The sequence below is a fragment of the Schistocerca serialis genome, unplaced genomic scaffold, assembly GCF_023864345.2.
Source record: "Schistocerca serialis cubense isolate TAMUIC-IGC-003099 unplaced genomic scaffold, iqSchSeri2.2 HiC_scaffold_849, whole genome shotgun sequence".
Lineage (NCBI taxonomy): Eukaryota > Metazoa > Arthropoda > Insecta > Orthoptera > Acrididae > Schistocerca > Schistocerca serialis.
Genome location: NW_026048462.1, coordinates 5,645,233 through 5,789,411, shown reverse-complemented (window position 1 = coordinate 5,789,411; position 144,179 = coordinate 5,645,233).

Below are 144,179 nucleotides of genomic sequence, written 5' to 3'. Positions count from 1 at the left end.
AAGTACAAGAGGACTGACACTCTAACTCTCTATGATTTCAACCTCTCCTGTGAGTCCAGTTTTAGATTCCGATGCTTCACTTCAGGTTACTGTATCCCTTGGACTTTCTTACTGACGATGAAACATAGAAATTGCATCCGAATTTAATACAAAAGGCACATAGCCGACTTAAGTACAAGAGGACTGATACTCTAACTTTCTATGATTTGAACCTCTCCTGTGAGTCCAGTTTTAGCTTCCAATGCTTCACTTCAGGTTTACTGTAACCCTTGGACATTCTTATTAACGTTGAAACACAGAAATTGCATCCGAATTCAATACAAAAGGCACAATGCCGACTTAAGTACAAGAGTACTGTCACTCTAATTTTCTATGAATTGAACCACTCCTGTGAGTCCAGCTTTAGATTCCGATGCTTCATTTAAGGTTTACTGTATCCCTTGGACCTTCATATTGACGATGAAACAAAAAAATTGCATCCGAAATTAATACAAAAGGCACAATGCCCACTTAAGTACAAGAGGACTGACACTCTAACTCTCTATGATTTGAACGTCTCCTGTGAGTCTAGATTTAGATTCCAATGCTTCACTTCACGTTTACTGTATCCCTTGGACCTTCTTATTGATTATGAAACACAGAAATTGCATCCGAACTTAATACAAAAGGCTCAATGCCGACTTAAGTACAAGAGGACAGACACTCTAACTCTCTATGAATTGAACCTCTCCTGTGAGTCCAGTTTTAGATTCCGATGCTTCACTTCAGGTTTACTGAATCCCTTGGACCTTCTAATTGACGATGAAACACAAAAATTGCATCCGAATTTAATACAAAAGGCACAATGCCCACTTAAGTACAAGAGGAAAGACACTCTAACTGTCTATGATTTAAACGTCTCATGTGAGTCTAGTTTTAGATTCCTATGCTTTACTTCAGCTTTACCGTATCACTTGGACCTTCTTATTGACGATGAAACACAGCAATTGCATCCGAATTTAATACAAAAGGCACAATGCTGACGCAAGTAGAAGAGGACTGACACTCTAACTCTCTATGATTTGAACCTCTCCTGCGAGTCCAGTTTTAGATTCCGATGCTTTACTTCAGGTTTACTGTATCCCTTGGACCTTCTTAGTGACGATGAAAGACAGAAATTGCATCCGAATTTAATACAAAAGGCACAATGCCGACTTAAGTACAAGAGGACTGACACTCTAACTCTCTATGATTTGAACCTCTCCTGTGCGTCCAGTTTTGGATTCCGATGTCTCTCTTCAGGTTTACTGTATCCCTTGGACCATCTTATTGACGAAGAAACACATAAATTGCATCCGAATTTAATACAAAAGGCACAATGCTGACTTAAGTGCAAGAGGACTGACACACTAACTTTCTGTGATTTGACCTCTCCTGTGAGTCCAGTTTTAGATTCCGATGCTTCACCTCAGGTTTACTGCATCCCTTGGACCTTCTTATTGCAATGAAACACAGAAATTGCATCAGAATTTAATACAAAAGGCACATAGCCGACTTAAGTAAAGAGGACTGACACTTTAATTTTCTACGATTTGAACCTCTCCTGTGAGTCCGGTTTTAGATTCCGATGCATCACTTAAGGTTTACTGTATCCCTTGGACCTTCTAATTGACGATGAAACACAGAAATTGCATCCGAATTAATACAAAAGGCACAATGCCCACTTAAGTACAAGAGGACTGACACTCTAACTCTCTTTGATTTAAACGTCTCGTGTGAGTCTAGTTTTAGATTCCTATGCTTTACTTCAGGTTTACTGTATCACTTGGACCTTCTAATTGACGATGAAACACAGAAATTGCATCCGAATTTAATACAAAAGGCACAATGCTGACTTAAGTAGAAGAGGACTGACACTCTAACTCTCTATGATTTGAACCTCTCCTGTGAGTCCAGTTTTAGATTCCGATGCTTCACTTTAGGTTTACTGTATCCCTTGGGCTTCTTATTGACGATGAAACACAGAAATTACATCCGAATTTAATACAAAAGGCACAATGCCGACTCAAGTACAAGACGACTGCCACTCTAACTCCCTATGACTTCAACCTCTCCTGTGAGTCCAGTTTTAGATTCCGATGCTTCACTTCAGGTTACTGTATTCCTTGGACTTTCTTACTGACGATGAAACACAGAAATTGCATCCAAATTTAATACAAAAGGCACATAGCCGACTTAAGTACAAGAGGACTGACACTCTAACTTGCTACGATTTGAACCTCTCCTGTGAGTCCTGTTTTAGATTCCCATGCTTCACTTCAGGTTTACTGTATCCCTTGGACCTTCTTATTCACGAAGAAACACAGAAATTGCATCCGAATTTAATGCAAAAGGCACAATGCAGACTTAAGTGCAAGTGGACTGACACTCTAACTTTCTATGATTTGAACCTCTCCTGTGAGTCCAGTTTTAGATTCCGATGCTTCACTTTAGGTTTACTGTATCCCTTGGGCTTCTTATTGACGATGAAACACAGAAATTACATCCGAATTAAATACAAAAGGCACAATGCCGACTCAAGTACAAGACGACTGCCACTCTAACTCCCTATGATTTCAACCTCTCCTGTGAGTCCAGTTTTAGATTCCGATGCTTCACTTCAGGTTACTGTATCCCTTGGACTTTCTTACTGACGATGAAACATAGAAATTGCATCCGAATTTAATACAAAAGGCACATAGCCGACTTAAGTACAAGAGGACTGATACTCTAACTTTCTATGATTTGAACCTCTCCTGTGAGTCCAGTTTTAGCTTCCAATGCTTCACTTCAGGTTTACTGTAACCCTTGGACATTCTTATTAACGTTGAAACACAGAAATTGCATCCGAATTCAATACAAAAGGCACAATGCCGACTTAAGTACTAGAGTACTGTCACTTTAATTTTCTATGAATTGAACCACTCCTGTGAGTCCAGCTTTAGATTCCGATGCTTCATTTAAGGTTTACTGTATCCCTTGGACCTTCATATTGACGATGAAACAAAAAAATTGCATCCGAAATTAATACAAAAGGCACAATGCCCACTTAAGTACAAGAGGACTGACACTCTAACTCTCTATGATTTGAACGTCTCCTGTGAGTCTAGATTTAGATTCCAATGCTTCACTTCACGTTTACTGTATCCCTTGGACCTTCTTATTGATTATGAAACACAGAAATTGCATCCGAACTTAATACAAAAGGCTCAATGCCGACTTAAGTACAAGAGGACAGACACTCTAACTCTCTATGAATTGAACCTCTCCTGTGAGTCCAGTTTTAGATTCCGATGCTTCACTTCAGGTTTACTGAATCCCTTGGACCTTCTAATTGACGATGAAACACAAAAATTGCATCCGAATTTAATACAAAAGGCACAATGCCCACTTAAGTACAAGAGGAAAGACACTCTAACTGTCTATGATTTAAACGTCTCGTGTGAGTCTAGTTTTAGATTCCTATGCTTTACTTCAGCTTTACCGTATCACTTGGACCTTCTTATTGACGATGAAACACAGCAATTGCATCCGAATTTAATACAAAAGGCACAATGCTGACGCAAGTAGAAGAGGACTGACACTCTAACTCTCTATGATTTGAACCTCTCCTGCGAGTCCAGTTTTAGATTCCGATGCTTTACTTCAGGTTTACTGTATCCCTTGGACCTTCTTAGTGACGATGAAAGACAGAAATTGCATCCGAATTTAATACAAAAGGCACAATGCCGACTTAAGTACAAGAGGACTGACACTCTAACTCTCTATGATTTGAACCTCTCCTGTGCGTCCAGTTTTGGATTCCGATGTCTCTCTTCAGGTTTACTGTATCCCTTGGACCATCTTATTGACGAAGAAACACATAAATTGCATCCGAATTTAATACAAAAGGCACAATGATGACTTAAGTACAAGAGGATTGACACACTAACTTTCTGTGATTTGACCTCTCCTGTGAGTCCAGTTTTAGATTCCGATGCTTCACCTCAGGTTTACTGCATCCCTTGGACCTTCTTATTGCAATGAAACACAGAAATTGCATCAGAATTTAATACAAAAGGCACATAGCCGACTTAAGTACAAGAGGACTGACACTCTAATTTTCTACGATTTGAACCTCTCCTGTGAGTCCGGTTTTAGATTCCGATGCATCACTTAAGGTTTACTGTATCCCTTGGACCTTCTAATTGACGATGAAACACAGAAATTGCATCCAAATTAATACAAAAGGCACAATGCCCACTTAAGTACAAGAGGACTGACACTCTAACTCTCTATGATTTCAACCTCTCCTGTGAGTCCAGTTTTAGATTCCGATGCTTCACTTCAGGTTACTGTATCCCTTGGACTTTCTTACTGACGATGAAACATAGAAATTGCATCCGAATTTAATACAAAAGGCACATAGCCGACTTAAGTACAAGAGGACTGATACTCTAACTTTCTATGATTTGAACCTCTCCTGTGAGTCCAGTTTTAGCTTCCAATGCTTCACTTCAGGTTTACTGTAACCCTTGGACATTCTTATTAACGTTGAAACACAGAAATTGCATCCGAATTCAATACAAAAGGCACAATGCCGACTTAAGTACAAGAGTACTGTCACTCTAATTTTCTATGAATTGAACCACTCCTGTGAGTCCAGCTTTAGATTCCGATGCTTCATTTAAGGTTTACTGTATCCCTTGGACCTTCATATTGACGATGAAACAAAAAAATTGCATCCGAAATTAATACAAAAGGCACAATGCCCACTTAAGTACAAGAGGACTGACACTCTAACTCTCTATGATTTGAACGTCTCCTGTGAGTCTAGATTTAGATTCCAATGCTTCACTTCACGTTTACTGTATCCCTTGGACCTTCTTATTGATTATGAAACACAGAAATTGCATCCGAACTTACTACAAAAGGCTCAATGCCGACTTAAGTACAAGAGGACAGACACTCTAACTCTCTATGAATTGAACCTCTCCTGTGAGTCCAGTTTTAGATTCCGATGCTTCACTTCAGGTTTACTGAATCCCTTGGACCTTCTAATTGACGATGAAACACAAAAATTGCATCCGAATTTAATACAAAAGGCACAATGCCCACTTAAGTACAAGAGGAAAGACACTCTAACTGTCTATGATTTAAACGTCTCATGTGAGTCTAGTTTTAGATTCCTATGCTTTACGTCAGCTTTACCGTATCACTTGGACCTTCTTATTGACGATGAAACACAGCAATTGCATCCGAATTTAATACAAAAGGCACAATGCTGACGCAAGTAGAAGAGGACTGACACTCTAACTCTCTATGATTTGAACCTCTCCTGCGAGTCCAGTTTTAGATTCCGATGCTTCACTTCAGGTTTACTGTATCCCTTGGACCTTCTTAGTGACGATGAAAGACAGAAATTGCATCCGAATTTAATACAAAAGGCACAATGCCGACTTAAGTACAAGAGGACTGACACTCTAACTCTCTATGATTTGAACCTCTCCTGTGCGTCCAGTTTTGGATTCCGATGTCTCTCTTCAGGTTTACTGTATCCCTTGGACCATCTTATTGACGAAGAAACACATAAATTGCATCCGAATTTAATACAAAAGGCACAATGATGACTTAAGTACAAGAGGATTGACACACTAACTTTCTGTGATTTGACCTCTCCTGTGAGTCCAGTTTTAGATTCCGATGCTTCACCTCAGGTTTACTGCATCCCTTGGACCTTCTTACTGCAATGAAACACAGAAATTGAATCAGAATTTAATACAAAAGGCACATAGCCGACATAAGTACAAGAGGACTGACACTCTAATTTTCTACGATTTGAACCTCTCCTGTGAGTCCGGTTTTAGATTCCGATGCATCACTTAAGGTTTACTGTATCCCTTGGACCTTCTAATTGACGATGAAACACAGAAATTGCATCCAAATTAATACAAAAGGCACAATGCCCACTTAAGTACAAGAGGACTGACACTCTAACTCTCTATGATTTAAACGTCTCGTGTGAGTCTAGTTTTAGATTCCTATGCTTTACTTCAGGTTTACTGTATCACTTGGACCTTCTAATTGACGATGAAACACAGAAATTGCATCCGAATTTAATACAAAAGGCACAATGCTGACTTAAGTAGAAGAGGACTGACACTCTAACTCTCTATGATTTGAACCTCTCCTGTGAGTCCAGTTTTAGATTCCGATGCTTCACTTTAGGTTTACTGTATCCCTTGGGCTTCTTATTGACGATGAAACACAGATATTACATCCGAATTTAATACAAAAGGCACAATGCCGACTCAAGTACAAGACGAATGCCACTCTAACTCCCTATGATTTCAACCTCTCCTGTGAGTCCAGTTTTAGATTCCGATGCTTCACTTCAGGTTACTGTATCCCTTGGACTTTCTTACTGACGAAGAAACACAGAAATTGCATCCGAATTTAATACAAAAGGCACATAGCCGACTTAAGTAGAAGAGGACTGAAACTCTAACTCTCTATGATTTGAACCTCTCCTTTGAGTCCAGTTTTAGATTCCGATGCAGCACTTCAGGTTTACTGTATCCCTTAGACCTTCTTATTGACGATGAATCACAAAAATTGCATCCGAATTTAATACAAAAGGCACAATGCCCACTTAAGTACAAGAGAACTGACACTCTAACTCTCTATGATTTAAACGTCTCGTGTGAGTCTAGTTTCAGATTCCTATGCTTTACTTCAGGTTTACTGTATCACTTGGAAATTCTTATTGACGATGAAACACAGAAATTGCATCCGAATTTAACACAAAAGGCACAATGCTGACTTAAGTAGAAGAGGACTGACACTCTACCTTTCTACGATTTGAACCACTCCTGTGAGTCCAGTTTTAGATTCCGATGCATCACTTCAGGTTTACTGTATCCCTTAGACCTTCTTATTGACGATGAAACACAAAAAAAATACATCCGAATTTAATACAAATGGCACAATGCCCACTTAAGTACAAGAGGACTGACACTCTAACTCTCTATGATTTAAACGCCTCGTGTGAGTCTAGTTTCAGATTCCGATGCTTTACTTCATGTATACTGTATCACTTGGACCTGCTTATTGACGATGAAACACAAAAATTGCATCCGAATTTAATACAAAATGAACAATGCCCGCTTAAGTACAAGAGGACTGACACTCTAACTCTCTATGATTTAAACGTCTTGTGTGAGTCTAGTTTTAGATTCCGATGCTTTACTTCACGTTTACTGTATCACTTGGACCTTCTTATTGACGATGAAACATAGAAATTGCATCCGAATATAATAAATAAGGCACAATGCTGACTTAAGTACAAGAGGACTGACACTCTAACTTTCTATGATTTGAACCTCTCCTGTGAGTCCAGTTTTAGATTCCGATGCTTCACTTTAGGTTTACTGTATCCCTTGGGCTTCTTATTGACGATGAAACACAGAAATTACATCCGAATTTAATACAAAAGGCACAATGCCGACTCAAGTACAAGACGACTGCCACTCTAACTCCCTATGATTTCAACCTCTCCTGTGAGTCCAGTTTTAGATTCCGATGCTTCACTTCAGGTTTACTGTAACCCTTGGACCTTCTTATCGACGATGAAACACAAATATTGCATCCGACTTTAATACAAAAGGCGCAATGCAGACTTAAGTACAAGAGGACTGACACTCTAATTTTCTGTGATTTGAACCTCTCCTGTGAGTCCAGTTTTAGATTCCGATGCTTCACTTCAGGTTAACTGTATCCCTTGGACCTTCTTATTGTCGATGAAACACAAAATTTGCATCCGAATTTAATACAAAAGGCACAATGCCCACTTAACTACAAGAGGACTGACACTCTAACTCTCTAAGATTTAAACGTCTCGTGTGAGTCTAGTTTTAGATTAAGATGCTTTACTTCAGGTTTACTGTATCACTTGGACCTTCTTATTGACGATGAAGCACAGAAATTGCATCCGAATTTATTACAAAAGGCACAATGCTGACATAACTAGAAGACGACTGACACTCTAACTCTCTATGATTTGAACCTCTCCTGTGAGTCCAGTTTTTGATTCCGATGCTTCACTTCAGGTTAACTGTAACCCTTGGAACTTCTTATCGACGATGGAACACAAATATTGCATCCGACATTAATACAAAAGGCGCAATGCAGACTTAAGTACAAGAGGACTGACACTCTAATTTTCTATGATTTGAACCTCTCCTGTGAGTCCAGTTTTAGATTCCGATGCTTCACTTCAGGTTTACTGTATCCCTTGGACCTTCTTATTGACGATGAAACACAGAAATTGCATCCAAATTTATTACAAAATGCACAATGCCGACTTAAGTACAAGAGGACAGACACTCTAACTCTCTATGATTTAAACGTCTCGTGTGAGTCTAGTTTTAGATTCCTATGCTTTACTTCAGGTTTACTGTATCACTTGGACCTTCTAATTGACGATGAAACACTGAAATTGCATCCGAATTTAATACAAAAGGCACAATGCTGACTTAAGTAGAAGAGGACTGACACTCTAACTCTCTATGATTTGAACCTCTCCTGTGAGTCCAGTTTTAGATTAAGATGCTTCACTTTAGGTTTACTGTATCCCTTGGGCTTCTTATTGACGATGAAACACAGAAATTACATCCGAATTTAATACAAAAGGCACAATACCGACTCAAGTACAAGACGACTGCCACTCTAACTCCCTATGATTTCAACCTCTCCTGTGAGTTCAGTTTTAGATTCCGATGCTTCACTTCAGGTTACTGTATCCCTTGGACTTTCTTACTGACGATGAAACACAGAAATTGCATCCGAATTTAATACAAAAGGCACATAGCCGACTTAAGTACAAGAGGACTGATACTCTAACTTTCTATGATTTGAACCTCTCCTGTGAGTCCAGTTTTAGCTTCCGATGCTTCACTTCAGGTTTACTGTAACCCTTGGACCTTCTTATCGACGGTGAAACACATAAATTGCATCCGAATTTAATACAAAAGGCTCAATGCCGACTTAAGTACAAGAGGACTGACACTCTAACCTTCTACGATTTGAACCTCTCCTGTGAGTCCAGTTTTAGATTCCGATGCAGCACTTCAGGTTTACTGTATCCCTTGGACCTTCTTATTGACGATGAATCACAAAAATTGCATCCGAATTTAATACAAAATGCACAATGCCCACTTAAGTACAAGAGGACTGACACTCTAACTCTCTATGATTTAAACGTCTCGTGTGAGTTTAGTTTTAGATTCCTATGCTTTACTTCAGGTTTACTGTATCACTTGGAAATTCTTATTGACGATGAAACACAGAAATTGCATCCGAATTTAACACAAAAGGCACAATGCTGACTTAAGAAGAAGAGGACTGACACTCTACCTCTCTACGATTTGAACCACTCCTGTGAGTCCAGTTTTAGATTCCGATGCATCACTTCAGGTTTACTGTATCCCTTGGACCTTCTTATTGACGATGAAACACAAAAATTGCATCCGAATTTAATACAAAAGGCACAATGACCACTTAAGTACAAGAGGACTGACACTCTAACTCTCTATGATTTAAACGCCTCGTGTGAGTCTAGTTTCAGATTCCGATGCTTTACTTCAGGTATACTGTATCACTTGGACCTGCTTATTGACGATGAAACACAAAAATTGCATCCGAATTTAATACAAAAGGCACAATGCCCGCTTAAGTACAAGAGGACTGACACTCTAACTCTCTATGATTTAAACGTCTTGTGTGATTCTAGTTTTCGATTCCGATGCTTTACTTCACGTTTACTGTACCACATGGACCTTCTTATTGACGATGAAACATAGAAATTGCATCCGAATATAATACATAAGGCACAATGCTGACTTAAGTACTAGAGGACTGACACACTAACTTTCTATGATTTGAACCTTTGCTGTGAGTCCAGTTTTAGATTCCGATGCTTCACTTCAGGTTTACTGTATCCCTTGGACCTTCTAATAGCGATGAAACACAGAAATTGCATCCGAATTTAATACAAAAGGCACAATGCCGACTTAAGTATAAGAGGACTGACACTCTAACTTGCTACAATTTGAACCTCTCCTGTGAGTCCTGTTTTAGATTCCCATGCTTCACTTCAGGTTTGCTGTATCCCTTGGACCTTCTTATTCACGAAGAAACACAGAAATTGCATCTGAATTTAATGCAAAAGGCACAATGCAGACTTAAGTACAAGAGGACTGACACTCTAACTTTCTATGATTTGAACCTCTCCTGTGAGTCCAGTTTTAGATTCCGATGCTTCACTTTAGGTTTACTGTATCCCTTGGGCTTCTTATTGACGATGAAACACAGAAATTACATCCGAATTTAATACAAAAGGCACAATGCCGACTCAAGTACAAGACGACTGCCACTCTAACTCCCTATGATTTCAACCTCTCCTGTGAGTCCAGTTTTAGATTCCGATGCTTCACTTCAGGTTACTGTATCCCTTGGACTTTCTTACTGACGATGAAACACAGAAATTGCATCCGAATTTAATACAAAAGGCACATAGCCGACTTAAGTACAAGAGGACTGATACTCTAACTTTCTATGATTTGAACCTCTCCTGTGAGTCCAGTTTTAGCTTCCAATGCTTCACTTCAGGTTTACTGTAACCCTTGGACATTCTTATTAACGTTGAAACACAGAAATTGCATCCGAATTCAATACAAAAGGCACAATGCCGACTTAAGTACAAGAGGACTGTCACTCTAATTTTCTATGAACTGAACCACTCCTGTGAGTCCAGTTTTAGATTCCGATGCTTCATTTAAGGTTTACTGTATCCCTAGGACCTTCATATTGACGATGAAACAAAAAAATTGCATCCGAAATAAATACAAAAGGCACAATGCCCACTTAAGTACAAGAGGACTGACACTCTAACTCTCTATGATTTGAACGTCTCCTGTGAGTCTAGATTTAGATTCCAATGCTTCACTTCACGTTTACTGTATCCCTTGGACCTTCTTATTGACTATGAAACACAGAAATTGCATCCGAACTTAATACAAAAGGCTCAATGCCGACTAAAGTACAAGAGGACAGACACTCTAACTCTCTATGAATTGAACCTCTCCTGTGAGTCCAGTTTTAGATTCCGATGCTTCACTTCAGGTTTACTGAATCCCTTGGACCTTCTAATTGACGATGAAACACAAAAATTGCATCCGAATTTAATACAAAAGGCACAATGCCGACTTAAGTATAAGAGGACTGACACTCTAACTTCCTACGATTTGAACCTCTCCTGTGAGTCCTGTTTTAGATTCCGATGCTTCACTTCAGGTTTACTGTATCCCTTGGACCTTCTTATTCACGAAGAAACACAGAAATTGCATCCAAATTTAAAACAAAAGGCACAATGCTGACATAAGTAGAAGACGACTGACACTCTAACTCTCTATGATTTGAACCTCTCCTGTGAGTCCAGTTTTTGATTCAGATGCTTCACTTCAGGTTTACTGTAACCCTTGGACCTTCTTATCGACGATGAAACACAAATATTGCATCCGAATTTAATACAAAAGGCACAATGCGGACTTAAGTACAAGAGGACTGACACTCTAATTTTCTATGATTTGAACCTCTCCTGTGAGTCCAGTTTTAGATTCCGATGCTTCACTTCAGGTTTACTGTATCCCTTGGACCTTCTTAGTGACGATGAAACACAGAAATTGCATCCAAATTTAATACAAAAGGCACAAGGCCGACTTAAGTACAAGAGGACTGATACTCTAACTCTCTATGATTTGAACCTCTCCTGTGCGTTCAGTTATGGATTCCGATGCTCTCTTCAGGTTTACTGTACCCCTTGGACCTTCTTATTGACGAAGAAACACAGAAATTGCATCCAAATTTAATACAAAAGGCTCAATGCCGACTTAAGTACAAGAGGACAGACTCTCTAACTTTCTACGATTTGAACCTCTCCTGTGAGTCCAGTTTTAGATTCCGATGCATCACTTCAGGTTTACTGTATCCCTTGGACCTTCTTATTGACGATGAAACACAAAAATTGCATCCGAATTTAATACAAAAGGCACAATGCCCACTTAACTACAAGAGGACTGACACTCTAACTCTCTAAGATTTAAACGTCTCGTGTGAGTCTAGTTTTAGATTAAGATGCTTTACTTCAGGTTTACTGTATCACTTGGACCTTCTTATTGACGATGAAGCACAGAAATTGCATCCGAATTTAAAACAAAAGGCACAATGCTGACATAAGTAGAAGACGACTGACACTCTAACTCTCTATGATTTGAACCTCTCCTGTGAGTCCAGTTTTTGATTCCGATGCTTCACTTCAGGTTTACTGTAACCCTTGGACCTTCTTATCGACGATGAAACACAAATATTGCATCCGACTTTAATACAAAAGGCGCAATGCAGACTTAAGTACAAGAGGACTGACACTCTAATTTTCTATGATTTGAACCTCTCCTGTGAGTCCAGTTTTAGCTTCCGATGCTTCACTTCAGGTTTACTGTAACCCTTGGACCTTCTTATCGACGGTGAAACACATAAATTGCATCCGAATTTAATACAAAAGGCTCAATGCCGACTTAAGTACAAGAGGACTGACACTCTAACCTTCTACGATTTGAACCTCTCCTGTGAGTCCAGTTTTAGATTCCGATGCAGCACTTCAGGTTTACTGTATCCCTTGGACCTTCTTATTGACGATGAATCACAAAAATTGCATCCGAATTTAATACAAAATGCACAATGCCCACTTAAGTACAAGAGGACTGACACTCTAACTCTCTATGATTTAAACGTCTCGTGTGAGTCTAGTTTTAGATTCCTATGCTTTACTTCAGGTTTACTGTATCACTTGGAAATTCTTATTGACGATGAAACACAGAAATTGCATCCGAATTTAACACAAAAGGCACAATGCTGACTTAAGTAGAAGAGGACTGACACTCTACCTTTCTACGATTTGAACCACTCCTGTGAGTCCAGTTTTAGATTCCGATGCATCACTTCAGGTTTACTGTATCCCTTGGACCATCTTATTGACGATGAAACACAAAAATTGCATCCGAATTTAATACAAAAGGCACAATGACCACTTAAGTACAAGAGGACTGACATTCTAACTCTCTATGATTTAAACGCCTCGTGTGAGTCTAGTTTCAGATTCCGATGCTTTACTTCAGGTATACTGTATCACTTGGACCTGCTTATTGACGATGAAACACAAAAATTGCATCCGAATTTAATACAAAAGGCACAATGCCCGCTTAAGTACAAGAGGACTGACACTCTAACTCTCTATGATTTAAACGTCTTGTGTGAGTCTAGTTTTAGATTCCGATGCTTTACTTCACGTTCACTGTATCACATGGACCTTCTTATTGACGATGAAATATAGAAATTGCATCCGAATATAATACATAAGGCACAATGCTGACTTAAGTACTAGAGGACTGACACACTAACTTTCTATGATTTGAACCTTTGCTGTGAGTCCAGTTTTAGATTCCGATGCTTCACTTCAGGTTTACTGTATCCCTTGGACCTTCTAATTGCGATGAAACACAGAAACTGCATCCGAATTTAATACAAAAGGCACAATGCCGACTTAAGTATAAGAGGACTGACACTCTAACTTGCTACGATTTGAACCTCTCCTGTGAGTCCTGTTTTAGATTCCCATGCTTCACTTCAGGTTTACTGTATCCCTTGGACCTTCTTATTCACGAAGAAACACAGAAATTGCATCCGAATTTAATGCAAAAGGCACAATGCAGACTTAAGTACAAGAGGACTGACACTCTAACTTTCTATGATTTGAACCTCTCCTGTGAGTCCAGTTTTAGATTCCGATGCTTCACTTTAGGTTTACTGTACCCCTTGGGCTTCTTATTGACGATGAAACACAGAAATTACATCCGAATTTAATACAAAAGGCACAATGCCGACTCAAGTACAAGACGACTGCCACTCTAACTCCCTATGATTTCAACCTCTCCTGTGAGTCCAGTTTTAGATTCCGATGCTTCACTTCAGGTTACTGTATCCCTTGGACTTTCTTACTGACGATGAAACACAGAAATTGCATCCGAATTTAATACAAAAGGCACATAGCCGACTTAAGTACAAGAGGACTGATACTCTAACTTTCTATGATTTGAACCTCTCCTGTGAGTCCAGTTTTAGCTTCCGATGCTTCACTTCAGGTTTACTGTAACCCTTGGACCTTCTTATCGACGGTGAAACACATAAATTGCATCCGAATTTAATACAAAAGGCTCAATGCCGACTTAAGTACAAGAGGACTGACACTCTAACTTTCTACGATTTGAACCTCTCCTGTGAGTCCAGTTTTAGATTCCGATGCAGCACTTCAGGTTTACTGTATCCCTTGGACCTTCTTATTGACGATGAATCACAAAAATTGCATCCGAATTTAATACAAAAGGTACAATGCCCACTTAAGTACAAGAGGACTGACACTCTAACTCTCTATGATTTAAACGTCTCGTGTGAGTCTAGTTTTAGGTTCCTATGCTTTACTTCAGGTTTACTGTATCACTTGGAAATTCTTATTGACGATGAAACACAGAAATTGCATCCGAATTTAACACAAAAGGCACAATGCTGACTTAAGTAGAAGAGGACTAACACTCTACCTTTCTACGATTTGAACAACTCCTGTGAGTCCAGTTTTAGATTCCGATGCATCACTTCAGGTTTACTGTATCTCTTGGACCTTCTTATTGACGATGAAACACAAAAATTGCATCCGAATTTAATACAAAAGGCACAATGCCCGCTTAAGTACAAGAGGACTGACATTCGAACTCTCTATGATTTAAACGTCTTGTGTGAGTCTAGTTTTAGATTCCGATGCTTTACTTCACGTTTATTGTATCACTTGGACCTTCTTATTGACGATGAAACATAGAAATTGCATCCTAATATAATACATAAAGCACAATGCTGACTTAAGTACTAGAGGACTGACACACTAACTTTCTATGATTTGAACCTTTGCTGTGAGTCCAGTTTTAGATTCCGATGCTTCAATTCAGGTTTACTGTATCCCTTGGACCTTCTAATTGCGATGAAACACAGAAATTGCATCCGAATTTAATACAAAAGGCACAATGCCGACTTAAGTATAAGAGGACTGACACTCTAACTTGCTACGATTTGAACCTCTCCTGTGAGTCCTGTTTTAGATTCCCATGTTTCACTTCAGGTTTACTGTATCCCATGGACCTTCTTATTCACGAAGAAACACAGAAATTGCATCCGAATTTAAAACAAAAGGCACAATGCCGACTTAAGTACAAGAGGACTGACACTCTAACTTTCTATGATTTGAACCTCTCCTGTGAGTCCAGTTTTAGATCCGATGCTACCCTTCAGGTTTACTGTATCCCTTGGACATTCTTATTGACGATGAAACACAAAATTGCATCCGAATGTAATACAAAAGGCACAATGCCCACTTAAGTACAAGAGGACTGACACTCTAACTCTCTATGATTTGAACGTCTCCTGTGAGTCTAGTTTCAGATTCCGATGCTTCTCTTCAGGTTTCCTGTATCCCTTGGACCTTCTTAGTGACGATGAAACACAGAAATTGCATCCAAATTTAATACAAAAGGCACAAGGCCGACTTAAGTACAAGAGGACTGACACTCTAACTCTCTATGATTTGAACCTCTCCTGTGCGTTCAGTTATGGATTCCGATGCTCTCTTCAGGTTTACTGTACCCCTTGGACCTTCTTATTGACGAAGAAACACAGAAATTGCATCCAAATTTAATACAAAAGGCTCAATGCCGACTTAAGTACAAGAGGACAGACTCTCTAACTTTCTACGATTTGAACCTCTCCTGTGAGTCCAGTTTTAGATTCCGATGCATCACGTCAGGTTTACTGTATCCCTTGGACCTTCTTATTGACGATGAAACACAAAAATTGCATCCGAATTTAATACAAAAGGCACAATGCCCACTTAACTACAAGAGGACTGACACTCTAACTCTCTAAGATTTAAACGTCTCGTGTGAGTCTAGTTTTAGATTAAGATGCTTTACTTCAGGTTTACTGTATCACTTGGACCTTCTTATTGAAGATGAAGCACAGAAATTGCATCCGAATTTAATACAAAAGGCACAATGCTGACATAAGTAGAAGAGGACTGACACTCTAACTCTCTATGATTTGAACCTCTCCTGTGAGTCCAGCTTTTGATTCCGATGCTTCACTTCAGGTTTACTGTAACCCTTGGACCTTCTTATCGACGATGAAACACAAATATAGCATCCGACTTTAATACAAAAGGCGCAATGCAGACTTAAGTACAAGAGGACTGACACTCTAATTTTCTATGAATTGAACCTCTCCTGTGAGTCCAGTTTTAGATTCCGATGCTTCACTTCAGGTTTACTGTATCCGTTGGACCTTCTTATTGACGATGAAACACAGAAATTGCATACAAATTTAATACAAAATGCACAATGCCGACTTAAGTACAAGAGGACTGACACTCTAACTTTCTATGATTTGAACCTCTTCTGTGAGTCCAGTTTTAGATTCCGATGCATCTCTTCAGGTTTACTATATCCCATGTACCTTCTTATTGATGATGAAACACAGAAATTGCATCCGAATTTAAAACAAAAGGCACAATGCCGACTTAAGTACAAGAAGACTGACACTCTAACTTTCTATGATTTGAAACTCTCCTGTGAGTCCAGTTTTAGATCCGATGCTTCACTTCAGGTTTACTGTATCCCTTGGACCTTCTTATTGACGATGAAACACAAAAATTGCATCCGAATGTGATACAAAAGGCACAATGCCCACTTAAGTACAAGAGGACTGACACTCTAACTCTCTATGATTTGAACGTCTGTTGTGAGCCTAGTTTTAGATTCCGATGCTTCACTTCAGGTTTACTGTAGCCCCTGGACCTTCTTATTGACGATGAAACACAGAAATTGATCCGAATTTAATACAAAATGCACAATGCTGACTCAAGTAGAATAGGACTGACACTCTAACTCTCTATGATTTGAACCTCTCCTGCGAGTCCAGTTTTAGATTCGGATGCTTCACTTCAGATTTACTGTATCCCTTGGGATTCTTGTTAACGATGAAACACAGAAATTGCATCCGAATTTAATACAAAAGGCACAATGCCGACTCAAGTACAAGAGGACTGACACTCTAACTCTCTATGATTTCAACCCCTCCTGTGAGTCCAGTTTTAGATTCCGATGCTTCACTTCAGGTTTACTGTATCCCTTGGGATTCTTATTGACGATGAAACACAGAAATTGCATCCGAATTTAAAACAAAAGGCACAATGCCGACTTAAGTACAAGAAGACTGACACTCTAACTTTCTATGATTTGAACCTCTCCTGTGCGTCCAGTTTTGGATTCCGATGTCTCTCTTCAGGTTTACTATATCCCTTGGACCATCTTATTGACGAAGAAACACAGAAATTGCATCCGAATTTAATACAAAAGGCACAATGCTGACTTAAGTACAAGAGGACTGACACACTACCTTTCTGTGATTTGACCTCTCCTGTGAGTCCAGTTTTAGATTCCGATGCTTCACTTCAGATTACTGTATCCCTTGGACCTTCTTACTGACGATGAAACACAGAAATTGCATCCGAAAATAATACAAAAGGCACATAGCCGACTTAAGTACAAGAGGACTGACTCTCTAACTTTCTATGATTTGAACCTCTCCCGTGAGTCCAGTTTTAGATTCCGATGCTTCACTTCAGGTTTACTGTAACCCTTGGACCATCTTATCGAGGATGAAACACATAAATTGCATCCGAATTTAATACAAAAGGCTCAATGCCGACTTAAGTACAAGAGGACACACACTCTAACTTTCTATGATTTGAACCTCTCCTGTGAGTCCAGTTTTAGATTCCGATGCTTCACTTCAGGTTTACTGTAACCCTTGGACCTTCTTATTTACGATGAAACACAGATATTGCATCCGAATTTAATACAAAAGTCACAATGCCGACTTAAGTACAAGAGGACTGACACTCTAACTTTCTATGATTTGAACCTCTCCTGTGAGTCCAGTTTTAGATTCCGATGCTTCACTTCAGGTTTACTGTATCCCTTGGACCATCTTATTGACGATGAAACACAAAAATTGCATCCGAATTTAATACAAAAGGCACAATGACCACTTAAGTACAAGAGGACTGACATTCTAACTCTCTATGATTTAAACGCCTCGTGTGAGTCTAGTTTCAGATTCCGATGCTTTACTTCAGGTATACTGTATCACTTGGACCTGCTTATTGACGATGAAACACAAAAATTGCATCCGAATTTAATACAAAAGGCACAATGCCCGCTTAAGTACAAGAGGACTGACACTCTAACTCTCTATGATTTAAACGTCTTGTGTGAGTCTAGTTTTAGATTCCGATGCTTTACTTCACGTTCACTGTATCACATGGACCTTCTTATTGACGATGAAATATAGAAATTGCATCCGAATATAATACATAAGGCACAATGCTGACTTAAGTACAAGAGGACTGACACACTAACTTTCTGTGATTTGACCTCTCCTGTGAGTCCAGTTTAAAATTCCGATGCTTCACCTCAGGTTTACTGCATCCCTTTGACCTTCTTATTGCGATGAAAGACAGAAATTGCATCCGAATTTAATACAAAAGGCACATAGCCTACTTAAGTACAAGAGGACTGACACTCTAACTTTCAATGATTTGAACCTCTCCTGTGAGTCCAGTTTTAGATTCCGATGCTTCACTTCAGGTTTACTGTAACCCTTGGACTTTCTTATCGACGATGAAGCACAGAAATTGCATCCGAATTTAATACAATAGGCTCAATGCCGACTTAAGTACAAGAGGATGGACACTCTAATTTTCTACGATTTGAACCTCTCCTGTGAGTCCGGTTTTAGATTCCGATGCATCACTTCAGGTTTACTGTATCCCTTGGGCTTCATATTGACGATGAAACACAGAAATTGCATCCTAATATAATACAAAAGGCACAATGCCGACTCAAGTACAAGAGGACTGACACTCTAACTCTCTATGATTTAAACGTCTCGTGTGAGTCTAGTTTTAGATTCCTATGATTTACTTCAGGTTTACTGTATCACTTGGACCTTCTAATTGACGATGAAACACAGAAATTGCATACGAATTTAATGCAAAAGGCACATTGCTGACTTAAGTAGAAGAGGACTGACACTCTAACTCTCTGTGATTTGAACCTATCCTGTGAGTCCAGTTTTAGATTCCGATGTTTCACTTCAGGTTTACTGTATCCCTTGGGCTTCTTGTTGACGATGAAACACAGAAATTGCATCCGAATTTAACACAAAAGGCACATTGCCGACTCAAGTACAAGACGACTGACACTCTAACTCCCTATGATTTCAACATCTCCTGTGAGTCCAGTTTTAGATTCCGATGCTTCACTTCAGGTTTACTGTAATCCTTGGACCTTCTTACCGACGATGAAACACATAAATTGCATCCGAATTTAATACAAAAGGCTCAATGCCGACTAAAGTACAAGACGACTGACACTCTAAATTTCTACGATTTGAACCTCTCCTGTGAGTCCAGTTTTAGATTCCGATGCCTCACTTCAGGTTTACTGTATCCCTTGGACCTTCTTATTGACGATGAAACACAAAAATTGCATCCGATTTTAATACAAAAGGCACAATGCCCACTTAAGTACAAGAGGACTGACACTCTAACTCTCTATGATTTAAACGTCTCGTGTGAGTCTAGTTTTAGATTCCTATGCTTTACTTCAGGTTTACTGTATCACTTGGAAATTCTTATTGACGATGAAACACAGAAATTGCATCCGAATTTAATACAAAAGGCACAATGCAGACTTAAGTAGAAGAGGACTGACACTCTAACTTTCTATGATTTGAACCTCTCCTGTGAGTCCAGTTTTAGATTCCGATGCTTTACTTCAGGTTTACTGTAACCCTTGGACCTTCTTATCGACGATGAAACACAGAAATTGCATCCGAATTTAATACAAAAGGCTCAATGCCGACTTAAATACAAGAGGACTGACACTCTAACTTTCTACGATTTGAACCTCTCCTGTGAGGCCAGTTTTAGATTCCGATGCATCACATCAGGTTTACTGTATCCCTTGGACCTTCTTATTGACGATGAAACACAAAAATTGCATCCGAAATTAATACAAAAGGAACAATGCCCACTTAAGTACAATAGGACTGACACTCTAACTCTCTATGATTTAAACGCCTCGTGTGAGTCTAGTTTAAGATTCCGATGCTTTACTTCAGGTATACTGTATGACTTGGACCTGCTTATTGACGATGAAACACAAAAATTGCATCCGAATTTAATACAAAAGGCACAATGCCCACTTAAGTACAAGAGGACTGACACTCTAACTCTATATGATTTGAACGTCTCCTGTGAGCCTAGTTTTAGATTCCGATGCTTCACTTCAGGTTTACTGTATCCCTTGGACCTTCTTGTTGACGATGAAACACAGAAATTGCATCCGAATTTAATACAAAAGGCACAATGCTGACTCAAGTAGAAGAGGACTGACACTCTAATTCTCTATGATTTGAACCTCTCCTGCGAGTCCAGTTTTAGATTCCGGTGCTTCACTTCAGGTTTACTGTATCCCTTGGGCTTCTTATTGACGATGAAACACAGAAATTGCATCCGAATATAATACAAAAGGCACAATGCCGACTCAAGTACAAGAGGACTGACACTCTAACTCTCTATGATTTCAACCTCTCCTGTGAGTCCAGTTTTAGATTCCGATGCTTCACTTCAGGTTTACTGTATCCCTTGGACCTTCTTACTGACGATGAAACACAGAAATTGCATCCGAATTTAATACAAAAGGCACATAGCCGACTTAAGTACAAGAGGACTCACACTCTAACTTTCTATGATTTGAACCTCTCCTGTGAGTCCAGTTTTAGATTCCAATGCTTCACTTCAGGTTTACTGTAACCCTTGGACCTTCTTATTGACGATGAAACACAGATATTGCATCCGAATTTAATACAAAAGGCACAATGCCGACTTAAGTCCAAGAGGACTGACACTCTAATTTTCTATGATTTGAACCTCTCCTGTGAGTCCAGTTTTAGATTCCGATGCTTCACTTCAGGTTTACTGTATCGCATGGAAATTCATATTGACGATGAAACACAAAAATTGCATCCGAATTTAATACAAAAGGCACAATGCCCACTTAAGTACAAGAGGACTGACACTCTAACTCTCTATGATTTAAACGCCTCGTGTGAGTCTAGTTTTAGATTCCGATGCTTTACTTCAGGTATACTGTATGACTTGGACCTGCTTATTGACGATGAAACACAAAAACTGCATCCGAATTTAATACAAAAGGCACAATGGCCACTTAAGTACAAGAGGACTGACACTCTAACTCTCTATGATTTAAACGTATCGTGTGAGTCTAACTTTACATTCCGATGCTTTACTTCACGTTTACTGTATCACTTGGACCTTCTTATTGACGATAAAACATAGAAATTGCATCCGAATATAATACAAAAGGCACAATGCTGACTTAAGTACTAGAGGACTGACACACTAACTTTCTATGATTTGAACCTCTGCTGTGAGTCCAGTTTTAGATTCCGATGCTTCACTTCAGGTTTACTGTATCCCTTGGACCTTCTTATTGCGATGAAACACAGAAATTGCATCCGAATTTAATACAAAAGGCACAATGCCGACTTAAGTACAAGAGGACTGACACTCTAACTTGCTATGATTTGAACCTCTCCTGTGAGTCCTGTTTTAGATTCCGATTCTTCACTTCAGGTTTACTGTATCCCTTGGACCTTCTTATTGACGATGAAACACAGAAATTGCATCCGAATTTAATACAAAAGGCACAATGCAGACTTAAGTACAAGAGGACTGACACTCTAACTTTCTATGATTTGAATCTGTCCTGTGAGTCCAGTTTTAGATTTCGATGCTTCACTTCAGGTTTACTGTATCCCTTGGACCTTCCTATTGTCGATGAAACACAGAAATTGCATCCGAATTTAAAACAATAGTCACAATGCCGACTTAAGTACAAGAGGACTGACACTCTAACTCTCTATGATTTGAACCTCTCCTGTGCGTTCAGTTTTGGATTCCGATGCTTCTCTTCAGGTTTGCTGTATCCCTTGGACCTTCTTATTGACGAAGAAACACAGAAATTGCATCCGAATTTAATACAAAAGGCTCAATGCCGACTTAAGTACAAGAGGACTGACTCTCTAACATTCTACGATTTTAACCTCTCCTGTGAGTCCAGTTTTAGATTCCGATGCATCACTTCAGGTTTACTGTATCCCTTGGACCTTCTTATTGACGATGAAACACAAAAATTGCATCCGAATTTAATACAAAAGGCACAATGCCCACTTAACTACAAGAGGACTGACACTCTAACTCTCCAAGATTTAAACGTCTCGAGTGAGTCTAATTTTAGATTCAGATGCTTTACTTCAGGTTTACTGTATCCCTTGGTCCTTCTTATTGACGATGAAGCACAGAAATTGCATCCGAATTTAATACAAAAGGCACAATGCTGACTCAAGTAGAAGAGGACTGACACTCTAACTCTCTATGATTTGAACCTCTCCTGTGAGTACAGTTTTTGATTCCGATGCCTCACTTCAGGTTTACTGTGACCCTTGGACCTTCTTATCAACGATGAAACACAAATATTGCATCCGACTTTAATACAATAGGCACAATGCAGACTTAAGTACAAGAGGACTGACACTCTAATTTTCTATGATTTGAACCTCTCCTGTGAGTCCAGTTTTAGATTCCAATGCTTCACTTCAGGTTTACTGTATCCCTTGGACCTTCTTATTGACGATGAAACACAGAAATTGCATCCAAATTTATACAAAAGGCACAATGCCGACTTAAGTACAAGAGGACTGACACTCTAACTTTCTATGATTTGAACCTCTTCTGTGAGTCCAGTTTTAGAGTCCGATGCTTCTCTTCAGGTTTACTATATCCCATGTACCTTCTTATCGACGATGAAACACAGAAATTGCATCCGAATTTAAAACAAAAGGCACAATGCCGACTCAAGTACAAGAGGACTGACACTCAAACTTTCTATGATTGGAAACTCTCCTGTGAGTCCAGTTTTAGATCCGATGCTTCACTTCAGGTTTACTGTATCCCTTGGACCTTTTTATTGACGATGAAACTTAAAAATTGCATCCGAATGTGATACAAAAGGCACAATGCCCACTTAAGTACAAGAGGACTGACACTCTAACTCTCTATGATTTGAACGTCTCCTGTGATCCTAGATTTAGATTCCGATGCTTCACTTCAGGTTTACTGTATCCCTTGGACCTTCTTAGTGACGATGAAACACAGAAATTGCATCCGAATGTAATCCAAAAGCACAATGCCCACTTAAGTACAAGAGGACTGACACTCTAACTCTCTATGATTTGAACGTCTCCTGTGAGTCCAGCTTTAGATTCCGATGCTTCACTTCAGGTTTACTGTAACCCTTGGACCTTCTTATCGACGAAGAAACACAGAAATTGCATCCGAATTTAATACAAATGGCTCAATGCCGACTTAAGTACAAGAGGACTGACACTATAATTTTCTACGATTTGAACCTCTCCTTTGAGTCCAGTTTTTGATTCCGATGCATCACTTCAGGTTTACTGTCTCCGTTGGACCTTCTAATTGACGATGAAACACAAAAATTGCATCCGAATTTAATACAAAAGGCACAATCTCCACTTAAGTACAAGAGGACTGACATTCTAACTCTCTATGATTTAAACGACTCGTGTGAGTCTAGTTTTAGATTCCTATGCTTTACTTCAGATTTACTGTATCACTTGGACCTTCTTATTGACGATGAAACACAGAAATTGCATCCGAATTTAAAAGAAAAGGCACAATGCTGACTTAAGTAGAAGAGGACTGACACTCTAACTCTCTATGATTTGAACCTCCCCTGTGAGTCCAGTTTTAGATTCCGATGCTTCACTTCAGGTTTACTGTATCCCTTGGGCTTCTTATTGACGATGAAACACAGAAATTGCATCCGAATTTAATACAAAAGGCACAATGCCGACTCAAGTACAAGAGGACTGACACTCTAACTCTCTATGATTTCAACCTCTCCTGTGAGTCCAGATTTAGATTCCGATGCTTCACTACAGGTTTACTGTATCCCTTGGACCTTCTTACTGACGATGAAACACAGAAATTGCATCCGAATTTAATACGAAAGGCACATAGCCGACTTAAGTTCAAGAGGACTGACACTCTAACTTTCTATGATTTGAACCTCTCCTGTGAGTCCAGTTTTAGATTCCGATGCTTCACTTCAGGTTTACTGTAACCCTTGGACCTTCTTATCGACGATGAAACACAGATATTACATCCGAATTTAATACAAAAGGCTCAATGCCGACTTAAGTACAAGAGGACTGACACTCTAACTTTCTACGATTTGAACCTCTCCTGTGAGTCCAGTTTAAGATTCCGATGCATCACTTCAGGTTTACTGTATCCCTTGGACCTTCTTATTCACGATGAAACACAAAAATTGCATCCGAATTTAATACAAAAGGCACAATGCCCACTTAAGTACAAGAGGACTGACACTCTAACTCTCTATGATTTAAACGTCTCGTGTGGGTCTAGTTTTAGATTCCGATGCTTTACTTCAGGTTTACTGTATCACTTGGACCTTCTTATTGACGATGAAACACAGAAAATGCATCCGAATTCAATACAAAAGGCACAATGCTGACTTAAGTACTAGAGGACTGACACACTAACTTTCTATGATTTGAACCTCTGCTGTGAGTCCATATTTTGATTCCGATGCTTCACTTCAGGTTTACTATATCCCTTGGACCTTCTTATTGCGATGAAACACAGAAATTGCATCCGAATTTAATACAAAAGGCACAATGCCGACTTAAGTACAAGAGGACTGACATTTTACTCTCTATGATTTAAACGCCTCGTGTGAGTCTAGTTTTAGATTCCGATGCTTTACTTCACGTTTACTGTATCACTTGGACTTTGTTATTGACGATGAAACATAGAAATTGCATCCGAATATAATACAAAAGGCACAATGCTGACTTAAGTACTAGAGGACTGACACACTAACTTTCTATGATTTGAACCTCTGCTGTGAGTCCAGTTTTAGATTCCGATGCTTCACTTCAGGTTTACTGTATCACTTGGACCTTCTATTTGACAATGAAACACAGAAATTGCATCCGAATTTAATACAAAAGGCACAATGCTGACTTAAGTAGAAGAGGACTGACACTCTAACTCTCTATGATTTGAACCTCTCCTGTGAGTCCAGTTTTAGATTCCGATGCTGCACGTCAGGTTTACTGTATCCCTTGGGCTTCTTATTGACGATGAAACACAGAAATTGCTTCCGAATTTAATACAAAAGGCGCAATGCCGACTCAAGTACAAGAGGACTGACACTCTAACTCTCTATGATTTCAACCTCTCCTGTGAGTCCAGTTTTAGATTCCGATGCTTCACTTCAGGTTTGCTGTATCCCTTGGACCTTCTTACTGACGATGAAACACAGAAATTGCATCCGAATGTAATACAAAAGACACATAGCCGACTTAAGTACAAGAGGACTGACACTCTAAGTTTCTATGATTTGAACCTCTCCTGTGAGTCCAGTTTTAGATTCCGATGCTTCACTTCAAGTTTACTGTAACACTTGGACCTTCTTATCGACGATGAAACACAGAAATTGCATCCGAATTTAATACAAAATGCTCAATGCCGACTTAAATACAAGAGGACTGACACTCTAACTTTCTACGATTTGAACCTCTCCTGTGAGTCCAGTTTTAGATTCCGATGCATCACTTCAGGTTTACTGTATCCCTTGTACCTTCTTATTGACAATGAAACACAAGAATTGCATCCGACTTTAATACAAAAGGCACAATGCCCACTTAAGTACAAGAGGACTGACACTCTAACTCTCTATGATTTAAACGTCTCGTGTGAGTCTAGTTTTAGATTCCGATGCTTTACTTCAGGTATTCTGTATGACTTGGACCTGCTTATTGACGATGAAACACAAAAACTGCATCCGAATTTAATACAAAAGGCACAATGGCCACTTAAGTACAAGAGGACTGACACTCTAACTCTCTATGATTTAAACGTATCGTGTGAGTCCAACTTTAGATTCCGATGCTTTACTTCAGGTATACTGTATGACTTGGACCTGCTTATTGACGATGAAACACAAAAACTGCATCCGAATTTAATACAAAAGGCACAATGGCCACTTAAGTACAAGAGGACTGACACTCTAACTCTCTATGATTTAAACGTATCGTGTGAGTCTAACTTTAGATTCCGATGCTTTACTTCACGTTTACTGTATCACTTGGACCTTCTTATTGACGATGAAACACAGAAATTGCATCCGAATTTAATACAAAAGGCACAATGCAGACTTAAGTACAAGAGGACTGACACTCTAACTTTCTATGATTTGAACCTCTTCTGTGAGTCCAGTTTTAGATTCCGATGCTTCTCTTCAGGTTTACTATATCCCATGTACCTTCTTATCGACGATGAAACACAGAAATTGCATCCAAATTTAAAACAAAAGGCACAATGCCGACTTAAGTACAAGAGGACTGACACGCTAACTTTCTATGATTTGAAACTCTCCTGTGAGTCCAGTTTTAGATTCGATGCTTCACTTCAGGTTAACTGTATCCCTTGGACTTTCTTGTTGACGATGAAACTTAAAAATTGCATCCGAATGTGATACAAAAGGCACAATGCCCACTTAAGTACAAGAGGACTGACACACTAACTCTCTATGATCTGAACGTCTCCTGTGATCCTAGTTTTAGATTCCGATGCTTCACTTCAGGTTTACTGTATCCCTTGGACCTTCTTAGTGACGATGAAACACAGAAATTGCATCCGAATGTAATACAAAAGGCACAATGCCCACTTAAGTACAAGAGGACTGAAACTTTAACTCTCTATGATTTGAACGTCTCCTGTGAGCCTAGTTTTAGATTCCTATGCTTTACTTCAGGTTTCCTGTATCCCTTGGACCTTCTTATTGACGAAGAAACACAGAAATTGCATCCGAATTTAATACAAAAGGCTCAATGCCGACTTAAGTACAAGAGGACTGACTCTCTAACTTTCTACGATTTTAACCTCTCCTGTGAGTCCAGTTTTAGATTCCGATTCATCACTTCAGGTTTACTGTATCCCTTGGACCTTCTTATTGACGATGATACACAAAAATTGCATCCGAATTTAATACAAAAGGCACAATGCCCACTTAACTACAAGAGGACTGACACTCTAACTCTCCAAGATTTAAACGTCTCGTGTGAGTCTAATTTTAGATTCAGATGCTTTACTTCGGGTCTACTGTATCCCTTGTACCTTCTTATTGACGATGAAGCACAGAAATTGCATCCGAATTTAATACAAATGGCACAATGCTGACTCAAGTAGAAGAGGACTGACACTCTAACTCTCTATGATTTGAACCTCTCCTGTGAGTACAGTTTTTGATTCCGATGCCTCTTTTCAGGTTTACTATAACCCTTGGACCTTCTTATCGACGATGAAACACAAATATTGCATCCGACTTTAATACAAAAGGCGCAATGCAAACTTAAGTACAAGAGGACTGACACTCTAATTTTCTATGATTTGAACCTCTCCTGTGAGTCCAGTTTTAGATTCCAATGCTTCACTTCAGGTTTACTGTATCCCTTGGACCTTCTTATTGACGATGAAACACAGAAATTGCATCCAAATTTAATACAAAAGGCACAATGCCGACTTAAGTACCAGAGGACTGACACTCTAACTTTCTATGATTTGAACCTCTTCTGTGAGTCCAGTATTTGATTCCGATGCTTCTCTTCAGGTTTACTATGTCCCATGTACCTTCTTATCGACGATGAAACACAGAAATTGCATCCGAATTTAAAACAAAAGGCACAATGCCGACTTAAGTAAAAGAGGACTGACACTCTAATTTTCTATGATTTGAAACTCTCCTGTGAGTCCAGTTTTAGATCCGATGCTTCACTTCAGGTTAACTGTATCCCTTGGACCTACTTATTGACGATGAAATTTAAAAATTGCATCCGAATGTGATACAAAAGGCACAATGCCCACTTAAGTACAAGAGGACTGACACTCTAACTCTCTATGATTTGAACGTCTCCTGTGAAGCTAGTTTTAGATTCCGATGCTTCACTTCAGGTTTACTGTATCCCTTGGACCTTCTTAGTGACGATGAAACACAGAAATTGCATCCGAATGTAATACAAAAGGCACAATGCCCACATAAGTACAAGAGGACTGACACTTTAACTTTCTATGATTTGAACGACTCCTGTGAGCCTAGTTTTAGATTCCGATGCTTCACTTCAGGTTTACTGTATCCCTTGGACCTTCTTAGTGACGATGAAACACAGAAATTGCATCCGAATGTAATACAAAAGGCACAATGCCCACTTAAGTACAAGAGGACTGACACTCTAACTCCCTATGATTTGAACGTCTCCTGTGAGTCCAGTTTTAGATTCCGATGCTTCACTTCAGGTTTACTGTAACCCTTGGACCTTCTTATCGACGATGAAACACAGAAATTGCATCCGAATTTAATACAATAGGCTCAATGCCGACTTAAGTACAAGAGGACTGACACTCTAACTTTCTACGATTTGAACCTCTCCTGTGAGTCCACTTTAAGATTCCGATGCATCACTTCAGGTTTACTGTATCCCTTGGACCTTCTTATTGCGATGAAACGCAGAAATTGCATCCGAATTTAATACAAAAGGCACAATGCCGACTTAAGTACAAGAGGACTGACACTTTACTCTCTATGATTTAAACGCCTCGTGTGAGTCTAGTTTTAGATTCCGATGCTTTACTTCACGTTTACTGTATCACTTGGACTTTGTTATTGACGATGAAACATAGAAATTGCATCCGAATATAATACAAAAGGCACAATGCTGACTTAAGTACTAGAGGACTGACACACTAACTTTCTATTATTTGAACCTCTGCTGTGAGTCCAGTTTTAGATTCCGATGCTTCACTTCAGGTTTACTGTATCACTTGGACCTTCTAATTGACGATGAAACACAGAAATTGCATCCGAATTTAATACAAAAGGCACAATGCTGACTTCAGTAGAAGAGGACTGACACTCTAACTCTCTATGATTTGAACCTCTCCTGTGAGTCCAGTTTTAGATTCCGATGCTTCACTTCAGGTTTACTATATCCCTTGGGCTTCTTATTGACGATGAAACACAGAAATTGCATCCGAATTTAATACAAAAGGCACAATGCCGACTCAAGTACAAGACGACTGACACTCTAACTCTCTATGATTTTAACCTCTCCTGTGAGTCCAGTTTTAGATTCCGATGCTTCACTTCAGGTTTACTGTATCCCTTGGACCTTCTTACTGACGATGAAACACAGAAATTGCATCCGAATGTAATACAAAAGGCACATAGCCGACTTAAGTACAAGAGGACTGACACTCTAACTTTCTATGATTTGAACCTCTCCTGTGAGTCCAGTTTTAGATTCCGATGCTTCACTTCAGGTTTACTGTAACACTTGGACCTTCTTATTGACGATGAAACACAGAAATTGCATCCGAATTTAATACAAAATGCTCAATGCCGACTTAAATACAAGAGGACTGACACTCTAACTTTCTACGATTTGAACCTCTCCTGTGAGTCCAGTTTTAGATTCCGATGCATCACTTCAGGTTTACTGTATCCCTTGTACCTTCTTATTGACAATGAAACATAAAAATTGCATCCGAAATTAATACAAAAGGCACAATCCCCACTTAAGTACAAGAGGACTGACACTCTAACTCTGTCTGATTTAAACGCATCGTGTGAGTCTAGTTTTAGATTCCGATGCTTTACTTCAGGTATACTGTATGACGTGGACCTGCTTATTGACGATGAAACACAAAAACTGCATCCGAATTTAATACAAAAGGCACAATGGCCACTTAAGTACAAGAGGACTGACACTCTAACTCTCTATGATTTAAACGTATCATGTGAGTCTAACTTTAGATTCCGATGCTTTACTTCACGTTTACTGTATCACTTGGACCTTCTTATTGACGATGAAACATAGAAATTGCATCCGAATTTAATACAAAAGGACAATGCAAGGACTGACACTCTAACTTTCTATGATTTGAACCTCTCCTGTGAGTCCAGTTTTAGATTCCGATGCTTCACTTCAGGTTTACTGTATCCCTTGGACCTTCCTATTGAGGATGAAACACAGAAATTGCATCCGAATTTAAAACAAAAGGCACAATGCCGACTTAAGTACAAGAGGACTGACACTCTAACTCTCTATGATTTGAACCTCTCCTGTGCGTTCAGTTTTGGATTCCGATGCTTCTCTTCAGGTTTCCTGTATCCCTTGGACCTTCTTATTGACGAAGAAACACAGAAATTGCATCCGAATTTAATACAAAAGGCAAAATGCCCAATTAACTACAAGAGGACTGACACTCTAACTCTCTATGATTTAAACGCCTCGAGTGAGTCTAGTTTTAGATTCCGATGCTTTACTTCAGGTATACTGCATGACTTGGACCTGCTTATAGACGATGAAACACAAAAACTGCATCCGAATTTAATACAAAAGGCACAATGGCCACTTAAGTACAAGAGGACTGACACTCTAACTCTCTATGATTTAAACGTATCGTGTGAGTCTAACTTTAGATTCCGATGCTTTACTTCACGTTTACTGTATCACTTGGACCTTCTTATTGACGATGAAACACAGAAATTGCATCCGAATTTAATACAAAAGGCACAATGCAGACTTAAGTACAAGAGGACTGACACTCTAACTTTCTATGATTTGAACCTCTTCTGTGAGTCCAGTTTTAGATTCCGATGCTTCTCTTCAGGTTTACTATATCCCATGTACCTTCTTATCGACGATGAAACACAGAAATTGCATCCAAATTTAAAACAAAAGGCACAATGCCGACTTAAGTACAAGAGGACTGACACGCTAACTTTCTATGATTTGAAACTCTCCTGTGAGTCCAGTTTTAGATTCGATGCTTCACTTCAGGTTAACTGTATCCCTTGGACTTTCTTGATGACGATGAAACTTAAAAATTGCATCCGAATGTGATACAAAAGGCACAATGCCCACTTAAGTACAAGAGGACTGACACACTAACTCTCTATGATCTGAACGTCTCCTGTGATCCTAGTTTTAGATTCCGATGCTTCACTTCAGGTTTACTGTATCCCTTGGACCTTCTTAGTGACGATGAAACACAGAAATTGCATCCGAATGTAATACAAAATGCACAATGCCCACTTAAGTACAAGAGGACTGAAACTTTAACTCTCTATGATTTGAACGTCTCCTGTGAGCCTAGTTTTAGATTCCTATGCTTTACTTCAGATTTACTGTATCACTTGGACCTTCTTATTGACGATGAAACACAGAAATTGCATCCGAATTTAATACAAAAGACACAATGCTGACTTAAGTAGAAGAGGACTGACACTCTAACTCTCTATGATTTGAACCTCTCCTGTGCGTTCAGTTTTGGATTCCGATGCTTCACTTCAGGTTTCCTGTATCCCTTGGACCTTCTTATTGACGAAGAAACACAGAAATTGCATCCGAATTTAATACAAAAGCCTCAATGCCGACTTAAGTACAAGAGGACTGACTCTCTAACTTTCTACGATTTTAACCTCTCCTGTGAGTCCAGTTTTAGATTCCGATTCATCACTTCAGGTTTACTGTATCCCTTGGACCTTCTTATTGACGATGATACACAAAAATTGCATCCGAATTTAATACAAAAGGCACAATGCCCACTTAACTACAAGAGGACTGACACTCTAACTCTCCAAGATTTAAACGTCTCGTGTGAGTCTAATTTTAGATTCAGATGCTTTACTTCGGGTTTACTGTATCCCTTGTACCTTCTTATTGACGATGAAGCACAGATATTGCATCCGAATTTAATACAAAAGGCACAATGCTGACTCAAGTAGAAGAGGACTGACACTCTAACTCTCTATGATTTGAACCTCTCCTGTGAGTACAGTTTTTGATTCCGATGCCTCTTTTCAGGTTTACTGTAACCCTTGGACCTTCTTATCGACGATGAAACACAAATATTGCATCCGACTTTAATACAAAAGGCACAATGCATACTTAAGTACAAGAGGACTGACACTCTAATTTTCTATGATTTGAACCTCTCCTGTGAGTCCAGTTTTAGATTCCAATGCTTCACTTCAGGTTTACTGTATCCCTTGGACCTTCTTATTGACGATGAAACACAGAAATTGCATCCAAATTTAATACAAAAGGCACAATGCCGACTTAAGTACCAGAGGACTGACACTCTAACTTTCTATGATTTGAACCTCTTCTGTGAGTCCAGTATTTGATTCCGATGCTTCTCTTCAGGTTTACTATGTCCCATGTACCTTCTTATCGACGATGAAACACAGAAATTGCATCCGAATTTAAAACAAAAGGCACAATGCCGACTTAAGTAAAAGAGGACTGACACTCTAATTTTCTATGATTTGAAACTCTCCTGTGAGTCCAGTTTTAGATCCGATGCTTCACTTCAGGTTAACTGTATCCCTTGGACCTACTTATTGACGATGAAATTTAAAAATTGCATCCGAATGTGATACAAAAGGCACAATGCCCACTTAAGTACAAGAGGACTGACACTCTAACTCTCTATGATTTGAACGTCTCCTGTGAAGCTAGTTTTAGATTCCGATGCTTCACTTCAGGTTTACTGTATCCCTTGGACCTTCTTAGTGACGATGAAACACAGAAATTGCATCCGAATGTAATACAAAAGGCACAATGCCCACTTAAGTACAAGAGGACTGACACTTTAACTTTCTATGATTTGAACGACTCCTGTGAGCCTAGTTTTAGATTCCGATGCTTCACTTCAGGTTTACTGTATCCCTTGGACCTTCTTAGTGACGATGAAACACAGAAATTGCATCCGAATGGAATACAAAAGGCACAATGCCCACTTAAGTACAAGAGGACTGACACTCTAACTCCCTATGATTTGAACGTCTCCTGTGAGTCCAGTTTTAGATTCCGATGCTTCACTTCAGGTTTACTGTAACCCTTGGACCTTCTTATCGACGATGAAACACAGAAATTGCATCCGAATTTAATACAATAGGCTCAATGCCGACTTAAGTACAAGAGGACTGACACTCTAACTTTCTACGATTTGAACCTCTCCTGTGAGTCCACTTTAAGATTCCGATGCATCACTTCAGGTTTACTGTATCCCTTGGACCTTCTTATTGCGATGAAACGCAGAAATTGCATCCGAATTTAATACAAAAGGCACAATGCCGACTTAAGTACAAGAGGACTGACACTTTACTCTCTATGATTTAAACGCCTCGTGTGAGTCTAGTTTTAGATTCCGATGCTTTACTTCACGTTTACTGTATCACTTGGACTTTGTTATTGACGATGAAACATAGAAATTGCATCCGAATATAATACAAAAGGCACAATGCCCACTTAAGTACAAGAGGACTGACACTCTAACTCCCTATGATTTGAACGTCTCCTGTGAGTCCAGTTTTAGATTCCGATGCTTCACTTCAGGTTTACTGTAACCCTTGGACCTTCTTATCGACGATGAAACACAGAAATTGCATCCGAATTTAATACAATAGGCTCAATGCCGACTTAAGTACAAGAGGACTGACACTCTAACTCTCTATGATTTGAACCTCTCCTGTGCGTTCAGTTTTGGATTCCGATGCTTCTCTTCAGGTTTCCTGTATCCCTTGGACCTTCTTATTGACGAAGAAACACAGAAATTGCATCCGAATTTAATACAAAAGGCAAAATGCCCAATTAACTACAAGAGGACTGACACTCTAACTCTCTATGATTTAAACGCCTCGAGTGAGTCTAGTTTTAGATTCCGATGCTTTACTTCAGGTATACTGCATGACTTGGACCTGCTTATTGACGATGAAACACAAAAACTGCATCCGAATTTAATACAAAAGGCACAATGGCCACTTAAGTACAAGAGGACTGACACTCTAACTCTCTATGATTTAAACGTATCGTGTGAGTCTAACTTTAGATTCCGATGCTTTACTTCACGTTTACTGTATCACTTGGACCTTCTTATTGACGATGAAACACAGAAATTGCATCCGAATTTAATACAAAAGGCACAATGCAGACTTAAGTACAAGAGGACTGACACTCTAACTTTCTATGATTTGAACCTCTTCTGTGAGTCCAGTTTTAGATTCCGATGCTTCTCTTCAGGTTTACTATATCCCATGTATCTTTTTATCGACGATGAAACACAGAAATTGCATCCAAATTTAAAACAAAAGGCACAATGCCGACTTAAGTACAAGAGGACTGACACGCTAACTTTCTATGATTTGAAACTCTCCTGTGAGTCCAGTTTTAGATTCGATGCTTCACTTCAGGTTAACTGTATCCCTTGGACTTTCTTGATGACGATGAAACTTAAAAATTGCATCCGAATGTGATACAAAAGGCACAATGCCCACTTAAGTACAAGAGGACTCACACACTAACTCTCTATGATCTGAACGTCTCCTGTGATCCTAGTTTTAGATTCCGATGCTTCACTTCAGGTTTACTGTATCCCTTGGACCTTCTTAGTGACGATGAAACACAGAAATTGCATCCGAATGTAATACAAAAGGCACAATGCCCACTTAAGTACAAGAGGACTGAAACTTTAACTCTCTATGATTTGAACGTCTCCTGTGAGCCTAGTTTTAGATTCCTATGCTTTACTTCAGATTTACTGTATCACTTGGACCTTCTTATTGACGACGAAACACAGAAATTGCATCCGAATTTAATACAAAAGACACAATGCTGACTTAAGTAGAAGAGGACTGACACTCTAACTCTCTATGATTTGAACCTCTCCTGTGCGTTCAGTTTTGGATTCCGATGCTTCACTTCAGGTTTCCTGTATCCCTTGGACCTTCTTATTGACGAAGAAACACAGAAATTGCATCCGAATTTAATACAAAAGGCTCAATGCCGACTTAAGTACAAGAGGACTGACTCTCTAACTTTCTACGATTTTAACCTCTCCTGTGAGTCCAGTTTTAGATCCCGATTCATCACTTCAGGTTTACTGTATCCCTTGGACCTTCTTATTGACGATGATACACAAAAATTGCATCCGAATTTAATACAAAAAGCACAATGCCCACTTAACTACAAGAGGACTGACACTCTAACTCTCCAAGATTTAAACGTCTCGTGTGAGTCTAATTTTAGATTCAGATGCTTTACTTCGGGTTTACTGTATCCCTTGTACCTTCTTATTGACGATGAAGCACAGATATTACATCCGAATTTAATACAAAAGGCACAATGCTGACTCAAGTAGAAGAGGACTGACACTCTAACTCTCTATGATTTGAACCTCTCCTGTGAGTACAGTTTTTGATTCCGATGCCTCTTTTCAGGTTTACTGTAACCCTTGGACCTTCTTATCGACGATGAAACACAAATATTGCATCCGACTTTAATACAAAAGGCACAATGCATACTTAAGTACAAGAGGACTGACACTCTAATTTTCTATGATTTGAACCTCTCCTGTGAGTCCAGTTTTAGATTCCAATGCTTCACTTCAGGTTTACTGTATCCCTTGGACCTTCTTATTGACGATGAAACACAGAAATTGCATCCAAATTTAATACAAAAGGCACAATGCCGACTTAAGTACCAGAGGACTGACACTCTAACTTTCTATGATTTGAACCTCTTCTGTGAGTCCAGTATTTGATTCCGATGCTTCTCTTCAGGTTTACTATGTCCCATGTACCTTCTTATCGACGATGAAACACAGAAATTGCATACGAATTTAAAACAAAAGGCACAATGCCGACTTAAGTAAAAGAGGACTGACACTCTAATTTTCTATGATTTGAAACTCTCCTGTGAGTCCAGTTTTAGATCCGATGCTTCACTTCAGGTTAACTGTATCCCTTGGACCTACTTATTGACGATGAAATTTAAAAATTGCATCCGAATGTGATACAAAAGGCACAATGCCCACTTAAGTACAAGAGGACTGACACTCTAACTCTCTATGATTTGAACGTCTCCTGTGAAGCTAGTTTTAGATTCCGATGCTTCACTTCAGGTTTACTGTATCCCTTGGACCTTCTTAGTGACGATGAAACACAGAAATTGCATCCGAATGTAATACAAAAGGCACAATGCCCACTTAAGTACAAGAGGACTGACACTTTAACTTTCTATGATTTGAACGACTCCTGTGAGCCTAGTTTTAGATTCCGATGCTTCACTTCAGGTTTACTGTATCCCTTGGACCTTCTTAGTGACGATGAAACACAGAAATTGCATCCGAATGGAATACAAAAGGCACAATGCCCACTTAAGTACAAGAGGACTGACACTCTAACTCCCTATGATTTGAACGTCTCCTGTGAGTCCAGTTTTAGATTCCGATGCTTCACTTCAGGTTTACTGTAACCCTTGGACCTTCTTATCGACGATGAAACACAGAAATTGCATCCGAATTTAATACAATAGGCTCAATGCCGACTTAAGTACAAGAGGACTGACACTCTAACTTTCTACGATTTGAACCTCTCCTGTGAGTCCACTTTAAGATTCCGATGCATCACTTCAGGTTTACTGTATCCCTTGGACCTTCTTATTGCGATGAAACGCAGAAATTGCATCCGAATTTAATACAAAAGGCACAATGCCGACTTAAGTACAAGAGGACTGACACTTTACTCTCTATGATTTAAACGCCTCGTGTGAGTCTAGTTTTAGATTCCGATGCTTTACTTCACGTTTACTGTATCACTTGGACTTTGTTATTGACGATGAAACATAGAAATTGCATCCGAATATAATACAAAAGGCACAATGCTGACTTAAGTACTAGAGGACTGACACACTAACTTTCTATGATTTGAACCTCTGCTGTGAGTCCAGTTTTAGATTCCGATGCTTCACTTCAGGTTTACTGTATCACTTGGACCTTCTAATTGACGATGAAACACAGAAATTGCATCCGAATTTAATACAAAAGGCACAATGCTGACTTCAGTAGAAGAGGACTGACACTCTAACTCTCTATGATTTGAACCTCTCCTGTGAGTCCAGTTTTAGATTCCGATGCTTCACTTCAGGTTTACTATATCCCTTGGGCTTCTTATTGACGATGAAACACAGAAATAGCATCCGAATTTAATACAAAAGGCACAATGCCGACTCAAGTACAAGACGACTGACACTCTAACTCTCTATGATTTTAACCTCTCCTGTGAGTCCAGTTTTAGATTCCGATGCTTCACTTCAGGTTTACTGTATCCCTTGGACCTTCTTACTGACGATGAAACACAGAAATTGCATCCGAATGTAATACAAAAGGCACATAGCCGACTTAAGTACAAGAGGACTGACACTCTAACTTTCTATGATTTGAACCTCTCCTGTGAGTCCAGTTTTAGATTCCGATGCTTCACTTCAGGTTTACTGTAACACTTGGACCTTCTTATTGACGATGAAACACAGAAATTGCATCCGAATTTAATACAAAATGCTCAATGCCGACTTAAATACAAGAGGACTGACACTCTAACTTTCTACGATTTGAACCTCTCCTGTGAGTCCAGTTTTAGATTCCGATGCATCACTTCAGGTTTACTGTATCCCTTGTACCTTCTTATTGACAATGAAACACAAAAATTGCATCCGAATTTAATACAAAAGGCACAATGCCCACTTAAGTACAAGAGGACTGACACTCTAACTCTGTATGATTTAAACGCCTCGTGTGAGTCTAGTTTTAGATTCCGATGCTTTACTTCAGGTATACTGTATGACTTGGACCTGCTTATTGACGATGAAACACAAAAACTGCATCCGAATTTAATACAAAAGGCACAATGGCCACTTAAGTACAAGAGGACTGACACTCTAACTCTCTATGATTTAAACGTATCATGTGAGTCTAACTTTAGATTCCGATGCTTTACTTCACGTTTACTGTATCACTTGGACCTTCTTATTGACGATGAAACATAGAAATTGCATCCGAATTTAATACAAAAGGACAATGCAGACTTAAGTACAAGAGGACTGACACTCTAACTTTCTATGATTTGAACCTCTCCTGTGAGTCCAGTTTTAGATTCCGATGCTTCACTTCAGGTTTACTGTATCCCTTGGACCTTCCTATTGAGGATGAAACACAGAAATTGCATCCTAATTTAAAACAAAAGGCACAATGCCGACTTAAGTACAAGAGGACTGACACTCTAACTCTTTATGATTTGAACCTCTCCTGTGCGTTCAGTTTTGGATTCCGATGCTTCTCTTCAGGTTTCCTGTATCCATTGGACCTTCTTATTGACGAAGAAACACAGAAATTGCATCCGAATTTAATACAAAAGGCAAAATGCCCAATTAACTACAAGAGGACTGACACTCTAACTCTCTATGATTTAAACGCCTCGAGTGAGTCTAGTTTTAGATTCCGATGCTTTACTTCAGGTATACTGCATGACTTGGACCTGCTTATTGACGATGAAACACAAAAACTGCATCCGAATTTAATACAAAAGGCACAATGGCCACTTAAGTACAAGAGGACTGACACTCTAACTCTCTATGATTTAAACGTATCGTGTGAGTCTAACTTTAGATTCCGATGCTTTACTTCACGTTTACTGTATCACTTGGACCTTCTTATTGACGATGAAACATAGAAATTGCATCCGAATTTAATACAAAAGGCACAATGCAGACTTAAGTACAAGAGGACTGACACTCTAACTTTCTATGATTTGAACCTCTCCTGTGAGTCCAGTTTTAGATTCCGATGCTTCACTTCAGGTTTACTGTATCCCTTGGACCTTCTTATTGACGATGAAACACAGAAATTGCATCCGAATTTAATACAAAAGGCACAATGCAGACTTAAGTACAAGAGGACTGACACTCTAACTTTCTATGATTTGAACCTCTCCTGTGAGTCCAGTTTTAGATTCCGATGCTTCACTTCAGGTTTACTGTATCCCTTGGACCTTCCTATTGACGATGAAACACAGAAATTGCATCAGAATTTAAAACAAAAGGCACAATGCCGATTTAAGTACAAGAGGACTGACACTCTAACTCTCTATGATTTGAACCTCTCCTGTGCGTTCAGTTTTGGATTCCGATGCTTCTCTTCAGGTTTCCTGTATCCCTTGGACCTTCTTATTGACGAAGAAACACAGAAATTGCATCCGAATATAATACAAAAGGCTCAATGCCGACTTAAGTACAAAAGGACTGACTCTCTAACTTTCTACGATTTTAACCTCTCCTGTGAGTTCATTTTTAGATTCCGATGCATCACTTCAGGTTTACTGTAACCCTTGGACCTTCTTATCGACGATGAAACACAAATATTGCATCCGACTTTAATACAAAAGGCACAATGCATACTTAAGTACAAGAGGACTGACACTCTAATTTTCTATGATTTGAACCTCTCCTGTGAGTCCAGTTTTAGATTCCAATGCTTCACTTCAGGTTTACTGTATCCCTTGGACCTTCTTATTGACGATGAAACACAGAAATTGCATCCAAATTTAATACAAAAGGCACAATGCCGACTTAAGTACCAGAGGACTGACACTCTAACTTTCTATGATTTGAACCTCTTCTGTGAGTCCAGTATTTGATTCCGATGCTTCTCTTCAGCTTTACTATGTCCCATGTACCTTCTTATCGACGATGAAACACAGAAATTGCATCCGAATTTAAAACAAAAGGCACAATGCCGACTTAAGTAAAAGAGGACTGACACTCTAATTTTCTATGATTTGAAACTCTCCTGTGAGTCCAGTTTTAGATCCGATGCTTCACTTCAGGTTAACTGTATCCCTTGGACCTACTTATTGACGATGAAATTTAAAAATTGCAATCGAATGTGATACAAAAGGCACAATGCCCACTTAAGTACAAGAGGACTGACACTCTAACTCTCTATGATTTGAACGTCTCCTGTGAAGCTAGTTTTAGATTCCGATGCTTCACTTCAGGTTTACTGTATCCCTTGGACCTTCTTAGTGACGATGAAACACAGAAATTGCATCCGAATGTAATACAAAAGGCACAATGCCCACTTAAGTACAAGAGGACTGACACTTTAACTTTCTATGATTTGAACGACTCCTGTGAGCCTAGTTTTAGATTCCGATGCTTCACTTCAGGTTTACTGAACCCCTTGGACCTTCTTAGTGACGATGAAACACAGAAATTGCATCCGAATGTAATACAAAAGGCACAATGCCCACTTAAGTACAAGAGGACTGACACTCTAACTCCCTATGATTTGAACGTCTCCTGTGAGTCCAGTTTTAGATTCCGATGCTTCACTTCAGGTTTACTGTAACCCTTGGACCTTCTTATCGACGATGAAACACAGAAATTGCATCCGAATTTAATACAATAGGCTCAATGCCGACTTAAGTACAAGAGGACTGACACTCTAACTTTCTACGATTTGAACCTCTCCTGTGAGTCCTCTTTAAGATTCCGATGCATCACTTCAGGTTTACTGTATCCCTTGGACCTTCTTATTGCGATGAAACGCAGAAATTGCATCCGAATTTAATACAAAAGGCACAATGCCGACTTAAGTACAAGAGGACTGACACTTTACTCTCTATGATTTAAACGCCTCGTGTGAGTCTAGTTTTAGATTCCGATGCTTTACTTCACGTTTACTGTATCACTTGGACTTTGTTATTGACGATGAAACATAGAAATTGCATCCGAATATAATACAAAAGGCACAATGCTGACTTAAGTACTAGAGGACTGACACACTAACTTTCTATGATTTGAACCTCTGCTGTGAGTCCAGTTTTAGATTCCGATGCTTCACTTCAGGTTTACTGTATCACTTGGACCTTCTAATTGACGATGAAACACAGAAATTGCATCCGAATTTAATACAAAAGGCACAATGCTGACTTCAGTAGAAGAGGACTGACACTCTAACTCTCTATGATTTGAACCTCTCCTGTGAGTCCAGTTTTAGATTCCGATGCTTCACTTCAGGTTTACTATATCCCTTGGGCTTCTTATTGACGATGAAACACAGAAATTGCATTCGAATTTAATACAAAAGGCACAATGCCGACGCAAGTACAAGACGACTGACACTCTAACTCTCTATGATTTTAACCTCTCCTGTGAGTCCAGTTTTAGATTCCGATGCTTCACTTCAGGTTTACTGTATCCCTTGGACCTTCTTACTGACGATGAAACACAGAAATTGCATCCGAATGTAATACAAAAGGCACATAGCCGACTTAAGTACAAGAGGACTGACACTCTAACTTTCTATGATTTGAACCTCTCCTGTGAGTCCAATTTTAGATTCCGATGCTTCACTTCAGGTTTACTGTAACACTTGGACCTTCTTATTGACGATGAAACACAGAAATTGCATCCGAATTTAATACAAAATGCTCAATGCCGACTTAAATACAAGAGGACTGACACTCTAACTTTCTACGATTTGAACCTCTCCTGTGAGTCCAGTTTTAGATTCCGATGCATCACTTCAGGTTTACTGTATCCCTTGTACCTTCTTATTGACAATGAAACACAAAAATTGCATCCGAATTTAATACAAAAGGCACAATGCCCACTTAAGTACAAGAGGACTGACACTCTAACTCTGTATGATTTAAACGCCTCGTGTGAGTCTAGTTTTAGATTCCGATGCTTTACTTCAGGTATACTGTATGACTTGGACCTGCTTATTGACGATGAAACACAAAAACTGCATCCGAATTTAATACAAAAGGCACAATGGCCACTTAAGTACAAGAGGACTGACACTCTAACTCTCTATGATTTAAACGTATCATGTGAGTCTAACTTTAGATTCCGATGCTTTACTTCACGTTTACTGTATCACTTGGACCTTCTTATTGACGATGAAACATAGAAATTGCATTAGAATGTAATACAAAAGGACAATGCAGACTTAAGTACAAGAGGACTGACACTCTAACTTTTTATGATTTGAACCTCTCCTGTGAGTCCAGTTTTAGATTCCGGTGCTTCACTTCAGGTTTACTGTATCCCTTGGACCTTCCTATTGAGGATGAAACACAGAAATTGCATCCGAATTTAAAACAAAAGGCACAATGCCGACTTAAGTACAAGAGGACTGACACTCTAACTCTCTATGATTTGAACCTCTCCTGTGCGTTCAGTTTTGGATTCCGATGCTTCTCTTCAGGTTTCCTGTATCCCTTGGACCTTCTTATTGACGAAGAAACACAGAAATTGCATCCGAATTTAATACAAAAGGCAAAATGCCCAATTAACTACAAGAGGACTGACACTCTAACTCTCTATGATTTAAACGCCTCGAGTGAGTCTAGTTTTAGATTCCGATGCTTTACTTCAGGTATACTGCATGACTTGGACCTGCTTATTGACGATGAAACACAGAAATTGCATCCGAATTTAATACAAAAGGCACAATGCAGACTTAAGTACAAGAGGACTGACACTCTAACTTTCTATGATTTGAACCTCTGCTGTGAGTCCAGTTTTAGATTCCGATTCTTCACTTCAGGTTTACTGTATCCCTTGGACCTTCTTATTGACGATGAAACACAGAAATTGCATCCGAATTTAATACAAAAGGCACAATGCAGACTTAAGTACAAGGGGACTGACACTCTAACTTTCTATGATTTGAACCTCTCCTGTGAGTCCAGTTTTAGATTCCGATGCTTCACTTCAGGTTTACTGTATCCCTTGGACCTTCCTATTGACGATGAAACACAGAAATTGCATCAGAATTTAAAACAAAAGGCACAATGCCGATTAAAGTACAAGAGGACTGACACTCTAACTCTCTATGATTTGAACCTCTCCTGTGCGTTCAGTTTTGGATTCCGATGCTTCTCTTCAGGTTTCCTGTATCCCTTGGACCTTCTTATTGACGAAGAAACACAGAAATTGCATCCGAATATAATACAAAAGGCCCAATGCCGACTTAAGTACAAAAGGACTGACTCTCTAACTTTCTACGATTTTAACCTCTCCTGTGAGTCCATTTTTAGATTCCGATGCATCACTTCAGGTTTACTGTATCCCTTGTACCATCTTATTGACAATGAAACACAAAAATTGCATCCGAATTTAATACAAAAGGCACAATGCTCACTTAAGTACAAGAGGACTGACACTCTAACTCTCTATGATTTAAACGCCTCGTGTGAGTCTAGTTTTAGATTCCGATGCTTTACTTCAGGTATACTGTATGACTTGGACCTGCTTATTGACGATGAAACACAAAAACTGCATCCGAATTTAATACAAAAGGCACAATGGCCACTTAAGTACAAGAGGACTGACACTCTAACTCTCTATGATTTAAACGTATCGTGTGAGTCTAACTTTAGATTCCGATGCTTTACTTCACGTTTACTGTATCACTTGGACCTTCTTTTTGACGATGAAACATAGAAATTGCATCCGAATTTAATACAAAAGGCACAATGCAGACTTAAGTACAAGAGGACTGACACTCTAACTTTCTATGATTTGAACCTCTCCTGTGAGTCCAGTTTTAGATTCCGATGCTTCACTTCAGGTTTACTGTATCCCTTGGACCTTCTTATTGACGATGAAACACAGAAATTGCATCCGAATTTAATACAAAAGGCACAATGCCGACTTAAGTACAAGAGGACTGACACTCTAACTCTCTATGATTTGAACCTCTCCTGTGCGTTCAGTTTTGGATTCCGATGCTTCCCTTCAGGTTTCCTGTATCCCTTGGACCTTCTTATTGACGAAGAAACACAGAAATTGCATCCGAATTTAATACAAAAGGCAAAATGCCCAATTAACTACAAGAGGACTGACACTCTAACTCTCTATGATTTAAACGCCTCGAGTGAGTCTATTTTTAGATTCCGATGCTTTACTTCAGGTATACTGCATGACTTGGACCTGCTTATTGACGATGAAACACAAAAACTGCATCCGAATTTAATACAAAAGGCACAATGGCCACTTAAGTACAAGAGGACTGACACTCTAACTCTCTATGATTTAAACGTATCGTGTGAGTCTAACTTTAGATTCCGATGCTTTACTTCACGTTTACTGTATCACTTGGACCTTCTTATTGACGATGAAACATAGAAATTGCATCCGAATTTAATACAAAAGGCACAATGCAGACTTAAGTACAAGAGGACTGACACTCTAACTTTCTATGATTTGAACCTCTCCTGTGAGTCCAGTTTTAGATTCCGATGCTTCACTTCAGGTTTACTGTATCCCTTGGACCTTCATATTGACGATGAAACACAGAAATTGCATCCGAATTTAATACAAAAGGCACAATGCAGACTTAAGTACAAGAGGACTGACACTCTAACTTTCTATGATTTGAACCTCTCCTGTGAGTCCAGTTTTAGATTCCGATGCTTCACTTCAGGTTTACTGTATCCCTTGGACCTTCCTATTGACGATGAAACACAGAAATTGCATCAGAATTTAAAACAAAAGGCACAATGCCGATTTAAGTACAAGAGGACTGACACTCTAACTCTCTATGATTTGAACCTCTCCTGTGCGTTCAGTTTTGGATTCCGATGCTTCTCTTCAGGTTTCCTGTATCCCTTGGACCTTCTTATTGACGAAGAAACACAGAAATTGCATCCGAATTTAATACAAAAGGCTCAATGCCGACTTAAGTACAAAAGGACTGACTCTCTAACTTTCTACGATTTTAACCTCTCCTGTGAGTCCATTTTTAGATTCCGATGCATCACGTCAGGTTTACTGTATCCCTTGTACCTTCTTATTGACAATGAAACACAAAAATTGCATCCGAATTTAATACAAAAGGCACAATGCTCACTTAAGTACAAGAGGACTGACACTCTAACTCTCTATGATTTAAACGCCTCGTGTGAGTCTAGTTTTAGATTCCGATGCTTTACTTCAGGTATACTGTATGACTTGGACCTGCTTATTGACGATGAAACACAAAAACTGCATCCGAATTTAATACAAAAGGCACAATGGCCACTTAAGTACAAGAGGACTGACACTCTAACTCTCTATGATTTAAACGTATCGTGTGAGTCTAACTTTAGATTCCGATGCTTTACTTCACGTTTACTGTATCACTTGGACCTTCTTATTGACGATGAAACACAGAAATTGCATCCGAATTTAATACAAAAGGCACAATGCAGACTTAAGTACAAGAGGACTGACACTCTAACTTTCTATGATTTGAACCTCTCCTGTGAGTCCAGTTTTAGATTCCGATGCTTCACTTCAGGTTTACTGTATCCCTTGGACCTTCCTATTGACGATGAAACACAGAAATTGCATCCGAATTTAAAACAAAAGGCACAATGCCGACTTAAGTACAAGAGGACTGACACTCTAACTCTCTATGATTTGAACCTCTCCTGTGAGTCCAGTTTTAGATTCCGATGCTTCACTTCAGGTTTACTGTATCCCTTGGACCTTCTTATTGACGATGAAACACAGAAATTGCATCCGAATTTAATACAAAAGGCACAATGCAGACTTAAGTACAAGAGGACTGACACTCTAACTTTCTATGATTTGAACCTCTCCTGTGAGTCCAGTTTTAGATTCCGATGCTTCACTTCAGGTTTACTGTATCCCTTGGACCTTCCTATTGACGATGAAACACAGAAATTGCATCCGAATTTAAAACAAAAGGCACAATGCCGACTTAAGTACAAGAGGACTGACACTCTAACTCTCTATGATTTGAACCTCTCCTGTGCGTTCAGTTTTGGATTCCGATGCTTCTCTTCAGGTTTCCTGTATCCCTTGGACCTTCTTATTGACGAAGAAACACAGAAATTGCATCCGAATTTAATACAAAAGGCTCAATGCCGACTTAAGTACAAGAGGACTGACACTCTAACTTTCTATGATTTGAACCTCTCCTGTGAGTCCAGTTTTAGATTCCGATGCTTCACTTCAGGTTTACTGTATCCCTTGGACCTTCTTATTGACGATGAAACACAGAAATTGCATCCGAATTTAATACAAAAGGCACAATGCCGACTTAAGTACAAGAGGACTGACACTCTAACTCTCTATGATTTGAACCTCTCCTGTGCGTTCAGTTTTGGATTCCGATGCTTCTCTTCAGGTTTCCTGTATCCCTTGGACCTTCTTATTGACGAAGAAACACAGAAATTGCATCCGAATTTAATACAAAAGGCAAAATGCCCAATTAACTACAAGAGGACTGACACTCTAACTCTCTATGATTTAAACGCCTCGAGTGAGTCTAGTTTTAGATTCCGATGCTTTACTTCAGGTATACTGCATGACTTGGACCTGCTTATTGACGATGAAACACAAAAACTGCATCCGAATTTAATACAAAAGGCACAATGGCCACTTAAGTACAAGAGGACTGACACTCTAACTCTCTATGATTTAAACGTATCGTGTGAGTCTAACTTTAGATTCCGATGCTTTACTTCACGTTTACTGTATCACTTGGACCTTCTTATTGACGATGAAACATAGAAATTGCATCCGAATTTAATACAAAAGGCACAATGCAGACTTAAGTACAAGAGGACTGACACTCTAACTTTCTATGATTTGAACCTCTCCTGTGAGTCCAGTTTTAGATTCCGATGCTTCACTTCAGGTTTACTGTATCCCTTGGACCTTCATATTGACGATGAAACACAGAAATTGCATCCGAATTTAATACAAAAGGCACAATGCAGACTTAAGTACAAGAGGACTGACACTCTAACTTTCTATGATTTGAACCTCTCCTGTGAGTCCAGTTTTAGATTCCGATGCTTCACTTCAGGTTTACTGTATCCCTTGGACCTTCCTATTGACGATGAAACACAGAAATTGCATCAGAATTTAAAACAAAAGGCACAATGCCGATTTAAGTACAAGAGGACTGACACTCTAACTCTCTATGATTTGAACCTCTCCTGTGCGTTCAGTTTTGGATTCCGATGCTTCTCTTCAGGTTTCCTGTATCCCTTGGACCTTCTTATTGACGAAGAAACACAGAAATTGCATCCGAATTTAATACAAAAGGCTCAATGCCGACTTAAGTACAAAAGGACTGACTCTCTAACTTTCTACGATTTTAACCTCTCCTGTGAGTCCATTTTTAGATTCCGATGCATCACTTCAGGTTTACTGTATCCCTTGTACCTTCTTATTGACAATGAAACACAAAAATTGCATCCGAATTTAATACAAAAGGCACAATGCTCACTTAAGTACAAGAGGACTGACACTCTAACTCTCTATGATTTAAACGCCTCGTGTGAGTCTAGTTTTAGATTCCGATGCTTTACTTCAGGTATACTGTATGACTTGGACCTGCTTATTGACGATGAAACACAAAAACTGCATCCGAATTTAATACAAAAGGCACAATGGCCACTTAAGTACAAGAGGACTGACACTCTAACTCTCTATGATTTAAACGTATCGTGTGAGTCTAACTTTAGATTCCGATGCTTTACTTCACGTTTACTGTATCACTTGGACCTTCTTATTGACGATGAAACACAGAAATTGCATCCGAATTTAATACAAAAGGCACAATGCAGACTTAAGTACAAGAGGACTGACACTCTAACTTTCTATGATTTGAACCTCTCCTGTGAGTCCAGTTTTAGATTCCGATGCTTCACTTCAGGTTTACTGTATCCCTTGGACCTTCTTATTGACGATGAAACACAGAAATTGCATCCGAATTTAATACAAAAGGCACAATGCAGACTTAAGTACAAGAGGACTGACACTCTAACTTTCTATGATTTGAACCTCTCCTGTGAGTCCAGTTTTAGATTCCGATGCTTCACTTCAGGTTTACTGTATCCCTTGGACCTTCCTATTGACGATGAAACACAGAAATTGCATCCGAATTTAAAACAAAAGGCACAATGCCGACTTAAGTACAAGAGGACTGACACTCTAACTCTCTATGATTTGAACCTCTCCTGTGCGTTCAGTTTTGGATTCCGATGCTTCTCTTCAGGTTTCCTGTATCCCTTGGACCTTCTTATTGACGAAGAAACACAGAAATTGCATCCGAATTTAATACAAAAGGCTCAATGCCGACTTAAGTACAAAAGGACTGACTCTGTAACTTTCTACAATTTTAACCTCTCCTGTGAGTGCAGTTTTAGATTCCGATGCATCACTTCAGGTTTACTGTATCCCTTGGACCTTCTTATTGACGATGAAACACAAAAATTGCATCCGAATTTAATACAAAAGGCAAAATGCCCAATTAACTACAAGAGGACTGACACTCTAACTCTCCAAGATTTAAACGTCTCGTGTGAGTCTAATTTTAGATTCAGATGCTTTACTTCAGGTTTACTGTATCCCTTGGACCTTCTTATTGACGATGAAGCACAGAAATTGCATCCGAATTTAATACAAAAGGCACAATGCTGACTCAAGTAGAAGAGGACTGACACTCTAACTCTCTATGATTTGAACCTCTCCTGTGAGTACAGTTTTTGATTCCGATGCCTCACTTCAGGTTAACTGTAACCCTTGGACCTTCTTATCGACGATGAAACACAAATATTGCATCCGAATTTAATACAAAAGGCACAATGCAGACTTAAGTACAAGAGGACTGACACTCTAATTTTCTATGATTTGAACCTCTCCTGTGAGTCCAGTTTTAGATTCCAATGCTTCACTTCAGGTTTACTGTATCCCTTGGACCATCTTATTGACGATGAAACACAGAAATTGCATCCAAATTTAATACAAAAGGCACAATGCCGACTTAAGTACCAGAGGACTGACACTCTAACTTTATATGATTTGAACCTCATCTGTGAGTCCAGTTTTAGATTCCGATGCTTGTCTTCAGGTTTACTATATCCCATGTACCTTCTTATCGACGATGAAACACAGAAATTGCATCCGAATTTAAAAGAAAAGGCACAATGCCGACTTAAGTACAAGAGGACTGACACTCTAACTTTCTATGATTTGAAACTCTCCTGTGAGTCCAGTTTTAGATCCGATGCTTCACTTCAGGTTTACTGTATCACTTGGACCTTCTTATTGACGATGAAACTTAAAAATTGCATCCGAATGAGATACAAAAGGCACAATGCCCACTTAAGTACAAGAGGACTGACACTCTAACTCTCTATGATTTGAACGTCTCCTGTGATCCTAGTTTTAGATTCCGATGCTTCACTTCAGGTTTACTGTATCCCTTGTACCTTCTTAGTGACGATGAAACACAGAAATTGCATCCGAATGTAATACAAAAGGCACAATGCCCACTTAAGTACAAGAGGACTGACACTTTAACTCTCTATGATTTGAACGTCTCCTGTGAGCCTAGTTTTAGATTCCGATGCTTCACTTCAGGTTTACTGTATCCCTTGGACCTTCTTAGTGAAGATGAAACACAGAAATTGCATCCGAATGTAATACAAAAGGCACAATGCCCACTTAAGTACAAGAGGACTGACACTCTAAATCCCTATGATTTGAACGTCTCCTGTGAGTCCAGTTTTAGATTCCGATGCTTCACTTCAGGTTTACTGTAACCCTTGGACCTTCTTATCGACGATGAAACACAGAAATTGCATCCGAATTTAATACAATAGGCTCAATGCCGACTTAAGGACAAGAGGACTGACACTATAATTTTCTACGATTTGAACCTCTCCTTTGAGTCCAGTTTTAGATTCCGATGCATCACTTCAGGTTTACTGTCTCCGTTGGACCTTCTAATTGACGATGAAACACAAAAATTGCATCCGAATTTAATACAAAAGGCACAATCTCCACTTAAGTACAAGAGGACTGACATTCTAACTCTCTATGATTTAAACGTCTCGTGTGAGTCTAGTTTTAGATTCCTAAGCTTTACTTCAGATTTACTGTATCACTTGGACCTTCTTATTGACGATGAAACACAGAAATTGCATCCGAATTTAATACAAAAGGCACAATGCTGACTTAAGTAGAAGAGGACTGACACTCTAAGTCTCTATGATTTGAACCTCCCCTGTGCGTCCAGTTTTAGATTCCGATGCTTCACTTCAGGTTTACTGTATCCCTTGGGCTTCTTATTGACGATGAAACACAGGAATTGCATCCGAATTTAATACAAAAGGCACAATGCCGACTCAAGTACAAGAGGACTGACACTCTAACTCTCTATGATTTCAACCTCTCCTTTGAGTCCAGATTTAGATTCCGATGCTTCACTACAGATTTACTGTATCCCTTGGACCTTCTTACTGACGATGAATCACAGAAATTTCATCCGAATTTAATACAAAAGGCACATAGCCGACTTAAGTTCAAGAGGACTGACACTCTAACTTTCTATGATTTGAACCTCTCCTGTGAGTCCAGTTTTAGATTCCGATGCATCACTTCAGGTTTACTGTATCCCTTGGACCTTCTTATTGACGATGAAACACAAAAATTGCATCCGAAATTAATACAAAAGGCACAATGCCGACTTAAGTACAAGAGGACTGACACTCTAAATCTCTATGATTTGAACCTCTCCTGTGCGTTCAGTTTTGGATTCCGATGCTTCTCTTCAGGTTTCCTGCATCCCTTGGACCTTCTTATTGACGAAGAAACACAGAAATTGCATCCGAAATTAATACAAAAGGCTCAATGCCGACTTAAGTACAAAAGGACTGACTCTCTAACTTTCTACGATTTTAACCTCTCCTGTGAGTCCAGTTTTAGATTCCGATGCATCACTTCAGGTTTACTGTATCCCTTGGACCTTCTTATTGACGATGAAACACAAAAATTGCATCCGAATTTAATACAAAAGGCAAAATGCCCAATTAACTACAAGAGGACTGACACTCTAACTCTCCAAGATTTAAACGTCTCGTGTGAGTCTAATTTTAGATTCAGATGCTTTACTTCAGGTTTACTGTATCCCTTGCACCTTCTTATTGACGATGAAGCACAGAAATTGCATCCGAATTTAATACAAAAGGCACAATGCTGACTCAAGTAGAAGAGGACTGACACTCAAACTCTCTATGATTTGAACCTCTCCTGTGAGTACAGTTTTTGATTCCGATGCCTCACTTCAGGTTTACTGTAACCCTTGGACCTTCTTATCGACGATGAAACACAAATATTGCATCCGAACTTAATACAAAAGGCACTTTGCAGACTTAAGTACAAGAGGACTGACACTCTAATTTTCTATGATTTGAACCTCTCCTGTGAGTCCAGTTTTAGATTGCAATGCTTCACTTCAGGTTTACTCTATCCCTTGGACCTTCTTATTGACGATGAAACACAGAAATTGCATCCAAATTTAATACAAAAGGCACAATGCCGACTTAAGTACCAGAGGGCTGACACTCTAACTTTATATGATTTGAACCTCTTCTGTGAGTCCAGTTTTAGATTCCGATGCTTCTCTTCAGGTTTACTATATCCCATGTACCTTCTTATCGACGATGAAACACAGAAATTGCATCCGAATTTAAAAGAAAAGGCACAATGCCGACTTAAGTACTAGAGGACTGACACTCTAACTTTCTATGATTTGAAACTCTCCTGTGAGTCCAGTTTTAGATCCGATGCTTCACTTCAGGGTTACTGTATCCCTTGGACCTTCTTATTGACGATGAAACTTAAAAATTGCATCCGAATAAGATACAAAAGGCACAATGCCCACTTAAGTACAAGAGGACTGACACTCTAACTCTCTATGATTTGAACGTCTCCTGTGATCCTAGTTTTAGATTCCGATGCTTCACTTCAGGTTTACTGTATCCCTTGTACCTTCTTAGTGACGATGAAACACAGAAATTGCATCCGAATGTAATACAAAAGGCACAATGGCCACTTAAGTACAAGAGGACTGACACTTTAACTCTCTATGATTTGAACGTCTCCTGTGAGCCTAGTTTTAGATTCCGATGCTACACTTCAGGTTTACTGTATCCCTTGGACCTTCTTAGTGACGATGAAACACAGAAATTGCATCCGAATGTAATACAAAAGGCACAATGCCCACTTAAGTACAAGAGGACTGACACTCTAACTCCCTATGATTTGAACGTCTCCGGTGAGTCCAGTTTTAGATTCCGATGCTTGACTTCAGGTTTACTGTAACCCTTGGACCTTCTTATCGACGATGAAACACAGAAATTGCATCCGAATTTAATACAATAGGCTCAATGCCGACTTAAGTACAAGAGGACTGACACTATAATTTTCTACGATTTCAACCTCTCCTTTGAGTCCAGTTTTAGATTCCGATGCATCACTTCAGGTTTACTGTCTCCGTTGGACCTTCTAATTGACGATGAAACACAAAAATTGCATCCGAATTTAATACAAAAGGCACAATCTCCACTTAAGTACAAGAGGACTGACATTCTAACTCTCTATGATTTAAACGTCTCGTGTGAGTCTAGTTTTAGATTCCTATGCTTTACTTCAGATTTACTGTATCACTTGGACCTTCTTATTGACGATGAAACACAGAAATTGCATCCGAATTTAATACAAAAGGCACAATGCTGACTTAAGTAGAAGAGGACTGACACTCTAAGTCTCTATGATTTGAACCTCCCCTGTGCGTCCAGTTTTAGATTCCGATGCTTCACTTCAGGTTTACTGTATCCCTTGGGCTTCTTATTGACGATGAAACACAGAAATTGCATCCGAATTGAATACAAAAGGCACAATGCCGACTCAAGTACAAGAGGACTGACACTCTAACTATCTAGGATTTGAACCTCTCCTGTGAGTCCAGATTTGGATTCCGATGCTTCACTACAGGTTTACTGTATCCCTTGGACCTTCTTACTGACGATGAATCACAGAAATGTCATCCGAATTTAATACAAAAGGCACATAGCCGACTTAAGTTCAAGAGGACTGACACTCTAACTTTCTATGATTTGAACCTCTCCTGTGAGTCCAGTTTTAGATTCCGATGCATCACTTCAGGTTTACTGTATCCCTTGGACCTTCTTATTGACGATGAAACACAAAAATTGCATCCGAATTTAATACAAAAGGCAAAATGCCCAATTAACTACAAGAAGACTGACACTCTAACTCTCCAAGATTTAAACGTCTCGTGTGAGTCTAATTTTAGATTCAGATGCTTTACTTCAGGTTTACTGTATCCCTTGGACCTTCTTATTGACGATGAAGCACAGAAATTGATTCCGAATTTAATACAAAAGGCACAATGCTGACTCAAGTAGAAGAGGACTGACACTCTAACTCTCTATGATTTGAACCTCTCCTGTGAGTACAGTTTTTGATTCCGATGCCTCACTTCAGGTTTACTGTAACCCTTGGACCTTCTTATCGACGATGAAACACAAATATTGCATCCGAATGTAATACAAAAGGCACAATGCAGACTTAAGTACAAGAGGACTGACACTCTAATTTTCTATGATTTGAACCTCTCCTGTGAGTCCAGTTTTAGATTCCAATGCTTCACTTCAGGTTTACTGTATCCCTTGGACCATCTTATTGACGATGAAACACAGAAATTGCATCCAAATTTAATACAAAAGGCACAATGCCGACTTAAGTACCAGAGGACTGACACTCTAACTTTATATGATTTGAACCTCTTCTGTGAGTCCAGTTTTAGATTCCGATGCTTCTCTTCAGGTTTACTATATCCCATGTACCTTCTTATCGACGATGAAACACAGAAATTGCATCCGAATTTAAAAGAAAAGGCACAATGCCGACTTAAGTACAAGAGTCCTGACACTCTAACTTTCTATGATTTGAAACTCTCCTGTGAGTCCAGTTTTAGATCCGATGCATCACTTCAGGTTTACTGTATCCCTTGGACCTTCTTATTGACGATGAAACTTAAAAATTGCATCCGAATAAGATACAAAAGGCACAATGCCCACTTAAGTACAAGAGGACTGACACTCTAACTCTCTATGATTTGAACGTCTCCTGTGATCCTAGTTTTAGATTCCGATGCTTCACTTCAGGTTTACTGTATCCCTTGGACCTTCTTAGTGACGATGAAACACAGAAATTGCATCCGAATGTAATACAAAAGGCACAATGCCCACTTAAGTACAAGAGGACTGACACTTTAACTCTCTATGATTTGAACGTCTCCTGTGAGCCTAGTTTTAGATTCCGATGCTTCACTTCAGGTTTACTGTATCCCTTGGACCTTCTTAGTGACGATGAAACACAGAAATTGCATCCGAATGTAATACAAAAGGCACAATGCCCACATAAGTACAAGAGGACTGACACTCTAACTCCCTATGATTTGAACGTCTCCTGTGAGTCCAGTTTTAGATTCCGATGCTTCACTTCAGGTTTACTGTAACCCTTGGACTTTCTTATCGACGATGAAACACAGAAATTGCATCCGAATTTAATACAATATGCTCAATGCCGACTTAAGTACAAGAGGACTGACACTATAATTTTCTACGATTAGAACCTCTCCTTTGAGTCCAGTTTTAGATTCAAATGCATCACTTTAGGTTTACTGTCTCCGTTGGACCTTCTAATTGACGATGAAACACAAAAATTGCATCCGAATTTAATACAAAAGGCACAATCTCCACTTAAGTACAAGAGGACTGACATTCTAACTCTCTATGATTTAAACGTCTCGTGTGAGTCTAGTTTTAGATTCCTATGCTTTACTTCAGATTTACTGTATCACTTGGACCTTCTTATTGACGATGAAACACAGAAATTGCATCCGAATTTAATACAAAAGGCACAATGCTGACTTAAGTAGAAGAGGACTGACACTCTAAGTCTCTATGATTTGAACCTCCCCTGTGCGTCCAGTTTTAGATTCCGATGCTTCACTTCAGGTTTACTGTATCCCTTGGGCTTCTTATTGACGATGAAACACAGAAATTGCATCCGAATTTAATACAAAAGGCACAATGCCGACTCAAGTACAAGAGGACTGACGCTCCAACTCTCTATGATTTCAACCTCTCCTGTGAGTCCAGATTTAGATTCCGATGCTTCACTACAGGTTTACTGTATCCCTTGGACCTTCTTACTGACGATGAATCACAGAAATTTCATCCGAATTTAATACAAAAGGCACATGGCCGACTTAAGTTCAAGAGGTCTGACACTCTAACTTTCTATGATTTGAACCTCTCCTGTGAGTCCAGTTTTAGATTCCGATGCTTCACTTCAGGTTTACTGTATCCCTTGGACCTTTTTATTGACGATGAAACACAAAAATTGCATCCGAATTTAATACAAAAGGCACAATGCCCACTTAAGTACAAGAGGACTGACACTCTAACTCTCTATGATTTAAACGTCTCGTGTGAGTCTAGTTTTAGATTCCGATGCTTTACTTCAGGTTTACTGTATCACTTGGACCTTCTTATTGACGATGAAACACAGAAAATGCATCCGAATTCAATACAAAAGGCACAATGCTGACTTAAGTACTAGAGGACTGACACACTAACTTTCGATGATTTGAACCTCTGCTGTGAGTCCATATTTAGATTCCGATGCTTCACTTCAGGTTTACTATATCCCTTGGACCTTCTTATTGCGATGAAACACAGAAATTGCATCCGAATTTAATACAAAAGGCACAATGCCGACTTCAGTACAAGAGGACTGACACTTTACTCTCTATGATTTAAACGCCTCGTGTGAGTCTAGTTTTAGATTCCGATGCTTTACTTCACGTTTACTGTATCACTTGGACTTTGTTATTGACGATGAAACATAGAAATTGCATCCGAATATAATACAAAAGGCACAATGCTGACTTAAGTACTAGAGGACTGACACACTAACTTTCTATGATTTGAACCTCTTCTGTGAGTCCAGTTTTAGATTCCGATGCTTCACTTCAGGTTTACTGTATCACTTGGACCTTCTAATTGACGATGAAACACAGAAATTGCATCCCAATTTAATACAAAAGGCACAATGCTGACTTAAGTAGAAGAGGACTGACACTCTAACTCTCTATGATTTGAACCTCTCCTGTGAGTCCAGTTTTAGATTCCGATGCTTCACTTCAGGTTTACTGTATCCCTTGGGCTTCTTATTGACGATGAAACACAGAAATTGCATCCGAATTTAATACAAAAGGCACAATGCCGATTCAAGTACAAGACGACTGACACTCTAACTCCCTATGATTTCAACCTCTCCTGTGAGTCCAGTTTTAGATTCCGATGCTTCACTTCAGGTTACTGTATCCCTTGGACCTTCGTACTGACAATGAAACACAGAAATTGCATCCGAAAATAATACAAAAGGCACATAGCCGACTTAAGTACAAGAGAACTGACACTCTAACTTTCTATGATTTGAACCTCTCCTGTTAGTCCAGTTTTAAATTCCGATGCTTCACTTCAGGTTTACTGAAACCCTTGGACCTTCTTATCGACTATGAAACACATAAATTGCATCCGAATTTAATACAAAAGGCTCAATGCCGACTTAAGTACAAGAGGACTGACACTCTAACTTTCTACGATATGAACCTCTCCTGTGAGTCCAGTTTTAGATTCCGATGCATCACTTCAGGTTTACTGTATCCCTTGGACCTTCTTATTGACGATGAAACACAGAAATTGCATCCGAATTTAATACAAAAGGCACAATGCCGACTCAAGTACAAGAGGACTGACACTATAACTCTCTATGATTTCAACCTCTCCTGTGAGTCCAGTTTTAGATTCCGATGCTTCACTTCAGGTTTTCTGTATCCCTTGGACCTTCTTACTGACGATGACACACAGAAATTAAATCCGAATTTAATACAAAAGGCACATAGCCGACTAAAGTACAAGAGGACTGACACTCTAACTCTCTATGATTTAAACGTCTCATGTGAGTCTAGTTTTAGATTCCTATGCTTTACTTCAGGTTTACTGTAACACTTGGAAATTCTTATTGACGATGAAACACAGAAATTGCATCCGAATTTAATACAAAAGGCACAATGCTGACTTAAGTAGAAGAGGACTGACACTCTAACGCTCTATGATTTGAACCTCTCCTGTGAGTCCAGTTGTAGATTCCGATGCTTCACTTCAGGTTTACTGTATCCCTTGGGCTTCTTATTGACGATGATACACAGAAATTGCATCCGAATTAAATACAAAAGGCACAATGACGACTCAAGTACAAGAGGACTGACACTCTAACGCTCTGTGACTTCAACCTCTCCTGTGAGTCCAGTTTTAGATTCCGATCCTTCACTTCAGGTTTACTGTATCCCTTGGACCTTCTTACTGACGATGAAACACAGAAATTGCATCCGAATTTAATACAAAAGGCACAATGCCCACTTAAGTACAAGAGGACTAACACTCTAACTCTCTATGATTTATACGTCTCGTGTGAGTCTAGTTTTGGATTCCTATGCTTTACTTCAGGTTTACTGTATCACTTGGAAATTCTTATTGACGATGAAACACAGAAATTGCATCCGAATTTAATACAAAAGGCACAATGCTGACTTATGTAGAAGAGGACTGACACTCTAACTCTCTATGATTTGAACCTCTCCTGTGAGTCCAGTTTTAGATCCGATGCATCACTTCAGGTTACTGTATCCCTTGGACCTTCTTATTGACGATGATACACAAAAATTGCATCCGAATTTAATACAAAAGGCACAATGCCCACTTAAGTACAAGAGGACTGACAGTCTAACTCTCCATGATTTAAACGTCTCGTGTGAGTCTAGTTTTAGATTCCTATGCTTTACTCCAGGTTTACTGTATCACTTGGAAATTCTTATTGACGATGAAACACAAAAATTGGATCCGAATTTAATACAAAAGGCACAATGCCCACTTAAGTACAAGAGGACTGACACTCTAACTCTCTATGATTTATACGTCTCGTGTGAGTCTAGTTTTGGATTCCTATGCTTTACTTCAGGTTTACTGTATCACTTGGAAATTCTTATTGACGATGAAACACAGAAATTGCATCCGAATTTAATACAAAAGGCACAATGCTGACTTATGTAGAAGAGGACTGACACTCTAACTCTCTATGATTTGAACCTCTCCTGTGAGTCCAGTTTTAGATTCCGATGCTTCACTTCAGGTTTACTGTATCCCTTCGGCTTCTGATTGACGATGAAACACAGAAACTGCATCCGAATTTAATACAAAAGGCACAATGCCGACTCAAGTACAAGAGGACTGACACTCTAACTCTCAATTATTTCAACCTCTCCTGTGAGTCCAGTTTTACACTCCGATGCTTCACTTCAGGTTTACTGTGTCCCTTGGACCTTCTTACTCACGATGAAACACAGAAATTGCATCCGAATTTAATACAAAAGGCACATAGCCGACTTAAGTACAAGAGGACTGACACTCTAACTTTCTATGATTTGAGCCTCTCCTGTGAGTCCAGTTTTAGATTCCGATGCTTCACTTCAGGTTTACTGTAACCCTTGGACCTTCTTATCGACGATGAAACACAGAAATTGCATCCGAATTTAATACAAAAGGCTCAATGCCGACTTAAATACAAGAGGACTGACACTCTAACTTTCTACGATTTGAACCTCTCCTGTGAGTCCAGTTTTAGATTCCGATGCATCACTTCAGGTTTACTGTATCCCTTGGACCTTCTTATTGACGATGAAACACAAAAATTGCTTCCGAATTTAATACAAAAGGCACAATGCCCACTTAAGTACAAGAGGACTGACACTCCAACTCTCTATGATTTAAACGCCTCGTGTGAGTCTAGTTTTAGATTCCGATGCTTTGCTTCAGGTAAATTGTATCACTTGGACCTGCTTATTGACGATGAAACACAAAAATTGCATCCGAATTTAATACAAAAGGCACAATGCCCACTTAAGTACAAGATGACTGACACTCTAACTCTCTATGATTTAAACGTCTCGTGTGAGTCTAGTTTTAGATTCCTATGCTTTACTTCAGGTTTACTGTATCACTTGGAAATTCTTATTGACGATGAAACACAGAAATTGCATCCAAATTTAATAAAAACGCACAATGCTGACTTAAGTAGAAGAGGACTGACACTCTAACTCTCTATGATTTTAACCTCTCCTGTGAGTCCAGTTTTAGATTCCGATGCTTCACTTCAGGTTTACTGTATCCCTTGGGCTTCTTATTGATGATGAAACACAGATATTGCATCCGAATTTAATACAAAAGGCACAATGCCGACTCAAGCACAAGAGGAATGACACTCTAACACTCTATTATTTCAACCTCTCCTGTGAGTCCAGTTTTAGATTCCGATGCTTCACTTCAGGTTTACTGTATCCCTTGGACCTTCTTACTGACGATGAAACACAGAAATTGCATCCGAATTTAATACAAAAGGCACATAGCCGACGTAAGTACAAGCGGACTGACACTCTAACTTTCTATGATTTGAACCTCTCCTGTGAGTCCAGTTTTAGATTCCGATGCTTCACTTCAGGTTTACTGTAACCCTTGGACCTTCTTATCGACGATGAAACACAGAAATTGCATCCGAATTTAATACAATAGGCAAAATGTCGACTTAAATACAAGATGACTGACACTCTAAATTTCTACGATTTGAACTTCTCCTGTGAGTCCAGTTTTAGATTCCGATGCATCACTTCAGGTTTACTGTATCCCTTGGACCTTCTTATTGACGATGAAACACAAAAATTGCATCCGAATTTAATACAAAGGGCACAATGCTGACTTAAGTAGAAGAGGACTGACACTCTAACTCTCTATGATTTGAACCTCTCCTGTGGGTCTAGTTTTAGATTCCTATGCTTTACCTCAGGTTTACTCTATCACTTGGAAATTCTTATAGACGATGAAACACAGAAATTGCATCCGAATTTAATACAAATGGCACAATGCTGACTTAAGTAGAAGAGGACTGACACTCTAACTCTCTATGATTTGAACCTCTCCTGTGAGTCCAGTTTTAGTTTCCGATGCTTCACTTCAGGTTTACTGTATCCCTTGGGCTTCTTATTGACGATGAAACACATATATTGCATCCGAATTAAATACAAAAGGCACAATGGCGACTCAAGTACAAGAGGACTGACACTCTAACTCTCTATGATTTCAACCTCTCCTGTGAGTCCAGTTTTAGATTCCGATCCTTCACTTCAGGTTTACTGTATCCGTTGGACCTTCTTAGTGACGATGAAACACAGAAATTGCATCCGAATTTAATACAAAAGGCACATAGGCGACTTAAGTACAGGAGGACTGACACTCTAACTTTCTATTATTTCAACCTCTCCTGTGAGTCCAATTTTAGATTCCGATGCTTCACTTCAGGTTTACAGTAACCCTTGGACCTTCTTATCGACGATGAAACACAGAAATTGCATCCGAATTTAATACAAAAGGCTCAATGTCGACTTAAATACAAGATGACTGACACTCTAAATTTCTACGATTTGAACTTCTTCTGTGAGTCCAGTTTTAGATTCCGATGCATCACTTCAGGTTTACTGTATCCCTTGGACCTTCTTATTGACGATGAAACACAAAAGTTGCATCCGAATTTAATACAAACGGCACAATGCCCACTTAAGTACATGAGGACTGTCACTCTAACTTTCTATGATTTGAACCTCTCCTGTGAGTCCAGTTTTAGATTCCGATGCTTCAATTCAGGTTTACTGTAACACTTGGACCTTCTTATCGACGATGAAACACAGAAATTGCATCCGAATTTAATACAAAAGACTCAATGCCGACTTAAATACAAGAAGACTGACACTCTAACTCTCTACGATTTGAACCTCTCCTGTGAGTCCAGTTTTAGATTCCGATGAATCACTTCATGTTTACTGTATCCCTTGGACCTTCTTATTGACGATGAAACACAAAAATTGCATTCGAATTTAATACAAAAGGCACAATGCCCACTTAAGTACAAGAGGACTGACACTCTAACTCTCTATGATTTAAACGTCTCTTGTGAGTCTAGTTTTAGATACCTATGCTTTACTTCAGGTTTACTGTATCACTTGGAAATTCTTATTGACGATGAAACACAGAAATTGCATCCGAATTTAATACAAAAGGCACAATGCAGACTTAAGTACAAGAGGACTGACACTCTAACTCTTTATGATTTGAACCCCTCCTGTGAGTCCAGTTTTAGATTCCGATGCTTCACTTCGGGTTTACTGTATCCCTTGGGCTTCTTATTGACGATGAAACACAGAAATTGCATCCGAATTTAATACAAAAGGCAAAATGCCGACTCAAGTACAAGAGGACTGACACTCTAACTCTCTATGATTTCAACCTGTCCTGTGAGTCCAGTTTTAGATTCCGATGCTTCACTTCAGGTTTACTGTATCCCTTGGACCTTCTTATCGACGATGAAACACAGAAATTGCATCCGAATTTAATACAAAAGGCTCAATGTCGACTTAAATACAAGATGACTGACACTCTAAATTTCTACGATTTGAACTTCTCCTGTGAGTCCAGTTTTAGATTCCGAAGCATCACTTCAGGTTTACTATATCCCTTGGACCTTCTTATTGACGATGAAACACAAAAATTGCATCCGAATTTAATACAAAAGGCACAATGCCCACTTAAGTACAAGAGGACTGACACTCTAACTTTCTATGATTTGAACCTCTCCTGTGAGTCCAGTTTTAGATTCCGATGCATCACTTCAGGTTTACTGTAACCCTTGGACCTTCTTATCGACGATGAAACACAGAAATTGCATCCGAATTTAATACAAAAGGCTCAATGCCGACTTAAATACAATAGGACTGACACTCTAACTTTCTACGATTTGAACCTCTCCTGTGAGTCCAGTTTTAGATTCCGATGCATCACTTCAGGTTTACTGTATCCCTTGGACCTTCTTATTGACGATGAAACACAAAAATTTCATCCGAATTTAATACAAAAGGCACAATGCCCACTTAAGTACAACAGGACTGACACTCTAACTTTCTATGATTTGAACCTCTCCTGTGAGTCCAGTTTTAGATTCCGATGCTTCAATTCAGGTTTACTGTAACACTTGGACCTTCTTATCGACGATGAAACACAGATATTGCATCCGAATTTAATACAAAAGACTCAATGCCGACTTAAATACAAGAAGACTGACACTCTAACTCTCTACGATTTGAATCTCTCCTGTGAGTCCAGTTTTAGATTCCGATGAATCACTTCATGTTTACTGTATCCCTTGGACCTTCTTATTGACGATGAAACACAAAAATTGCATCCGAATTTAATACAAAAGGCACAATGCTGACTTAAGTACTAGAGGACTGACACTCTAACTCTCTATGATTTAAACGTCTCTTGTGAGTCTAGTTTTAGATACCTATGCTTTACTTCAGGTTTACTGTATCACTTGGAAATTCTTATTGACGATGAAACACAGAAATTGCATCCGAATTTAATACAAAAGGCACAATGCTGACTTAAGTAGAAGAGGACTGACACTCTAACTCTTTATGATTTGAACCCCTCCTGTGAGTCCAGTTTTAGATTCCGATGCTTCACTTCGGGTTTACTGTATCCCTTGGGCTTCTTATTGACGATGAAACACAGAAATTGCATCCGAATTTAATACAAATGGCAAAGGCCGACTCAAGTACAAGAGGACTGACACTCTAACTCTCTATGATTTCAACCTGTCCTGTGAGTCCAGTTTTAGATTCCGATGCTTCACTTCAGGTTTACTGTATCCCTTGGACCTTCTTACTGACGATGAAACACAGAAATTGCACCCGAATTTAATACAAAAGGCACATAGCCGACATAAGTACAAGAGGACTGACACTCTAACTTTCTATGATTTGAACCTCTCCTGTGAGTCCAGTTTTTGATTCCGATGCTTCACTTCAGGTTTACTGTAACCCTTGGACCTTTTTATCGATGATGAAACACAGAAATTGCATCCGCATTTAATACAAAAGGCTCAATGCCGACTTAAATACAAGAGGACTGACACTCTAACTATCTAGGATTTGAACCTCTCCTGTGAGTCCAGTTTTAGATTCCGATGCATCACTTCAGGTTTACTGTATCCCTTGGACCTTCTTATTGACGATGAAACACAAAAATTGCATCCGAATTTAATACAAAAGGCACAATGCCCACTTAAGTACAAGAGGACTGACACTCTAACTCTCTATGATTTAAACGCCTCGTGTGAGTCTAGTTTTAGATTCCGATGCTTTACTTCGGGTATACTGTATCACTTGGACCTGCTTATTGACGATGAAACACAAAAATTGCATCTGAATTTAATACAAAAGGCACAATGCCGACTTAAATACAAGAGGACTGACTCTCTAACTCTCTATGATTTAAACGTCTCGTGTGAGTCTAGTTTTAGATTTCGATGCTTTACTTCACGTTTACTGTATCACTTGGACCTTCTTATTGACTATGAAACATCGAAATTGCATCCGAATATAATACAAAAGGCACAATGCTGACTTAAGTACTAGAGGACTGACACACTAACTTTCTATGATTTGAACCTCTGCTGTGAGTCCAGTTTTAGATTCCGATGCTTCACTTCAGGTTTACTGTATCCCTTGGACCTTCTTATTGCGATGAAACACAGAAATTGCATCCGAATTTAATACAAAAGACTCAATGCCGACTTAAATACAAGAGGACTGACATTCTAACTTGCTATGATTTGAACCTCTCCTGTGAGTCCTGTTTTAGATTCCGATGCTTCACTTCAGGTTTACTGTATCCCTTGGACCCTCATATTGACGATGAAACACAGAAATTGCATCCGAATTTAATACAATAGGCACAATGCAGACTTAAGTACAAGAGGACTGACACTCTAACTTTCTATGATTTGAACCTCTCCTGTGAGTCTCGTTTTAGTTTCCGATGCTTAACTTCAGGTTTACTGTATCCCTTGGACCTTCTTATTGACGATGAAACACAAAAATTGCATCCGAATTTAATACGAAAGGCACAATGCCCACTTAAGTACAAGAGCACTGACACTCTAACTCTCGATGATTTAAACGCCTCGTGTGACTCTAGTTTTAGATACCGATGCTTTACTTCAGGTATACTGTATCACTTGGATCTGCTTATTGACGATGAAACACAAAAATTGCATCCGAATTTAATACAAAAGGCACAATGCCCACTTAAGTACAAGAGGTCTGACACTCTAACTCTCTATGATTTAAAAGTCCCGTGTGAGTCTAGTTTTAGATTCCTATGCTTCACTTCAGGTTTACTGTAACCTTTGGACCTTTTTATCGACGATGAAACACAGAAATTGCATCCGAATTTAATACAAAAGGCACAATGCCGACATAAGTACAAGAGGACTGACACTCTAACTTTCAATGATTTGAACCTCTCCTGTGAGTCCAGTTTTAGATCCGATGCTTCACTTCAGGTTTACTGTATCCCTTGGATCTTCTTATTGACGATGAAACACAAAAATTGCATCCGAATGTAATACAAAAGGCACAATGCCCACTTAAGTACAAGAGGACTGGCACTCTAACTCTCTATGATTTGAACGTCTCCTGTGAGTCTAGGTTTAGATTCCGATCCTTCACTTCAGGTTTACTGTATCCTTTGGACTTTCTTAGTGACGATGAAACACAGAAATTGCATCCAAATTTAATACAAAAGGCACAATGCCGACTTAAGTACAAGAGGACTGACACTCTAACTCTCTATGATTTCAACCTCTCCTGTGAGTCCAGTTTTAGATTCCGATCCTTCACTTCAGGTTTACTGTATCCCTTGGACCTTCTTACTGACTATGAAACACCGAAATTGCATCCGAATTTAATACAAAAGGCACATAGCCGACTCAAGTACAGGAGGCCTGCACTCTAACTTTCTATGATTTGATCCTCTCCTGTGAGTCCAATTTTAGATTCCGATGCTTCACTTCAGGTTTACTGTAACCCTTGGACCTTCTTATCGACGATGAAACACAGAAATTGCATCCGAATTTAATACAAAAGGCTCAATGTCGACTTAAATACAAGATGACTGACACTCTAAATTTCTACGATTTGAACTTCTCCTGTGAGTCCAGTTTTAGATTGCGATGCATCACTTCAGGTTTACTGTATCCCTTGGACCTTCTTATTGACGATGAAACACATAAATTGCATCCGAATTTAATACATAAAGCACAATGCCCACTTAAGTACAAGAGGCCTGACACTCTAACTTTCTATGATTTGAACCTCTCCTGTGAGTCCAGTTTTAGATTCCGATGCTTCAATTCAGGTTTACTGTAACACTTGGACCTTCTTATCGACGATGAAACACAGAAATTGCATCCGAATTTAATACAAAAGACTCAATGCCGACTTAATTACAAGAGGACTGACACTCTAACTCTCTACGATTTGAACCTCTCCTGTGAGTCCAGTATTAGATTCCGATGCATCACTTCATGTTTACTGTATCCCTTGGACCTTCTTATTGACGATGAAACACAAAAAATGCATCCGAATTTAATACAAATAGCACAATGCCCACTTAAGTACAAGAGGACTGACACTCTAACTCTCTATGATTTAAACGTCTCTTGTGAGTCTAGTTTTGGATACCTATGCTTTACTTCAGGTTTACTGTATCACTTGGAAATTCTTATTGACTATGAAACACAGAAATTGCATCCGAATTTAATACAAAAGGCACAATGCTGACTTAAGTAGAAGAGGACTGACACTCTAACTCTCTGTGATTTGAACCCCTCCTGTGAGTCCAGTTTTAGATTCCGATGCTTCACTTCGGGTTTACTGTATCCCTTGGGCTTCTTATTGACGATGAAACACAGAAATTGCATCCGAATTTAATACAAAAGGCAAAATGCCGACTCAAGTACAAGAGGACTGACACTCTAACTCTCTATGATTTCAACCTCTCCTGTGAGTCCAGTTTTAGATTCCGATGCTTCACTTCAGGTTTACTGTATCCCTTGGACCTTCTTACTGACGATGACACACAGAAATTGCACCCGAATTTAATACAAAAGGCACATAGCCGACATAAGTACAAGAGGACTGACACTCTAACTTTCTATGATTTGAACCTCTCCTGTGAGTCCAGTTTTTGATTCCGATGCTTCACTTCAGGTTTACTGTAACCCTTGGACCTTTTTATCGACGATGAAACACAGAAATTGCATCCGAATTTAATACAAAAGGCTCAATGCCGACTTAAATACAAGAGGACTGACACTCTAACTATCTAGGATTTGAACCTCTCCTGTGAGTCCAGTTTTAGATTCCGATGCATCACTTCAGGTTTACTGTATCCCTTGGACCTTCTTATTGACGATGAAACACAAAAATTGCATCCGAATTTAATACAAAAGGCACAATGCCCACTTAAGTACAAGAGGACTGACACTCTAACTCTCTATGATTTAAACGCCTCGTGTGAGTCTAGTTTTAGATTCCGATGCTTTACTTCAGGTATACTGTATCACTTGGACGTGCTTATTGACGATGAAACACAAAAATTGCATCCGAATTTAATACAAAAGGCACAATGCCGACTTAAATACAAGAGGACTGACTCTCTAACTCTCTATGATTTAAACGTCTCGTGTGAGTCTAGTTTTAGATTTCGATGCTTTACTTCACGTTTACTGTATCACTTGGACCTTCTTATTGCCTATGAAACATCGAAATTGCATCCGAATATAATACAAAAGGCACAATGCTGACTTAAGTACTAGAGGACTGACACACTAACTTTCTATGATTTGAACCTCTGCTATGAGTCCAGTTTTAGATTCCGATGCTTCACTTCAGGTTTACTGTATCCCTTGGACCTTCTTATTGCGATGAAACACAGAAATTGCATCCGAATTTAATACAAAAGGCTCAATGCCGACTTAAATACAAGAGGACTGACATTCTAACTTGCTATGATTTGAACCTCTCCTGTGAGTCCTGTTTTAGAGTCCGACGCTTCACTTCAGGTTTACTGTATCCCTAGGACCTTCTTATTGACGATGAAACACAGAAATTGCATCCGAATTTAATACAAAAGGCACAATGCAGACTTAAGTACAAGAGGACTGACACTCTAACTTTCTATGATTTGAACCTCTCCTGTGAGTCCAGTTTTAGATCCGATGCTTCACTTCAGGTTTACTGTATCCCTTGGACCTTCTTATTGACGATGAAACACAAAAATTGCATCCGAATGTAATACAAAAGGCACAATGCCCACTTAAGTACAAGAGGACTGGCACTCTAACTCTCTATGATTTGAACGTCTCCTGTGAGTCTAGGTTTAGATTCCGATCCTTCACTTCAGGTTTACTGTATCCCTTGGACCTTCTTACTGACGATGAAACACAGAAATTGCATCCGAATTTAATACAAAAGGCTCAATGCCGACTTAAATACAAGAGGACTCACACTCTAAATTTCTACGATTTGAACTTCTCCTGTGAGTACAGTTTTAGATTCCGATGCATCACTTCAGGTTTACTGTATCCCTTGGACCTTCTTATTGACGATGAAACACAAAAATTGCATCCGAATTTAATACAAAAGGCACAATGCCCACTTAAGGACAAGAGGACTGACACTCTAACTTTCTACGATTTGAACCTCTCCTGTGAGTCCAGTTTTAGATTCCGATGCATTACTTCAGGTTTACTGTATCCCTTGGACCTTCTTATTGACGATGAAACACAAAAATTGCATCCAAATTTAATACGAAAGGCACAATGCCCACTTAAGTACAAGAGCTCTGACACTCCAACTCTCTATGATTTACACGCCTCGTGTGACTCTAGTATTTGATTCCGATGCTTTACTTCAGGTATAATGTATCTCTTGGATCTGCTTACTGACGATGAAACACAAAAATTACATCCGAATTTAATACAAAAGGCACAATGCCCACTTAAGTACAAGAGGTCTGACACTCTAACTCTCTATGATTTAAAAGTCTCGTGTCAGTCTAGTTTTAGATTCCTATGCTTTACTTCAGGTTTACTGTATCACTTGGAAAATCTTATTGACGATGAAACACAGAAATTGCATCCGAATTTAATACAAAAGGCACAATGCTGCCTTAAGTAGAAGAGGACTGACACTCTAACTCTCTATGATTTGAACCTCTCCTGTGAGTCCAGTTTAGATTCCGATGCTTCACTTCAGGTTTAATGTATCCCTTGGGCTTCCTATTGACGATGAAACACAGAAAATGCATCCGAATTTAATACAAAAGGCACAATGCCGACTCAAGTACAAGAGGACTGACACTCTAACTCTGTATGAATTCAACCTCTCCTGTGAGTCCAGTTTTAGATTCCGATCTCTCACTTCAGGTTTACGGTATCCCTTGGACCTTCTTACTGACGATGAAACACAGAAATTGCATCCGAATTTAATACAAAAGGCACATAGCCGACTTAAGTACAAGAGGACTGACACTCTAACTTTCTATGATTTGAACCTCTCCTGTGAGTCCAGTTGTAGATTCCGATGCTTCACTTCAGGTTTACTGTAACACTTGGACCTTCTTATCGTCGATGAAACACAAAAATTGCATCCGAATTTAATACAAAAGGCTCAATGCCGACTTAAATACAAGAGGACTGACACTCTAACTTTCTACGATTTGAACCTCTCCTGTGAGTCCAGTTTTAGATTCCGATGCATCACTTCATGTTTACTGTATCCCTTGGACCTTCTTATTGACGATGAAACACAAAAATTGCATCCGAATTTAATACAAATGGCACAATGCCCACTTAAGTACAAGAGGACTGACACTCTAACTCTCTATGATTTAAACGTCTCTTGTGAGTCTAGTTTTAGATTCCTATGCTTTACTTCAGGTTTACTGTATCACTTGGAAATTCTTATTGACGATGAAACACAGAAATTGCATCCGAATGTAATACAAAAGGCACAATGCTGACCTAAGTAGAAGAGGACTGACACTCTAACTCTCTATGATTTGAACCTCTCCTGTGAGTCCAGTTTTATTTTCCGATGCTTCACTTCAGGTTTACTGTATCCCTTGGGCTTCTTATTGACGATGAAACACAGAAATTGCATCCGAATTTAATACAAAAGGCAAAATGCCGACTCAAGTACAAGAGGACTGACACTCTAACTCTCTATGATTTCAACCTCTCCTGTGGGTCCAGTTTTAGATTCCGATGCTTCACTTCAGGTTTACTGTATACCTTGGACCTTCTTACTGACGATGAAACACAGAAATTGCATCCGAATTTAATACAAGAGGCACATAGCCGACTTAAGTACAAGAGGACTGACACTCTAACTATCTATGATTTGAACCTCTCCTGTGAGTCCAGTTTTTGATTCCGATGCTTCACTTCAGGTTTACTGTAACCCTTGGACCTTTTTATCGACGATGAAACACAGAAATTGCATCCGAATTTAATACAAAAGGCTCAATGCCGACTTAAATACAAGAGGACTGACACTCTAACTATCTACGATTTGAACCTCTCCTGTGAGTCCAGTTTTAGATTCCGATGCATCACTTCAGGTTTACTGTATCCCTTGGACCTTCTTACTGACGATGAAACACAGAAACTGTATCCGAATTTAATACAAAAGGCACATAGCCGACTTAAGTACAAGAGGACTGACACTCTAACTTTCTATGATTTGAACCTCTAATGTGAGTCCAGTTTTAGATTCCGATGCTTCACTTCAGGTTTACTGTAACACTTGGACCTTCTTATCGTCGATGAAACACAGAAAATGCATCCGAATTTAAAACAAAAGGCACAATGCCCACTTAAGTACAAGAGGACTGACACTTTAACTCTCTATGATTTGAACGTCTCCTGTGAGCCTAGTTTTAGATTCCGATGCTTCACTTCAGGTTTACTGTATCCCTTGGACCTTCTTACTGACGATGAAACACAGAAACTGTATCCGAATTTAATACAAAAGGCACATAGCCGACTTAAGTACAAGAGGACTGACACTCTAACTTTCTATGATTTGAACCTCTAATGTGAGTCCAGTTTTAGATTCCGATGCTTCACTTCAGGTTTACTGTAACACTTGGACCTTCTTATCGTCGATGAAACACAAAAATTGCATCCGAATTTAATACAAAAGGCTCAATGCCGACTTAAATACAAGAGGACTGACACTCTAACTTTCTACGATTTGAACCTCTCCTGTGAGTCCAGTTTTAGATTCCGATGCATCACTTCATGTTTACTGTATCCCTTGGACCTTCTTATTGACGATGAAACACAAAAATTGCATCCGAATTTAATACAAAAGGCACAATGCCCACTTAAGTACAAGAGGACTGACACTCTAACTCTCTATGATTTAAACGTCTCTTGTGAGTCTAGTTTTAGATTCCTATGCTTTACTTCAGGTTTACTGTATCACTTGGAAATTCTTATTGACGATGAAACACAGAAATTGCATCCGAATGTAATACAAAAGGCACAATGCTGACCTAAGTAGAAGAGGACTGACACTCTAACTGTCTATGATTTGAACCTCTCCTGTGAGTCCAGTTTTATTTTCCGATGCTTCACTTCAGGTTTACTGTATACCTTGGGCTTCTTATTGACGATGAAACACAGAAATTGCATCCGAATTTAATACAAAAGGCAAAATGCCGACTCAAGTACAAGAGGACTGACACTCTAACTCTCTATGATTTCAACCTCTCCTGTGAGTCCAGTTTTAGATTCCGATGCTTCACTTCAGGTTTACTGTATACCTTGGACCTTCTTACTGACGATGAAACACAGAAATTGCATCCGAATTTAATACAAAAGGCACATAGCCGACATAAGTACAAGAGGACTGACACTCTAACTATCTATGATTTGAACCTCTCCTGTGAGTCCAGTTTTAGATTCCGATGCTCCACTTCAGGTTTACTGTAACCCTTGGACCTTTTTATCGACGATGAAACACAGAAATTGCATCCGAATTTAATACAAAAGGCTCAATGCCGACTTAAATACAAGAGAACTGACACTCTAACTATCTACGATTTGAACCTCTCCTGTGAGTCCAGTTTTAGATTCCGATGCATCACTTCAGGTTAACTGTATCCCTTGGACCTTCTTATTGACGATGAAACACAAAAATTGCATCCGAATTTAATACAAAAGGCACAATGCCCACTTAAGTACAAGAGGACTGACACTCTAACTCTCTATGATTTAAACGCCTCGTGTGAGTCTAGTTTTAGATTCCGATGCTTTACTTCAGGTATACTGTATCACTTGGACCTGCTTATTGATGATGAAACACAAAAATTGCATCCGAATTTAATACAAAAGGCACAATGCCGACTTAAATACAAGAGGACTCACTTTCTAACTCTCTATGATTTAAACGTCTCGTGTGAGTCTAGTTTTAGATTCCGATGCTTTACTTCACGTTTACAGTATCACTTGGACCTTCTTATTGACGATGAAACATCGAAATTGCATCCGAATACAATACAAAAGGCACAATGCTGACTTAAGTACTAGAGGACTGACACACTAACTTTCTATCATTTGAACCTCTGCTGTGAGTCCAGTTTTAGATTCCGATGCTTCACTTCAGGTTTACTGTATCCCTTGGGCTTCTTATTGACGATGAAACACAGAAATTGCATCCGAATTTAATACAAAAGGCACAATGCCGACTCAAGTACAAGAGGACTGACACTCTAACTCTCTATGATTTCAACCTCTCCTGTGAGTCCAGTTTTAGATTCCGATCTCTCACTTCTGGTTTACTGTAACACTTGGACCTTCTTATCGACGATGAAACACAGAAATTGCATCCGAATTTAATACAAAAGGCTCAATGCCGACTTAAATACAAGAGGACTGACACTCTAACTTTCTACGATTTGAACCTCTCCTGTGAGTCCAGTTTTAGATTCCGATGCGTCACTTCATGTTTACTGTATCCCTTGGACCTTCTTATTGACGATGAAACACAAAAATTGCATCCGAATTTAATACAAAAGGCACAATGCCCACTTAAGTACAAGAGGACCGACACTCTAACTCTCTATGATTTAAACGTCTCTTGTGAGTCTAGTTTTAGATTCCTATGCTTTACTTCAGGTTTACTGTATCACTTGGAAATTCTTATTGACGATGAAACACAGAAATTGCATCCAAATTTAATACAAAAGGCACAATGCTGACTTAAGTAGAAGAGGACTGACACTCTAACTCTCTATGATTTGAACCTCTCCTGTGAGTCCAGTTTTAGATTCCGATGCTTCACTTCAGGTTTACTGTATCCCTTGGGCTTCTTATTGACGATGAAACACAGAAATTGCATCCGAATTTAATACAAAAGCAAAATGCCGACTCAAGTACAAGAGGACTGACACTCTAACTCTCTATGATTTCAACCTCTCCTGTGAGTCCAGTTTTAGATTCCGATGCTTCACTTCACGTTTACTGTATACCTTGGACCTTTTTACTGATGATGAAACACAGAAATTGCATCCGAATGTAATACAAAAGGCACATAGCCGACTTAAGTACAAGAGGACTGACACTCTAACTTTCTATGATTTGAACCTCTCCTGTGAGTTCAGTTTTTGATTCCGATGCTTCACTTCAGATTTACTGTAACCCTTGGACCTTTTTGTCGACGATGAAACACAGAAATTGCATCCGAATTTAATACAAAAGGCTCAATGCCGATTAAATACAAGAGGACTGACACTCTTACTATCTACGATTTGAACCTCTCCTGTGAGTCCAGTTTTAGATTCCGATGCATCACTTCAGGTTTACTGTATCCCTTGGACCTTCTTATTGACGATGAAACACAAAAATTGCATCCGAATTTAATACAAAAGGCACAATGCCCACTTAAGTACAAGAGGACTGACACTCTAACTCTCTATGATTTAAACGCCTCGTGTGAGTCTAGTTTTAGATTCCGATGCTTTACTTCAGGTATACTGTATCACTTGGACCTGCTTATTGACGATGAAACTCAAAAATTGCATCCGAATTTAATACAAAAGGCACAATGCCGACTTAAATACAAGAGGACTGACTCTCTAACTCTCTATGATTTAAACGTCTCGTGTGAGTCTAGTTTTAGATTCCGATGCTTTACTTCACGTTTACTGTATCACTTGGACCCTCTTATTGACGATGAAACATAGAAATTGCATCCGAATATAATACAAAAGGCACAATGCTGACTTAAGTACTAGAGGACTGACACACTAACTTTCTATGATTTGAACCTCTGCTGTGAGTCCAGTTTTAGATTCTGATGCTTCACTTCAGGTTTACTGTATCCCTTGGACCTTCTTATTGCGATGAAACACAGAAATTGCATCCGAATTTAATACAAAAGGCACAATGCCGACTTAAATACAAGAGGACTGACATTCTAACTTGCTATGATTTGAACCTCTCCTGTGAGTCCTGTTTTAGATTCCGATGCTTCACTTCAGGTTTACTGTATCCCTTGGACCTTCTTATTGACGATGAAACACAGTAATTGCATCCGAATTTAAAACAACAGGCACAATGTCGACATAAGTACAAGAGGACTGACACTCTAACTTTCAATGATTTGTACCTCTCCTGTGAGTCCAGATTTAGATCCGATGCTTCACTTCAGGTTTACTGTATCCCTTGGACCTTCTTATTGACGATGAAACACAAAAATTGCATCCGAATGTAATACAAAAGGCACAATGCCCACTTAAGTACAAGAGGACTGACACTCTAACTCTCTAAGATTTAAACGTCTCGTGTGAGTCTAATTTTAGATTCAGATGCTTTACTTCAGGTTTACTGTATCACTTGGACCTTCTTATTGACGATGAAGCACAGAAATTGCATCCGAATTTAATACAAAAGGCACAATGCTGACTTAAGTAGAACAGGACTGACACTCTAACACTCTATGATTTGAACCTCTCCTTTGAGTCCAGTTTTAGATTCCGATGCTTCACTTCAGGTTTACTGTAACCCTTGGACCTTCTTATCGACGATGAAACACAGAAATTACATCCGAATTTAATACAAAAGACTCAATGCCGACTTAAGTACAAGAGGACTGACACTCTAACTTTCTACGATTTGAACCTCTCCTGTGAGTCCAGTTTAAGATTCCGATGCATCACTTCAGGTTTACTGTATCCCTTGGACCCTCTTATTGATGATGAAACGCAAATATTGGATCCGAATTTAATACAAAAGGCACAATGCCCACTTTAGTACAAGAGGACTGACACTCTAACTTTCTATGATTTGAACCTCTCCTGTGAGATCAGTTTTTGATTCCGATGCTTCACTTCAGGTTTACTGTAACCCTTGGACCTTTTTATCGACGATGAAACACAGAAATTGCATCCGAATTTAATACAAAAGGCTCAATGCCGACTTAAATACAAGAGGACTGACACTCTAACTATCTACGATTTGAACCTCTCCTGTGAGTCCAGTTTTAGATTCTGATGCTTCACTTCAGGTTTACTGTATCCCTTGGACCTTCTTATTGCGATGAAACACAGAAATTGCATCCGAATTTAATACAAAAGGCACAATGCCGACTTAAATACAAGAGGACTGACATTCTAACTTGCTATGATTTGAACCTCTCCTGTGAGTCCTGTTTTAGATTCCGATGATTCACTTCAGGTTTACTGTATCCCTTGGACCTTCTTATTGACGATGAAACACAGAAATTGCATCCGAAATTAAAACAAAAGGCACAATGCCGACATAAGTACAAGAGGACTGACACTCTAACTTTCTATGATTTGAACCTCTCCTGTGAGTCCAGTTTTAGATCCGATGCTTCACTTCAGGTTTACTGTATCCCTTGGACCTTCTTATTGACGATGAAACACAAAAATTGCATCCGAATGTAATACAAAAGGCACAATGCCCACTTAAGTACAAGAGGACTGACACTCTAACTCTCTAAGATTTAAACGTCTCGTGTGAGTCTAATTTTAGATTCAGATGCTTTACTTCAGGTTTACTGTATCACTTGGACCTTCTTATTGACGATGAAGCACAGAAATTGCATCCGAATTTAATACAAATATCACAATGCTGACTTAAGTAGAACAGGAGTGACACTCTAACTCTCTATGATTTGAACCTCTCCTTTGAGTCCAGTTTCAGATTCCGATGCTTCACTTCAGGTTTACTGTAACCCTTGGACCTTCTTATCGACGATGAAACACAGAAATTACATCCGAATTTAATACAAAAGGCTCAATGCCGACTTAAGTACAAGAGGACTGACACTCTAACTCTCTACGATTTGAACCTCTCCTGTGAGTCCAGTTTAAGATTCCGATGCATCACTTCAGGTTTACTGTATCCCTTGGACCCTCTTATTGATGATGAAACGCAAAAATTGGATCCGAATTTAATACAAAAGGCACAATGCCCGCTTTAGTACAAGGGGACTGACACTCTAACTCTCTATGATTTGAACCTCTCCTGTGAGTCCAGTTTTAGATTCCGATGCTTCACTTCAGGTTTACTGTATCCCTTGGGCTTCTTATTGACGATGAAACACAGAAATTGCATCCGAATTTAATACAAAAGGCACAATGCCGACTCAAGTACAAGAGGACTGACACTCTAACTCTCTATGATTTCAACCTCTCCTGTGAGTCCAGTTTTAGTTTCCGATGCTTCACTTCAGGTTTACTGTATTCCATGGACCTTCTTACTGACGATGAAACACAGAAATTGCATCCGAATTTAATACAAAAGGCACATAGCCGACTTAAGTACAAGGGGACTGACACTCTAACTTTCTATGATTTGAACCTCACCTGTGAGTCCAGTTTTAGATTCCGATGCTTCACTTCAGGTTTACTGTAACCCTTGGACCTTCTTATCGACGATGAAACACAGAAAGTGCATCCGAATTTAATACAAAAGGCTCAATGCCGACTTAAATACAAGAGGACTGACACTCTAACTTTCTACGATTTGAACCTCTGCTGTGAGTCCAGTTTTAGATTCCGATGCATCACTTCAGGTTTACTGTATCCCTTGGACCTTCTTATTGACGATGAAACACAAAAATTGCATCCGAATTTAATACAAAAGGCATAATGCCCACTTAAGTACAAGAGGACTGACTCTCTAACTCTCTATGATATAAACGCCTCGTGTGAGTCTAGTTTTAGATTCCGATGCTTTGCTTCAGGTATACTGTATCACTTGGACCTGCTTATTGACGATGAAACACAAAAATTGCATCCGAATTTAATACAAAAGTCACAATGCCCACTTAAGTACAAGAGGACTGACACTCTAACTCTCTATGATTTAAACGTCTCGTGTGAGTCTAGTTTTAGATTCCTATGCGTTACCTCAGGTTTACTGTATCACTTGGAAATTCTTATTGACGATGAAACACAGAAATTGCATCCGAATTTAATACAAAAGGCACAATGCCCACTTAAGTACAAGAGGACTGACACTCTAACTCTCTATGATTTAAACGCCTCGTGTGAGTCTAGTTTTAGATTCCGATGCTTTACTTCAGGTATACTGTATCACTTGGACCTGCTTATTGATGATGAAACACAAAAATTGCATCCGAATTTAATACAAAAGGCACAATGCCGACTTAAATACAAGAGGACTCACTCTCTAACTCTCTATGATTTAAACGTCTCGTGTGAGTCTAGTTTTAGATTCCGATGCTTTACTTCACGTTTACTGTATCACTTGGACCTTCTTATTGACGATGAAACATCGAAATTGCATCCGAATACAATACAAAAGGCACAATGCTGACTTAAGTACTAGAGGACTGACACACTAACTTTCTATCATTTGAACCTCTGCTGTGAGTCCAGTTTTAGATTCCGATGCTTCACTTCAGGTTTACTGTATCCCTTGGGCTTCTTATTGACGATGAAACACAGAAATTGCATCCGAATTTAATACAAAAGGCACAATGCCGACTCAAGTACAAGAGGACTGACACTCTAACTCTCTATGATTTCAACCTCTCCTGTGAGTCCAGTTTTAGATTCCGATCTCTCACTTCTGGTTTACTGTAACACTTGGACCTTCTTATCGACGATGAAACACAGAAATTGCATCCGAATTTAATACAAAAGGCTCAATGCCGACTTAAATACAAGAGGACTGACACTCTAACTTTCTACGATTTGAACCTCTCCTGTGAGTCCAGTTTTAGATTCCGATGCGTCACTTCATGTTTACTGTATCCCTTGGACCTTCTTATTGACGATGAAACACAAAAATTGCATCCGAATTTAATACAAAAGGCACAATGCCCACTTAAGTACAAGAGGCTCGACACTCTAACTCTCTATGATTTAAACGTCTCTTGTGACTCTAGTTTTAGATTCCTATGCTTTACTTCAGGTTTACTGTATCACTTGGAAATTCTTATTGACGATGAAACACAGAAATTGCATCCAAATTTAATACAAAAGGCACAATGCTGACTTAAGTAGAAGAGGACTGACACTCTAACTCTCTATGATTTGAACCTCTCCTGTGAGTCCAGTTTTAGATTCCGATGCTTCACTTCAGGTTTACTGTATCCCTTGGGCTTCTTATTGACGATGAAACACAGAAATTGCATCCGAATTTAATACAAAAGCAAAATGCCGACTCAAGTACAAGAGGACTGACACTCTAACTCTCTATGATTTCAACCTCTCCTGTGAGTCCAGTTTTAGATTCCGATGCTTCACTTCACGTTTACTGTATACCTTGGACCTTTTTACTGATGATGAAACACAGAAATTGCATCCGAATGTAATACAAAAGGCACATAGCCGACTTAAGTACAAGAGGACTGACACTCTAACTTTCTATGATTTGAACCTCTCCTGTGAGTTCAGTTTTTGATTCCGATGCTTCACTTCAGATTTACTGTAACCCTTGGACCTTTTTGTCGACGATGAAACACAGAAATTGCATCCGAATTTAATACAAAAGGCTCAATGCCGATTAAATACAAGAGGACTGACACTCTTACTATCTACGATTTGAACCTCTCCTGTGAGTCCAGTTTTAGATTCCGATGCATCACTTCAGGTTTACTGTATCCCTTGGACCTTCTTATTGACGATGAAACACAAAAATTGCATCCGAATTTAATACAAAAGGCACAATGCCCACTTAAGTACAAGAGGACTGACACTCTAACTCTCTATGATTTAAACGCCTCGTGTGAGTCTAGTTTTAGATTCCGATGCTTTACTTCAGGTATACTGTATCACTTGGACCTGCTTATTGACGATGAAACTCAAAAATTGCATCCGAATTTAATACAAAAGGCACAATGCCGACTTAAATACAAGAGGACTGACTCTCTAACTCTCTATGATTTAAACGTCTCGTGTGAGTCTAGTTTTAGATTCCGATGCTTTACTTCACGTTTACTGTATCACTTGGACCCTCTTATTGACGATGAAACATCGAAATTGCATCCGAATATAATACAAAAGGCACAATGCTGACTTAAGTACTAGAGGACTGACACACTAACTTTCTATGATTTGAACCTCTGCTGTGAGTCCAGTTTTAGATTCTGATGCTTCACTTCAGGTTTACTGTATCCCTTGGACCTTCTTATTGCGATGAAACACAGAAATTGCATCCGAATTTAATACAAAAGGCACAATGCCGACTTAAATACAAGAGGACTGACATTCTAACTTGCTATGATTTGAACCTCTCCTGTGAGTCCTGTTTTAGATTCCGATGCTTCACTTCAGGTTTACTGTATCCCTTGGACCTTCTTATTGACGATGAAACACAGTAATTGCATCCGAATTTAAAACAACAGGCACAATGTCGACATAAGTACAAGAGGACTGACACTCTAACTTTCAATGATTTGTACCTCTCCTGTGAGTCCAGATTTAGATCCGATGCTTCACTTCAGGTTTACTGTATCCCTTGGACCTTCTTATTGACGATGAAACACAAAAATTGCATCCGAATGTAATACAAAAGGCACTATGCCCACTTAAGTACAAGAGGACTGACACTCTAACTCTCTAAGATTTAAACGTCTCGTGTGAGTCTAATTTTAGATTCAGATGCTTTACTTCAGGTTTACTGTATCACTTGGACCTTCTTATTGACGATGAAGCACAGAAATTGCATCCGAATTTAATACAAATGGCACAATGCTGACTTAAGTAGAACAGGACTGACACTCTAACACTCTATGATTTGAACCTCTCCTTTGAGTCCAGTTTTAGATTCCGATGCTTCACTTCAGGTTTACTGTAACCCTTGGACCTTCTTATCGACGATGAAACACAGAAATTACATCCGAATTTAATACAAAAGAATCAATGCCGACTTAAGTACAAGAGGACTGACACTCTAACTTTCTACGATTTGAACCTCTCCTGTGAGTCCAGTTTAAGATTCCGATGCATCACTTCAGGTTTACTGTATCCCTTGGACCCTCTTATTGATGATGAAACGCAAATATTGGATCCGAATTTAATACAAAAGGCACAATGCCCACTTTAGTACAAGAGGACTGACACTCTAACTTTCTATGATTTGAACCTCTCCTGTGAGATCAGTTTTTGATTCCGATGCTTCACTTCAGGTTTACTGTAACCCTTGGACCTTTTTATCGACGACGAAACACAGAAATTCCATCCGAATTTAATACAAAAGGCTCAATGCCGACTTAAATACAAGAGGACTGACACTCTAACTATCTACGATTTGAACCTCTCCTGTGAGTCCAGTTTTAGATTCTGATGCTTCACTTCAGGTTTACTGTATCCCTTGGACCTTCTTATTGCGATGAAACACAGAAATTGCATCCGAATTTAATACAAAAGGCACAATGCCGACTTAAATACAAGAGGACTGACATTCTAACTTGCTATGATTTGAACCTCTCCTGTGAGTCCTGTTTTAGATTCCGATGATTCACTTCAGGTTTACTGTATCCCTTGGACCTTCTTATTGACGATGAAACACAGAAATTGCATCCGAATTTAAAACAAAAGGCACAATGCCGACATAAGTACAAGAGGACTGACACTCTAACTTTCTATGATTTGAACCTCTCCTGTGAGTCCAGTTTTAGATCCGATGCTTCACTTCAGGTTTACTGTATCCCTTGGACCTTCTTATTGACGATGAAACACAAAAATTGCATCCGAATGTAATACAAAAGGCACAATGCCCACTTAAGTACAAGAGGACTGACACTCTAACTCTCTAAGATTTAAACGTCTCGTGTGAGTCTAATTTTAGATTCAGATGCTTTACTTCAGGTTTACTGTATCACTTGGACCTTCTTATTGACGATGAAGCACAGAAATTGCATCCGAATTTAATACAAATATCACAATGCTGACTTAAGTAGAACAGGAGTGACACTCTAACTCTCTATGATTTGAACCTCTCCTTTGAGTCCAGTTTCAGATTCCGATGCTTCACTTCAGGTTTACTGTAACCCTTGGACCTTCTTATCGACGATGAACCACAGAAATTACATCCGAATTTAATACAAAAGGCTCAATGCCGACTTAAGTACAAGAGGACTGACACTCTAACTCTCTACGATTTGAACCTCTCCTGTGAGTCCAGTTTAAGATTCCGATGCATCACTTCAGGTTTACTGTATCCCTTGGACCCTCTTATTGATGATGAAACGCAAATATTGGATCCGAATTTAATACAAAAGGCACAATGCCCGCTTTAGTACAAGAGGACTGACACTCTAACTCTCTATGATTTGAACCTCTCCTGTGAGTCCAGTTTTAGATTCCGATGCTTCACTTCAGGTTTACTGTATCCCTTGGGCTTCTTATTGACGATGAAACACAGAAATTGCATCCGAATTTAATACAAAAGGCACCGTGCCGACTCAAGTACAAGAGGACTGACACTCTAACTCTCTATGATTTCAACCTCTCCTGTGAGTCCAGTTTTAGTTTCCGATGCTTCACTTCAGGTTTACTGTATTCCATGGACCTTCTTACTGACGATGAAACACAGAAATTGCATCCGAATTTAATACAATAGGCACATAGCCGACTTAAGTACAAGGGGACTGACACTCTAACTTTCTATGATTTGAACCTCACCTGTGAGTCCAGTTTTAGATTCCGATGCTTCACTTCAGGTTTACTGTAACCCTTGGACCTTCTTATCGACGATGAAACACAGAAAGTGCATCCGAATTTAATACAAAAGGCTCAATGCCGACTTAAATACAAGAGGACTGACACTCTAATTTTCTACGATTTGAACCTCTGCTGTGAGTCCAGTTTTAGATTCCGATGCATCACTTCAGGTTTACTGTATCCCTTGGACCTTCTTATTGACGATGAAACACAAAAATTGCATCCGAATTTAATACAAAAGGCATAATGCCCACTTAAGTGCAAGAGGACTGACTCTCTAATTCTCTATGATATAAACGCCTCGTGTGAGTCTAGTTTTAGATTCCGATGCTTTGCTTCAGGTATACTGTATCACTTGGACCTGCTTATTGACGATGAAACACAAAAATTGCATCCGAATTTAATACAAAAGTCACAATGCCCACTTAAGTACAATAGGACTGACACTCTAACTCTCTATGATTTAAACGTCTCGTGTGAGTCTAGTTTTAGAATCCTATGCGTTACCTCAGGTTTACTGTATCACTTGGAAATTCTTATTGACGATGAAACACAGAAATTGCATCCGAATTTAATACAAAAGGCACAATGCCGACTTAAATACAAGAGGACTGACATTCTAACTTGCTATGATTTGAACCTCTCCTGTGAGTCCTGTTTTAGATTCCGATGCTTCACTTCAGGTTTACTGTATCCCTTGGACCTTCTTATTGACGATGAAACACAGAAATTGCATCCGAATTTAAAACAAAAGGCACAATGCCGACATAAGTACAAGAGGACTGACACTCTAACTTTCTATGATTTGAACCTCTCCTGTGAGTCCAGTTTTAGATCCGATGCTTCACTTCAGGTTTACTGTATCCCTTGGACCTTGTTATTGACGATGAAACACAAAAATTGCATCCGAATGTAATACAAAAGGCACAATGCTGACTTAAGTACTAGAGGACTGACACACTAACTTTCTATGATTTGAACCTCCGCTGTGAGTCCAGTTTCAGATTCCGATGCTTCACTTCAGGTTTACTGTATCCCTTGGACCTTCTTATTGCGATGAAACACAGAAATTGCATCCGAAATTAATACAAAAGGCACAATGCCGACTTAAATACAAGAGGACTGACATTCTAACTTGCTATGATTTGAACCTCTCCTGTGAGTCCTGTTTTAGATTCCGATGCTTCACTTCAGGTTTACTGTATCCCTTGGACCTTCTTATTGACGATGAAACACAGAAATTGCATCCGTATTTAATACAAAAGTCACAATGCAGACTTAAGTACAAGATTACTGACACTCTAACTTTCTATGATTTGAACCTCTCCTGTGAGTCCAGTTTTAGATTCCGATGCTTAACTTCAGGTTTACTGTATCCCTTGGACCTTCTTATTGACGATGAAACTCAGAAATTGCATCCGAATTTAAAACAAGAGGAAGAATGCCGGCTTAAGTACAAGAGGACTGACACTCTAACTTTCTATGATTTGAACCACTCCTGTGAGTCCAGTTTTAGATCCGATGCTTCACTTCAGGTTTACTGTATCCCTTGGACCTTCTTATTGACGATGAAACACAAAAATTGCATCCGAATGTAATACAAAAGGCACAATGCCCACTTAAGTACAAGAGGACTGACACTCTAACTCTCCATGATTTGAACGTCTCCTGTGAGTCTAGGTTTAGATTCCGATGCTTCACTTCAGGTTTACTGTATCCCTTGGACCTTCTTAGTGACGATGAAACACAGAAATTGCATCCAAATTTAATACAAAAGGCACAATGCCGACTTAAGTACAAGAGGACTGACACTCTAGCTCTCTATGATTTGAATCTCTCCTGTGCGTTCAGTTTTGGATTCCGATGCTTCTCTTCAGGTTTACTGTATCCCTTGGACCTTCTTATTGACGAAGAAACACAGAATTTGCATCCGAATTTAATACAAAAGGCACAATGCCGACTCAAGTCCAAGAGGACTGACACTCTAACTCTCTATGATTTCAACCTCTCCTGTGAGTCCAGTTTTGGATTCCGATGCTTCACTTCAGGTTTACTGTATCCCTTGGACCTTCTTACTGACGATGAAACACAGAAATTGCATCCGAATTTAATACAAAAGGCACATAGCCGACATAAGTACAAGAGGACTGACACTCTAACTTTCTATGATTTGAACCTCTCCTGTGAGTCCAGTTTTAGATTCCGATGCTTCACTTCAGGTTTACTGTAACCCTTGGACCTTTTTATCGACGATGAAACACAGAAATTGCATCCGAATTTAATACAAAAGGCTCAATGCCGACCTAAATACAAGAGGACTGACACTCTAACTTTCTACGATTTGAACCTCTCCTGTGTTTCCACTTTTAGATTCCGATGCATCACTTCAGGTTTACTGTAGCCCTTGGACCTTCTTATTGACGATGAAACATAAAAATTGCATCCGAATTTAATACAAAAGGCACAATGCCCACTTAAGTACAAGAGGACTGACACTCTAACTCTCTATGATTTAAACGCCTCGTGTGAGTCTAGTTTTAGATTCCGATGCTTTACTTCAGGTATACTGTGTCACTTGGACCTGCTTATTGACGATGAAACACAAAAATTGCATCCGAAATTAATACAAAAGGCACAATGCCCACTTAAGAACAAGAGGACTGACACTCTAACTCTCTATGATTTAAACGTCTCGTGTGAGTCTAGTTTTAGATTCCGATGCTTTACTTCACGTTTACTGTATCACTTGGACCTTCTTATTGACGATGAAACATCGAAATTGCACCCGAATATAATACAAAAGGCACAATGCTGACTTAAGTACTAGAGGACTGACACACTAACTTTCTATGATTTGAAACTCTGCTGTGAGTCCAGTTTTAGATTCCGATGCTTCACTTCAGGTTTACTGTATCCCTTAGACCTTCTTATTGCGATGAAACACAGAAATTACATCCGAAATTAATACAAAAGGCTCAATGCCGACTTAAGTACAAGAGGACTGACGCTCTAACTTTCTACGATTTGAACCTCTCCTGTGAGTCCAGTTTAAGATTCCGATGCATCACTTCAGGTTTACTGTATCCCTTGGACCCTCTTATTGATGATGAAACGCAAATATCGGATCCGAATTTAATACAAAAGGCACAATGCCCACTTTTGTACAAGAGGACTTACACTCTAACTCTCTATGATATGAACCTCTCCTGTGAGTCCAGTTTTACATTCCGATGCTTCACTTCAGGTTTACTGTATCCCTTGGGCTTCTTATTGACGATGAAACACAGAAATTGCATCCGAATTTAATACAAAAGGAACAATGCCGACTCAAGTACAAGAGGGCTGACACTCTAACTCTCTATGATTTCAACCTCTCCTGTGAGTCCAGTTTTAGATTCCGATGCTTCACTTCAGGTTTACTGTATCCCATGGACCTTCATACTGACGATGAAACACAGAAATTGCATCCGAATTTAATACAAAAGGCACATTGCCGACTTAAGTACAAGAGGACTGACACTCTAACTTTCTATGATTTGAACCTCTCCTGTGAGTCCAGTTTTAGATTCCGATGCTTCACTTCAGGTTTACTGTAACCCTTGGACCTTCTTATCGACGATGAAACACAGAAAGTGCATCCGAATTTAATACAAAAAGCTCTATGCCGACTTAAATACAAGAGGACTGACACTCTAACTTTCTACGATTTGAACCTCTGCTGTGAGTCCAGTTTTAGATTCCGATGCATCACTTCAGGTTTACTGTATCCCTTGGACCTTCTTATTGACGATGAAACACAAAAATTGCATCCGAATTTAATACAAAAGGCATAATTCCCACTTAAGTACAAGAGGACTGACACACTATCTCTCTATGATTTAAACGCCTCGTGTTAGTCTAGTTTTAGATTCCGATGCTTTGCTTCAGGTATACTGTATCACTTGGACCTGCTTATTGACGATGAAACACAAAAATTGCATCCGAATTTAATACATAAGTCACAATGCCCACTTAAGTACAAGAGGACTGACACTCTAACTCTCTATGATTTAAACGTCTCGTGTGAGTCTAGTTTTAGATTCCTATGCTTTACATCAGGTTTACTGTATCACTTGGAAATTCTTATTGACGATGAAACACAGAAATTGCATCCGAATTTAATACAAAAGGCACAATGCTGACTTAAGTAGAAGAGGACTGACACTCTAACTCTCTATGATTTGAACCTCTCCTGTGGGTCCAGTTTTAGATTCCGATGCTTCACTTCAGGTTTACTGTATCCCTTGGGCTTCTTATTGACGATGAAACACAGAAACTGCATCCGAATTAAATACAAAAGGCACAATGCCGACTCAAGTACAAGAGGACTGACACTCTAACTCTCTATGATTTCAACCTCTCCTGTGTGTCCAGTTTTAGATTCCGATCCTTCACTTCAGGTTTACTGTATCCCTTGAACCTTCGTAGTGACGATGAAACACAGAAATAGCATCCAAATTTAATACAAAAGGCACAATGCCGACTTAAGTCCAAGAGGACTGACACTCTAAATCTCTATGATTTGAACCTCTCCTGTGCGTTCAGTTTTGGATTCCGATGCTTCTCTTCAGGTTTACTGTATCCCTTGGACCTTCTTATTGACGAAGAAACACAGAAATTGCATCCGAATTTAATACAAAAGGCACAATGCCGACTCAAGTCCAAGAGGACTGACACTCTAACTCTCTATGATTTCAACCTCTCCTGTGAGTCCAGTTTTGGATTCCGATGCTTCACTTCAGGTTTACTGTATCCCTTGGACCTTCTTACTGACGATGAAACACAGAAATTGCATCCGAATTTAATACAAAAGGCACATAGCCGACTTAAGTACAAGAGGACTGACACTCTAACTTACTATGATTTGAACCTCTCCTGTGAGTCCAGTTTTAGATTCCGATGCTTCACTTCAGGTTTACTGTAACGCATGGACCTTTTTATCGACGATGAAACACAGAAATTGCAACCGAATTTAATACAAAAGGCTCAATGCCGACTTAAATACAAGAGGACTGACACTCTAACTTTCTACGATTTGAACCTCTCCTGTGAGTCCAGTTTTAGATTCCGATGCATCACTTCAGGTTTACTGTATCCCTTGGACCTTCTTTTTGACGATGAAACAAAAAAATTGCATCCGAATTTAATACAAAAGGCACAATGCCCACTTAAATACAAGAGGACTGACACTCTAACTCTCTATGATTTAAACTCCTCGTGTGAGTGTAGTTTTAGATTCCGATGCTTTACTTCAGGTATACTGTGTCACTTGGACCTGCTTATTGACGATGAATCACAAAAATTGCATCCGAAATTAATACAAAAGGCACAATGCCCACTTAAGTACAAGAGGACTGACACTCTAACTCTCTATGATTTTAACGTCTCGTGTGAGTCTAGTTTTAGATTCCGATGCTTTACTTCACGTTTACTGTATCACTTGGAACTTCTTATTGACGATGAAACATCGAAATTGCATCCGAATATAATAGAAAAGGCACAATGCTGACTTAAGTACTAGAGGACTGACACACTAACTTTCTATGATTTGAACCTCTGCTGTGAGTCCAGTTTTAGATTCCGATGCTTCACTTCAGGTTTACTGTATCCCTTAGACCTTCTTATTGCGATGAAACACAGAAATTACATCCGAATTTAATACAAAAGGCACAATGCCGACTTAAATACAAGAGGACTGACATTCTAACTTGCTTTGATTTGAACCTCTCCTGTGAGTCCTGTTTCAGATTCCGATGCTTCACTTCAGGTTTACTGTATCCCTTGGACCTTCTTATTGACGATGAAACACAGAAATTGCATCCGAATTTAATACAAAAGGCACAATGCAGACTTAAGTACAAGAGGACTGACACTCTAACTTTCTATGATTTGAACCTCTCCTGTGAGTCTAGTTTTTGATTCCGATGCTTAACTTCAGGTTTACTGTATCCCTTGGACCTTCTTATTGACGATGAAACACAGAAATTGCATCCGAATTTAAAACAAAAGGCACAATGCCGACATAAGTACAAGATGACTGACACTCTAACTTTCTATGATTTGAACCTCTCCTGTGAATCCAGTTTTAGATCCGATGCTTCACTTCAGGTTTACTGTATCCCTTGGACCTTCTTACTGACGATGAAACACAGAAATTGCATCCGAATTTAATACAAATGGCACATAGCCGACTCAAGTACAAGAGGACTGACACTCTAACTTTCTATGATTTGAACCTCTCCTGTGAGTCCAGTTTATGATTCCGATGCATCACTTCAGGTTTACTGTATCCCTTGGACCGTCTTATTGATGATGAAACACAAAAATTGCATCCGAATTTAATACAAAAGGCACAATGCCCACTCAAGTACAAGAGGACTGACACTCTAACTCTCTATGATTTAAACGTCTCGTGTGAGTCAAGTTTTAGATTCCGATGCTTTACTTCAGCTTTACTGTATCACTTGGACCTTCTTATTGACGATGAAACACAGAAATTGCATCCGAATTCAATACAAAAGGCACAATGCTGACTTAAGTAGAAGAGGACTGACACTCCAACTCTCTATGATTTGAACCTCTCCTGTGAGTCCAGTTTTAGATTCCGATGCTTCACTTCAGGTTTACTGTATCCCTTGGGCTTCCTATTGACGATGAATCACATAAATTGCATCCGAATTTAATACAAAAGGCACAATGCCGACTCAAGTACAAGAGGACTGACACTGAAACTCTCTATGATTTCAACCTCTCCTATGAGTCCAGTTTTAGATTCCGATGCTTCACTTCAGGTTTACTGTATCCCTTGGACCTTCTTACTGACGATGAAACACAGAAATTGCATTCGAATTTAATACAAAAGGCACATAGCCGACTTAAGTACAAGAGGACTGACACTCTAACTTTCTATGATTTGAACCTCTCCTGTGAGTCCAGTTTTAGATTGCGATGCTTCACTTCAGGTTTACTGTATCCCTTGGACCTTCTTATTGACGATGAAACACAAAAATTGCATTCGAATGTAATACAAAAGGCACAATGCCCACTTAAGTACAAGAGGACTGACACTCTAACTTTCCATGATTTGAACGTCTCCTGTGAGTCTAGGTTTAGATTCCGATGCTTCACTTCAGGTTTACTGTATCCCTTGGACCTTCGTAGTGACGATGAAACACAGAAATTGCATCCAAATTTAATACAAAAGGCACAATGCCGACTTAAGTACAAGAGGACTGACACTCTAACTCTCTATGATTTGAACCTCTCCTGTGCGTTCAGTTTTGGATTCCGATGCTTCTCTTCAGGTTTACTGTATCCCTTGGACCATCTTATTGACGGAGAAACACAGAAATTGCATCCGAATTTAATACAAAAGGCACAATGCCGACTCAAGTCCAAGAGGACTGACACTCTAACTCTCTATGATTTCAACCTCTCCTGTGAGTCCAGTTTTGGATTCCGATGCTTCACTTCAGGTTTACTGTATCCCTTGGACCTTCTTACTGACGATGAAACACAGAAATTGCATCCGAATTTAATACAAAAGGCACATAGCCGACTTAAGTACAAGAGGAATGACACTCTAACTTTCTATGATTTGAACCTCTCCTGTGAGTCCAGTTTTAGATTCCGATGCTTCACATCAGGTTTACTGTAACCCTTGGACCTTTTTATCGACGATGAAACACAGAAATTGCATCCGAATTTAATACAAAAGGCTCAATGCCGACTTAAATACAAGAGGACTGACACTCTAACTTTCTACGATTTGAACCTCTCCTGTGAGTCCAGATTTAGATTCCGATGCATCACTTCAGGTTTACTGTATCCCTTAGACCTTCTTTTTGACGCTGAAACACAAAAATTGTACCGAAATTAATACAAAAGGCACAATGCCCACTTACGTACAAGAGGACTGACACTCTAACTCTCTATGATTTAAACGCCTCGTGTGAGTCTAGTTTTAGATTCCGATGCTTTACTTCAGGTATACTGTGTCTCTTGGACATGCTTATTGACGATGAAACACAAAAATTGCATCCGAAATTAATACAAAAGGCACAATGCCCACTTAAGTACAAGAGGACTGACACTCTAACTCTCTATGATTTTAACGTCTCGTGTGAGTCTAGTTTTAGATTCCGATGCTTTACTTCACGTTTACTGTATCACTTGGACCTTCTTATTGACGATGAAACATCGAAATTGCATCCGAATATAATACAAAAGGCACAATGCTGACTTAAGTACTAGAGGACTGACACACTAACTTTCTATGATTTGAACCTCCGCTGTGAGTCCAGTTTCAGATTCCGATGCTTCACTTCAGGTTTACTGTATCCCTTGGACCTTCTTATTGCGATGAAACACAGAAATTGCATCCGAATTTAATACAAAAGGCACAATGCCGACTTAAATACAAGAGGACTGACATTCTAACTTGCTATGATTTGAACCTCTCCTGTGAGTCCTGTTTTAGATTCCGATGCTTCACTTCAGGTTTACTGTATCCCTTGGACCTTCTTATTGACGATGAAACACAGAAATTGCATCCGTATTTAATACAAAAGTCACAATGCAGACTTAAGTACAAGAGGACTGACACTCTAACTTTCTATGATTTGAACCTCTCCTGTGAGTCCAGTTTTAGATTCCGATGCTTAACTTCAGGTTTACTGTATCCCTTGGACCTTCTTATTGACGATGAAACTCAGAAATTGCATCCGAATTTAAAACAAGAGGAACAATGCCGGCTTAAGTACAAGAGGACTGACACTCTAACTTTCTATGATTTGAACCACTCCTGTGAGTCCAGTTTTAGATCCGATGCTTCACTTCAGGTTTACTGTATCCCTTGGACCTTCTTATTGACGATGAAACACAAAAATTGCATCCGAATGTAATACAAAAGGCACAATGCCCACTTAAGTACAAGAGGACTGACACTCTAACTCTCCATGATTTGAACGTCTCCTGTGAGTCTAGGTTTAGATTCCGATGCTTCACTTCAGGTTTACTGTATCCCTTGGACCATCTTAGTGACGATGAAACACAGAAATTGCATCCAAATTTAATACAAAAGGCACAATGCCGACTTAAGTACAAGAGGACTGACACTCTAGCTCTCTATGATTTGAATCTCTCCTGTGCGTTCAGTTTTGGATTCCGATGCTTCTCTTCAGGTTTACTGTATCCCTTGGACCTTCTTATTGACGAAGAAACACAGAAATTGCATCCGAATTTAATACAAAAGGCACAATGCCGACTCAAGTCCAAGAGGACTGACACTCTAACTCTCTATGATTTCAACCTCTCCTGTGAGTCCAGTTTTGGATTCCGATGCTTCACTTCAGGTTTACTGTATCCCTTGGACCTTCTTACTGACGATGAAACACAGAAATTGCATCCGAATTTAATACAAAAGGCACATAGCCGACATAAGTACAAGAGGACTGACACTCTAACTTTCTATGATTTGAACCTCTCCTGTGAGTCCAGTTTTAGATTCCGATGCTTCACTTCAGGTTTACTGTAACCCTTGGACCTTTTTATCGACGATGAAACACAGAAATTGCATCCGAATTTAATACAAAAGGCTCAATGCCGACTTAAATACAAGAGGACTGACACTCTAACTTTCTACGATTTGAACCTCTCCTGTGAGTCCACTTTTAGATTCCGATGCATCACTTCAGGTTTACTGTAGCCCTTGGACCTTCTTATTGACGATGAAACATAAAAATTGCATCCGAATTTAATACAAAAGGCACAATGCCCACTTAAGTACAAGAGGACTGACACTCTAACTCTCTATGATTTAAACGCCTCGTGTGAGTCTAGTTTTAGATTCCGATGCTTTACTTCAGGTATACTGTGTCACTTGGACCTGCTTATTGACGATGAAACACAAAAATTGCATCCGAAATTAATACAAAAGGCACAATGCCCACTTAAGAACAAGAGGACTGACACTCTAACTCTCTATGATTTAAACGTCTCGTGTGAGTCTAGTTTTAGATTCCGATGCTTTACTTCACGTTTACTGTATCACTTGGACCTTCTTATTGACGATGAAACATCGAAATTGCATCCGAATATAATACAAAAGGCACAATGCTGACTTAAGTACTAGAGGACTGACACACTAACTTTCTATGATTTGAAACTCTGCTGTGAGTCCAGTTTTAGATTCCGATGCTTCACTTCAGGTTTACTGTATCCCTTAGACCTTCTTATTGCGATGAAACACAGAAATTACATCCGAAATTAATACAAAAGGCTCAATGCCGACTTAAGTACAAGAGGACTGACGCTCTAACTTTCTACGATTTCAACCTCTCCTGTGAGTCCAGTTTAAGATTCCGATGCATCACTTCAGGTTTACTGTATCCCTTGGACCCTCTTATTGATGATGAAACGCAAATATCGGATCCGAATTTAATACAAAAGGCACAATGCCCACTTTAGTACAAGAGGACTTACACTCTAACTCTCTATGATATGAACCTCTCCTGTGAGTCCAGTTTTACATTCCGATGCTTCACTTCAGGTTTACTGTATCCCTTGGGCTTCTTATTGACGATGAAACACAGAAATTGCATCCGAATTTAATACAAAAGGAACAATGCCGACTCAAGTACAAGAGGGCTGACACTCTAACTCTCTATGATTTCAACCTCTCCTGTGAGTCCAGTTTTAGATTCCGATGCTTCACTTCAGGTTTACTGTATCCCATGGACCTTCATACTGACGATGAAACACAGAAATTGCATCCGAATTTAATACAAAAGGCACATTGCCGACTTAAGTACAAGAGGACTGACACTCTAACTTTCTATGATTTGAACCTCTCCTGTGAGTCCAGTTTTAGATTCCGATGCTTCACTTCAGGTTTACTGTAACCCTTGGACCTTCTTATCGACGATGAAACACAGAAAGTGTATCCGAATTTAATACAAAAAGCTCTATGCCGACTTAAATACAAGAGGACTGACACTCTAACTTTCTACGATTTGAACCTCTGCTGTGAGTCCAGTTTTAGATTCCGATGCATCACTTCAGGTTTACTGTATCCCTTGGACCTTCTTATTGACGATGAAACACAAAAATTGCATCCGAATTTAATACAAAAGGCATAATTCCCACTTAAGTACAAGAGGACTGACACACTACCTCTCTATGATTTAAACGCCTCGTGTTAGTCTAGTTTTAGATTCCGATGCTTTGCTTCAGGTATACTGTATCACTTGGACCTGCTTATTGACGATGAAACACAAAAATTGCATCCGAATTTAATACATAAGTCACAATGCCCACTTAAGTACAAGAGGACTGACACTCTAACTCTCTATGATTTAAACGTCTCGTGTGAGTCTAGTTTTAGATTCCTATGCTTTACTTCAGGTTTACTGTATCACTTGGAAATTCTTATTGACGATGAAACACAGAAATTGCATCCGAATTTAATACAAAAGGCACAATGCTGACTTAAGTAGAAGAGGACTGACACTCTAACTCTCTATGATTTGAACCTCTCCTGTGGGTCCAGTTTTAGATTCCGATGCTTCACTTCAGGTTTACTGTATCCCTTGGGCTTCTTATTGACGATGAAACACAGAAACTGCATCCGAATTAAATACAAAAGGCACAATGCCGACTCAAGTACAAGAGGACTGACACTCTAACTCTCTATGATTTCAACCTCTCCTGTGAGTCCAGTTTTAGATTCCGATCCTTCACTTCAGGTTTACTGTATCACTTGGACCTTCTTACTGACGATGAAACACAGAAATTGCATCCGAATTTAATACAAAAGGCACAATGCCCACTTAAGTACAAGAGGACTGACACTCTAACTCTCTATGATTTAAACGCCTCGTGTGAGTCTAGTTTTAGATTCTGATGCTTTACTTCACGTTTACTGTATCACTTGCACCTTCTTATTGACGATGAAACATAGAAATTGCATCCGAATATAATACAAAAGGCACAATGCTGACTTAAGTACTAGAGGACTGACACACTAACTTTCTATGATTTGAACCTCCGCTGTGAGTCCAGTTTTAGATTCCGATGCTTCACTTCAGGTTTACTGTATCCCTTGGACCTTCTTATTGCGATGAAACACAGAAATTGCATCCGAATTTAATACAAAAGGCACAATGCCGACTTAAATACAAGAGGACTGACATTCTAACTTGCTATGATTTGAACCTCTCCTGTGAGTCCTATTTTAGATTCCGATGCTTCACTTCAGGTTTACTGTATCCCTTGGACCTTCTTATTGACGATGAAACACAGAAATTGCATCCGAATTTAATACAAAAGGCACAATGCAGACTTAAGTAAAGGAGGACTGACACTCTAACTTTCTATGATTTGAACCTCTCCTGTGAGTCCAGTTTTAGATTCCGATGCTTAACTTCAGGTTTACTGTATCCCTTGGACCTTCTTATTGACGATGAAACACAGAATTTGCATTCGAATTTAAAACAAGAGGCACAATGCCGACATAAGTACAAGAGGACTGACACTCTAACTTTCTATGATTTGAACCACTCCTGTGAGTCCAGTTTAAGATCCGATGCTTCACTTCAGGTTTACTGTATCCCTTGGACCTTCTTATTGACGATGAAACACAAAAATTGCATCCGAATGTAATACAAAAGGCACAATGCCCACTTAAGTACAAGAGGACTGACACTCTAACTCTCCATGATTTGAACGTCTCCTGTGAGTCTAGGTTTAGATTCCGATGCTTCACTTCAGGTTTACTGTATCCCTGGAACCTTCGTAGTGACGATGAAACACAGAAATAGCATCCAAATTTAATACAAAAGGCACAATGCCGACTTAAGTCCAAGAGGACTGACACTCTAAATCTCTATGATTTGAACCTCTCCTGTGCGTTCAGTTTTGGATTCCGATGCTTCTCTTCAGGTTTACTGTATCCCTTGGACCTTCTTATTGACGAAGAAACACAGAAATTGCATCCGAATTTAATACAAAAGGCACAATGCCGACTCAAGTCCAAGAGGACTGACACTCTAACTCTCTATGATTTCAACCTCTCCTGTGAGTCCAGTTTTGGATTCCGATGCTTCACTTCAGGTTTACTGTATCCCTTGGACCTTCTTACTGACGATGAAACACAGAAATTGCATCCGAATTTAATACAAAAGTCACATAGCCGACTTAAGTACAAGAGGACTGACACTCTAACTTACTATGATTTGAACCTCTCCTGTGAGTCCAGTTTTAGATTCCGATGCTTCACTTCAGGTTTACTGTAACCCTTGGACCTTTTTATCGACGATGAAACACAGAAATTGCAACCGAATTTAATACAAAAGGCTCAATACCGACTTAAATACAAGAGGACTGACACTCTAACTTTCTACGATTTGAACCTCTCCTGTGAGTCCAGTTTTAGATTCCGATGCATCACTTCAGGTTTACTGTATCCCTTGGACCTTCTTTTTGACGATGAAACAAAAAAATTGCATCCGAATTTAATACAAAAGGCACAATGCCCACTTAAATACAAGAGGACTGACACTCTAACTCTCTATGATTTAAACTCCTCGTGTGAGTCTAGTTTTAGATTCCGATGCTTTACTTCAGGTATACTGTGTCACTTGGACCTGCTTATTGACGATGAATCACAAAAATTGCATCCGAAATTAATACAAAAGGCACAATGCCCACTTAAGTACAAGAGGACTGACACTCTAACTCTCTATGATTTTAACGTCTCGTGTGAGTCTAGTTTTAGATTCCGATGCTTTACTTCACTTTTACTGTATCACTTGGAACTTCTTATTGACGATGAAACATCGAAATTGCATCCGAATATAATACAAAAGGCACAATGCTGACTTAAGTACTAGAGGACTGACACACTAACTTTCTATGATTTGAACCTCTGCTGTGAGTCCAGTTTTAGATTCCGATGCTTCACTTCAGGTTTACTGTATCCCTTAGACCTTCTTATTGCGATGAAACACAGAAATTACATCCGAATTTAATACAAAAGGCACAATGCCGACTTAAATACAAGAGGACTGACATTCTAACTTGCTTTGATTTGAACCTCTCCTGTGAGTCCTGTTTCAGATTCCGATGCTTCACTTCAGGTTTACTGTATCCCTTGGACCTTCTTATTGACGATGAAACACAGAAATTGCATCCGAATTTAATACAAAAGGCACAATGCAGACTTAAGTACAAGAGGTCTGACACTCTAACTTTCTATGATTTGAACCTCTCCTGTGAGTCTAGTTTTAGATTCCGATGCTTAACTTCAGGTTTACTGTATCCCTTGGACCTTCTTATTGACGATGAAACACAGAAATTGCATCCGAATTTAAAACAAAAGGCACAATGCCGACATAAGTACAAGATGACTGACACTCTAACTTTCTATGATTTGAACCTCTCCTGTGAATCTAGTTTTAGATCCGATGCTTCACTTCAGGTTTACTGTATCCCTTGGACCTTCTTACTGACGATGAAACACAGAAATTGCATCCGAATTTAATACAAAAGGCACATAGCCGACTCAAGTACAAGAGGACTGACACTCTAACTTTCTATGATTTGAACCTCTCCTGTGAGTCCAGTTTATGATTCCGATGCATCACTTCAGGTTTACTGTATCCCTTGGACCGCCTTATTGATGATGAAACACAAAAATTGCATCCGAATTTAATACAAAAGGCACAATGCCCACTTAAGTACAAGAGGACTGACACTCTAACTCTCTATGATTTAAACGTCTCGTGTGAGTCAAGTTTTAGATTCCGATGCTTTACTTCAGCTTTACTGTATCACTTGGACCTTCTTATTGACGATGAAACACAGAAATTGCATCCGAATTCAATACAAAAGGCACAATGCTGACTTAAGTAGAAGAGGACTGACACTCCAACTCTCTATGATTTGAACCTCTCCTGTGAGTCCAGTTTTAGATTCCGATGCTTCACTTCAGGTTTACTGTATCCCTTGGGCTTCCTATTGACGATGAATCACATAAATTGCATCCGAATTTAATACAAAAGGCACAATGCCGACTCAAGTACAAGAGGACTGACACTGAAACTCTCTATGATTTCAACCTCTCCTATGAGTCCAGTTTTAGATTCCGATGCTTCACTTCAGGTTTACTGTATCCCTTGGACCTTCTTACTGACGATGAAACACAGAAATTGCATTCGAATTTAATACAAAAGGCACATAGCCGACTTAAGTACTAGAGGACTGACACTCTAACTTTCTATGATTTGAACCTCTCCTGTGAGTCCAGTTTTAGATTGCGATGCTTCACTTCAGGTTTACTGTATCCCTTGGACCTTCTTTTTGACGCTGAAACACAAAAATTGTACCGAATTTAATACAAAAGGCACAATGCCCACTTACGTACAAGAGGACTGACACTCTAACTCTCTATGATTTAAACGCCTCGTGTGAGTCTAGTTTTAGATTCCGATGCTTTACTTCAGGTATACTGTGTCTCTTGGACATGCTTATTGACGATGAAACACAAAAATTGCATCCGAAATTAATACAAAAGGCACAATGCCCACTTAAGTACAAGAGGACTGACACTCTAACTCTCTATGATTTTAACGTCTCGTGTGAGTCTAGTTTTAGATTCCGATGCTTTACTTCACGTTTACTGTATCACTTGGACCTTCTTATTGACGATGAAACATCGAAATTGCATCCGAATATAATACAAAAGGCACAATGCTGACTTAAGTACTAGAGGACTGACACACTAACTTTCTATGATTTGAACCTCTGCTGTGAGTCCAGTTTTAGATTCCGATGCTTCACTTCAGGTTTACTGTATCCCTTAGACCTTCTTATTGCGATGAAACACAGAAATTACATCCGAATTTAATACAAAAGGCACAATGCCGACTTGAATACAAGAGGACTGACATTCTAACTTGCTATGATTTGAACCTCTCCTGTGAGTCCTGTTTTAGATTCCGATGCTTCACTTCAGGTTTACTGTAACCCTTGGACCTTTTTATCGACGATGAAACACAGATATTGCATCCGAATTTAATACAAAAGGCTCAATGCCGACTTAAATACAAGAGGACTGACACTCTAGCTATCTATGATTTGAACCTCTCCTGTGAGTCTAGTTTTAGATTCCGATGCTTAACTTCAGGTTTACTGTATCCCTTGGACCTTCTTATTGACGATGAAACACAGAAATTGCATCCGAATTTAAAACAAAAGGCACAATGCCGACATAAGTACAAGAGGACTGACACTCTAACTTTCTATGATTTGAACCTCTCCTGTGAATCCAGTTTTAGATCCGATGCTTCACTTCAGGTTTACTGTATCCCTTGGACCTTCTTACTGACGATGAAACACAGAAATTGCATCCGAATTTAATACAAAAGGCACATAGCCGACTCAAGTACAAGAGGACTGACACTCTAACTTTCTATGATTTTAACCTCTCCTGTGAGTCCAGTTTATGATTCCGATGCATCACTTCAGGTTTACTGTATCCCTTGGACCCTCTTATTGATGATGAAACACAAAAATTGCATCCGAATTTAATACAAAAGGCACAATGCCCACTTAAGTACAAGAGGACTGACACTCTAACTCTCTATGATTTAAACGTCTCGTGTGAGTCAAGTTTTAGATTCCGATGCTTTACTTCAGCTTTACTGTATCACTTGGACCTTCTTATTGACGATGAAACACAGAAATTGCATCCGAATTCAATACAAAAGGCACAATGCTGACTTAAGTAGAAGAGGACTGACACTCTAACTCTCTATGATTTGAGCCTCTCCTGTGAGTCCAGTTTTAGATTCCGATGCTTCACTTCAGGTTTACTGTATCCCTTGGGCTTCCTATTGACGATGAATCACATAAATTGCATCCGAATTTAATACAAAAGGCACAATGCCGACTCAAGTACAAGAGGACTGACGCTCTAACTCTCTATGATTTCAACCTCTCCTATGAGTCCAGTTTTTGATTCCGATGCTTCACTTCAGGTTTACTGTATCCCTTGGACCTTCTTACTGACGATGAAACACAGAAATTGCATCCGAATTTAATAGAAAAGGCACATAGCCGACTTAAGTACAAGAGGACTGACACTCTAACTTTCTATGATTTGAACCTCTCCTGTGAGTCCAGTTTTAGATTCCGATGCTTCACTTCAGGTTTACTGTAACCCCTGGACCTTCTTATCGACGATGAAACACAGAAATTGCATCCGAATTCAATACAAAAGGCTCAATGCCGACTTAAATACAAGAGGACTGACACTCTAACTTTCTACGATTTGAACCTCTCCTGTGAGTCCAGTTTTACATTCCGATGCATCACTTCAGGTTTACTGTATCCCTTGGACCTTCTCATTGACGATGAAACACAAAAATTGCATCCGAATTTAATACAAAAGGCACAATGCCCACTTAAGTACAAGAGGACTGACACTCTAACTCTCTATGATTTAAACGCCTCGTGTGAGTCTAGTTTTAGATTCCGATGCTGTGCTTCAGGTATACTGTATCACTTGGACCTGCTTATAGACGATGAAGCACAAAAATTGCATCCGAATTTAATAAAAAGGCACAATGCTGACTTAAGTAGAAGAGGACTGACACTCTAACTCTCTATGATTTAAACGTCTCGTGTGAGTCTAGTTTTAGATTCCTATGCTTTACTTCAGGTTTACTGTATCACTTGGAAATTCTTATTGATGATGAAACCCATAAATTGCATCCGAATTTAATACAAAAGGCACAATGCTGCCTTAAGTAGAAGAGGACTGACACTCTAACTCTCTATGATTTGAACCTCTAATGTGAGTCCAGTTTTAGATTCCGATGCTTCACTTCAGGTTTACTGTATCCCGTGGGCTTCTTATTGACGATGAAACACAGAAATTGCATCCGAATTAAATACAAAAGGCACAATGCCGACTCAAGTACAAGAGGACTGACACTCTAACTCTCTATGATTTCAACCTCTCCTGTGAGTCCAGTTTTAGATTCCGATCCTTCACTTCAGGTTTACTGTATCCCTTGGACCTTCTTACTGACGATGAAACACAGAAATTGCATCCGAATTTAATACAAAAGGCACATAGCCGACTTAAGTACAAGAGGACTGACACTCTAACTATCTATGATTTGAACCTCTCCTGTTAGTCCAGTTTTAGATTCCGATGCTTCACTTCAGGTTTACTGTAACCCTTGGACCTTCTTATCGACGATGAAACACAGAAATTGCATCCGAATTTAATACAAAAGGCTCAATGCCGACTTAAATACAAGAGGACTACACTCTAACTTTCTACGATTTGAACCTCTCCTGTGAGTCCAGTTTTAGATTCAGATGCATCACTTCAGGTTTACTGTATCCCTTGGACCCTCTTATTGACGATGAAACACAAAAATTGCATCCGAATTTAATACAAAAGGCACAATGCCCACTTAAGTACAAGAGGACTGACACTCTAACTCTCTATGATTTAAACGCCTCGTGTGAGTCTAGTTTTAGATTCCGATGCTTTACTTCAGGTATACTGTATCACTTGGACCTGCTTATTGACGATGAAACACAAAAATTGCATCCGAATTTAATACAAAAGGCACAATGCCCACTTAAGTCCAAGAGGACTGACACTCTAACTCTCTATGATTTAAACGCCTCGTGTGAGTCTAGTTTTGGATTCCGATGCTTTACTTCAGGTATACTGTATCACTTGGACCTGCTTATTGACGATGAAACACAAAAATTGGATCCGAATTTAATACAAAAGGCACAATGCCCACTTAAGTACAAGAGGACTGACACTCTAACTCTCTATGATTTAAACGTCTCGTGTGAGTCTAGTTTTAGATTCCGATGCTTTACTTCACGTTCACTGTATCACTTGGACCTTCTTATTGACGATGAAACATCGAAATTGCATCCGAATATAATACAAAAGGCACAATGCTGACTTAAGTACTAGAGGACTGACACACTAACTTTCTATGATTTGAACCTCTGCTGTGAGTCCAGTTTTAGATTCCGATGCTTCACTTCAGGTTTACTGTATCCCTTAGACCTTGTTACTGCGATGAAACACAGAAATTACATCCGAATATAATACAAAAGGCACAATGCCGACTTAAATACAAGAGGACTGCCATTCTAACTTGCTATGATTTGAACCTCTCCTGTGAGTCCTGTTTTAGATTCCGATGCTTCACTTCAGGTTTACTGTATCCCTTGGACCTTCTTATTGACGATGAAACACAGAAATTGCATCCGAATTTAATACAGAAGGCACAATGCAGACTTAAGTACAAGAGGACTGACACTCTAACTTTCTATGATTTGAGCCTCTCCTCTGAGTCTAGTTTTAGATTCCGATGCTTAACTTCAGGTTTACTGTATCCCTTGGACCTTCTTATTGACGATAAAACACAGAAATTGCATCCGAATTTAAAACAAAACGCACAATGCCGACATAAGTACAAGAGGACTGACACTCTAACTTTCTACGATTTGAACCTCTCCTGTGAGTCCAGTTTTAGATCCGATGCTTCACTTCAGGTTTACTGTATCCCTTGGACCTTCTTATTGACGATGAAACACAAAAATTGCATCCGAATGTAATACAAAAGGCACAATGCCCACTTAAGTACAAGAGGACTGACACTCTAACTCTCTATGATTTGAACGTCTCCTGTGAGTCTAGGTTTAGATTCCGATACTTCACTTCAGGTTTACTGTATCCCTTGGAACTTCTTAGTGACGATGAAACACAGAAATTGCATCCAAATTTAATACAAAAGGCACAATGCCGACTTAAGTACAAGAGGACTGACACTCTAACTCTCTATGATTTGATCCTCTCCTGTGCGTTCAGTTTTGGATTCCGATGCTTCTCTTCAGGTTTACTGTATCCCTTGGACCTTCTTATCGACGATGAAACACAGAAATTACATCCGAATTTAATACAAAAGGCACAACGATGACTTAAGTACAAGAGGACTGACACTCTAGCTTTCTACGATTTGAACCTCTCCTGTGAGTCCAGTTTATGATTCCGATGCATCACTTCAGGTTTACTGTATCCCTTGGACCCTCTTATTGATGATGAAACACAAAAATTGCATCCGAATTTAATACAAAAGGCACAATGCCCACTTAAGTACAAGAGGACTGACACTCTAACTCTCTATGATTTAAACGTCTCGTGAGAGTCTAGTTTTAGATTCCGATGCTTTACTTCAGCTTTACTGTATCACTTGGACCTTCTTATTGACGATGAAACACAGAAATTGCATCCGAATTCAATACAAAAGGCACAATGCTGACTTAAGTAGAAGAGGACTGACACTCTAACTCCCTATGATTTGAACCTCTCCTGTGGGTCCAGTTTTAGATTCCGATGCTTCACTTCAGGTTTACTGTATCCCTTGGGCTTCCTATTGACGATGAAACACAGAAATTGCATCCGAATTTAATACAAAAGGCACAATGCCGACTCAAGTGCAAGAGGACTGACACTCTAACTCTCTATGATTTCAACCTCTCCTATGAGTCCAGTTTTAGATTCCGATGCTTCACTTCAGGTTTACTGTAACCCTTGGACCTTCTTATCGACGGTGAAACACAGAAATTGCATCCGAATTAAATACAAAAGGCTCAATGGCGACTTAAATACAAGAGGACTGACACTCTAACTTTCTACGATTTGAACCTCTCCTGTGAGTCCAGTTTTAGATTCCGATGCATCACTTCAGGTTTACTGTATCCCTTGGACCTTCTTATTGACGATGAAACACAAAAATGTCATCCGAATTTAATACAAAAGGCACAATGCCCACTTAAGTACAGGAGGACTGACACTCTAACTCTCTATGATTTAAACGCCTCGTGTGAGTCTAGTTTTAGATTCCGATGCTTCGCTTCAGGTATACTGTATCACTTGGACCTGCTTATTGACGATGAAGCACAAAAATTGCATCCGAATTTAATACAAAAGGCACAATGCCCACTTAAGTACAAGAGGACTGACACTCTAACTCTCTATGATTTAAACGTCTCGTGTGAGTCTAGTTTTAGATTCCTATGCTTTACTTCAGGTTTACTGTATCACTTGGAAATTCTTATTGACGATGAAACCCATAAATTGCATCCGAATTTAATACAAAAAGCACAATGCTGACTTAAGTAGAAGAGGACAGACACTCTAACTCTCTATGATTTGAACCTCTCCTGTGAGTCCAGTTTTAGATTCCGATGCTTCACTTCAGGTTTACTGTATCCCTTGGGCTTCTTATTGACGATGAAACACAGAAATTGCATCCGAATTAAATACAAAAGGCACAATGCCGACTCAAGTACAAGAGGACTGACACTCTAACTCTCCATGATTTAAACGCCTCGTGTGAGTCTAGTTTTAGATTCCGTTGCTTTACTTCAGGTATACTGTATCACTTGGACCTGCTTATTGACGATGAAACACAAAAATTGTATCCGAATTTAATACAAAAGGAACAATGCCCACTTAAGTACAAGAGGTCTGACACTCTAACTCTCTATGATTTGAACCTCTCCTGTGAGTCGTTTTTGATTCCGATGCTTCACTTCAGGTTTACTATATCCCTTGGACCTTGTTATTGCGATGAAACACAGAAATTGCATCCGAATTTAATACAAAAGCACAATGCCGACATAAGTACAAGAGGACTGACACTCTAACTCTCTATGATTTAAAGGTCTCGTGTGAGTCTAGTTTTAGATTCCGATGCTTTACTTCAGGTTTACTGTATCACTTGGACCTTCTTATTGACGATGAAACATAGAAAATTCATCCGAATATAATACAAAAGGCACAATACTGACTTAAGTGTTAGAGGACTGACATTCTAACTTGCTATGATTTGTACCTCTCCTGTGAGTCCTGTTTTACATTCCGATGCTTCAATTCAGGTTTACTGTATCCCTTGGACCTTCTTATTGACGACGAAACACAGAAATTGCATCCGAATTTAATACAAAAGGCACAATGCAGACTTAAGTACAAGAGGACTGACACTCTAACTTTCTATGATTTGAACCTCTCCGGTGCGTTCAGTTTTGGATTCCGAAGCTTCTCTTCAGTTTTACTGTATCCCTTGGACCTTCTTATTGACGAAGAAACACAGAAATTGCATCCGAATTTAATACAAAAGGCTCAATGCCGACTTAAGTACAAGAGGACTGACTCTCTAACTTTCTACGATTTGAACCTCTCATGTGAGTCCAGTTTTAGATTCCGATGCATCACTTCAGGTTTACTGTATCCCTTGGACCTTCTTATTGACGATGAAACACAAAAATTGCAACCGAACTTAATACAAAAGGCACAATGCCCACTTCACTACAAGAGGACTGACACTCTAACTCTCTAAGATTCAAACGTCTCGTGTGAGTCTAATTTTAGATTCAGATGCTTTACTTCAGGTTTACTGTATCACTTGGACCTTCTTATTGACGATGAAGCACAGAAATTGCATCCGAATTTAATACAAATGGCACAATGCTGACTTAAGTAGAAGAGGACTGACACTCTAACTCTCTATGATTTGAACCTCTCCTGTGAGTCGTTTTTGATTCCGATGCTTCACTTCTGGTTTACTCTAACCCTTGGACCTTCTTATCGACGATGAAACACAAATATTGCATCCGACTTTAATACAAAAGGCACAATGCAGACTTAAGTACAAGTGGACTGACACTCTAACTTTCTACGATTTGAACCTCTCCTGTGAGTCCAGTTTTAGATTCCGATGCATCACTTCAGGTTTACTGTCTCCCTTGGACCTTCTAATTGTCGATGAAACACAAAAATTGCATCCGAATTTAATACAAAAGGCACAATGTCCACTTAAGTACAAGAGGACTGACATTCTAACTCTCTATGATTTAAACGTCTCGTGTGAGTCTAGTTTTAGATTCCTATGCTTTACTTCTGGTTTACTGTATCACTTGGACCTTCTTATTGACGATGAAACACAGAAATTGCATCCGAATTTAATACAAAAGACACAATGCAGACTTAAGTGCAAGAGGACTGACACTCTAACTCTCTATCATTTCAACCTCTCCTGTGAGTCCAGTTTTAGATTCCGATGCTTCACTACAGGTTTACTGTATCCCTTGGACCTTCTTACTGACGATGAAACACAGAAATCGCATTCGAATTTAATACAAAAGGCACATAGCCGACGTAAGTTCAAGAGGACTGACACTCTAACTTTCTATGATTTCAACCTCTCCTGTGAGTCCAGTTTTAGATTCCGATGCTTCACTTCAGGTTTACTGTAACCCTTGGACCTTCTTATCGACGATGAAACACAGAAATTACATCCCAATTTAATACAAAAGGCTCAATGCCGACTTAAGTACAAGAGGACTGACACTCTAACTTTCTATGATTTGAACCTCTCCTGTGAGTCCAGTTTTAGATTCCGATGCTTCACTTCAGGTTTACTGTAACCCTTGGACCTTCTTATCGACGATGAAACTCAGAGTTTACATCCGAATTTAATACAAAAGGCTCAATGGCGACTTAAGTACAAGAGGACTGACACTCTAACTTTCTACGATTTGAACCTCTCCTGTGAGTCCAGTTTAAGATTCCGATGCATCACTTCAGGTTTACTGTATCCCTTGGACCTTCTTATTGACGATGAAACAAAAAAATTGCATCCGAATTTAATACAAAAGGCACAATGCCCACTTAAGTACAAGAGGACTGACACTCTAACTCTCTATGATTTAAAGGTCTCGTGTGAGTCTAGTTTTAGATTCCGATGCTTTACTTCAGGTTTACTGTATCACTTGGACCTTCTTATTGACGATGAAACACAGAAATTGCATCCGAATTAAATACAAAAGGCACAATGCTGCCTTAAGTACTAGAGGACTGACACACTAACTTTCTATGATTTGACCCTCTGCTGTGAGTACAGTTTTAGATTCCGATGCTTCACTTCAGGTTTACTATATCCCTTGTACCTTCTTATTGCGATGAAACACAGAAATTGCATCCGAATTTAATACAAAAGCACAATGCCGACATAAGTACAAGAGCACTGACACTTAAACTCTCTATGATTTAAACATCTCGTGTGAGTCTAGTTTTAGATTCCGATGCTTTACTTCACGTTTACTGTATCACTTTGACCTTCTCATTGACGATGAAACATAGAAATTGCATCCGAATATAATACAAAAGACACAATGCTGACTTAAGTACTAGAGGACTGACACACAAACTTTCTATGATTTGAACCTCTGCTGTGAGTCCAGTTTTAGATTCCGATGCTTCACTTCAGGTTTACTGTATCACTTGGACCTTCTAATTGACGATGAAACACAGAAATTGCATCCGAATTTAATACAAAAGGCACAATGCTGTCTTAAGTAGAAGAGGACTGACACTCTAACGCTTTATGATTTGAACCTCACCTGTGAGTCCAGTTTTAGATTCCGATGCTTCACTTCAGGTTTACTGTATCCCTTGGGCTTCTTATTGACGATGAAACACAGAAATTGCATCCGAATTTAATATAAAAGGCACAATGCTGACTTAAGTAGAAGAGGACTGACACTCTAACTCTCCATGATTTGAACCTCTCCTGTGAGTCCCGTTTTAGATTCCGATGCTTCACTTCAGGTTTACTGTATCCCTTGGGCTTCTTATTGACGATGTAACACAGAAATTGCATCCGAATTTAATACAAAAGGCACAATGCCGACTCAAGTACAAGAGGACTGACACTCTAACTCTCTATGATTTCAACCTCTCCTGTGAGTCCAGTTTTAGATTCCGATGCATCACTTCAGGTTTACTGTATCCCTTGGACCTTCTTATTGACGATGAAACACAAAAATTGCATCCGAATTTAATACAAAAGGCCCAATGCCCACTTAAGTACAAGAGGGCTGACACTCTAACTCTCTATGATTTAAACGTCTCGTGTGAGTCTAGTTTTAGATTCCTATGCTTTACTTCAGGTTTACTGTATCACTTGGAAATTCTTATTGACGATGAAACACAGAAATTGCATCTGAATTTAATACAAAAGGCACAATGCTGACTTAAGTAGATGAGGACTGACACTCTAACTCTCTATGATTTCAACCTCTCCTGTGAGTCCAGTTTTAGATTCCGATGCTTCACTTCAGGTTTACTGTATCCCTTGGGCTTCTTATTGACGATGAAACACAGAAATTGCATCCGAATTTAATACAAAAGGCACAATGCCGACTCAAGTACAAGAGGACTGACACTCTAACTCTCTATGATTTCAACCTCTTCTGTGAGTCCAGTTTTAGATTCCGATGCTTCAATTCAGATTTACTGTATCCCTTGGTCCTTCTTCCTGACGATGAAACACAGAAATTGCATCCGAATTTAATACAAAAGGCACATAGCCGACTTAAGTACAAGTGGACTGACACTCTAACTTTCTATGATTTGAACCTCTCCTGTGCTTCCAGTTTTAGATTCCGTGCTTCACTTCAGGTTTAGTGTAACCCTTGGACCTTCTTATCGACGATGAAACACACAAATTGCATCCGAATTTAATACAAAAGGCTCAATGCCGACTTAAATACAAGAGAACTGACACTCTAACTTTCTACGATTCGAACCTCTCCTGTGAGTCCAGTTTTAGATTCCGATGCATCACTTCAGGTTTACTGTAACCCTTGGACCTTCTTTTTGACGATGAAACACAAAAATTGCATCCGAATTTAATACAAAAGGCACAATGCCCACTTAAGTACAAGAGGACTGACACTCTAACTCTCTATGGTTTAAACGTCTCGTGTGAGTCTAGTTTTAGATTCCTATGCTTTACTTCAGGTTTACTGTATCACTTGGAAATTCTTATTGACGATGAAACAAAAAAATTGCATCCGAATTCAATATAAAAGGCACAATGCCCACTTAAGTACAAGAGGACTGACACTCTAACTCCCTATGATTTAAAGGTCTCGTGTGAGTCTAGTTTTAGATTCCGATGCTTTACTTCAGGTTTACTGTAACCCTTGGACCTTCTTATCGACGATGAAACACAAATATTGCATCCGACTTTAATACAAAAGGCACAATGCAGACTTAAGTACAAGAGGACTGACACTCTAACTTTCTACGATTTGAACCTTTCCTGTGAGTCCAGTTTTAGATTCCGATGCATCACTTCAGGTTTACTGTCTCCCTTGGACCTTCTAATTGTCGATGAAACACAAAAATTGCATCCAAATTTAATACAAAAGGCACAATGTCCACTTAAGTACAAGAGGACTGACATTCTAACTCTCTATGATTTAAACGCCTCGTGTGAGTCTAGTTTCAGATTCCTATGCTTTACTTCTGGTTTACTGTATCACTTGGACCTTCTTATTGACGATGAAATACAGAAATTGCATCCGAATTTAATACAAAAGGCACAATGCAGACTTAAGTGCAAGAGGACTGACACTCTAACTCTCTATCATTTCAACCTCTCCTGTGAGTCCAGTTTTAGATTCCGATGCTTCACTACAGGTTTACTGTATCCCTTGGACCTTCTTACTGACGATGAAACACAGAAATTGCTTTCGAATTTAATACAAAAGGCACTTAGCCGACTTAAGTTCAAGAGGACTGACACTCTAACTTTCTATGATTTGAACCTCTCCTGTGAGTCCAGTTTTAGATTCCGATGCTTCACTTCAGGTTTACTGTAACCCTTGGACCTTCTTATCGACGATGAAACACAGAAATTACATTCGAATTTAATACAAAAGGCTCAATGGCGACTTAAGTACAAGAGGACTGACACTCTAACTTTCTACGATTTGAACCTCTCCTGTGAGTCCAGTTTAAGATTCCGATGCATCACTTCAGGTTTACTGTATCCCTTGGACCTTCTTATTGACGATGAAACAAAAAAATTGCATCCGAATTTAATACAAATGGCACAATGCCCACTTAAGTACAAGAGGACTTACTCTCTAACTCTCTATGATTTAAAGGTCTCGTGTGAGTCTAGTTTTAGATTCCGATGCTTTACTTCAGGTTTACTGTATCACTTGGACCTTCTTATTGACGATGAAACACAGAAATTGCATCCGAATTTAATACAAAATGCTCAATGCCGACTTAAATACAAGAGAACTGACACTCTAGCTTTCTACGATTTGAACCTCTCCTGTGAGTCCAGTTTTAGATTCCGATGCATCACTTCAGGTTTACTGTATCCCTTGGACCTTCTTTTTGACGATGAAACACAAAAATTGCATCCGAATTTAATACAAAAGGCACAATGCCCACTTAAGTACAAGAGGACTGACACTCTAACTCTCTATGGTTTAAACGTCTCGTGTGAGTCTAGTTTTAGATTCCTATGCTTTACTTCAGGTTTACTGTTTCACTTGGAAATTCTTATTGACGATGAAACACAGAAATTGCATCCGAATTTAATACAAAAGGCACAATGCTGACTTAAGTAGAAGAGGACTGACACTCTAACTCTCTATGATTTCAACCTCTCCTGTGAGTCCAGTTTTAGATTCCGATGCTTCACTTCAGGTTTACTGTATCCCTTGGGCTTCTTATTGACGATGAAACACAGAAATTGCATCCGAATTTAATACAAAATGCACAATGCCGACTCAAGTACAAGAGGACTGACACTCTAACTCTCTATGATTTCAACCTCTCCTGTGAGTCCAGTTTTAGATTCCGATGCTTCACTTCAGGTTTACTGTATCCCTTGGACCTTCTTACTGACGATGAAACATAGAAATTGCATCCGAATTAAATACAAAAGGCACATAGCCGACTTAAGTACAAGAGGACTGACACTCTAACTTTCTATGATTTGAACCTCTCCTGTGAGTCCAGTTTTAGATTCTGATGCTTCACTTCAGGTTTACTGTAACCCTTGGACCTTCTTATCGACGATGAAACACAAAAATTGCATCCGAATTTAATACAAAGGGCACAATGCCCACTTAAGTACAAGAAAACTGACACACTAACTCTCTATGATTTAAACGCCTCGTGTGAGTCTAGTTTTAGATTCCGATGCTTTACTTCAGGTATACTGTATCACTTGGACCTGCTTATTGACGATGAACACAAAAATTGCATCCGAATGTAATACAAAAGGCACAATGGCCACTTACGTACAAGAGGACTGACACTCTACCTCTCTATGATTTAAACGTCTCGTGTGAGTCTAGTTTTAGATTCCGATGCTTTACTTCACGTTTACTGTATCACTTGGACCTTCTTATTGACGATGAATCATAGAAATTGCATCCGAATATAATACAAAAGGCACAATGCTGACTTAAGTACTAGAGGACTGACACACTAACTTTCTATGATTTGAACCTCTCCTGTGAGTCCAGTTTTAGATTCCGATGATTCAGTTCAGGTTTACCGTATCCCTTGGACCTTCTTATTGCGATGAAACACAGAAATTGCATCCAAATTTAATACAAAAGGCACAATGCCGACTTAAATACAAGAGGACTGACACTCTAACTTGCTATGATTTCAACCTCTCCTGTGAGTCCTGTTTTAGATTCCGATGCTTCACTTCAGGTTTACTGTATCACTTACACCTTCTAATTGACGATGAAACACAAAATTTGCATCCGAATTTAATACAAAAGGCACAATGCTGACTTAAGTAGAAGAGGACTGACACTCTAACTCTCTATGATTTCAACCTCTCCTGTGAGTCCAGTTTTAGATTCCGATGCTTCACTTCAGATTTACTGTATCCCTTGGGCTTCTTATTGACGATGAAACACAGAAATTGCATCCGAATTTAATACAAAAGGCACAATGCCGACTCAAGTACAAGAGGACTGTTACTCTAACTCTCTATGATTTCAACCTCTCCTGTGAGTCCAGTTTTAGATTCCGATGCATCACTTCAGGTTTACTGTATCCCTTGGACCTTCTTATTGACGATGAAACACAAAAATTGCATCCGAATTTAATACAAAAGGCTCAATGCCCTCTTAAGTACAAGAGGACTGACACTCTAACTCTCTATGATTTAAACGTCTCGTGTGAGTCTAGTCTTAGATTCCTATGCTTTACTTCAGGTTTACTGTATCACTTGGAAATTCTTATTGACGATGAAACACAGAAATTGCATCCGAATTTAATAAAAAAAGGCACAATGCTGACTTAAGTAGAAGAGGACTGACACTCTAACTCTCTATGATTTCAACCTCTCCTGTGAGTCCAGTTTTAGATTCCGATGCTTCACTTCAGGTTTACTGTATCCCTTGGGTTTCTTATTGACGATGAAACACAGAAATAGCATCCGAATTTAATACAAAAGGCACAATGCGGACTCAAGTACAAGAGGACTGACACTCTAACTCTCTATGATTTCAACCTCTCCTGTGAGTCCAGTTTTAGATTCCGATGCATCACTTCAGGTGTACTGTATTCCTTGGACCTTCTTATTGACGATGAAACACAAAAATTGCATCCGAATTTAATACAAAAGGCTCAATGCCCACTTAAGTACAAGAGGACTGACACTCTAACTCTCTATGATTTAAACGTCTCGTGTGAGTCTAGTTTTAGATTCCTATGCTTTACTTCAGGTTTACTGTATCACTTGGAAATTCTTATTGACGATGAAACACAGAAATTGCATCCGAATTTAATAAAAAAAGGCACAATGCTGACTTAAGTAGAAGAGGACTGACACTCTAACTCTCTATGATTTCAACCTCTCCTGTGAGTCCAGTTTTAGATTCCGATGCTTGACTTCAGGTTACTGTATCCCTTGGACCTTCTTACTGACGATGAAACACAGAAATTGCATCCGAATTAAACACAAAAGGCACATAGCCGACTTAAGTACAAGAGGACTGACACTCTAACTTTCTATGATTTCAACCTCTCCTGTGAGTCCAGTTTTAGATTCCGATGCTTCACTTCAGGTTTACTGTCACCCTTGGACCTTCTTATCGACGATGAAACATAGAAATTGCATCCGAATTTAATACAAAAGGCTCAATGCCCACTTAAGTACAAGAGGACTGACACTCTAACTCTCTATGATTTAAACGTGTCGTGTGAGTCTAGTTTTAGATTCCTATGCTTTACTTCAGGTTTACTGTATCACTTGGAAATTCTTATTGACGATGAAACACAGAAATTGCATCCGAATTTAATACAAAAGGCACAATGCTGACTTAAGTAGAAGAGGACTGACACTCTAACCCTCTATGATTTGAACCTCTGCTGTGAGTCCAGTTTTAGATACCGATGCTTCACTTCAGGTTTACTGTATCCCTTGGGCATCTTATTGACGATGAAACACGGAAATTGCATCCGAATTTAATACAAAAGGCACAATGCCGACTCAAGTACAAGAGGACTGACACTCTAACTCTCTATGATTTCAACCTCTCCTGTGAGTCCAGTTTTAGATTCCGATGCTTCACTTCAGGTTTACTGTATCCCTTGGACCTTCTTACTGACGATGAAACACAGAAATTGCATCCGAATTCAATACAAAAGGCACTTAGCCGACTTAAGTACAAGAGGACTGACACTCTAACTTTCTATGATTTGAACCTCTCCTGTGAGTCCAGTTTTAGATTCTGATGCTTCACTTCAGGTTTACTGTAACCCTTGGACCTTCTTATCGACGATGAAACACAAAAATTGCATCCGAATTTAATACAAAAGGCACATTGCCCACTTAAGTACAAGAAAACTGACACACTAACTCTCTAGGATTTAAACGCCTCGTGTGAGTCTAGTTTTAGATTCCGATGCTTTACTTCAGGTATACTGTATCACTTGGACCTGCTTATTGACGATGAAACACAAAAATTGCATCCGAATTTAATACAAAAGGCACAATGGCCACTTAAGTACAAGAGGACTGACACTCTAACTCTCTATGATTTAAACGTCTCGTGTGAGTCTAGTTTTAGATTCCGATGCTTTACTTCACGTTTACTGTATCACTTGGACTTTCTTATTGACGATGAATCATAGAAATTGCATCCGAATATAATACAAAAGGCACAATGCTGACTTAAGTACTAGAGGACTGACACACTAACTTTCTATGATTTGAACCTCTCCTGTGAGTCCAGTTTTAGATTCCGATGCTTCACTTCAGGTTACTGTATCCCTTGGGCTTCTTATTGACGATGAAACTCAGAAATTGCATCCGAATTCAATACAAAAGGCACAATGCCGACTCAAGTACAAGAGGACTGACACTCTAACTCTCTATGATTTCAACCTCTCCTGTGAGTCCAGTTTTCGATTCCGATGCTTCACTTCAGGTTTACTATATCCCTTGGACCTTCTTATTGCGATGAAACACAGAAATTGCATCCGAATTTAATACAAAAGCACAATGCCGACATAAGTACAAGAGGACTGACACTTTAGCTCTCTATGATTTAAACGTCTTGTGTGAGTCTAGTTTTAGATTCCGATGCTTTACTTCACGTTTACTGTATCACTTTGACCTTTTTATTGACGATGAAACATAGAAATTGCATCCGAATTCAATACAAAAAGCACAATGCTGACTTAAGTACTAGAGGACTGACACACAAACTTTCTATGATTTGAACCTCTGCTGTGAGTCCAGTTTTAGATTCCGATGCTTCACTTCAGGTTTACTGTATCACTTGGACCTTCTAATTGACGATGAAACACAGAAATTGCATCCGAATTTAATACAAAAGGCACAATGCTGACTTAAGTAGAAGAGGACTGACACTCTAACGCTCTATGATTTGAACCTCCCCTGTGAGTCCAGTTTTAGATTACGATGCTTCACTTCAGGTTTACTGTATCCCTTGGGCTTCTTATTGACGATGAAACACAGAAATTGCATCCGAATGTAATACAAAAGGCACAATGCTGACTTAAGTAGAAGAGGACTGACACTCTAACTCTCCATGATTTGAACCTCTCCTGTGAGTCCAGTTTTAGATTCCGATGCTTCACTTCAGGTTTACTGTATCCCTTGGGCTTCTTATTGACGATGAAACTCAGAAATTGCATCCGAATTTAATACAAAAGGCACAATGCCGACTCAAGTACAAGAGGACTGACACTCTAACTCTCTATGATTTCAACCTCTCCTGTGAGTCCAGTTTTAGATTCCGATGCATCACTTCAGGTTTACTGTATCCCTTGGACCTTCTAATTGACGATGAAACACAAAAATTGCATCCGAATTTAATACAAAAGGCTCAATGCCCACTTAAGTACAAGAAGACTGACACTCTAACTCTCTATGATTTAAACGTCTCGTGTGAGTGTAGTTTTCGATTCCTATGCTTTACTTCAGGTTTACTGTATCACTTGGAAATTCTTATTGACGATGAAACACAGAAATTGCATCTGAATTTAATACAAAAGGCACAATGCTGACTTAAGTAGAAGAGGACTGACACTCTAACTCTCTATGATTTCAACCTCTCCTGTGAGTCCAGTTTTAGATTCCGATGCTTCACTTCAGGTTTACTGTATCCCTTGGGCTTCTTATTGACGATGAAACACAGAAATTGCATCCGAATTTAATACAAAAGGCACAATGCCGACTCAAGTACAAGAGGACTGACACTCTAACTCTCTATGATTTCAACCTCTCCTGTGAGTCCAGTTTTAGATTCCGATGCTTCAATTCAGATTTACTGTATCCCTTGGACCTTCTTAGTGACGATGAAACACAGAAATTGCATCCGAATTTAATACAAAAGGCACATAGCCGACTTAAGTACAAGTGGACTGACACTCTAACTTTCTATGATTTGAACCTCTCCTGTGCGTCCAGTTTTAGATTCCGATGCTTCACTTCAGGTTTAGTGTAACCCTTGGACCTTCTGATCGACGATGAAACACAGAAATTTCATCCGCATTTAATACAAAAGGCTCAATGCCGACTTAAATACAAGAGAACTGACACTCTAACTTTCTACGATTTGAACCTCTCCTGTGAGTCCAGTTTTAGATTCCGATGCATCACTTCAGGTTTACTGTATCCCTTGGACCTTCTTTTTGACGATGAAACACAAAAATTGCATCCGAATTTAATACAAAAGGCACAATGCCCACTTAAGTACAAGAGGACTGACACTCTAACTCTCTATGGTTTAAACGTCTCGTGTGAGTTTAGTTTTAGATTCCTATGCTTTACTTCAGGTTTACTGTATCACTTGGAAATTCTTATTGACGATGAAACACAGAAATTGCATCCGAATTTAATACAAAAGGCACAATGCTGACTTAAGTAGAAGAGGACTGACACACTAACTCACTATGATTTCAACCTCTCCTGTGAGTCCAGTTTTAGATTCCGATGCTTCACTTCAGGTTTACTGTATCCCTTGGGCTTCTTATTGACGATGAAACACACAAATTGCATCCGAATTTAATACAAAAGGCACAATGCCGACTCAAGTACAAGAGGACTGACACTCTAACTCTCTATGATTTCAACCTCTCCTGTGAGTCCAGTTTTAGATTCCGATGCTTCACTTCAGGTTTACTGTATCCCTTGGACCTTCTTACTGACGATGAAACACAGAAATTGCATCCGAATTTAATACAAAAGGCACTTAGCCGACTTAAGTACAAGAGGACTGACACTCTAACTTTCTATGATTTGAACCTCTCCTGTGAGTCCAGTTTTAGATTCTGATGCTTCACTTCAGGTTTACTGTAACCCTTGGACCTTCTTATCGACGATGAAACACAAAAATTGCATCCGAATTTAATACAAAGGGCACAATGCCCACTTAAGTACAAGAAAACTGACACACTAACTCTCTATGATTTAAACGCCTCGTGTGAGTCTAGTGTTAGATTCCGATGCTTTACTTCAGATATACTGTATGACTTGGACCTGCTTATTGACGATGAACACAAAAATTGCATCCGAATGTAATACAAAAGGCACAATGGCCACTTACGTACAAGAGGACTGACACTCTACCTCTCTATGATTTAAACGTCTCGTGTGAGTCTAGTTTTAGATTCCGATGCTTTACTTCACGTTTACTGTATCACTTGGACCTTCTTATTGACGATGAATCATAGAAATTGCATCCGAATATAATACAAAAGGCACAATGCTGACTTAAGTACTAGAGGACTGACACACTAACTTTCTATGATTTGAACCTCTCCTGTGAGTCCAGTTTTAGATTCCGATGATTCAGTTCAGGTTTACCGTATCCCTTGGACCTTCTTATTGCGATGAAACACAGAAATTGCATCCGAATTTAATACAAAAGGCACAATGCCGACTTAAATACAAGAGGACTGACACTCTAACTTGCTATGATTTCAACCTCTCCTGTGAGTCCTGTTTTAGATTCCGATGCTTCACTTCAGGTTTACTGTATCACTTGGACCTTCTAATTGACGATGAAACACAAAATTTGCATCCGAATTTAATACAAAAGGCACAATGCTGACTTAAGTAGAAGAGGACTGACACTCTAACTCTCTATGATTTCAACCTCTCCTGTGAGTCCAGTTTTAGATTCCGATGCTTCACTTCAGGTTTACTGTATCCCTTGGGCTTCTTATTGACGATGAAACACAGAAATTGCATCCGAATTTAATACAAAAGGCACAATGCCGACTCAAGTACAAGAGGACTGTTACTCTAACTCTCTATGATTTCAACCTCTCCTGTGAGTCCAGTTTTAGATTCCGATGCATCACTTCAGGTTTACTGTATCCCTTGGACCTTCTTATTGACGATGAAACACAAAAATTGCATCCGAATTTAATACAAAAGGCTCAATGCCCTCTTAAGTACAAGAGGACTGACACTCTAACTCTCTATGATTTCAACCTCTCCTGTGAGTCCAGTTTTAGATTCCGATGCTTCACTTCAGGTTTACTGTATCCCTTGGGCTTCTTATTGACGATGAAACACAGAAATTGCATCCGAATTTAATACAAAAGGCACAATGCCGACTCAAGTACAAGACGACTGACACTCTAACTCCCTATGATTTCAACCTCTCCTGTGAGTCCAGTTTTAGATTCCGATGCTTGACTTCAGGTTACTGTATCCCTTGGACCTTCTTACTGACGATGAAACACAGAAATTGCATCCGAATTAAACACAAAAGGCACATAGCCGACTTAAGTACAAGAGGACTGACACTCTAACTTTCTATGATTTCAACCTCTCCTGTGAGTCCAGTTTTAGATTCCGATGCTTCACTTCAGGTTTACTGTCACCCTTGAACCTTCTTATCGACGATGAAACATAGAAATTGCATCCGAATTTAATACAAAAGGCTCAATGCCGACTTAAATACTAGAGGACTGACACTCTAACTTTCTACGATTTGAACCTCTCCGGTGAGTCCAGTTTTAGATTCCGATGCATCACTTTAGGTTTACTGTATCCCTTGGACCTTCTTATTGACGATGAAACACAAAAATTGCATCCGAATTTAATACAAAAGGCACAATGCCCACTTAAGTACAAGAGGACTGACACTCTAACTCTCTATGATTTAAACGTGTCGTGTGAGTCTAGTTTTAGATTCCTATGCTTTACTTCAGGTTTACTGTATCACTTGGAAATTCTTATTGACGATGAAGCACAGAAATTGCATCCGAATTTAATACAAAAGGCACAATGCTGACTTAAGTAGAAGAGGACTGACACTCTAACCCTCTATGATTTGAACCTCTGCTGTGAGTCCAGTTTTAGATACCGATGCTTCACTTCAGGTTTACTGTATCCCTTGGGCATCTTATTGACGATGAAACACGGGAATTGCATCCGAATTTAATACAAAAGGCACAATGCCGACTCAAGTACAAGAGGACTGACACTCTAACTCTCTATGATTTCAACCTCTCCTGTGAGTCCAGTTTTAGATTCCGATGCTTCACTTCAGGTTTACTGTATCCCTTGGACCTTCTTACTGACGATGAAACACAGAAATTGCATCCGAATTCAATACAAAAGGCACTTAGCCGACTTAAGTACAAGAGGACTGACACTCTAATTTTCTATGATTTGAACCTCTCCTGTGAGTCCAGTTTTAGATTCTGATGCTTCACTTCAGGTTTACTGTAACCCTTGGACCTTCTTATCGACGATGAAACACAAAAATTGCATCCGAATTTAATACAAAAGGCACATTGCCCACTTAAGTACAAGAAAACTGACACACTAACTCTCTAGGATTTAAACGCCTCGTGTGAGTCTAGTTTTAGATTCCGATGCTTTACTTCAGGTATACTGTATCACTTGGACCTGCTTATTGACGATGAAACACAAAAATTGCATCCGAATTTAATACAAAAGGCACAATGGCCACTTAAGTACAAGAGGACTGACACTCTAACTCTCTATGATTTAAACGTCTCGTGTGAGTCTAGTTTTAGATTCCGATGCTTTACTTCACGTTTTATGTATCACTTGGACTTTCTTATTGACGATGAATCATAGAAATTGCATCCGAATATAATACAAAAGGCACAATGCTGACTTAAGTACTAGAGGACTGACACACTAACTTTCTATGATTTGAACCTCTCCTGTGAGTCCAGTTTTAGATTCCGATGCTTCACTTCAGGTTACTGTATCCCTTGGGCTTCTTATTGACGATGAAACTCAGAAATTGCATCCGAATTCAATACAAAAGGCACAATGCCGACTCAAGTACAAGAGGACTGACACTCTAACTCTCTATGATTTCAACCTCTCCTGTGAGTCCAGTTTTAGATTCCGATGCTTCACTTCAGGTTTACTATATCCCTTGGACCTTCTTATTGCGATGAAACACAGAAATTGCATCCGAATTTAATACAAAAGCACAATGCCGACATAAGTACAAGAGGACTGACACTTTAGCTCTCTATGATTTAAACGTCTTGTGTGAGTCTAGTTTTAGATTCCGATGCTTTACTTCACGTTTACTGTATCACTTTGACCTTCTTATTGACGATGAAACATAGAAATTGCATCCGAATTCAATACAAAAAGCACAATGCTGACTTAAGTACTAGAGGACTGACACACAAACTTTCTATGATTTGAACCTCTGCTGTGAGTCCAGTTTTAGATTCCGATGCTTCACTTCAGGTTTACTGTATCACTTGGACCTTCTAATTGACGATGAAACACAGAAATTGCATCCGAATTTAATACAAAAGGCACAATGCTGACTTAAGTAGAAGAGGACTGACACTCTAACGCTCTATGATTTGAACCTCCCCTGTGAGTCCAGTTTTAGATTACGATGCTTCACTTCAGGTTTACTGTATCCCTTGGGCTTCTTATTGACGATGAAACACAGAAATTGCATCCGAATGTAATACAAAAGGCACAATGCTGACTTAAGTAGAAGAGGACTGACACTCTAACTCTCCATGATTTGAACCTCTCCTGTGAGTCCAGTTTTAGATTCCGATGCTTCACTTCAGGTTTACTGTATCCCTTGGGCTTCTTATTGACGATGAAACTCAGAAATTGCATCCGAATTTAATACAAAAGGCACAATGCCGACTCAAGTACAAGAGGACTGACACTCTAACTCTCTATGATTTCAACCTCTCCTGTGAGTCCAGTTTTAGATTCCGATGCATCACTTCAGGTTTACTGTATCCCTTGGACCTTCTTATTGACGATGAAACACAAAAATTGCATCCGAATTTAATACAAAAGGCTCAATGCCCACTTAAGTACAAGAGGACTGACACTCTAACTCTCTATGATTTAAACGTCTCGTGTGAGTGTAGTTTTCGATTCCTATGCTTTACTTCAGGTTTACTGTATCACTTGGAAATTCTTATTGACGATGAAACACAGAAATTGCATCTGAATTTAATACAAAAGGCACAATGCTGACTTAAGTAGAAGAGGACTGACACTCTAACTCTCTATGATTTCAACCTCTCCTGTGAGTCCAGTTTTAGATTCCGATGCTTCACTTCAGGTTTACTGTATCCCTTGGGCTTCTTATTGACGATGAAACACAGAAATTTCATCCGAATTTAATACAAAAGGCACAATGCCGACTCAAGTACAAGAGGACTGACACTCTAACTCTCTATGATTTCAACCTCTCCTGTGAGTCCAGTTTTAGATTCCGATGCTTCAATTCAGATTTACTGTATCCCTTGGACCTTCTTAGTGACGATGAAACACAGAAATTGCATCCGAATTTAATACAAAAGGCACATAGCCGACTTAAGTACAAGTGGACTGACACTCTAACTTTCTATGATTTGAACCTCTCCTGTGCGTCCAGTTTTAGATTCCGATGCTTCACTTCAGGTTTAGTGTAACCCTTGGACCTTCTGATCGACGATGAAACACAGAAATTTCATCCGAATTTAATACAAAAGGCTCAATGCCGACTTAAATACAAGAGAACTGACACTCTAACTTTCTACGATTTGAACCTCTCCTGTGAGTCCAGTTTTAGATTCCGATGCATCACTTCAGGTTTACTGTATCCCTTGGACCTTCTTTTTGACGATGAAACACAAAAATTGCATCCGAATTTAATACAAAAGGCACAATGCCCACTTAAGTACAAGAGGACTGACACTCTAACTCTCTATGGTTTAAACGTCTCGTGTGAGTTTAGTTTTAGATTCCTATGCTTTACTTCAGGTTTACTGTATCACTTGGAAATTCTTATTGACGATGAAACACAGAAATTGCATCCGAATTTAATACAAAAGGCACAATGCTGACTTAAGTAGAAGAGGACTGACACACTAACTCACTATGATTTCAACCTCTCCTGTGAGTCCAGTTTTAGATTCCGATGCTTCACTTCAGGTTTACTGTATCCCTTGGGCTTCTTATTGACGATGAAACACACAAATTGCATCCGAATTTAATACAAAAGGCACAATGCCGACTCAAGTACAAGAGGACTGACACTCTAACTCTCTATGATTTCAACCTCTCCTGTGAGTCCAGTTTTAGATTCCGATGCTTCACTTCAGGTTTACTGTATCCCTTGGACCTTCTTACTGACGATGAAACACAGAAATTGCATCCGAATTTAATACAAAAGGCACTTAGCCGACTTAAGTACAAGAGGACTGACACTCTAACTTTCTATGATTTGAACCTCTCCTGTGAGTCCAGTTTTAGATTCTGATGCTTCACTTCAGGTTTACTGTAACCCTTGGACCTTCTTATCGACGATGAAACACAAAAATTGCATCCGAATTTAATACAAAAGGCACAATGCCCACTTAAGTACAAGAAAACTGACACACTAACTCTCTATGATTTAAACGCCTCGTGTGAGTCTAGTTTTAGATTCCGATGCTTTACTTCACGTTTACTGTATCACTTGGACCTTCTTATTGACGATGAATCATAGAAATTGCATCCGAATATAATACAAAAGGCACAATGCTGACTTAAGTACTAGAGGACTGACACACTAACTTTCTATGATTTGAACCTCTCCTGTGAGTCCAGTTTTAGATTCCGATGCTTCACTTCAGGTTTACTGTATCCCTTGGGCTCCTTATTGACGACGAAACTCAGAAATTGCATCAGAATTTAATACAAAAGGCACAATGCCGACTCAAGTACAAGAGGACTGACACTCTAACTCTCTATGATTTCAACCTCTCCTGTGAGTCCAGTTTTAGATTCCGATGCATCACTTCAGGTTTACTGTATCCCTTGGACCTTCTTATTGACGATGAAACACAAAAATTGCATCCGAATTTAATACAAAAGGCTCAATGCCCACTTAAGTACAAGAGGACTGACACTCTAACTCTCTATGATTTAAACGTCTCGTGTGAGTGTAGTTTTCGATTCCTATGCTTTACTTCAGGTTTACTGTATCACTTGGAAATTCTTATTGACGATGAAACACAGAAATTGCATCTGAATTTAATACAAAAGGCACAATGCTGACTTAAGTAGAAGAGGACTGACACTCTAACTCTCTATGATTTCAACCTCTCCTGTGAGTCCAGTTTTAGATTCCGATGCTTCACTTCAGGTTTACTGTATCCCTTGGGCTTCTTATTGACGATGAAACACAGAAATTGCATCCGAATTTAATACAAAAGGCACAATGCCGACTCAAGTACAAGAGGACTGACACTCTAACTCTCTATGATTTCAACCTCTCCTGTGAGTCCAGTTTTAGATTCCGATGCTTCAATTCAGATTTACTGTATCCCTTGGACCTTCTTAGTGACGATGAAACACAGAAATTGCATCCGAATTTAATACAAAAGGCACATAGCCGACTTAAGTACAAGTGGACTGACACTCTAACTTTCTATGATTTGAACCTCTCCTGTGCGTCCAGTTTTAGATTCCGATGCTTCACTTCAGGTTTAGTGTAACCCTTGGACCTTCTGATCGACGATGAAACACAGAAATTTCATCCGAATTTAATACAAAAGGCTCAATGCCGACTTAAATACAAGAGAACTGACACTCTAACTTTCTACGATTTGAACCTCTCCTGTGAGTCCAGTTTTAGATTCCGATGCATCACTTCAGGTTTACTGTATCCCTTGGACCTTCTTTTTGACGATGAAACACAAAAATTGCATCCGAATTTAATACAAAAGGCACAATGCCCACTTAAGTACAAGAGGACTGACACTCTAACTCTCTATGGTTTAAACGTCTCGTGTGAGTTTAGTTTTAGATTCCTATGCTTTACTTCAGGTTTACTGTATCACTTGGAAATTCTTATTGACGATGAAACACAGAAATTGCATCCGAATTTAATACAAAAGGCACAATGCTGACTTAAGTAGAAGAGGACTGACACACTAACTCACTATGATTTCAACCTCTCCTGTGAGTCCAGTTTTAGATTCCGATGCTTCACTTCAGGTTTACTGTATCCCTTGGGCTTCTTATTGACGATGAAACACACAAATTGCATCCGAATTTAATACAAAAGGCACAATGCCGACTCAAGTACAAGAGGACTGACACTCTAACTCTCTATGATTTCAACCTCTCCTGTGAGTCCAGTTTTAGATTCCGATGCTTCACTTCAGGTTTACTGTATCCCTTGGACCTTCTTACTGACGATGAAACACAGAAATTGCATCCGAATTTAATACAAAAGGCACTTAGCCGACTTAAGTACAAGAGGACTGACACTCTAACTTTCTATGATTTGAACCTCTCCTGTGAGTCCAGTTTTAGATTCTGATGCTTCACTTCAGGTTTACTGTAACCCTTGGACCTTCTTATCGACGATGAAACACAAAAATTGCATCCGAATTTAATACAAAAGGCACAATGCCCACTTAAGTACAAGAAAACTGACACACTAACTCTCTATGATTTAAACGCCTCGTGTGAGTCTAGTTTTAGATTCCGATGCTTTACTTCACGTTTACTGTATCACTTGGACCTTCTTATTGACGATGAATCATAGAAATTGCATCCGAATATAATACAAAAGGCACAATGCTGACTTAAGTACTAGAGGACTGACACACTAACTTTCTATGATTTGAACCTCTCCTGTGAGTCCAGTTTTAGATTCCGATGCTTCACTTCAGGTTTACTGTATCCCTTGGGCTCCTTATTGACGACGAAACTCAGAAATTGCATCAGAATTTAATACAAAAGGCACAATGCCGACTCAAGTACAAGAGGACTGACACTCTAACTCTCTTTGATTTCTACCTCTCCTGTGAGTCCAGTTTCAGATTCCGATGCATCACTTCAGGTTTACTGTAACCCTTGGACCTTCTTATCGACGATGAAACACAAAAATTGCATCCGAATTTAATACAAAAGGCACAATGCCCACTTAAGTACAAGAAAACTGACACACTAACTCTCTATGATTTAAACGCCTCGTGTGAGTCTAGTTTTAGATTCCGATGCTTTACTTCACGTTTACTGTATCACTTGGACCTTCTTATTGACGATGAATCATAGAAATTGCATCCGAATATAATACAAAAGGCACAATGCTGACTTAAGTACAAGAGGACTGACACTCTAACTTTCTATGATTTGAACCTCTCCTGTGAGTCCAGTTTTAGATTCTGATGCTTCACTTCAGGTTTACTGTAACCCTTGGACCTTCTTATCGACGATGAAACACAAAAATTGCATCCGAATTTAATACAAAAGGCACATTGCCCACTTAAGTACAAGAAAACTGACACACTAACTCTCTAGGATTTAAACGCCTCGTGTGAGTCTAGTTTTAGATTCCGATGCTTTACTTCAGGTATACTGTATCACTTGGACCTGCTTATTGACGATGAAACACAAAAATTGCATCCGAATTTAATACAAAAGGCACAATGGCCACTTAAGTACAAGAGGACCGACACTCTAACTCTCTATGATTTAAACGTCTCGTGTGAGTCTAGTTTTGGATTCCGATGCTTTACTTCACGTTTACTGTATCACTTGGACTTTCTTATTGACGATGAATCATAGAAATTGCATCCGAATATAATACAAAAGGCACAATGCTGACTTAAGTACTAGAGGACTGACACACTAACTTTCTATGATTTGAACCTCTCCTGTGAGTCCAGTTTTAGATTCCGATGCTTCACTTCAGGTTACTGTATCCCTTGGGCTTCTTATTGACGATGAAACTCAGAAATTGCATCCGAATTCAATACAAAAGGCACAATGCCGACTCAAGTACAAGAGGACTGACACTCTAACTCTCTATGATTTCAACCTCTCCTGTGAGTCCAGTTTTAGATTCCGATGTTTCACTTCAGGTTTACTATATACCTTGGACCTTCTTATTGCGATGAAACACAGAAATTGCATCCGAATTTAATACAAAAGCACAATGCCGACATAAGTACAAGAGGACTGACACTATAGCTCTCTATGATTTAAACGTCTCGTGTGAGTCTAGTTTTAGATTCCGATGCTTTACTTCACGTTTACTGGATCACTTTGACCTTCTTATTGACGATGAAACATAGAAATTGCATCCGAATTCAATACAAAAAGCACAATGCTGACTTAAGTACTAGAGGACTGACACACAAACTTTCTATGATTTGAACCTCGTCTGTGAGTCCAGTTTTAGATTCCGATGCTTCACTTCAGGTTTACTGTATCACTTGGACCTTCTAATTGACGATGAAACACAGAAATTGCATCCGAATTTAATACAAAAGGCACAATGCTGACTTAAGTAGAAGAGGACTGACACTCTAACGCTCTATGATTTGAACCTCCCCTGTGAGTCCAGTTTTAGATTACGATGCTTCACTTCAGGTTTACTGTATCCCTTGGGCTTCTTATTGACGATGAAACACAGAAATTGCATCCGAATGTAATACAAAAGGCACAATGCTGACTTAAGTAGAAGAGGACTGACACTCTAACTCTCCATGATTTGAACCTCTCCTGTGAGTCCAGTTTTAGATTCCGATGCTTCACTTCAGGTTTACTGTATCCCTTGGGCTTCTTATTGACGATGAAACTCAGAAATTGCATCCGAATTTAATACAAAAGGCACAATGCCGACTCAAGTACAAGAGGACAGACACTCTAACTCTCTATGATTTCAACCTCTCCTGTGAGTCCAGTTTTAGATTCCGATGCATCACTTCAGGTTTACTGTATCCCTTGGACCTTCTTATTGACGATGAAACACAAAAATTGCATCCGAATTTAATACAAAAGGCTCAATGCCCACTTAAGTACAAGAGGACTGACACTCTAACTCTCTATGATTTAAACGTCTCGTGTGAGTGTAGTTTTCGATTCCTATGCTTTACTTCAGGTTTACTGTATCACTTGGAAATTCTTATTGACGATGAAACACAGAAATTGCATCTGAATTTAATACAAAAGGCACAATGCCGACTCAAGTACAAGAGGACTCAACTCTAACTCTCTATGATTTCAACCTCTCCTGTGCGTCCAGTTTTAGATTCCGATGCTTCACTTCAGGTTTAGTGTAACCCTTGGACCTTCTGATCGACGATGAAACACAGAAATTGCATCCGAATTTAATACAAAAGGCTCAATGCCGACTTAAATACAAGAGAACTGACACTCTAACTTTCTACGATTTGAACCTCTCCTGTGAGTCCAGTTTTAGATTCCGATGCATCACTTCAGGTTTACTGTATCCCTTGGACCTTCTTTTTGACGATGAAACACAAAAATTGCATCCGAATTTAATACAAAAGGCACAATGCCCACTTAAGTACAAGAGGACTGACACTCTAACTCTCTATGGTTTAAACGTCTCGTGTGAGTTTAGTTTTAGATTCCTATGCTTTACTTCAGGTTTACTGTATCACTTGGAAATTCTTATTGACGATGAAACACAGAAATTGCATCCGAATTTAATACAAAAGGCACAATGCTGACTTAAGTAGAAGAGGACTGACACTCTAACTCACTATGATTTCAACCTCTCCTGTGAGTCCAGTTTTAGATTCCGATGCTTCACTTCAGGTTTACTATATCCCTTGGACCTTCTTATTGCGATGAAACACAGAAATTGCATCCGAATTTAATACAGAAGCACAATGCCGACATAAGTACAAGAGGACTGACACTTTAACTCTCTATGATTTAAACGTCTCGTGTGAGTCTAGTTTTAGATTCCGGTGCTTTACTTCACGTTTACTGTATCACTTTGACCTTCTTATTGACGATGAAACATAGAAATTGCATCCGAATTCAATACAAAAAGCACAATGCTGACTTAAGTACTAGAGGACTGACACACAAACTTTCTATGATTTGAACCTCTGCTGTGAGTCCAGTTTTAGATTCCGATGCTTCACTTCAGGTTTACTGTATCACTTGGACCTTCTAATTGACGATGAAACACAGAAATTGCATCCGAATTTAATACAAAAGGCACAATGCTGACTTAAGTAGAAGAGGACTGACACTCTAACGCTCTATGATTTGAACCTCTCCTGTGAGTCCAGTTTTAGATTCCGATGCTTCACTTCAGGTTTACTGTATCCCTTGGGCTTCTTATTGACGATGAAACACAGAAATTGCATCCGAATTTAATACAAAAGGCTCAATGCTGACTTAAGTAGAAGAGGACTGACACTCTAACTCTCCATGATTTGAACCTCTCCTGTGAGTCCAGTTTTAGATTCCGATGCTTCACTTCAGGTTTACTGTATACCTTGGGCTTCTTATTGACGATGAAACTCAGAAATTGCATCCGAATTTAATACAAAAGGCACAATGCCGACTCAAGTACAAGAGGACTGACACTCTAACTCTCTATGATTTCAACCTCTCCTGTGAGTCCAGTTTTAGATTCCGATGCATCACTTCAGGTTTACTGTATCCCTTGGACCTTCTTATTGACGATGAAACACAAAAATTGCATCCGAATTTAATACAAAAGGCTCAATGCCCACTTAAGTACAAGAGGACTGACACTCTAACTCTCTATGATTTAAACGTCTCGTGTGAGTCTAGTTTTAGATTCCTATGCTTTACTTCAGGTTTACTGTATCACTTGGAAATTCTTATTGACGATGAAACACAGATATTGCATCTGAATTTAATACAAAAGGCACATTGCTGACTTAAGTAGAAGAGGACTGACACTCTAACTCTCTATGATTTCAACCTCTCCTGTGAGTCCAGTTTTAGATTCCGATGCTTCACTTCAGGTTTACTGTATCCCTTGGGCTTCTTATTGACGATGAAACACAGAAATTGCATCCGAATTTAATATAAAAGGCACAATGCCGACTCAAGTACAAGAGGACTGACACTCTAACTCTCTATGATTTCAACCTCTCCTGTGAGTCCAGTTTAAGATTCCGATGCTTCAATTCAGATTTACTGTATCCCTTGGACCTTCTTAGTGACGATGAAACACAGAAATTGCATCCGAATTTAATACAAAAGGCACATAGCCGACTTAAGTACAAGTGGACTGACACTCTAACTTTCTATGATTTGAACCTCTCCTGTGCGTCCAGTTTTAGATTCCGATGCTTCACTTCAGGTTTAGTGTAACCCTTGGACCATCTTATCGACGATGAAACACAGAAATTGGATCCGAATTTCATACAAAAGGCTCAATGCCGACTTAAATTCAAGAGAACTGACACTCTAACTTTCTACGATTTAAACCTCTCCTGTGAGTCCAGTTTTAGATTCCGATGCATCACTTCAGGTTTACTGTATCCCTTGGACATTCTTTTTGACGATGAAACACAAAAATTGCATCCGAATTTAATACAAAAGGCACAATGCCCACTTAAGTACAAGAGGACTGACACTCTAACTCTCTATGGTTTAAACGTCTTGTGTGAGTCTAGTTTTGATTCCTATGCTTTACTTCAGGTTTACTGTATCACTTGGAAATTCTTATTGACGATGAAACACAGAAATTGCATCCGAATTTAATACAAAAGGCACAATGCTGACTTAAGTAGAAGAGGACTGACACTCTAACTCTCTATGATTTCAACCTCTCCTGTGAGTCCAGTTTTAGATTCCGATGCTTCACTTCAGGTTTACTGTACCCCTTGGGCTTCTTATTGACGATGAAACACAGAAATTGCATCCGAATTTAATACCAAAGGCACAATGCCGACTCAAGTAGAAGAGGACTGACACTCTAACTCTCTATGATTTCAACCTCTCCTGTGAGTCCAGTTTTAGATTCTGATGCTTCACTTCAGGTTTACTGTAACCCTTGGACCTTCTTATCGACGATGAAACACAAAAATTGCATCCGAATTTAATACAAAAGGCACAATGCCCACTTAAGTACAAGAAAACTGACACACTAAATCTCTATGATTTAAACGCCTCGTGTGAGTATAGTTTTAGATTCCGATGCTTTACTTCACGTTTACTGTATCACTTGGACCTTCTTATTGACGATGAATCATAGAAATTGCATCCGAATATAATACAAAAGGCACAATGCTGACTTAAGTACTAGAGGACTGACACACTAACTTTCTATGATTTGAACCCCTCCTGTGAGTCCAGTTTTAGATTCCGATGCTTCACTTCAGGTTTACTGTATCCCTTGGGCTCCTTATTGACGATGAAACTCAGAAATTGCATCCGAATTTAATACAAAAGGCACAATGCCGACTCAAGTACAAGAGGACTGACACTCTAACTCTCTTTGATTTCAACCTCTCCTGTGAGTCCAGTTTTAGATTCCGATGCTTCACTTCAGGTTTACTATATCCCTTGGACCTTCTTATTGCGATGAAACACAGAAATTGCATCCGAATTTAATACAAAAGCACAATGCCGACATAAGTACAAGAGGACTGACACTTTTACTCTCTATGATTTAAACGTCTCGTGTGAGTCTAGTTTTAGATTCCGATGCTTTACTTCACGTTTACTGTATCACTTTGACCTTCTTATTGACGATGAAACATAGAAATTGCATCCGAATTCAATACAAAAAGCACAATGCTGACTTAAGAACTAGAGGACTGACACACAAACTTTCTATGATTTGAACCTCTGCTGTGAGTCCAGTTTTAGATTCCGATGCTTCACTTCAGGTTTACTGTATCACTTGGACCTTCTAATTGACGATGAAACACAGAAATTGCATCCGAATTTAATACAAAAGGCACAATGCTGACTTAAGGAGAAGAGGACTGACACTCTAACGCTCTATGATTTGCACCTCTCCTGTGAGTCCAGTTTTAGATTCCGATGCTTCACTTCAGGTTTACTGTATCCCTTGGGCTTCTTATTGACGATGAAACACAGAAATTGCATCCGAATTTAATACAAAAGGCACAATGCTGACTTAAGTAGAAGAGGACTGACACTCTAACTCTCCATGATTTGAACCTCTCCTGTGAGTCCAGTTTTAGATTCCGATGCTTCACTTCAGGTTTACTGTATCCCTTGGGCTTCTTATTGACGATGAAACTCAGAAATTGCATCCGAATTTAATACAAAAGGCACAATGCCGACTCAAGTACAAGAGGACTGACACTCTAACTCTCTATGATTTCAACCTCTCCTGTGAGTCCAGTTTTAGATTCCGATGCATCACTTCAGGTTTACTGTATCCCTTGGACCTTCTTATTGACGATGAAACACAGAAATTGCATCCGAATTTAATACAAAAGGCACAATGCTGACTTAAGTAGAAGAGGACTGACACTCTAACTCTCCATGATTTGAACCTCTCCTGTGAGTCCAGTTTTAGATTCCGATGCATCACTTCAGGTTTACTGTATCCCTTGGACCTTCTTTTTGACGATGAAACACAAAAATTGCATCCGAATTTAATACAAAAGGCACAATGCCCACTTAAGTACAAGAGGACTGACACTCTAACTCTCTATGGTTTAAACGTCTCGTGTGAGTTTAGTTTTAGATTCCTATGCTTTACTTCAGGTTTACTGTATCACTTGGAAATTCTTATTGACGATGAAACACAGAAATTGCATCCGAATTTAATACAAAAGGCACAATGCTGACTTAAGTAGAAGAGGACTGACACACTAACTCACTATGATTTCAACCTCTCCTGTGAGTCCAGTTTTAGATTCCGATGCTTCACTTCAGGTTTACTGTATCCCTTGGGCTTCTTATTGACGATGAAACACACAAATTGCATCCGAATTTAATACAAAAGGCACAATGCCGACTCAAGTACAAGAGGACTGACACTCTAACTCTCTATGATTTCAACCTCTCCTGTGAGTCCAGTTTTAGATTCCGATGCTTCACTTCAGGTTTACTGTATCCCTTGGACCTTCTTACTGACGATGAAACACAGAAATTGCATCCGAATTTAATACAAAAGGCACTTAGCCGACTTAAGTACAAGAGGACTGACACTCTAACTTTCTATGATTTGAACCTCTCCTGTGAGTCCAGTTTTAGATTCTGATGCTTCACTTCAGGTTTACTGTAACCCTTGGACCTTCTTATCGACGATGAAACACAAAAATTGCATCCGAATTTAATACAAAAGGCACAATGCCCACTTAAGTACAAGAAAACTGACACACTAACTCTCTATGATTTAAACGCCTCGTGTGAGTCTAGTTTTAGATTCCGATGCTTTACTTCACGTTTACTGTATCACTTGGACCTTCTTATTGACGATGAATCATAGAAATTGCATCCGAATATAATACAAAAGGCACAATGCTGACTTAAGTACTAGAGGACTGACACACTAACTTTCTATGATTTGAACCTCTCCTGTGAGTCCAGTTTTAGATTCCGATGCTTCACTTCAGGTTTACTGTATCCCTTGGGCTCCTTATTGACGACGAAACTCAGAAATTGCATCAGAATTTAATACAAAAGGCACAATGCCGACTCAAGTACAAGAGGACTGACACTCTAACTCTCTTTGATTTCTACCTCTCCTGTGAGTCCAGTTTCAGATTCCGATGCATCACTTCAGGTTTACTGTAACCCTTGGACCTTCTTATCGACGATGAAACACAAAAATTGCATCCGAATTTAATACAAAAGGCACAATGCCCACTTAAGTACAAGAAAACTGACACACTAACTCTCTATGATTTAAACGCCTCGTGTGAGTCTAGTTTTAGATTCCGATGCTTTACTTCACGTTTACTGTATCACTTGGACCTTCTTATTGACGATGAATCATAGAAATTGCATCCGAATATAATACAAAAGGCACAATGCTGACTTAAGTACAAGAGGACTGACACTCTAACTTTCTATGATTTGAACCTCTCCTGTGAGTCCAGTTTTAGATTCTGATGCTTCACTTCAGGTTTACTGTAACCCTTGGACCTTCTTATCGACGATGAAACACAAAAATTGCATCCGAATTTAATACAAAAGGCACATTGCCCACTTAAGTACAAGAAAACTGACACACTAACTCTCTAGGATTTAAACGCCTCGTGTGAGTCTAGTTTTAGATTCCGATGCTTTACTTCAGGTATACTGTATCACTTGGACCTGCTTATTGACGATGAAACACAAAAATTGCATCCGAATTTAATACAAAAGGCACAATGGCCACTTAAGTACAAGAGGACCGACACTCTAACTCTCTATGATTTAAACGTCTCGTGTGAGTCTAGTTTTGGATTCCGATGCTTTACTTCACGTTTACTGTATCACTTGGACTTTCTTATTGACGATGAATCATAGAAATTGCATCCGAATATAATACAAAAGGCACAATGCTGACTTAAGTACTAGAGGACTGACACACTAACTTTCTATGATTTGAACCTCTCCTGTGAGTCCAGTTTTAGATTCCGATGCTTCACTTCAGGTTACTGTATCCCTTGGGCTTCTTATTGACGATGAAACTCAGAAATTGCATCCGAATTCAATACAAAAGGCACAATGCCGACTCAAGTACAAGAGGACTGACACTCTAACTCTCTATGATTTCAACCTCTCCTGTGAGTCCAGTTTTAGATTCCGATGTTTCACTTCAGGTTTACTATATACCTTGGACCTTCTTATTGCGATGAAACACAGAAATTGCATCCGAATTTAATACAAAAGCACAATGCCGACATAAGTACAAGAGGACTGACACTATAGCTCTCTATGATTTAAACGTCTCGTGTGAGTCTAGTTTTAGATTCCGATGCTTTACTTCACGTTTACTGGATCACTTTGACCTTCTTATTGACGATGAAACATAGAAATTGCATCCGAATTCAATACAAAAAGCACAATGCTGACTTAAGTACTAGAGGACTGACACACAAACTTTCTATGATTTGAACCTCGTCTGTGAGTCCAGTTTTAGATTCCGATGCTTCACTTCAGGTTTACTGTATCACTTGGACCTTCTAATTGACGATGAAACACAGAAATTGCATCCGAATTTAATACAAAAGGCACAATGCTGACTTAAGTAGAAGAGGACTGACACTCTAACGCTCTATGATTTGAACCTCCCCTGTGAGTCCAGTTTTAGATTACGATGCTTCACTTCAGGTTTACTGTATCCCTTGGGCTTCTTATTGACGATGAAACACAGAAATTGCATCCGAATGTAATACAAAAGGCACAATGCTGACTTAAGTAGAAGAGGACTGACACTCTAACTCTCCATGATTTGAACCTCTCCTGTGAGTCCAGTTTTAGATTCCGATGCTTCACTTCAGGTTTACTGTATCCCTTGGGCTTCTTATTGACGATGAAACTCAGAAATTGCATCCGAATTTAATACAAAAGGCACAATGCCGACTCAAGTACAAGAGGACAGACACTCTAACTCTCTATGATTTCAACCTCTCCTGTGAGTCCAGTTTTAGATTCCGATGCATCACTTCAGGTTTACTGTATCCCTTGGACCTTCTTATTGACGATGAAACACAAAAATTGCATCCGAATTTAATACAAAAGGCTCAATGCCCACTTAAGTACAAGAGGACTGACACTCTAACTCTCTATGATTTAAACGTCTCGTGTGAGTGTAGTTTTCGATTCCTATGCTTTACTTCAGGTTTACTGTATCACTTGGAAATTCTTATTGACGATGAAACACAGAAATTGCATCTGAATTTAATACAAAAGGCACAATGCCGACTCAAGTACAAGAGGACTCAACTCTAACTCTCTATGATTTCAACCTCTCCTGTGCGTCCAGTTTTAGATTCCGATGCTTCACTTCAGGTTTAGTGTAACCCTTGGACCTTCTGATCGACGATGAAACACAGAAATTGCATCCGAATTTAATACAAAAGGCTCAATGCCGACTTAAATACAAGAGAACTGACACTCTAACTTTCTACGATTTGAACCTCTCCTGTGAGTCCAGTTTTAGATTCCGATGCATCACTTCAGGTTTACTGTATCCCTTGGACCTTCTTTTTGACGATGAAACACAAAAATTGCATCCGAATTTAATACAAAAGGCACAATGCCCACTTAAGTACAAGAGGACTGACACTCTAACTCTCTATGGTTTAAACGTCTCGTGTGAGTTTAGTTTTAGATTCCTATGCTTTACTTCAGGTTTACTGTATCACTTGGAAATTCTTATTGACGATGAAACACAGAAATTGCATCCGAATTTAATACAAAAGGCACAATGCTGACTTAAGTAGAAGAGGACTGACACTCTAACTCACTATGATTTCAACCTCTCCTGTGAGTCCAGTTTTAGATTCCGATGCTTCACTTCAGGTTTACTATATCCCTTGGACCTTCTTATTGCGATGAAACACAGAAATTGCATCCGAATTTAATACAGAAGCACAATGCCGACATAAGTACAAGAGGACTGACACTTTAACTCTCTATGATTTAAACGTCTCGTGTGAGTCTAGTTTTAGATTCCGGTGCTTTACTTCACGTTTACTGTATCACTTTGACCTTCTTATTGACGATGAAACATAGAAATTGCATCCGAATTCAATACAAAAAGCACAATGCTGACTTAAGTACTAGAGGACTGACACACAAACTTTCTATGATTTGAACCTCTGCTGTGAGTCCAGTTTTAGATTCCGATGCTTCACTTCAGGTTTACTGTATCACTTGGACCTTCTAATTGACGATGAAACACAGAAATTGCATCCGAATTTAATACAAAAGGCACAATGCTGACTTAAGTAGAAGAGGACTGACACTCTAACGCTCTATGATTTGAACCTCTCCTGTGAGTCCAGTTTTAGATTCCGATGCTTCACTTCAGGTTTACTGTATCCCTTGGGCTTCTTATTGACGATGAAACACAGAAATTGCATCCGAATTTAATACAAAAGGCTCAATGCTGACTTAAGTAGAAGAGGACTGACACTCTAACTCTCCATGATTTGAACCTCTCCTGTGAGTCCAGTTTTAGATTCCGATGCTTCACTTCAGGTTTACTGTATACCTTGGGCTTCTTATTGACGATGAAACTCAGAAATTGCATCCGAATTTAATACAAAAGGCACAATGCCGACTCAAGTACAAGAGGACTGACACTCTAACTCTCTATGATTTCAACCTCTCCTGTGAGTCCAGTTTTAGATTCCGATGCATCACTTCAGGTTTACTGTATCCCTTGGACCTTCTTATTGACGATGAAACACAAAAATTGCATCCGAATTTAATACAAAAGGCTCAATGCCCACTTAAGTACAAGAGGACTGACACTCTAACTCTCTATGATTTAAACGTCTCGTGTGAGTCTAGTTTTAGATTCCTATGCTTTACTTCAGGTTTACTGTATCACTTGGAAATTCTTATTGACGATGAAACACAGATATTGCATCTGAATTTAATACAAAAGGCACATTGCTGACTTAAGTAGAAGAGGACTGACACTCTAACTCTCTATGATTTCAACCTCTCCTGTGAGTCCAGTTTTAGATTCCGATGCTTCACTTCAGGTTTACTGTATCCCTTGGGCTTCTTATTGACGATGAAACACAGAAATTGCATCCGAATTTAATATAAAAGGCACAATGCCGACTCAAGTACAAGAGGACTGACACTCTAACTCTCTATGATTTCAACCTCTCCTGTGAGTCCAGTTTAAGATTCCGATGCTTCAATTCAGATTTACTGTATCCCTTGGACCTTCTTAGTGACGATGAAACACAGAAATTGCATCCGAATTTAATACAAAAGGCACATAGCCGACTTAAGTACAAGTGGACTGACACTCTAACTTTCTATGATTTGAACCTCTCCTGTGCGTCCAGTTTTAGATTCCGATGCTTCACTTCAGGTTTAGTGTAACCCTTGGACCATCTTATCGACGATGAAACACAGAAATTGGATCCGAATTTCATACAAAAGGCTCAATGCCGACTTAAATTCAAGAGAACTGACACTCTAACTTTCTACGATTTAAACCTCTCCTGTGAGTCCAGTTTTAGATTCCGATGCATCACTTCAGGTTTACTGTATCCCTTGGACATTCTTTTTGACGATGAAACACAAAAATTGCATCCGAATTTAATACAAAAGGCACAATGCCCACTTAAGTACAAGAGGACTGACACTCTAACTCTCTATGGTTTAAACGTCTTGTGTGAGTCTAGTTTTGATTCCTATGCTTTACTTCAGGTTTACTGTATCACTTGGAAATTCTTATTGACGATGAAACACAGAAATTGCATCCGAATTTAATACAAAAGGCACAATGCTGACTTAAGTAGAAGAGGACTGACACTCTAACTCTCTATGATTTCAACCTCTCCTGTGAGTCCAGTTTTAGATTCCGATGCTTCACTTCAGGTTTACTGTACCCCTTGGGCTTCTTATTGACGATGAAACACAGAAATTGCATCCGAATTTAATACCAAAGGCACAATGCCGACTCAAGTAGAAGAGGACTGACACTCTAACTCTCTATGATTTCAACCTCTCCTGTGAGTCCAGTTTTAGATTCTGATGCTTCACTTCAGGTTTACTGTAACCCTTGGACCTTCTTATCGACGATGAAACACAAAAATTGCATCCGAATTTAATACAAAAGGCACAATGCCCACTTAAGTACAAGAAAACTGACACACTAAATCTCTATGATTTAAACGCCTCGTGTGAGTATAGTTTTAGATTCCGATGCTTTACTTCACGTTTACTGTATCACTTGGACCTTCTTATTGACGATGAATCATAGAAATTGCATCCGAATATAATACAAAAGGCACAATGCTGACTTAAGTACTAGAGGACTGACACACTAACTTTCTATGATTTGAACCCCTCCTGTGAGTCCAGTTTTAGATTCCGATGCTTCACTTCAGGTTTACTGTATCCCTTGGGCTCCTTATTGACGATGAAACTCAGAAATTGCATCCGAATTTAATACAAAAGGCACAATGCCGACTCAAGTACAAGAGGACTGACACTCTAACTCTCTTTGATTTCAACCTCTCCTGTGAGTCCAGTTTTAGATTCCGATGCTTCACTTCAGGTTTACTATATCCCTTGGACCTTCTTATTGCGATGAAACACAGAAATTGCATCCGAATTTAATACAAAAGCACAATGCCGACATAAGTACAAGAGGACTGACACTTTTACTCTCTATGATTTAAACGTCTCGTGTGAGTCTAGTTTTAGATTCCGATGCTTTACTTCACGTTTACTGTATCACTTTGACCTTCTTATTGACGATGAAACATAGAAATTGCATCCGAATTCAATACAAAAAGCACAATGCTGACTTAAGAACTAGAGGACTGACACACAAACTTTCTATGATTTGAACCTCTGCTGTGAGTCCAGTTTTAGATTCCGATGCTTCACTTCAGGTTTACTGTATCACTTGGACCTTCTAATTGACGATGAAACACAGAAATTGCATCCGAATTTAATACAAAAGGCACAATGCTGACTTAAGGAGAAGAGGACTGACACTCTAACGCTCTATGATTTGCACCTCTCCTGTGAGTCCAGTTTTAGATTCCGATGCTTCACTTCAGGTTTACTGTATCCCTTGGGCTTCTTATTGACGATGAAACACAGAAATTGCATCCGAATTTAATACAAAAGGCACAATGCTGACTTAAGTAGAAGAGGACTGACACTCTAACTCTCCATGATTTGAACCTCTCCTGTGAGTCCAGTTTTAGATTCCGATGCTTCACTTCAGGTTTACTGTATCCCTTGGGCTTCTTATTGACGATGAAACTCAGAAATTGCATCCGAATTTAATACAAAAGGCACAATGCCGACTCAAGTACAAGAGGACTGACACTCTAACTCTCTATGATTTCAACCTCTCCTGTGAGTCCAGTTTTAGATTCCGATGCATCACTTCAGGTTTACTGTATCCCTTGGACCTTCTTATTGACGATGAAACACAAAAATTGCATCCGAATTTAATACAAAAGGCTCAATGCCCACTTAAGTACAAGAGGACTGACACTCTAACTCTCTATGATTTAAACGTCTCGTGTGAGTCTAGTTTTAGATTCCTATGCTTTACTTCAGGTTTACTGTATCACTTGGAAATTCTTATTGACGATGAAACACAGAAATTGCATCTGAATTTAATACAAAAGGCACAATGCTGACTTAAGTAGAAGAGGACTGACACTCTAACCCTCTATGATTTCAACCTCTCCTGTAGGTCCAGTTTTAGATTCCGATGCTTCACTTCAGGTTTACTGTATCCCTTGGGCTTCTTATTGACGATGAAACACAGAAATAGCATCCGAATTTAATATATAAGGCACAATGCCGACTCAAGTACAAGAGGACTGACACTCTAACTCTCTATGATTTCAACCTCTCCTGTGAGTCCAGTTTTAGATTCCGATGCTTCAATTCAGATTTACTGTATCCCTTGGACCTTCTTAGTGACGATGAAACACAGAAATTGCATCCGAATTTAATACAAAAGGCACATAGCCGACTTAAGTACAAGTGGACTGACACTCTAACTTTCTATGATTTGAACCTCTCCTGTGCGTCCAGTTTTAGATTCCGATGCTTCACTTCAGGTTTAGTGTAACCCTTGGACCTTCTTATCGACGATGAAACACAGAAATTGCATCCGAATTTCATACAAAAGGCTCAATGCCGACTTAAATACAAGAGAACTGACACTCTAACTTTCTACGATTTGAACCTCTCCTGTGAGTCCAGTTTTAGATTCCGATGCATCACTTCAGGTTTACTGTATCCCTTGGACCTTCTTTTTGACGATGAAACACAAAAATTGCATCCGAATTTAATACAAAAGGCACAATGGCCACTTAAGTACAAGAGGACTGACACTCTAACTCTCTATGGTTTAAACGTCTCGTGTGAGTCTAGTTTTAGATTCCTATGCTTTACTTCAGGTTTACTGTATCACTTGGAAATTCTTATTGACGATGAAACACAGAAATTGCATCCGAATTTAATACAAAAGGCACAATGCTGACTTAAGTAGAAGAGGACTGACACTCTAACTCTCTATGATTTCAACCTCTCCTGTGAGTCCAGTTTTAGATTCCGATGCTTCACTTCAGGTTTACTGTATCCCTTGGGCTTCTTATTGACGATGAAACACAGAAATTGCATCCGAATTTAATACAAAAGGCACAATGCCGACTCAAGTACAAGAGGACTGACACTCTAACTCTCTATGATTTCAACCTCTCCTGTGAGTCCAGTTTTAGATTCCGATGCTTCACTTCAGGTTTACTGTATCCCTTGGACCTTCTTACTGCCGATGAAACACAGAAATTGCATCTGAATTTAATACAAAAGGCACATAGCCGACTTAAGTACAAGAGGACTGACACTCTAACTTTCTATGATTTGAACCTCTCCTGTGAGTCCAGTTTTAGATTCTGATGCTTCAATTCAGGTTTACTGTAACCCTTGGACCTTCTTATCGACGATGAAACACAAAAATTGCATCCGAATTTAATACAAAAGGCACAATGCCCACTTAAGTACAAGAAAACTGACACACTAACTCTCTATGATTTAAACGCCTCGTGTGAGTCTAGTTTTAGATTCCGATGCTTTACTTCAGGTATACTGTATCACTTGGACCTGCTTACTGACGATGAAACACAAAAATTGCATCCGAATTTAATACAAAAGGCACAATGGCCACTTAAGTACAAGAGGACTGACACTCTAACTCTCTATGATGTAAACGTCTCGTGTGAGTCTAGTTTTAGATTCCGATGCTTTACTTCACGTTTACTGTATCACTTGGACCTTCTTATTGACGATGAATCATAGAAATTGCATCCGAATATAATACAAAAGGCACAATGCTGACTTAAGTACTAGAGGACTGACACACTAACTATCTATGATTTGAACCTCTCCTGTGAGTCCAGTTTTAGATTCCGATGCTTCACTTCAGGTTTACTGTATCCCTTGGACCTTCTTATTGCGATGAAACACAGAAATTGCATCCGAATTTAATACAAAAGGCACAATGCCGACTTAAATACAAGAGGCCTGACACTCTAACTTGCTATGATTTCAACCTCTCCTGTGAGTCCTGTTTTAGATTCCGATGCTTCACTTCAGGTTTACTGTATCACTTGGACCTTCTAATTGACGATGAAACACAAAATTTGCATCCGAATTTAATACAAAAGGCACAATGCTGACTTAAGTAGAAGAGGACTGACACTCTAACTCTCTATGATTTCAACCTCTCCTGTGAGTCCAGTTTTAGATTCCGATGCTTCACTTCAGGTTTACTGTATCCCTTGGGCTTCTTATTGACGATGAAACACAGAAATTGCATCCGAATTTAATACAAAAGGCACAATGCCGACTCAAGTACAAGAGGACTGACACTCTAACTCTCTATGATTTCAACCTCTCCTGTGAGTCCAGTTTTAGATTCCGATGCATCACTTCAGGTTTACTGTATCCCATGGACCTTCTTATTGACGATGAAACACAAAAATTGCATCCGAATTTAATACAAAAGGCTCAATGCCCACTTAAGTACAAGAGGACTGACACTCTAACTCTATATGATTTAAACGTCTCGTGTGAGTCTAGTTTTAGATTCCTATGCTTTACTTCAGGTTTACTGTATCACTTGGAAATTCTTATTGACGATGAAACACAGAAATTGCATCCGAATTTAATAAAAAAAGGCACAATGCTGACTTAAGTAGAAGAGGACTGACACTCTAACTCCCTATGATTTCAACCTCTCCTGTGAGTCCAGTTTCAGATTCCGATGCTTCACTTCAGGTTTACTGTATCCCTTGGGTTTCTTATTGACGATGAAACACAGAAATTGCATCCGAATTTAATACAAAAGGCACAATGCGGACTCAAGTACAAGAGGACTGACACTCTAACTCTCTATGATTTCAACCTCTCCTGTGAGTCCAGTTTTAGATTCCGATGCATCACTTCAGGTTTACTGTATCCCTTGGACCTTCTTATTGACGATGAAACACAAAAATTGCATCCGAATTTAATACAAAAGGCTCAATGCCCACTTAAGTACAAGAGGACTGACACTCTAACTCTCTATGATTTAAACGTCTCGTGTGAGTCTAGTTTTAGATTCCTATGCTTTACTTCAGGTTTACTGTATCACTTGGAAATTCTTATTGACGATGAAACACAGAAATTGCTTCCGAATTTAATAAAAAAAGGCACAATGCTGACTTAAGTAGAAGAGGACTGACACTCTAACTCTCTATGATTTCAACCTCTCCTGTGAGTCCAGTTTTAGATTCCGATGCTTCACTTCAGGTTTACTGTATCCCTTGGTCTTCTTATTGACGATGAAACACAGAAATTGCATCCGAATCTAATACAAAAGGCACAATGCCGACTCAAGTACAAGACGACTGACACTCTAACTCCCTATGATTTCAACCTCTCCTGTGAGTCCTGTTTTAGATTCCGATGCTTGACTTCAGGTTACTGTATCCCTTGGACCTTCTTACTGACGATGAAACACAGAAATTGCATCCGAAAATAATACAAAAGGCACATAGCCGACTTAAGTACAAGAGGACTGACACTCTAACTTTCTATGATTTGAACCTCTCCTGTGAGTCCAGTTTTTGATTCCGATGCTTCACTTCAGGTTTACTGTAACCCTTAAACCTTCTTATCGACGATGAAACACATAAATTGCATCCGAATTTAATACAAAAGGCTCAATGCCGACTTAAGTACAAGAGGACTGACTCTCTAACTTTCTACGATTTGAACCTCTCCTGTGAGTCCAGTTTTAGATTCCGATGCATCACTTCAGGTTTACTGTATCCCTTGGACCTTCTTATTGACGATGAAACACAAAAATTGCATCCGAATTTAATACAAAAGGCACAATGCTGACTTAAGTAGAAGAGGACTGACACTCTAACTCTCTATGATTTGAACCTCTCCTGTGAGTCCAGTTTTAGATTCCGATGCTTCACTTCAGGTTTACTGTATCCCTTGGGCTTCTTATTGACGATGAAACACAGAAATTGCATCCGAATTTAATACAAAAGGCACAATGCCGACTCAAGTACAAGAGGACTGCAACTCTAACTCTCTATGAATTCAACCTCTCCTGTAGTCCAGTTTTAGATTCCGATGCTTCACTTCAGGTTTTACTGTATCCCTTGGACCTTCTTACTGACGATGAAACACAGAAATTGCATCCGAATTAAATACAAAAGGCACATAGCCGACTTAAGTACAAGAGGACTGACACTCTAACTTTCTATGATTTCAACCTCTCCTGTGAGTCCAGTTTTAGATTCCGATGCATCACTTCAGGTTTACTGTATCCCTTGGACCTTCTAATTGCGATGAAACACAGAAATTGCATCCGAATTTAATACAAAAGGCTCAATGCCGACTTAAATACTAGAGGACTGACACTCTAACTTTCTACGATTTGAACCTCTCCGGTGAGTCCAGTTTTAGATTCCGATGCATCACTTTAGGTTTACTGTATCCCTTGGACCTTCTTATTGACGATGAAACACAAAAATTGCATCCGAATTTAATACAAAAGGCACGATGCCCACTTAAGTACAAGAGGACTGACACTCTAACTCTCTATGATTTAAACGTCTCGTATGAGTCTAGTTTTAGATTCCTATGCTTTACTTCAGGTTTACTGTATCACTTGGAAATTCTTATTGACGATGAAACACAGATATTGCATCCGAATTTAATACAAAAGGCACAATGCTGACTTAAGTAGAAGAGGACTGACACTCTAACCCTCTATGATTTGAACCTCTGCTGTGAGTCCAGTTTTAGATACCGATGCTTCACTTCAGGTTTACTGTATCCCTTGGGGATCTTATTGACGATGAAACACAGAAATTGCATCCGAATTTAATACAAAAGGCACAATGCCGACTCAAGTACAAGAGGACTGACATTTAAACTCTCTATGATATCAACCTCTCCTGTGAGTCCAGTTTTAGATTCCGATGCTTCAATTCAGATTTACTGTATCCCTTGGACCTTCTTACTGACGATGAAACACAGAAATTCCATCCGAATTTAATACAAAAGGCACATAGCCGACTTAAGTACAAGTGGACTGACACTCTAACTTTCTATGATTTGAGCCTCTCCTGTGCGTCCAGTTTTAGATTCCGATGCTTCACTTCAGGTTTAGTGTAACCCTTGGACCTTCTTATCGACGATGAAACACAGAACTTGCATCCGAATTTAATACAAAAGGCACATAGCCGACTTAAGTACAAGAGGACTGACACTCTAACTTTCTATGATTTGAACCTCTCCAGTGAGTCCAGTTTTAGATTCTGATGCTTCACTTCAGGTTTGCTGTAACCCTTGGACCTTCTTATTGACGATGAAACACAAAAATTGCATCCGAATTTAATACAAAAGGCACAATGCCCACTTAAGTACAAGAGCACTGACACTCTAACTCCCAATGGTTTAAACGTCTCGTGTGAGTCTAGTTTTAGATTCCTATGCTTTACTTCAGGTTTACTGTATCACTTGGAAATTCTTATTGATGATGAAACACAGAAATTGCATCCGAATTTAATACAAAAGGCACAATGCTGACTTAAGTAGAAGAGGACTGACACTCTAACTCTCTATGATTTCAACCTCTCCTGTGAGTCCAGTATTAGATTCCGATGCTTCACTTCAGGTTTACTGTATCCCTTGGGCTTCTTATTGACGATGAAACACAGAAATTGTATCCGAATTTAATACAAAAGGCACAATGCCGACTCAAGTACAAGAGGACTGACACTCTAACTCTCTATGATTTCAACCTCTCCTGTGAGTCCAGTTTTAGATTCCGATGCTTCACTTCAGGTTTACTGTATCCCTTGGACCTTCTTACTGACGATGAAACACAGAAATTGCATCCGAATTTAATACAAAAGGCACATAGCCGACTTAAGTACAAGAGGACTGACACTCTAACTTTCTATGATTTGAACCTCTCCAGTGAGTCCAGTTTTAGATTCTGATGCTTCACTTCAGGTTTGCTGTAACCCTTGGACCTTCTTATCGACGATGAAACACAAAAATTGCATCCGAATTTAATACAAAAGGCACAATGCCCACTTAAGTACAAGAAAACTGACACACTAACTCTCTATGATTTAAACGCCTCGTGTGAGTCTAGTTTTAGATTCCGATGCTTTACTTCAGGTATACTGTATCACTTGGACCTGCTTAATGACGATGAAACACAAAGATTGCATCCGAATTTAATACAAAAGGCACAATGGCCACTTAAGTACAAGAGGACTGACACTCTAACTCTCTATGATTTAAACGTCTCGTGTGAGTCTAGTTTTAGATTCCGATGCTTTACTTCACGTTTACTGTATCACTTGGACCTTCTTATTGACGATGAAACATAGAAAATGCATCCGAATATAATACAAAAGGCACAATGCTGACTTAAGTACTAGAGGACTGACACACTAACTTTCTATGATTTGAACCTCTCCTGCGAGTCCAGTTTTAAATTCCGATGCTTCACTTCAGGTTTACTGTATCCCTTGGACCTTCTTATTGCGATGAAACACAGAAATTGCATCCGAATTTAATACAAAAGGCACAATGCCGACTTAAATACAAGAGGACTGACACTCTAACTTGCTATGATTTCAACCTCTCCTGTGAGTCCTGTTTTAGATTCCGATGCTTCACTTCAGGTTTACTGTATCACTTGGACCTTCTA